The sequence below is a fragment of the Rhododendron vialii genome, chromosome 9a, assembly GCF_030253575.1.
Source record: "Rhododendron vialii isolate Sample 1 chromosome 9a, ASM3025357v1".
Taxonomy (NCBI): domain Eukaryota; kingdom Viridiplantae; phylum Streptophyta; class Magnoliopsida; order Ericales; family Ericaceae; genus Rhododendron; species Rhododendron vialii.
The window spans coordinates 14,537,776-14,681,954 of NC_080565.1; the positions used below are offsets into that span (position 1 = coordinate 14,537,776).

Genomic DNA, 144,179 nt, shown 5'->3' on the forward strand with positions numbered 1-144,179 from the left:
AAAACCGTGTATTTAGGAATTTTGGGTTTTGAAAGAAAAATAATGAGGAACTTTAAAATTTGTAGTGGTTTTAAAGCAAACTTATGATTAAAAAATTAAGTACTCCAATTTTCAATTCGTTTGAATTGGTGCGAAAATCTTATTTTTTGATCATTTTATCCTAAAGGGTTATAATTAATTTTTGACTTTAGGGCTTTCAAATGAAAAGCAAATGTTTAATTATAAGAGCCCTAGAGAGAAATATTAATCATGACCCTTTAAGATAAAATGATTAGAAAAGTAAGATCTTCACATCGGTTCAAACAGATTGAAAATTGGAGCACTTAATTTTGAGATTAATTTAACCCAAATTTTGTTGAGCTTGATATTGAAATAAAATTTTATCATTTTTTTAAAAAGAAGGCATGGGGACATGATAGGTGCTGAAAAGCACCCTTTTATTTCCATTAATTTAGGCTTTGTCGGTCTTATCTAGTGTTATTTAATGAGATTTAATTGGTTTGTGATGTTTCAGGGCTTACGGAGCATTCAGAAAGGATTTAGAGTAATAATCGTGAGTTAAGGATGTTTCGGAAAGATCCGCGGCGAGAAGAAGAGGGAAAAGGTGAAAGCTGAAAATCTGGTCCTGACCAAGGCTATGCTCGTCCGGACGACCAAAGTTGGAGCATCAATTTGAACAATCTGTTTTGCTGGTTCGGACAATGGAACCGCTGGTCCAGACTAGCGGGCTGCAGGCGAGAATTTCAAATTGGTTTTAATTCTTGTTTTTTCGGGCCGAACTAGAAAAGGAGGCCTTAGCTTATTATTTAGGTTACGTTATCTTTTTCCAACAGCTATTGAGAGATCCATGACAAGAATACAATGTTAAAGGAGATTTTCTCCATGTTCTTCATTCGTTCTTCAACTTCAAGCGGATCTTCTTTCTCCATGGCCGGCTAAACCCCTTGTCTAGGGGGAAGATGAAACTTCTCATCAAGTAACTCTATTTTATGTATGGGTTTTAGGTTTATTATTTGGATTGATTGTATAACTAAGAACCCTTTCCGTTTCAATTGAATGGAATGAATTGAATGGTTTTAATCTATTGAGTATTTGTATGCATGCTTTCAAATACGAGTTATACAATGGTTTTCATTGATTGTAGTTGGAGTTCTGAGATAGATTATGCTCGTAAGACGGGCCGTGCCGTTAGGCGGCCAAACCGTACTTCTGAGACGGTCCGTGCTATGAGATAATCTATGCCTTTTAACAACTCCATAATTTTCTTGACGATTATTGCTAGGGTTTGCAAGCCCTCACAATAATCTTTTCTGATTCAAATAATTAATCTCGCCTATGCATGTTGGAGTTACGCGGTCGAGGTGGATTCGAACCCTAGATTTTCTCTCCAATCGTTACAAACTTTCCATTTAATTATTTCTCTTAGTTTAATAAATTCTCCAAATTCTCCAAATTCAAACAACCAAACTTCCTTTGCCCGAATTAATTTAAAAATTAATCGAATTTGTTGTAACTTAGCCATACTGTCTCCGTTGGAACGATACTCGGTCTTGACCACTATTCTACAGAGCAGTAGTTAATTCGAAGGTTTTATAAATTTATTTTTGACACGGAACGACGTGGTCAGAACACGTGACCCCATGTGCCCCAAGGTGGTCCGCCACTGGCTAGAGACACCACGACCTGCAGGACCAGACGATGCACTAGTCTGATGTCTGATCAGAGAGGTATGCATCAGGATACGCTAACAGAATATATTGGCGAGTTAGCGTGTTTAGGCATATCTCCCCCACCGGACGTCGAACAAATGCATTGTTTGCTCCTGCAGGTCCCCAAACTTACGGCCTATGTCGTGGCCATACCCTCGTGTCATTCTGATGTTGTTTGGCTATTTTTGTCAAGTACGTTATTTAACGGTTGAACCTTCGCAAAGTTGGTCACGATGCCATATTCAACGTAAGACATCTTCTCGTTCGGACATTTCAAAGATGCACCACCTATACTGTTGCAAAGTTGATATGCTCAACTTTGAGATGGCTAAGGCAGCGTGTCCTTTGGATGACCAGAGGGGAACATATGTCACATTGAAGATGGCACCGTGGTCAACTTTACTAAGGTGAGAAACCAAACAACCCTAGTGCTCATAATTTGCAAACGTGATCGGACGAACTCAGGGTCGCACCGTGGCGTAGCCGGAGGGTCTGTGAACCTGCAGGACCATAAGGGGCGTGCTCCACCAATTTGCATGCCTGTGCGTCGGCTTGTTAGTCCAAAAGTAGAGTTACTCTATTTATGAACAGGTGGGTGTGCAGGTGGCCCTCCGCCATTGTCGCGTGCACTAATCTATATGCCCATGTGCCGCCCTGATGGTTCAAAACTATTGGAATTTGGGGCCGGTCCAGGACCAAATCGGGTCGCCCATGTGGGCATGACTCGGTGACCTAGATATTATAGAGTCCTATTTCATCTTGGAGATAAGATAGGAGAAGTTGAAGTAATTCTAATTTCTTAGGATTAGAAGACTTCTAAAACATCTAGGATGCTCTCTCTATTTATTTCCTGCAGGATGTTCATAGAGATATATACAATATGATACCTAAGAGATATACGAAAAAGAATAGAGTTCTGGAAAACTCTCTCTCTTCGATAATTCTCTCTCTCTACCATTAAAGAGCAATCCGGAGCTTTTGCACCGTGGAATAGAGGGTGATACTCGATCCTCGTAGTATCACTCTATTGCAGGAATTTGTTGCTGATTTAGTACGTGATCAAGAGTTCGTAATCCATCCACACCAAGGTCCGGTTCGGTTAAAGTTCGCAAGGTAACCCGAACCACCCGTTTCCGCACTATGGTTATATTTTATCTAACATTGGTATCAGAGCCTTAGTTGGATGTTTTCGTGCTCTTCAGTACTTGAATAGCCATATGTATCATGTTTTAGGCATACAGATTGACTGATTTTCGTGTGTGCCAGATATGGGTTCGAAAAACATGATTTTTCAAAAGTTCTCGGAATTGCTTCAAAATTTTACAGAACGTAGTCCATAACATGTAGATCAAATTTGGAAAGTTTCGTGTTGATTGGATAAACCGTTTGTGAGAAAATCAAACCTTAGTTAGTTTTTGCGAAACTTTGACTGGACAGAGGTTTTTCTATGTTTTGATTTAGCATGCGGGACTTACATCACTGTGTAGCTCTTGTTTCTAGCTTTTCAATGGTATATTATAAGCTTAATTTGGAGTTACGGATCAAAAGTTATGACAAATCCTAGTTTGGACATGTTTTGAAGAAGAAGAAGTGCAGTTTTTGCACTCTCTCACTCTCAGCCGAGAGAGAGTGAGATTCACCCCTCACTGTACCGGTGTCATATGGAAAAACCGAGAGTACTGCTGAACTCGAAATTGAATTTTCTACGTTTCTTTGTATTTATTTTATTTTTCTGAAATGAAATTATTTTTCAGAATTTTAAATGCAAGAAAAATGAAAATTTTGACTCGGTTTATGAGAGAGTGGGGATGCGTGCCTCCTCCATTGGGAACCAAATTTTTTGTGGCATATTCTGCTACTATTTCCCATTGTTTGGTGTATGAGGTGTAATATTCCAGTGAGCATGATTTTTTATTCTATATTTTCTGTTCGTTGTTTATTCAGGAAAATTAGAATAAAATTCTAAAAAATTATAAATTTTCATATTTAACCTCCTGGAATCAGTACCTATTCATTGGTGTAGGTTGTGTATTTTTCCAGAACACGTTGATATTATTTGGCATTTTCTACTTGTTATTTATTCTTGGAGAATTAGAATAAATTCTGAAAATTGACAATAATTGCATGTGAGCAACTGGAAATGTACAAAATATTGAAAACGGAATTTTTAATATTTTGGACGATTTTACATGTTGTATGTGGCATGTTTGGATAATTTTTGGCATTGTTCAATGTTTAAATTATTCATTTTGATAGCATGAAAAATAGTTTTTAATGCATAAATTGTGTTATGCACTATAAAAAATTTGTTTCATGCTTGTGATGTGCCATATCTAGTGGGTGGTTGTTCGGTAGAGAAAATATTTTCATATATTTTTTCGGAAAACTAAAATTTTGCGCATGAATTAAATTAAATTGTAATAATAAAATACTTAGAGGCGCAGGTGATGATTATAAGCTTTGCGAGTTTTCGATCTTGCGACATGTATGGTATTATTATTTTCTAATTTAGATTCTTGCTGCAAAATAATTCTGTATTGTGTTGTTATTAATAATCCCATGCGCATTGTTGAAATGGAAGCTAAGAAAGCTGTAGCAGGTTTGACCCAAGTTGAAAAATTAAAAAGCGACAATTATAATGTTTGGCGCTTTGAGATCCAATATCTCCTCAATGAGCTAGAGGTCTTGGAGACCCTCGACCATGAGATGGTTGAGCCAAACTTAGTGACTCACCACAGTATCTTCGTCATCTTGAGGCCTTTGAGAAATGGTACAAGAAAGATCAGTGTGCGCGACTTACTATGGTACGCAGCATGCATAACGATTTGATATGTTAGTTTGAGTACTATGAGACTGCTCATAAGCTGTGGAAAGCTATCAAACAAAAATATGATATCGACTTCTTGACTAAGATGGTCTCAAACTTGAAATGTGATGATGAACATAAATCCGAGATCATGAAGGCTAAGTGCCAAGAGGCAGCTGAGCCAGATGGTTCATGCATCATAGTTGAGACTGTCCCTCGAAGGTCTAGGTACCAGCGAAGGAAGACTAAACGTGCCCTTAAGAAAGGAGTTGCTATAGGCCTTAACCCTATTGGCGCTGGTTCTTTTAAGCGTAATAGAGGCAAGAAGAAGAGCGGTGACAAAAACAAGGCCAGAAAGGCGTGCTTTTACTGTGACAAGTTGGGACACTTTGCTCGTGAGTGCACTGAGCCTAAGAAGGTAAACCATATTTTTTGTTTCTCGTGTTGACTATTTTGGAACATGTCAAGGTTTAGTTGCTTATTCTCCTCATTCAAGGGTTGTAGACTCAAGAGCAACCAACCAATTAGCGAGGAAACAAGACAAATTTGTGGAGTATCGCCGAGTTCCAGTTGGAGGCCGAAGAATTTTCATGGGAAACAAGTCTAGTGTGCTAGTGTTGGGTGTTTGGCAAGCTGGACATGCGACATGGGCGCATTTTTATTTTTTCATGAAGTACTTTATGCTCCAAGAATTTGACGAAACTTGTTATTAGTCACTAGCATGATGGGTCAAATTTTTCATTTTTGTTTGAGAGTAGCTAAGTGAGGATTGATTTGGGTACAATTTATTATGATTTTGGATGGTTTGATAATACTAGATGTTATTAATTTTTATTTTAATAATATTGCTAGTGATTCTATTTGATTTGTTACATCTTCTGTTGATGTTGATTCTTTTAAATGGCATTGGAGATTAGGTCACATTGGGCAAGAGGGGGACTTGTTAAGTCAACCTACCCATTTGTGACCATTGCCCAACAAGAAAAGCAATTAGAAATCATTCAGAAAACCATAAGGGCATTTGTTCCATTACAGCTTATCCGTTAGACATTTATGGCTAAAATTGAGTCACGAGATGTGGATTCCTCGAGGAGGATTTTCCTAGCAGATGAGAGGTTAGTAGAGATGAAGAACTCTATGAGATAGAGAATTCAACGAGAGGTGCACCAAATTGTCCAGTTGAGAATGGGGAAGAAATTCTCCTACCTCCTGGGGATAGTGGGAGCGACTTGCTTAATCACATATTAGATCTAATAGTTATGGATTCTCAAGATCCTCTTAGGCATAGAAGCAAACATTGAATAATCTCTCGTCGTCTGTTTGAGATTGAGAGGGAGTTTGTCATGATTGCTCCTGAAGATTAAGGAGAGCCCAAAACAGTAGGAGAAACTCCTTTATCAGCCTGCTAGTAAGGAATGGATAGCTGCAATGTAAGATGAAACAGAGTTATGAAGATAATCCTTGTCTGGGACTTGGTTGATCTTTCGCTTGGGCGCAAGATCATTGGGAACAAATGGGTTCTTAAGATCAAACGCGAAACAAATGGTCCCATATTGAGTAATAAGACTCGTTTAGTGGCGAAGTTATTCTAGCCTTAAAAACTATTTTACATGGACGTTAAGTCAATAGGCTAGGAGCGTAGAGTTTGCAAGCTCCAACGGTCTATCCATGGCCTAAAATAATTATCCAGGCAGTGGTACTTGAGATTTCATTGAGCCATTTGGGTTTACGATGATCAATGAAGGCCATTGCGTGCATATGATGAGACGGTCCAAAAAAAATAGTTTTTTGATATTGTCATTCTATGTTGCTGACATTTTAGTTGGCTGGAATGACTAAGAGATGATTGTCGCCACACAGTTATGGTTATCCTTCACTTATGAGAGGAAGGAATGGGCAAAGCAAGCTATGTGCTCAGAGTTGAGATCTTAAGGGATCCTTCTAGGAAGATTCTTTCTTGAAGAATGTTTTTAGAACGATTCCGGAGACAAAGCTGCAAACTCATAGACACTTCTATTGTTAAAGGCGAGACTTAGGGGCTTAACATGGAACCTAAAACTCCTAAAGAATTGGAACTGATGGCCCACGTGCCCTATTCAAGTACCATTGGCAGCTTATAAGTAGTTATTGGTCTAATTTTAGTCATGATCGTTGACAAGCAGTCAAGATGATATTAACATATCTCTGATGGACTGCTAATTATATGCATTGTCACGCCTTTGATTTTTAACATAAATAGATAAATCATTTCGATAAAAGATCCTCGCATAGGACAAATAATACCCAAAATGGTTTACCACCTGTTTAATTACAAACGAAGTCCCCAAGTTTAAAAACAAAAAAAATACATCCTTGGCATCGTGGCCCAAATTAAGTTAAATACATGTGCAAAGTATTTAGAATATTACAATCTTATGTCAAAAGATCAAACAAAGTAAATTAGTTACAATACCATCTCTATCCAAAAGTAGACTAATACAAAGATGGATGAGTAACTAAGTCATGTTAGCTTCCAAAAGTCTTTGTTTCCAAATACACCATGTCATGCAACCTATTGTCCTGCGTTCGAACCTAAAAAGAAGGATTTTGCTGAGCTACACTAGCCCAGTAGGAAATTCTCTACAAAATCTACATGCAATGAGATGATAAGCATGAACGAATCAAATTAAACGACAAATCTAAATAATGCACATCAAAACCCTTTTACAAATGTTATAACAATTTCCAATCACAAACCCATACGTACACACACACGCACACACTCCTTCCAACAAAATTCCACCCCTTGCGAGATTGTGTTTCCACCCCTTGCATCACAATAGACACCACCCCTTGCGAACCTTGTGTTTCCACCCCTTGCGTCACACTAAATCCCCCATTCACTTCACAACAACAACAACCATACTATCGTCACAATTGATACCAATGCCATAAACTCATTCCACACACATTGACATTATCTAAGACGACACATATAGCTCATGAACCATGACACTCGTTACCACGATACCATTATCAAAGAAAATGGAATCCTCAAGCCATAAAACATTCTATTCGACCATATATAGCAAATAAACACCTAAATCACACATAGTCACCGCAAAACATGTAGAGGAAGAGAGAAATCCCTACCTAGATGGGTTTTAAGCAAAACCCTAGGTCTACCAAGAGCAATAAGCTTGAATCCTTCAAAGACAAGCTTCACTCAAGTTTGGATACAAGATCTAGAACAAATAAACCCCAAAAATATGAATAACAAGCAAAGATCAACAAATAATTGAGAGGAGAGAGAGAAAAACGTGGTAGAGCTTCAAGGAGTGAGAACAAGAACACAAAACTCACCCTTGGTTCACCAAATGCAAGAATCTTGTGATTTTGAGGAAGAAAACCCTTGGATCTTGAAGATTTAATGTTGAAATCAAAAGTATTGGGTGAGATTGGAGTTGGGTAGGTGAGAGGGGGTGTTTCCAGGTCTGGTTCGAGGGTTTTGGGTGTGAAAAATGGTAAAAAGGGGTATTTATAGTGAGCTGTCATGCGTGCTGAAAAATCAAAAATTTTGCACGATGTACCGGTACCGTGGAATGACGGTACCGGTACAGGTACCCAGAAATTTCAGCATTTCACAGTTTTTGGTCGCGATGTACCTGTACTGGAAAAAGCTGTACCTGTACATTAAAGACAGATTCGAAATTTTTTGCCAACGTTCATCAAATCAAACCCCGATTGCTACCAACACTTCCACACATCATTTCAACACTGAAACTCAAAATCCAACTATTCTCCGAATGTCCGATACCCAACGGTAGACGTATATCCGTACACCCCCACAAATAAACATACAACTTTATTAATAATACAATTCTTTCACGCATTAAACGTTTCTGAAATTATAATAATTTACGGGTCTCCACATGCCTTGCTTCCAGAGTGTGAATCTATGCCTAGTCAGGTCAAAGATATTGTTGCGCAAAAGGAAGTGATTATAAAACACATAGCTATGAGTCGCATAGTTGTATGTCCTTTGTCTAAGTCCATTGCTAAGAGGACTTTGTTGCGTAGATGATGATAGATGTGTTTTATTTATTAATTTCACTAATCACTTCTTTCAGATTTTTGGGATATTTATGCCATTTGTGCACTTAATATTAGCTTATTATTGTTGCAATTTGGACAATTGTTTATTAGAAAACACATACAGAATTTAAAGATTGATGTTAGCAGGTTAAGATTGGCTCACTGACACGAGCAATCGCCTTCTGCGCTTGAGATAGCGAGCGAAGATGAGACGGATGGGTAGTAAGATATACAGGTTGGACCTGTGATATAGTCTGATAAGAAGAATCAGATATACCCACAATATGTCGCCTTGGTTGGAACCAAGATGAGGTCTATTAGCAAAAGGCCAATTTCGGATAGTTCCCCCTATCTTGAGATTAGCTTGTTTTTGTTAGCCAGACGTGAGGACTCGTATAGCGCCATGATGGCAAGGTATCTGAGAACTCGGGTTGAGCGCTAGGTAGCGACTAGACTAAGGTCTGTACGGTGTTTGGGAGTATGACGTCGCTTTTTGGAAAAGTAACTCCATCGTAGCATGTATTCATACTACATGTGCTTGGCGATCATTTATTTTAGAGGTGAGTGAATGGATCTTTGTTTCCTCACTGTGTGAGTCTAAGCAGTCATTTAGATAAGGTGACTGCATATATATTAAATGTGCTCTTTGATTTTTGACTATGTCATGTAGTAGAGGCTTTGTGTTTCTACTCTAGCTTGACAACCTAAGACCATGAAATGTCAAGGTCCCATGGAGCATGTCTGGGAAAGCAGCAAGGTTAAAATGAAGTGACATGAGGGCAAAAAGAGGATCATTTAGTAATACACCCTTGCAATATATTCATTGTCGACAACTCAGGTCGCTCAATTGGGATGCGGATCGGGTGTGAATATAGAGTGCATGATGTTGGGCAGTCAAGCATGCTTTTTGGAAGGATTAAAGATACTTGGTCCGGTGTAACTAAATGGATTCAGGGTACATGAGACACTCTTATGGGTTGATGTCTCTATGCTGGCTCTTAAAAGAGTTTTTAGTGTAGAGCTCCCACTTGCAGGTGCTCCAGCAATCGCACGGTTCATTAGCGCGTATGAGTTTGCTTATTAGTTGGGTAGATGGAAGAGAGATTGATACAACTTGTCATGCCCATGCATGGACGAGTGGGAGATGTTGGAATTTGGGTCCGGTCCGGGACCAAATCGGGTCGCCCATGTGGGCATGACCCGGTGACCCAGATATTATAGAGTCCTATTTCATCTTGAAGATAAGATAGGAGCAGTTGAAGTAATTCTAATCTCTTAGGATTAGAAGACTTTTAAAACATCTAGGATGCTCTCTCTATTTATTTCCTATAGGATGTTCATAGAGATATATACAATATGATACCCAAGAGATATACGAAAAAGAATAGAGTTTTGGGAAACTCTCTCTCTTCGATAATTCTCTCTCTCTACCATTAAAGAGCAATCCAGAGCTTTTGCACCGTGGAATAGAGGGTGATACTCGATCCTCGATCCTCGTAGTATCACTCTATCGCAAGAATTTGTTGCTGATTTGGTACGTGATCGAGAGTTCGTAATCCATCCACACCAAGGTCTGGTTCGGTTAAAACTCGCAAGGTAACCCGAACCACCCGCTTCCGCACTATGGTTACATTTTATCTAACAAAAATGAGAGTCGATAGTTTGATTAACATCACTACCTCTACAAGAACTCTCTCCTTTCTCTAGTACTCTTCTTACTGAAGGAAACTTTGGATTCATTTCGTCAATAAATTTCAATGGTTGTTGAATAGCCGTATATAATGTATTGAGTACAAAAACGAACATCAGGAATGTGTTATACATGTAAAGCAATGCGAAAATAACTTCAATTTGTTGATGAACTAGTTTATAACTACAAATCGAGTCTTATCTCATATTATCGGATGATATTGGTGCTGTATTGAAAAGTTTTTGAATCAAATAAGAATGAAATCAGGTTGCCAAGAAGATCTAGACATCTAGGGGTTGTGACTTCAAATAAGGGCTTCGTTTAGATCAATTATGTATTGGTACTATTAGGGCTTAAACTAGGCAACAATTAACATCAAATGCAAACTCAAAAATGTTCCATTAGGGCTCTATTGAAAGAAATTAGGGATCAAAGCCAAAAATAAACAAAACAAAGCACAATCTGGGCTAAATGTGATCTCATTTAGAAAGAATTTAGGGCACCAACACCAAACGATGCTATCCAAATGCACAAAACTTAGACATTGATGCAATAGAGGAGAGAAATCCTAATGTTGGAATACAATACTATCCTCAAAATGTTAAAAGCTGACAATGAAAGGCACACTTTTTAACAAAGGAAGTGACTACAATTCTCCAATACTTTGAGCTTCACAAACTATAACTCACTCAAATAAATATTCTAAACTTACTCTTCTTTCACCAATGAGAAAACAGTAGGTCCAATCCAAAACAAAAAGAAGAAAGAGCTAACAGTAGGTCAAGATTTTTGGGGTTTTTATGTGTAAGTCAAGAAAAAAATGGAAATGCACCGTTGAGGGGGTGTTTGGTAACCTTTTTGTTTTCAGTTTTTGGATTGGCCAAGTGGAGTGGCCAGCCAAGAAAAACCTGCACCAACCAAGACCCACAACCAACTTGAGCTTGTTCACATCGCAGACTGAAGGACCATTATTGAATTTGCTGCAGACGCCGTCATCGTCGACGTCGAACCGCAAAAAAATCCGTCGACAAATCCGAACAGATTCAAGAGCCAAAACCCAGATGTAGTTCCCTAGATTTGGCTCCAAAGTCCAAAAATGATGGGGAGAATGTGAGATCACCCTCTATTAGGAAAGAGTCTCAACCGTCTCACATCTATGAAGGTGGGAGAGGAAAGAAGAGAAAAGAGAATCCGGACTAAGGGAGACTAAGGAGAGGAAAAAGGAATAGAGAAAAAAGGGGGAAGAAGGGAAGGGGTGGTGGCATGGTGAGGGAGTTGGGGCCCTCACCTAGACTCTCTTTAACTTTCTTTCTACGCTACCACTTATGAAGGTTTACTTATGTAATTTATACTTCTTATTGATTATTGATTGCTGATTGAATTGAATGTTACTCTAAATGTAGAATGGACTTAGGTGCATTGGGTGGCTTATGGCGAAGCTGTATATGGGATTGGGGGTGGCCACGACCACCAAACCTTGGACTTTTTTTATTATATATATTTTATAGTTTTGCATGCGAATTTTTTTTTGGACAAAACAAATCTTATTCTACTACTACTAATATAGGGGAAAGGGGATGACACTGGGGGGTTTGAACCCTCGGCTGGAGCAAGGAGTATATAGGGATGAAATTTTTAACCAAAAAATCGAACCGATCTACCGAACTGAATTATTTTTGCAATTTCGGTCAATTTTGTATGTTAGTCGGTTCGGTTAGATTTTAGATTCTGGAAAAATTTAAGTTTCAATTCGGTTTCGGTTTATGGGTGAAAAGGACCGAAATAAACCGAATCGAACCGAAACATAACTCCTATGCATGTTTTATCCTAGCCATTCATTTCAAAACAGATCATATGCATGTGTGTGCCCTTCCACACCAGAGTAAATCCCCTCAAAAGCTGGACCCAAGTCACACGGTCTCTCTCTCTCTCTCCCTTTTATGTCTCTTTTTCTGCCATGGCGTCGTTTTTGCACTTCTCCCCGACGACGGTGTTGCACAGATCGGAGACCCTCTCTCTCATCTCTCACTCCAAGTCTGATCGAATCGAAGAACCCCTCTCTCTTTCTCTCTCATCTCTCACTCATAGTTCGATATGGAGATTAATCTCGATCCGTATTCTACGAAGAAGATCACAACGACTAGTTCGTAATCCATTCGGCGGTTAAGACCGTCAGGTTTGTCTATGGATCTTCTTGTTGGTGTTGGTAACAACCTAGGTCAACAAACCGACTGAACCAACTGGACTGTACTGACTTTAATCGCAACCGAACTGAATAGTTTTATGCCTCCATCGGTCGGTGTCAGTTCTTGACTTACAAAAACCGATTGGTTCGGTTCGGTGGAAAAACCGGCCAAAAACCGGCCGAACCAAACCGATATCATCCCTAGGAGTATAGGACACCCACCATTTGATTATCACTTTATTTACCACATACAAAGTGAAATTACACTCCCTATTATAAAAAAAAAAAGTGGAATAGCATTGTCACATTAATTTTAAAATTTTTCTTCTTAAAACAAAACAAAAAGAACATCATATTTAGTGATTTTTCTTGTCAGGACTTTTTTAGGATACTTAATAAATTCTCAACTCTATTTTTAATATACTTAATAACTATTCAAAAGTTTATTTTTATCGCATTTTTTTTCTCGTTTTAGTTCAATCCCTCCCAGGTATGGATTTTGGCTCCGCCACTAGTTGGGAATAACTAGTAGACGATAATGGGTTAACTAGAATAAATATAGAGTCCGTTCAAAAAAAGAAGGGTTCTTTACCTAGACACCCCTCCAAGTATACCCATTTTTTACAATCACCCCCTCGACAAATTTCTCCTACGGCCAGACCCTCTCATTAAAGTTTACTTTTCTCAGCCACCCCTTCCGTCAGCATTTCGTCTAGATCCGTTAGTTTTTCACCTAAGCTCCGTTACAAGTAATAAAATGTTCCAATATTGCCCCCTCCTCTCTCTCTCCCCCTTCCTCCCTCTCCGAAATCACCACCACCACCAGCCACCACAATCCCAAACCAAAACTCTAACCCCAAACCACCACCAGCCACCATAATCAAAACCACCAAAGCCAAACACCACCACCAACCACCATAATCCCAAACCAAAACCCTAACCCTAAATCATTAGCAGCCACCACAATCACCATCGCCACTAACTGCTCGGCTCATTTGGCTGGTTAATCACCCTTAACAAGGATAACTGACAAGACTAAACAAGAGGATTTACTTTATTCAAAACAAGAATGGAAGCGATTATGAAGGAGAAGTACCGGTGACAATAGAGGGAGAAGTTGAAGCGTGACTGATGATGGCGGTGGTCCTGAGCAGGATAGGTTTAACAAGTGTGAACTACAGGGGGTGTTGGACTCTTTATTTGCTTGAGGGAAGAAGAAGAGCCACCACTGCTGCCGTAGATGATGTAAAGTCCGTGAACATCATCGACGACATTCTGAGTAGTAGAATTCTCAGCCCTATGCTTAGGATTAGGGTTTTGAAGTTGAGAGAGAGAGAGAGAGAGAGAGAGAGAGAGAGAGAGAGAGGCGTGATGGTGGTGAATGGCATGATTGTGGTGTTCGGTGGTGGTGCTTGGCTATGGTTAATGGGAAGACAGAAATGGCGTGAATTGGTGTGGGAATTTGCTGAGATGTTGGGATTATTAAGTAAGGGCAAAATGGTCTTTTTGTTCATTTCATTAATAGAGTTAGGACTCTAAAAAGTAAAGTTTAATGAGGAGGTTTGGCCGTGGGTAAAATTCGTAGAGGGGGTGACCATGAAAAACGGATATACTTGGAGGGGTGTCTAGGCAAATAACCCAAAAAAGAATAGAGATAGAGAGTGATGATAGGACAATGCATCCTACCAAGACCTTGGAAGAAGGGTAGCCATAGGGGACCCAACATTGTTTAAGGAAGCCCAATCCAAGATGCCCAATCTAGTACCAACAAGAATGGGTTTTATGGGGCCATTGGGATAAAAAATATAAAAAATAGTAATTGAGACAATAAAATTGTAATTAAAGAAGCCCAATCTAGTCTTGGCCCAACCCAACTAACCCAACCCGCAATAAACAATCGATTTGTCGGATGGTTTTGCCAGTTATATAGATCGGTTATGGGTCCAAAATGGCCTACCCGCCCTAGTCGGGTTGGGCTAAGGGTTTGGTCCAAACCTGACTTGACCAAACACCTCTAGCTGAGAAGGAGAACTAGTCTTGGATCCCTTGCCCGTAAATTGTTCTGTCCATTTTCATATTTTAAATTGAGGGTGTAGTCGTAATTTTTAAAACTTAAACTTCAGTAATTTAGTAGGTTTGTACTACAGTATGCTATTGTTGACTATGTTTGACCGCCTTTTAATTAATGAAATTCTTTTATGGAATTTAAATAAATTAAAAATATTTAATTAACAATTTCGAAAATCGAAATGTACAATATTTCTACTAATACAAGACAAATTATAGAGACCCTGGGTTTCGACTTATGTGGAAGCTTCTAAAAAATTGGGAATTCTATTAATTAAGAACGATTGCCGAATTTATCGAAACTTGCATAGACAGGTATTTATTAATTTCAGATAACTATCAAATATTGATTCTAAATTCTAAATATGTTTATTACTGTTGGAAAAATTTAGTCTAATCAATTTGGCATAAAATGCTAAAATTTTACGATCTTGTGAAAATGTGCTAAGGAATTGAGAATATTTGCCTTTGGCCGGTCCACCCAATTCCACACCAAAAGCAATTCTTATTTTAGGATTGCATGTAACTTGTTTATTGATTTCATTTCTTTCTCTTTTTTTTTTGTTGCCATTTTTTAGTCTCAAACTAACTCTCTATATTAAAGGAGAGCACCTCCCTCTAACCCTAAAATAGACACCATATTTTCTCTTTTTCTTCCCTTCCTTTCCCCTTGGGTTATACCCAACTTTGGGCCGCGAGAGGAGAGAAGAGGAATCAATCTCTGCCTTCAGATCTGGTTTCTCCTTCCCCTTTTCTACGCAAACCACTTTCCGTTCGTCATTGCTTCGCTCGCTGCCGGTGGCTTCTTAAGTTGTCGGCTTTAGAGCTTTGATCCGTAAGGGGTTAGATGCTTTGTCCATCGATATATCAAAATATATGATCACCCCAGCGTAGGGCTAAAACGTCCTTTGAAGTATAATAATCTGGAAGTCCGGGTATTATACCTAAGGGAATATCATCACGGCTCGATTGGATTTGTAGAAGTAAGATTCATTGCCTTGAGACGGTCAACTTTAGGAATAGTTTGAAACGGGGAAAAAGTGCGATAAACGTGTGATTTGAAAACGATTTAAACTAAGTGGCTAGGTCTAGGGGATTTCAACACCCAACCCTCGAATCATTTAATTTTTCTCGCGAATTACTCAGGTTGAGATACGCGTCAACGATCTTCCAACCCGAAAGATTTGACACTAAGCCCGTTTACTAGAAAAGGAGTCGAAATACCAAAGGAGTTCTAGTATTCATGTAGCAAACGCAAGGGATGACATAGCTCTAAGCATCTATGCATGTCAAGTAGGGTCGCTCTTGCCTACGCATGATCAAAGAGGTTAACACCGCCAAGATTTGATAAACAAATACTAACTACTTTGATTTTCCAACTAAACGTGAAGATTTATTGAGAAAAACATGATCAATCCAAGTCACAGAGTGCTAATCACCCCATGACCAAGCCTAATTGACTATTCACTCATGCTTGGAATTGAATCAACAAAGCTAATTATTGAAAACATAATGGAATTCATATTAAACTAGAGATTAAGATAGATCAAGAGTGTAGCTACAACTTTAATGAAGAGCGAAATAACAAATTACAACTAACTAAGGAAGAAAAGTGTAGAATTAACTAAGAAAATGAAGAACAATTGCAAGAGTAAGTAACAAGCAAAAGTAAATCTACTCTAGATCTAAAAAGTGCTTTGTAATCTAGTTGTTTTAATTTATGACATCACGAGTATTTATATCGCCCCTGTTTTTCGCATGGAATATCCCAAAGATGCCCTAGAAAAATTTGCTCCGAAGGCCCTCTGTATCAATACCTCCACAACCTTGGTATCGGTACCGAAGCCACTAAGCTGCTTCCTTCTAACCCACTCGGTACTGATACCTCCACTGCTTTGGTATCGGTATCGAGGCCTGTATCTGCAGCTTTAGTGCTTTGGTCCTCCTCTTGGCCTTCTATGCCTTCAGGTCACCTCCGGGTCTTTAACTCTTCATTCTCGGGCCCCGGTGACATCATTCTTGATCATTTTTGAGTCTTGAATGCCTCCAGCGCACTTTAAGCTTTAAAACATCCTTTATTAAGCAGTTTTCCTACAAAATGGAAATAACATACCTTATGTGCAATATCAAACAAAAAGCTAAATTGACCAAACATAATGTGATAAAACTAAGGACTTAGTGCACCCATAATGGCATTATTGGGTGCTTATCATTAAACAAGAGAATGGCTGCTCAATGACGGAAGGGAGTGTATATTTTATTTTATTTTTGTCCGGATTCTGTCCGGTTTTTGTCTGGATTTAGTTCGAATTTAATCCGATGGGTTATTTCCATCAGTTTTTGATGCTGTCTTTGATATGGAGTTCCGTCATCCCGACGTGTCTGGTGTCTAGGTACTATAGCTCAACTTATGTCGATCCTTGTTGATAACAGTGTGGAATTAGCGATGGCTCTTGCTTAGGTGTTAGACATCAGTTTCGTCTATTTGCTTTTCCTGTATGTCGTTAGTTTTAGGGTTTGGTTGTGTCTCTGTATCTCTGTATTCGGGTGGGAATCTATTACTACCATATGGCTTGATCTATATTCCGGTGATAATCTGTAGATGCCGTATGACTTTTATAAATGGGTATGCTTATTTCATTGACAAAAAAAAAACTAAGTCTCTATATTTGGCTTCCCAAAAAAAGTTCTCATCAACCTCAAAAATCGAAAATCTCCAAACCCTAGCCACCAACAGTCCTTCCCCTCCCCCCTCTTAGGCGGCGGGAGGGGAGGGATCCTTCCCCTCTAATCTAACTATCTTTGTTCTCTTCCCCCCACCATCGGACCGTCTTCTCTCTCAATCCTGCCACTAAAGTTCATGCGTCCATGGGAACTTTTCAGCTAGATTGTTTTCTGGCGATGTTCCGGGGCTTCGATTTCAGTGGTTGCGGGTAAGATGTTGTCCACCATCGTTCTCAGCCTCCATCTTCTCAGATTTGTGATTTGACGCCGTCTACCGCGTTTGCTGGGCGACTACCTCCCAATGATGTGTTCCTAAAGCAAAGGTGGTGGTTAAGAGTCTATCAAGGTGGTTGCGAAAGAGTGGCGGTGGATGTAGCAACGGTGCTTCTTTTATTTTGTTTTAATAATGTCCTCTCTTTGGGGGGTTTGTCCTCTCTCGGAAGGTTTTGTCCTCCTTTGGGGGGTTTCGCTCTTTATGTTGGAGTGTTCGATCTATGGATTTCCAACCTTCTCCCATGAGAATCTTTTGATGAATATTCTCTCTCAACTTTTGTAAAAAAAAAAAAAAGAGTCTCAAACTTTTCCAACCTAAATAACCTCACACTAAAAATTCATGAAAAATAGGAGAAAACTGATACTCCATTTATTAGAGAAATAGTACTCAAGAAGTACTCCGTAAGAAAGGAAGCGGATCATCTCCGGTAAATATTTTAGACTCGATGGGATAGCCGCAATCTGAACCGTTCGATATTGTAATCAATGGTTATGATCAGGGCCGGCCCTGAGCTAAGGCGGACAAGGCGGCGGACTTAAGCCCCCGAAATTTGGCCAAAAATTGGGGCCCCAAATATGTATACCTATGTATGTAATATATATTTAATTAGTGCTTCCATCAACCAAAGGAGGTAGTTGGCGAAGTGGTAAGTCTAAGTATTGCTACACAGTAGAAGCAAGGTTCAATTCTCAGCCCAAGTAGCTCGCTACCTTTTTTCAATCTTATGATTTTGTTTTCGTTTTGAGGTTATTTTTTTAAAAAGAAAACATAGGACCCCTATTTTACAAGTTCGACTTAAACTTTAAGAATCTCAGAGCCGGCCCTAGTTCTGATCTGCTCGCGAAGTGTCTTTGAGAAGATTAAATTTGCCAAAGTACGGATCAGATTTGAACTCTTTCCTTGGGTCCAATGGGTCCAAACTTGGACGGGTAGAATCCGATTCCCAATAAGAAAGCGGCATCCATGCATGTTCGTATGGTAAAAGGGTTTCACGCTTTCTCGTCTCTCTTCCATAACCATAAGAAAGTTTTCTCCGGCAAGGCTTCCTTTGGCTCTCGGTCTTTGGTCTGGTCCACACCCAGAAATCATAAGCAGAGGTAAGCTTCTTTCCTTCCACCTCTGTTCGACTGTTTAGAAAACAACAAAACAAAGCGATTGGTCGAATAGTTAAAAAGTTAACTGTTCAAATGTTTTGGGATAGTTCCAAGTTTTTGAAATTTTTAATGCTTTCTTGGGTACCAAGTAATATAAATTTACTAATTTGTCTTCTCTCTGTTACTGTTATTTTCTTTTCCCTATATCCAAAGCAACAGGATTCCAAGAGTATGTTTTATTTTGTTTCTTTAAGTTTCGTTACTGGTCCATTGATTTTTTCCTTCTGAAAAATGAAAATTTGTTCTGTGAGAGATGAATTGGTCTTTCATCTTTGTATTGGGGGAAATTGTTTTGACATTACCATTATTGCTTCACTCTCTGTTTATGTATGAATACCTAATTTCTTGGCCTTTCGGCTAAGATCAACTGTGTTTATGTATTTGTGTTTGATCTTAGTGATCAGAACCTATGTATTCGTCGAGTGGTCGACTTTGTTATAAGTTCAATTCAAATTGGATAACAAAACGGGGCAAAAGAGAATGGTAAGTCGTGTAACCCTAATGTAATGAGATTTGATTCTGTTACTTCCTTAATTCAGTGGCGGACACAGGGGATACAAGGTTGCCCCAGCCCCTACGCAAGTATAAATATTCCCATTGGATATACTAGTTTTCCATGTTAGTTTGGAAAAGTTTCACGGATTAATTGGCACCTCTAAGTACCCAAGGTGGAAACAAATCAGCAAAGTTCCTTCCTATGCATTGGCGGCGCGAGTAAAATTAAGGTGCAACAACGTATATACACACAATATTGTCTTTTCCCAAAACCTAGCAAGTAGCACTAATATCTATGGACTCTTTTTTTTTTTTTTTTAATTACTTTTTGATATACATGTATCTCTTAATAAGTAAGGATGGATGTATTGTTATCAATGGGATAATACAAAGGCCTCCGCTATTTACGAATTCTGCGTCTGATATTTACTTGATGAAGTAATTTTTTGATGTTACAATTCTTTATGCTTTGTTTTGTTTTGATCTTGGATAGATGTGTAGATTTTCGATGAAAAATTATATTAGTTTCCTTTTGATTTTAGTTGCTGAACCAAAAAAAATGAATAAGGATGGATGTATTGTTATCAGTGGGAGAATACACAGGCCTCTGCTATTTACGAATTCTGTGTCCGCCATAGCTTTGGTTCAAATTTTCCTCCTTTCTTTCTGGTGCCAGGGTTGTTGCTGTTTCTAAATTCTTTGATGTACTTTTTGAAAGTAATTTCTTTATGCTTTGTTTTGTTTTGATCTTGGATAAATGTGTAGATTTTCAACAAAAAATAATATTAGTTTCCTTTTGATTTTAGCTGCTGAACCGAAAAAATGATTAAGTTTCAATTTGGTATTTTCCCTTCATTTTATTTCCTTCCGCTTTCCTCCAAAACAAAGTTCGTAATTTCATAGGTTAATTTTCTCCTTGGACTTTGATTGTTGATTCTTTGATCTTTGGCTGAATTTTCACTCTTCAGTGTAAACTGTGTTATGCTTGACAATCAAACTCCATTAAACACACAATCCCCTCACCCCGTGCCTAACCAAACAAAGAGTGAGAGGAGACCTCCCATCAACGCTCCAGTTAGTATCAGTTTCTTTATTTGAGCTACTATTAACCAATAAATGCTTATTTGTAGTTTAAGATTACCAACAAAAACAATTATTGTTCCTGGTTTCTGGATATTTGAGAGTGTGACTATGGGAAAAATGTATGGGTTATATTGTTTTACTCGGTAATTCTTTTTCTTGGCTTTTGTTTCTTTCGCATAGTGGATGGTTTTATAATTCTACTTGATCTTTTGACCATTTTTTTTTTATTTCGAACCATCAGCAAAAGAATTTTCTCGTTGCTTTCAAACATGTTACATGGATTCTTTGAATGTAGGAAATACACTTCAGACACTCCATTGGTTGTCAAGGGTGTCCAAGATGTGACACCCATGCAGCAAGCATAATTAGTAATTAGAGTTTACTATATTATGTATCGAATGCTCTAATTATCATGGAAAGAAAAAATTAGTTTTAAGAAGAATATTTCTTCGGTCCATGTCTCCTTACTCCTTATCATGAGCTGAAGGGCCTTCTCTCTTCATTCAGACTCTTACCAAGAAGCCCTTTTAATTTTTTTGGATTTTGTTTCCCTGGATTTAGAGGTGTGGGCATCCATTCCTTAGTTGCAGGGAGCTCCTAAAGTGGTGCTGCTCCCACCTTGGGAGCCCGCTTTTGCGCTCCCAACTAAGGAGCTTGACGGGAGCCCGCTCCCATCGAGGTGGGAGCTCGCTCCGTACGAAGATGGGAGCTTTTATATTATATTTGTATAGAAAAACAAGGATCTATCACTTGGCTTTATTAATTGGTCTTTGATGAACTCATATATCTAGCCTTAGTCATGATATCTTTTTGAAAAGAAATCATATATTGTACCACTAGCCCATTTCTTACACTTATGGAGGACTTGGTTCATATTTTTACTTCTTAAATTATTATACTTTTTAAAGTGAATACTCTTTGCTACATTATTTTCATAATATAAGTACACGCTCCCAACCTTAGGAGCTTCTATATTCCGCCGCTCCCGCATCCACTCCCGCTTCGTGCAACTAAGATCTATTCCAAACTCGTATATTCTTTTAGTCGCAGTCATTCAAGAAACTTAATCATGTGGAGAGCAAATCCGTCAATCCACTCCAGGGTCTCGTAGTAACAAAAGTTCAATAACGATAATTGTTCAACATCTTTCCTTCTTTAAATTTATATGCTCAATTGTGTATTCTTATCGAAAATCCTTTTTTTTTTCCCCTGAAAGGCAATTTTTTTTTATTAAACATCCTTTTGCTATCCTCACTAGATAGAGCCAAAGTAAAAGAAAAACACAATGTGGTACAAAGTGGCAAAGGCATCTGAATATCTGGCGATTACCGGTGCTGGTATTGATAACATAAAGCTTGCAAAGAAGGCCTTCATATGGCCATGCCAATCTTGTATAGTCTTTGATATAACGCCAATCAACTTCTCCTTCGAAGTCAATGCCATGAGTTCAGAGAAGCTTTCATTCCTTCTTCCTGCTGTTTTCACCATTGGCCCACGGGCTGATGACCACGAAAGCCTCTTGAAATACGCTAAGCTTCTCTCTCATCATGACCGCAATTCCAGCCATGTTAAAGAGCTTGTGCAGGGTATTATTGAGGGGGAAACAAGGGTGATTGCTGCTTCCATGACTATGGAAGAAATTTTCAAAGGCACTAAAGATTTCAAAAGGGAGGTTTTTGAAAAGGTTCATTGTGAACTTAACGAGTTTGGGCTTTTGATCTATAATGCCAATATTAAGCAGCTGGTGGATGTTAGAGGACATGAGTACTTTTCTTACTTGGGGCAAAAAGTGCAAATGGAAGCAGTGAATCAGGCCAAGGTTGATGTGGCAGAAGCGAAGATGAAGGGTGAGATTGGAGCTACGAAAAGCGTAGGGCTTACATATCAGAGCGCAGCCAAAATTGAGGCAGAAACCAAGATTATGGCCACACAAAGGCAAGGTGAGGCGACGAAGGAGGAGATTAAGGTGAAAACAGAGGTTAAGATTTTTGAGAACCAGAGAGAGGCTGATGTGGCAGAGGCGAATGCTGAGCTTTCAACCAAGAAGGCAGGGTGGGGTCAGCTAGCAATGATGGCTGAGGTGGAGGCGGTGAAAGTGGTGGCTATTCAAGAGGCTGAGTTGCAGAGTGAGGTGGAGAAGAAAAGAGCATTGGCAGAAATAGAGAAACTCAAGGCTGAACATCTCAGCAAGGCTAGTGTCGAATATGAGGTTAAGGTATGTATTTTGAATGTTTAATGTCTCCTGAGCTTCATTTATCTCTGTCGTTCTTTTCACAACTAGGGGCAAAAAAGGGCTGTTCATTATAACCCTTGCATTTTTGGTTGGAAGGAAAGATAGAGTTACTATTGGGTATTCAGGCTCCCAATGTTTTACTCCCTCTGTCCCAAATTGTTGTGCCTGTTTCTTTTTTGGGATATCTCAAAAAATTGTCTATATATATTCAATATGGATCTTGTTCGATAGATCTCAATTAGTTTTCTTAAACAATGATCTCAAAATCATAAAAACTATTGTAAATTGTGAGGTATAGACAATTTTTTGTGAGGTCCCAAAAAAGAAATAGGCACACCAATTTGGGACGGAGGTGGTATTAAAAGGCCACCCCACACACGTGCGTGCTTCGCCTCAACCATGCAGAAACATTGAGTTAACACACTGCTTGTGATTCTTGTACGACTTACCCATTGGACAGGATGTGTGCTTGAACCTTGAGGGAGAAAAGGGTACTTTGAATATTTTGAAACTTGAGAGATGAAGGGAACTTTGATACTTGCAAGTGTGCCTTCTTGTATTATTTCCCAAGAGGTAGGGTTTGTGCTTTGAAGTTTGAGCATCATTCTTGCGGAGCCAAGTCCTGTTGGGTGCTTTGGGTTGTGCTTGGACAGTCATATCAGTAAATTAATTGGTAGAAATATGGATATGAAAAATATGTTGCCCTTGTGGCGTAGCACCTTCAAAGATGATCCTTTTGTCCATTAATTATGGATTCCATTTTCCTTTACTATAGATTTATGTTGTTGGAAGTCCAATAGAAACGTAACATCTTTTGAAAGTTCCTATGGCTTGAAATTTGCGTGGCAGTAGGATGAGTGATCGGCCTGCCCCGTTTGGAAGAAAGCCTCTAACCTTATATTTTAGCAACCACTTAAGATGTCTATTAGTTATAAGATCTATTTCTACCAGTTCATTTTCGGCAGAATGGTACTTAAGTCAAGCTAAGGATTATATGTCTGGTTAATGTCTGAAACAATTCACAGGTGCTAGAGGCAAACTGGTATCTCTACAATAAGCAGAAGGCCGCAGAAGCAGCATTCTACGAGAAACAAAAAGCCTCCGATGGTGAATGTCTGGCAGCCAATGCACAACTGTATGCTCGGCAACAAGCAGCAGATGCAGAGCTCTATGCCAGGACGAGGGAGGCTCAGGGACTGGTGGCTCTTGCAAAGGCACAAGGGATTTACATCTCCACCTTGTTACAGGCTTTAGGAGGAGACTACAATGCATTGAGAGATTACTTGATGATCACTGGTGGAATGTTCACAGACATTGCCAGGATCAACGCAGAAGCGATCAAGGGATTGCAACCAAAAATTAGTGTTTGGACAATTGGTGGGGAGGCTGCAGATGGAGGGGGAGCTGGCAGTGCTGCCATGAAAGAGGTTTCCTCGGTTTACAAGGCGTTGCCCCATTTGTTTGAGACTGTATGAGCAGATCGCTACGTTGATGCCACCGCAGATGGGGAGCCTGGCATCATGCCAACTTCCACAGTGATTAGCGTTACTCTAGGAGAATGATTTAAGAACACAACTTTATTCAGGAAAGTTAACCAAACGACGAGATTATTTAAATGATGAGCTACAATGTTTGGGTGTTTTGGTTCGAAACGAACTAGTCACAAAACGCCACATGATTGTCTTTGCAGCATTACATTTTACTGCCATTTGGTGGATTTGACTTCCACGGTTGTCAAAAGGTTTGGAATTAATGAATTTCTTTTTTCCCTAGTATGGTGTTTTAGTGGATCAACTTGTCAAAGAAATTGGTTCTAAGTGTAGTCTGTTTGGCACTTAAGCAAGTAATTACTCTTTCACTTTTATATTGTGATCCTTAATTTCATCCTTATACAGTTGTAACTTGATTGATTTTTTAAAAATGTGTGTTGAAGGTGTATGTAAAATATTGAAATTGAAAAAAAAAAAAAACAATAACCTTGCTTGAATGATGGAGGGAGGTTGTAGAGGAGGAGGATTAGGAAGAAGCAATATCATCATGTTGGAGGGAGGATGTAGAGGAGGATGGTGCTGGAAATTTCTGTGTCTTTTTGTTGCAAAATTTGTCCAATCCAATGCCTAGCTGTATGGAGTAAGTCTTGAACCAAATTTCAGAGATCAGGGGATCGAAGAACAACTAAGGGGTACCACACCGGCATTGGCTTTTAGAAGCCAACCAATGTGCACAAGAGTTAGCTCTACGATTACACCCAACGATCGAAGGAAGGATACATTACAATTTAAAACAAGAGTTTGGATATCGTCCGCTCAAGTACGAATACTCCAATCTGGTCTATCTATTCAATAGGAATAATTTATCACACAACATTTTATTCATGTCAATGTGACTGCTTTATTAAAAATTGAATGAGTTGCTGTTCTTCGATTTGTCAAATGATACACCGGCACATTGGCATATTGTAGTGCATACGTTGTTTGTGTTGGCTGAGTTTATCTATTTTTTTTTTTAATGACAAATGAAACAACACCACATTAGTATGTTGTATAAAACGTTTTATATGTTGCGTTTATTGACATCTTCAGAAAAAGAGGAAAAAAAAGAAAAAGAGAGAGAGTAAAGAACCAAGGCACATGGTTTTCTATTGATTCCTATGGATTTTTGTTGCCCGGGTCCATTGGCCAACGAGAATAGAAGAAAATGGTCTGTCTTGCAAATTTGTTCAAGTTGGTCTATTTTGATCACATATGATTACTTCTTTTTTTAATCGATCACATGATTATTTGTGTCTGCAAAAAACTAAAGGAATCCAACAATTGGGATTCGATACAAAAAAATGAATGGTTCCAACCTAAGTCACAGCAGTCGCAAGAGCGGGAGCAGGAGTTCGAACACGAGCATAAAAATGTCTTGAAACACATCCTAAACTATTAAAATCCGCAAGAGCAAGAATTGAGAGCGCGAGTGTAAGGCGAGAATTGACAACAGAAGCGCATGACATTTTGAAGGATTATGCGACTACATTTGCAACCATGAAGCTCAACTCAGGATAACCCCACAACAGGGCATAACACACCCTGAAGTTAATGTCAAAGGCATTTTTATCCTAAAATGAAGTGAAAAATTAGCATCTACTTTCAGATTTAGGCATTGTTATCATCACGAAACGTTTTTCCTCTTGAGCGATTTTTTTCCCGTATTCTGGTCATAAGTTTTCTTTTTTTGATGAGCCAAAAAAGCAAAAAGATATCAAGCGAGTTTATAAAATCTAATAAATATGAAATAAGTCAAATGAATAGAAATTTCAATAGGGTAGGGAAGGATGATAATTAACGTCCAAGCGTCCTCCAATTTTAAGCTCATTTTAAATTCACAATGGGAAACTTTTATAGAGAATCATTCTTGTAGAAAATTAACTTATTCAATATAAAGTATGAACAAATCACATTGGTCCAAGAAAAAATAGAACAACTCATTTTTTCTGCACAGGTGATTTGTTCAATATTTATTAATGTTCAATCTAACTAAATTCTTATATGAATAATTTCTTTTTGCAGGATCATCTACGAGATGAATAATTTCAATAAACTTGTGGGATAGGCTTGCCAAGAAATTGACCTGATGGTTAAGACTTGAAACTTTAGGGTTTGTGGTCTCTTAATTTTCTAAGTTTAAAATCTGATAGGTTAACTAACTTTCGTAGGACCAGCTCATATTAAATGGGCTTCCGTTAGTGGACTAGTGAGATAAGTCCCTCAAAAATTAGGCCTTGTTCTCCTAAGCTTTTTAGGACTTTTTCTTGTTTTGTTCTTATTTTAATTTTTTTCGCGTTTGTTAATTTTACGTCAAACTTTTGTGGATTATTGATTTGTCTTGATAAGAGGAATTGGAAAAGTAAATTTTTTTTCCTTTTACCCAAATATTTTTTGAAAATATCAGAGAAAGCCCCAAAAGTTGGCTTTTGGGGGTTTTATCTTGGATATTTTCAAAAAAATTTGGATAAAAGTAAAAAAAAAATTGGGTTTTCTGATTCTTCTAGTCGAGATGAATCAATAATCTACAAAAATTTGACACAAAAAGCAAAGGAGAACAAGGCCTTAGTCAAGAAGTGAGTAATTCGAACACTATGATTGTATAGAAAGGATTCAAAACAGAAGCTCTAGAAATAGGACATTTCTTGTTGAGAAGCATTGAGGTAGGACTAGGAGAAAGTAGAATTATTTTTCACTCACCACCATTTTGTAGGAATGACAATCTCAACCAATGGATATCCGAACTGATTCTCGTCGGGTATGGCACAGGTGATGGGAAACCTGACATGATAGGTTTTCGGTTTGGTTTTGATTGCGAATTTCGAATTTGATTTGAGTTTGGAAAAAAAAATCCCGACCCAATAACATCTCTGTTGGATGGTGTACATTGTAAACACAAGATTGGCTCACGTAATAGTTTTTTTATAATTGGGTGTTTGGGCCAGTTTACGCGCACCAACGATCGGACATAACCTCCGATGGCCAGGTTTGAGATGGTTGGTCTTGCGACCTCATGGTCAAGCATCTATTGTGACAAAAACAAACTCTAATATACTTTTATATTTTTCAATATTACTACCTCCATTCCAAAAAATTGTCTATATCTCACTATATATAATATTTTTGATGATTTCGAATTTCTTGTTTAAAAAAAACTAATTGAGATCCATCAAACAAGATACATATTGAATATCTATATTCTATATAATATGGAAGAGCGGTACATATTTTTCACCGTTGGATTGGTACATATTTTCCAACCGTTGGATTAAAAATCTTATGCCAGTTCAATCATGTCTTTTCAGTAGAAATTAGTGGAAAATTATGCAGGTTCAATCATTCCTTTTCAGCCGAAATTAGTGGCTAACTATGGTAATCTATAATCAGCCAAAATTATCTCCAAAATTTGAATACATATTATGGTAATCTATAATCAGTCATCCTAATCTTTAGAGTGCGCTCTCTCTCTCTCTCTCTCTCTCTCTCTCTCTCTCTCTCTCTCTCTCTCTCTCTCTCTCTCTCTCTCTCTCTCTCTCTCTCTCTCTCTCTCTCTCTCCTTTCTTCTGGCCGATGATTATCTACGTTAGTTTTTGTTTTTGTTGATCAAAAAACGCTCTACTCTGGAACCTAAAAAATTCTATGGAATTGCTTTCAGAGTTCGGTCAATATACGATAGAGGCATTAATAGTTTATGTACTATGTCAGGTTTTTAATTCACTTGAATATAACTCTATAATTCGTGTTGCTTCTTTGGTTCAACAAATAAAAAATTGGTCTAGGGTCCACTATAGAGAACTTGTAACCCAGTTAGTCCACTTCTAATGTTTGTAACCCCTCTAGTCCACTAATATAGTTCAGTAAGGCCTTAAGTCCGCTTCTTTTAAAAAAGAAATTAAACCAAGACAAAAATGCCCTCCTATATAAGTTGTCATATAGAAAGAAACCCTAGACCAAAAATAAGTCTGGAGCGCAGCCTCCTCTCTCTCTCTCTCTCTTTCTCTGCTGTCGGAGAAAAGAAAAGTTGTGGACAGATGCCACACAATGCGCTCGGCGCGGTCAAGGAGTTCGTTCATGGGCACAGCGACCTCACTGATGTCCTTGTCGCCCAAGGTCGATCGAACCGGAGGTGGAAGACGAGTGGGAGGTTGGGGTTCTGTGCGAGGGTGGTGGCGTCGATGCTGAAGTTGAGGCGGTCGTTCCAAAAGCTATGGGACATGAGATGGTGGAGCTTTTGCTCCAGGAAGCATTCAGGTAAATTAAAAATACGTGGGTGTGGGGGCATGAATCACGATGGAGCAGTTCATCGTCCATATTCCAAGAATACAAAGGATGACAATCAACTAGCACTCATCTTCTGATGTTTTAATGATAGTATGCGAGAATGGGGTGGAAATTAGAATAAGGATTTGGCCAGGTATCTATATGATCAGACACACGCGATTGGAAGGGGATGGAGAGAGATCAGGGGTAGGTGCTGCGATGGCTACTGGTGATGGATGCCCGGCGGCGGCCACCAGTGCAGGGGAGAAGAGAAGGGGCTAGGGTTTCATAGTTATATGTCTCAGATCTATCTTTATTTTTTATAATGTACAAAGAACAGATTGAAACATATAAGATTTATGTGCACTTTTGTTAATGTATTAGCAAACATAAGGCAAGAACGTAGATTGTGACATATAAGTTATATGTGCACTTTTTCAACATGCAGAGAACATATTTGGTATGGTACAAAGTTCAGATATACACATAGAATATTATATGTGCTTGCATTGGAAAAAAATACGTTTCAAATATCAATAGATAATCTTATATGTCCCAAATCTATCTTCGTTTTTGATAACGTATAGATAGAGGACAAATTGAAACATATAAGATTATATGTGCACTTTTGTTGATATAGTACCAAACATAAGACAATAACGCAGATTGAGACAGATAATCTTATATGTTAAGGGAAGGGAAGAGCTCAAAACAGGTTAAAAAAGAAGAGAAAATTTTGTCACACATATAAGGTTATATGTTAAGGGGTGGCGGGTTCAAGAAGGGAATGGCTCAAAACATGAATAAAAAAAAGAAAATAAAAATATTTGTCACACATATAACGTTATATCTTGGCGTGGTGGTGGTGGTGGGTGTGGTGGTGGTTCCGTGGTTACAATAAAATTGAAAAAAAAATGGAAAAATACATTTTTTTTGTTTGCCAAACAAGGCCCTTGTTCTTTTACATAGGGTAGTTTTGTCATTGCAATTATTAGTGGACTAGAGGGGTTAAGAACTTTAGAAATGGACTAATGGGGTTAGAAATATGCTATAGTGGACCTCCCAAATTTTTTTGGCCTATATCGTTCTTCTTTTAATGGCTTTTTGGCTGATCAAAAAACCTAGCCACGGGTGTGAATGTGCTTTCAACCTAAAAAAAATTAACCTAGCTACACTGATTTTTTACAATAGTTTTTTTCTCTTTTTTCTTTTATTTTTTCGCCTATACCGTGCTTGATCGGGCATCATTTTTTTTTTTGGCCTAACCTGTTCTTCTTTTAATGACTTTCTGGCCTATCAAAAAATCTAGCTACGAATGTGAATGTGCTTTCAACCTAAAAAAAACTAACGTGGCTAATACCATTTATGGTCTTTGAATTGCTCGTTATGTCTAGATTTTTTGGCCGACCAAAAGATCTAGCTTTATACCCGATCATCAACAAAAAAAAAAAAACTAATGTAGTTAAGAAACCTAGACATAAACTTCATGGCTTTAAAAAAAAATTATCATGGCTTTTTATCCGAGTAAGCGTCCTCACACGCAGTTACGAATGTGAATGTATTTGAATCAACAAATTTACTAACGTAGTTACCCCATCTTCATTTTTTTGGTGTCTCATTTACAGGATGAATAATGCGAACAAAATTAGTATGCTTCCAGTGATTAGCTAGAAGACGTATGAGGATGTGTTCGACAAAATATGTGAGAGACATGGGTGGGAAAAAAGTTTTGCTAATATTTTACGTGCTTGGCAAAATATGTGAGACAGACACACGTATGGCTACATACCTTGCTTCTCTGCTCTTTTGTGTTAAAAAAAAAATTACCTTCCTGATACAAACAAGAATCTTTAAACATGAAATTTCAAAAGTACATGAATCTAATAAAAACTCATTCATCTTTAGGTTACAAGTACAATTTTAAATCACAATAAAAAACTAATTTCCACATTCTATATGCTAGAAAAAGAAAGGGTGAACCGAAAGTCCTAATATCAATTTTAAAATTTCTGTTCCCAAAAATATTGAAGGAGTTCTACGTTTTGAGATTAAGGAAATAAAAGAACAAATTGCTGACACGAAATTTCATGAGTACATGAATCTAATAAAAACTTATTCACGTACTTAGGATGTTTTGTTTTGATGTTTGCCTGGACGGCAATAGACTGGCGATGTTGCACCTTTTTAGTCCCTACCAATTTTGAATGAGTATGCTTCCTTGATTAATGACTTGCTTTTTCTAACAATGCTACCTTAGGTAATCCCTTTTAACCATCCATGTTTCATGTGTGTGAATCTTCTTAGTTGAATGAGTATTTTTTTATGTGCCTAATTGGTTGGTTCTTTTTCAGTATCTGTTACTAGCTAAACCTAAGCAATGAGCATGATATTGACTTTCTATTCTTTCCTTGAGCAAGAAAATAAAAGATTTTTCTCTATGAGAGAGACAATTATCAACAACCTCTTACGTTGTATGTTCTTTTTGATTTCCCCCAATTCCTAAGAGGAAATATAAAGCTTTGATTTGCTTTCTTTTTTGTCAAGGTCTGGGAGAAATCAACCATGAGGTTGCATCCAAGTAGGAAGATTTCTTGAAATTGATATATGCAAGGGTTAGTTGTGTAAAGCTAATTGATAAAATTGATTAAATAGTGGCCGACCAAAGCCCCCAAGTTATTTAACTGTATGCTGCCATTATTTTTCTTCTTTTTTGTTTCCTACTTTTGTAGAGTTAGAAACTCAGAATGCCCTATAGGGGCTTAATTCTTTTGCAAGTGTGAGATCACTAATTTCTTTAGGCGTGTTGTTGGTGCTTCATAGGTATTGCACATTGATCTTTTTGGGCATTTCCTATAGTTTTCATGCGCAATGCAATTAGTAGTAGTGTAATGTGGTTCATGATTAACCTATTAAAAACCATGTTCATGTTTAACTATAGTTGCTGGGAGAAATTAACTATGAAGTTTTGCCCAAGCAGGAAAATTACTTGAAATTGGTATCTGTAAGTGTTAGTCGTGTAAAGCTAATTGATAAAATTGATTTAATAGTGGCTGGTCCAAGCCCCCAAGCTATTCAACTGTATGCTGCCATTATTTTCCTAATTTTTTGTTTCCTACTTTTGTAGAGTTAGAAACTCAAAATACTCTGTATAGGCTTAATTCTTCTGCAAGTGCTTATCACTAATTTTTTCAAGCATGTCGTTGGTGCTTCATAGGTATTGGACGTAGATCTTTTTGGATCAGTACGTATCATTGCTAAATTGAACTATTTTCCTTTTAGTTTTGGTTAGAGTTTAATAATGACCTAAAGAATTTCATGGCCTTTGGTTTTTTTTTTCCCCTATAATTTGGAGTCCAATATTCTCACGTTGTTAAAAAGGTGTTAATGTGTTTATCTTTATGACATTGTGTTTTGATTTGTATTATCGATGACTTTTTATTCACACAGCATTGTAGTCCTTTGATTAACAAGTTATTTGGGTCTGCCTTTAGGCTAAGTTATGTTTGTTTTTTCAGTTCCCTAACCTTGCATATTTTACGCTGCAATGAGTGCTAAGGGGATGGGATATTAGAGAAATGAGAAGGAAGGCTCTGCAAGTAGGTGGCAGATTTAGTTGGTTGTGGCTGGTTTAGGTTGTTTGCCCAACACGTGGAAAATTAGTTTTTAGATTTTGAAATCTAAGTGGTCTTATTCTTTGAATGTAGAAGTCCTTTTTGTTTTTTATTTGGTTGACTTAGCTTCTTATGAATTATAATCTGTTTAGATATTTCAGGACTACACTATAACTTGAGAGAGAGAGAGTCATGTTGGTTGGAAAAGGTATGTCAGTTGAAGGACATAGTAATTGTCATAGATGAGTTTGAAGGTAGGCTGGCACATCTTCAACATCACCTTACTCCCACTGAACTGTTGCTGATGCATCTCATCGGAAATGCTTCTTGTGTCGTTCAATATGATGGCGAAGCAATGGAGCATAAAATTCTGTACAAAATTCTTCTTGAGTTGTGGTGTTGGATTATATTTGCTAATGACATCTTGCATTTTACTTGAAAGATTTACTCCATTTATTAGAGAGGTTTAATTCAACATTTTCCTCTGTACCTTCTCCGTTCGCATCAATGATGGCTTGGAGTACTAAAACTCTATTGTGATCTGCGAAATCCACGTCATTTGTTTTGATAATTGGCATGTGTTTTTACTTTACTAAACAATCATGTAGTGTAATGCAAATGCAATATATGAACATAACCTTTTTTTTTAACTCTCATATCTTATCACACCTTGCTAAGCATTCTCAGAGCCGTATTGAATACCCAATCCTTTGAGTTGTTTCAAAAAGGAAACATACACAATATTTTAGGACCAATGGGGTATATTTTTACACATTTCAACACCCTTTTTTGACCTTATCTATTTTTAAAGAAACCAAGCTAGCACACTTAGTTTGCCTTACCCCTTCTCTCAGTGGTGGTAGAGATTCGAGCCTCATGAGGGGCGTGGTTGGGATTTAGAGCTATAGACATCCTCTGAACTCTCTGTTGACTAACTTATTAACACTCTGTTAATGTATAAGGTGTGACAAAAAAAAAAGTAGGCTATTTTTAGCAACATTTTCCCTAATGATACCCTTAGCGACTAACGAACCAACGAGAAACCCTTCCTAGTAAAGTTGATTGTCTTATCCTCCCTCCATAGTGGAGGCAGAGGTTCTAACCCCATGGGAGGCAAATTTGGGGTTTAAGACTATGGACAGCCTCCGGATTTCCTGTTGATTAACATACTAATACTCGTTGATGTATACTCCCTCCATCTGAATTTAATAGTCATTTTTGGGAGTTCATGTCATTTTTCAATCGATTATGTCTTCTAATTTATAATGTTTTATGTAATTTTGAAAATATTGTGTTATAGAACTAATTGAGATTTATCAAACAAGATCTATATTGGATATAAAATTAATTACCAATTTAAAGATATAACTCATTTTTTATCCTGTTAGAATTGAATGAGGGACTATTAAATCCGGACAGAAGGAGTATAATATTGGCCAAAAAACTAACGAACCAAATGGTACAACGTACTCTTTGGTTTCCGTGAGTATGTTCTGCTTAAAACCTTAAACGGGAACAACTGATCTACATACTACACATGGCATTCAATGGATGGCGTCATTCAAAACCAAACCAAAGTCCCACATCTCTTTACTCTCTCTCTCTCTCTCTCTCTCTCTCTCTCTCTCTCTCCATATATATATATATATATAATAAAACACAAGGGTGTTTAGAAATTTTCTTTTTCAATGGTTTCAGATTTCTTACTGACACAAATTTTATCTACACATACAAACAAATCCAACGGTCTAGATTTCTCCACCGTTCACATACAAACCAATGATATCTTCGTAAATAACTTACATTGTTTGGCCAAATTTTTTATGGCATATTTCAGAAATAGTGTGCATTCAACGCTCGGATCCCAAAGAGTCTTATATATTAAAAAAATAGTTAAAATATGAAGTGTTCCAATTTTCAATCCGTTTTGAACCGGTGTGAAGATCTTATTTTCCTGATTATTTTATCCTAAATGGTCGTAATTAATTTTTGATTCTAAATCCTTTCTGTTAGAGCCCTAAGATAACTGTAGAACTAAATATATTTATAAGATTAAGATAAAATAAAAGCCTCTTTTCTGTTAGAGCCCTAAGATAACTGTAGAACCAAATATAATTATAAGATTAAGATAAAATAAAAGCCTTATTATAAAAAATTAATTACGACCCTTTGGGGTAAAATAATCGTTACTTAAGATCTTCGCATCGGTTCAAATGGATTGAAAATTGGAACACTTAATCTTTTAACTATTTTTTAAGACTTTTATATATTAAAAAAATAGTTAAAAGATTAAGTGTTCCAATTTTCAATCCGTTTGAACTGGTGCAAAAATCTTATTTTTCTGATCATTTTATCCTAAAGGGTCGTAATTAATTTTTGATTATAAAGCTTTCATTTTAGTATCTAATCTTTTAACTTTGTTTGGTTCTACAGTTATCTTAGGGTTCTAACACGAAAGCTTTAGAGTCAAAAAATACTTACGACTCTTTAGGATAAAATGATGAGGAAAATAAGATCTTTGCACCGGTTCTAACGGATTGAAAATTGGAACACTTAATCTTTTAACTATATATTTAATATATATAACTCTCCTCAGAATGTTATGGCGCCGTTTCGATACAAAACTGACGAGATTATAGTATTAAAAAATAGTTAAAAGATTAAGTGTTTCAATTTTCAATCCATTTAAACCGGTGCGAAAATCTTATTTTTCTGATTATTTTATCCTAAAGATTAATTGTTCCAATTTTCAATTCGTTTGAACCGGTGCGAAAATCTTATTTTTCTGATCATTTTATCCTAACGGGTCATTATTAACTTTTGATTATAAGGCTTTCATTTTATCTTAATCTTTTAACTATATTTGATTCTACAGTTATCTTAGGGCTCTAATAGGAAAGCTTTAGAGTCAAAAATTAATTACGACCCTTTATGGTAAAATAATTAGTTAATTAAGATATTCTCATTGGTTCAAAAGGATTGAAAATTGTAACACTTAATCTTTTAACTATATTTTTAATATATAAAAATCTCTTCGAACAGCCCAGATTAATTGCAGATCAATGGCTGAGATCACTTCAATTCTACCCTTAACAAAGTGCCCATACTTTCTTAGTTTATTACACAAACGCCATTGGTCTTACTCAAATTCATTTTCAAATTTCAAACCCAGGTCGGATAAAAAAAAAATTTCAAACCCAGATTATTTAGCAGAGAGGCGAACCCCCCCAAACTCAAGTTATCACTTCACCCTCCATCCCTGTCGCTGCCTCCTAATGGCGGCCCACTCACGTTCACCCACCACGGATTGTTGCTGATTCAAAGCCTAGATCTACCTCCACCCCTATAAGTTGGGGGAGTGTCGTATGCACGGGTAATTCTCTTTTGTCAATCAATTTAGTGTTTGAACCACTAGCTAGCAAGTGCCGTAGGCACGGACAAGCACTAATCCGATAAACCACACATGTAAACCATTACCAGTCCTCCTTCCGAGGGAGAAGGTGCGCTCGAATACTGTGCAAGGACGTGGATTTCTTCTAACCTCTTTTTTTTTTTCCTAATCCGATGAACTGCCAAGGTAAACCAATGCCAGTCCTCCTCCCGAGGGAGAAGGGTGTGCTTGAATACCCTGTACAGACATGAATTTCTTCTAACCGATTACCTAGCTATCTATCTAATAAAACACAAGGGTGTGGGGACAAGTTGTTGCAATGGCTTAGATTTGTTTGATCTAAGGGTTGATGTGTGCTCTCCAACTCTCTTAAGAAAGTGCCCACAATCTTTCAAATATTTCACAAAAATGCCATCTCTTCTTTTTACCCAGCTTCTGTTGTTGGCATAATAAATAAAAAAATTCCAGCTCCTGTCGTTTGGGTCTCCCCCCTTCTCTCTCTCTCTCTCTCTCTCTCTCTCTCTCTCTCTCTCTCTCTCTCTCTCTCCTGTCATCTTTTGAATCCCCACCGAGGTCTACAAATCCCGTCGAAAGTTAGGCCAAGAAACATTCCTTTGGGATTTTTGATTTATTCCGGCAAAACTAGTTGAAGAAAGCTGCGTGAAAGCTAGGACAAGAAAGCTCTGTGAAAGCAAAGGTAATGGGTCTAACAAAGAAACCATGTTTTGAAAGCCGTGTGAAACATTCCATTGAGATTTTTTTGGGGAGGTTTTGGTGTTTGTTTCTTTCCAGGGTGCAAGTAGTGTTTAAATTTCAATCTAGCTGCTGTTCCGGGTGGAATTTGTGCCTGTTCCGAGTGTCCAAGAAATTTGGGTGATTTTTTTGGTGTGGGTGGGTGAGTGTGTTGTTAAATGTTATACAAAATCGAGTTTTGTTATTGACTCATCTTGACGTTCCGTTTTGAATGATAGTTTAGTAGTATAGTTCGCGCCTAGGTCCACGTGTTTTCAAACCCGTCTTTTTCTTTTTCTTTTTCTCCCTTTCTTTTTTTGTTACCATCGGGTTGCCTATGCCTACATGGGTAGAAATTGATGCAAATCTTGGCAGAAATTGAACTTCCGAATAGTAAATCTATGGGTACATAATTTTCAGCAAATTGAGCCAATTCCAATTGGGGTGGCTAGTGCCATAGGTACGGGCAAGCACTATGCCTCCAGTGATCGCTTACATTGAGGTATTTTAACCAAAGCCTGAGTTCTCTGTAACTTTTTTCGATAGCCTGTTTTTTTCTCGCGGTCCGAACTAATTTTTGTTTACTCTTTATATAGTTAGTTTATGGCGTTTGATGTGATTGAAGTTACATTGAGGTTTTTGATTTCTGGGTTCTAATATGTTCTTTCATTTCTGCAAATGGGTTTAATGTATGTGGTGGGGGATTCATAGTAGTGCTATTTTAACTTTTTTACTTGGTATTTACTGGGATTCCATAAACAAATTGATAGTTTTTTGTAGCTAGCTTAAAAGTTTAGTTGGGGGAGTACCGTAAGCACGGGTAATTCTCTTTCGTGCCATTAAGAAGAGGATCACATACTACACATTAACGAAATGATTTAGTGTTTGTGCCATAGGCATGGGCAATTCCAACCGGGTTGTATAGTGCCGTAAGCACGGACAAATACTAGTATCTATTCTAATATATAAAGGGGGAGCACTAGTTTGGTGTCTACGCTGTCATGTATTTCCCTTTCCCAAAATACCCTCCTAAGAGAAAAAAAAACACAAAAAAAATAGTTAATTTTGGGGATATATTTAACATTTTAACACACACAAAAAAAACTCCTGCATTCAACTATTGTGGGTAAAAACTATAGGGGCAAAATAGTAAGAGTGTCAAAAAACTGCCTATCCCCTATTGGAACTCTACACATTTACGTCTTCTATTGTCAAAGAACTCCACGTGTAGTTACTGCTTCTCCTTTCACTATTAACTGCCTATAATTTCCATCATAATAACTCCTTCAATCTACAAAACCATGGTGACGACCAATTTACATGAGAAAGAGAGAGAGCCAGAGATACCAGTTTTGTGAAGAAGAAGTCTGTCAAATGTCAACAACTTTCATGTTTGTACCTTCGTCTTCTTAATTTCCACAGTTATTCTACTCATTTTTCCCTATAAACTTCTGACTTTTAGTTTTGTATTCTATGTATGAACCATCAATTTCATGTCTCACTGCCTTCCTGCAGATTGTGCAGATTTTGAGTATGGGTTTTGTAGATTTTTTTGTTCGACTTAGACCTTCAAGATGTTCTTATTTCCTATTTCAGATTCGGAAGTTCATATCTGCAGTGAAGAGAGTTTTGAAAATTAAGGGTACTCTGTCTTTCTCTCTATTGACTACCAAGTGTTTGTATTAATGTCTTCTTCTATCAAAATTTGCTTTCAACTTACTACTCTTTGACATATGAACACTTTCTTTATTCCGCAGATAATCACTTTATAAGTGATTATCTACTATTTGGTATCTTTCAGCTCTGTTTTTTACATAATTGATTATTGTTGTAAAGCAATATGGTGTTTACCCAAAAAAAATATGGTGTTTGTGTTTTTAACGATTGCATTGTTTGGGGAGTGGAAGTGGTGGAAGAAGCCCAATAGAAGAGAAGGGAATATGGTTAATAACAGTGTTTTGAATATCTAGAATATGAGAATTTCATGTCTCTTTTTGTTTGTTTCTGATGGTAAGTTATCACCTGCCTTAACAAGGACCATGGAAAAGCCTCCAAATGGGTGGTCTGCATGGCCAAGAAAAGCCTCCAGATTAGGAACTTTTGTATAGGTGGAATCTGGTGTTTGATAACTTTTTAGTTGCCTCTGTGGGAGAAATACATGTAGGTAGTTTGCTGCTGTTGTGTTCTTGCTGTAACTAAGAATGGAGATATCTTTATATAAATAAAAAAAACTTGGCATTATTTTTGTAAGCAAAAAAACCTGGCATTATTTTTGTACGATGCTTATATATCTTCCATGTGTTTTTCCTTGCCACATTTGTTAAGCTAATTTGTGATCTACGGATGTAAGTTGCTCACCAAATAGTATTGTATTGTGATTGAACTATAAAGACCCGAAATTTCAGAAATTATTTAAAGGTTTATTAATACTAGAAATTGAAGGAAAATGTGGAAATTATTGAGTTTGTTTGATTTGGGGTTAATATGAAAGGATTGTTAGTGGAGGGAGTACTAGTGTGAGTTGTGTGAGTATATAAATAGGAGTGTGTAGGAGTAGGGGATTAAAATCCCAACTCCATTCTCTCTCCATCTCCCGATCCCCCTCTATCTCTCTCGGCTCCTCTTCTCTCTCTCCCTCTCCCTCTTGCTCCCAACCAAAACCCACTCAAACCAACCTCCATTCCACCTTCCTCACGCGCTATTGAGCTTGTAGCTTGTCCAGTTTGGCTCGGAGAGGAGCATTGTGGGCGTATTTTAAAGTTTGAGTTCAAGGGTTCGCGTGGCCCGATCTCTTTGTGTGTTTGCTCTCCGACTTCGAGTTAAGGATTTCTTGCTCTTTCTATGTGCCTATGAGTTGAATTTGTGCTTTGATCATACTTGAAATTGTTGGTTTGATTGTTGGGAATAGTGCAGAAAATCTGCTCGAATTGAGCTGGTATCGATACTGTTTGACATTGGTATCGATACCTTTGTGTTCTAAAACCCAAAAAATCACTTGTTATCGATACCATTTGTCCTAGGTATCGATATCATTGCATCTGGGATGCTTCTTGGTCAAATGGTATCAATATCATTTTGCTAGTTATCGATACTTTTGGCTTAGGGGCAGTTTTTTAGTTTTGTTCTAAATTTCATCTATCATTTCTAACACCTCTAAAACACCTTTAAACTATCTCTAAACTTGGTTACTCGTCCTTTGATGATTCATTGATCGTTTTCACTCTCAAAACAATCGTTAAGTGTCATCTTAGTTTCGTCGTAAATGAGAAATGTACCGTAAAGCTGGTTAGGAGTACCGTAGGCTATGTGGGGTGCCGTAGTGAGTATTATGGGTAGACGTGAGCATGTTTAGCAGGATCTCTTGTCGTTTTGATTTGTTGAACTATTAGTTCTCAATGGCATTCGTTATCTAAGGTTTAAGTATCGATACAGCCGGGTCGTACGTCATATAGTTACTATAGGTTGGTAGGATACTTAGGGTATGGTGACATTGTGGGGAATGTATGGGGCGGATGTGAGTGTGTCTAGTGGTCCAAATGATGTTAAGATGATATAATAACTTGTGTCTTCACGACTCGTCGAATCTTTCAATTCTTTTGGCACTCGTCCTATGAGGTTCAAGCGTAGAAACAAATGGATAGAGTATTGTAGGTTTATATATATGGGCTTAGTACGTTATGTAGGATGCGGATATGTAAACTAATGAAAAGGCATGAACATGCACATTTGTGGAGTCATGTAAGGGTTGATTAAAGTTTTGTGGTACGACCGATAGATTGATGATGAAGTTGATTATGAAATGATGACGATTATGAAAAGTGTGAAAGGTAACCCAAGTGGTCGTTATTGAGGGAATAGACTCGGGGTGACCCTGCGCTCGAGGGAAATAGACTCGAGGTGACCCAAGTGATTACTATTATTGAGGGAATAAACTCGGGGTGACCCTACGCTTTAGGGAAATAGACCCAAGTGATTATTATTATTGAGGGAATAGACATGGGGTGACCCTACGCTCGAGGAAAATAGACCCGAGGTGACCCTAGTGATTATTGATAGAAAATATCTGATTAAAAGGAAAGATTTTGTAATGAAGGGATTTGATGATGATGACTATAGACACGAGAAATATTGTAGTATTGTACGATGAATAATAAAATGATTTAGAATTGGTTATAGAATAAGGTGGATTGACGTGAGTTCATTGATGTATCTAGTTTGAGAGGTAAACGGTTAGTGACATTCAGGTGAAGTCTAGAATCCTTTAATTAAAGCGTGCAACTCGTTGGTAATCATTCGTACTTTGGGCGTATCTTTCAATACTCACTCATTCATGATGCATGATTCATCACATTTCCATAGAGTTTGAGCATAGAATTCTCTACTGGGTACGTGTTTTGCTCAACCCGTCTATCACTTTCAGGTGCGGATCAAAGATAGCGGCATGAAGTGTTAGGCATGCATGACTTATAGACTTTATTTTGGAAGATGTAATGTAGTTCGATTCATTTTGTTTTAACCAAGGATATTTGTAATACACGTAACTCTCTTTAACTTTCGTACATATGATATTTGGGTCTTGGAGACAATGATGTAACCTTTTGAAAACTCATGGATGAGAAGGTACAATTATGGAAGTAGAAATGTTAAATTCTTTTGGGTATTGGATGGTTATTGGGAGGTTTCATTTATGAAATTCATTTATACTTATGTTAAAAATCAAGGGCGTGACATGAACTGCTATGATGCAAGCTGTTGTGAAAATGTTAGCTGGTTAAGTACAGTAGTTAGACAGTTAATACTCTTGGCCTGTAAAATATTGGCATGCTCTATTTATGTGTATCTCAAAATAACTTGGCAAAAAAATCATATCAGTTTCAATGCAAATAACTTGGAAAATGTTATGTGTTTTCTACCTCTGAAATATCACGGCATCATTAACAGTGAGTTAGAAATTGCTTTATTTCTTTAGTTGAAGTTTGTAGTAACTACTTAACTATATACATAAGTCATATTTTTCTATTGTCAAATGTGAAGAACGGGTAGTGACCAAAAAAATGGCGTAGGACTGAATGCATAGACAACCCTTCTTTCCCTATACTTCATTCCCTTTACTTGAGGGGGCTGCTCACAATATTATTTTTGTAATCAATATTTTCGCCTATTCAATTATTAATAGGAAAATCGAAGGCAAGGAGAAATGACACAATAAAGACAAAGGGCAAGGAAAACGAGCAGCTAAGTGGTTCTAATGGAAAAGGAAAAAACAAAGTATGATGCTTATAACTTCTATTTTCTTTCTCTTCCACATTTTAAATATAATTTGTTATATACGCATACAAGTTGGTGTTGAATCGGTACGTGATTATGAACACCTTCTTTTTTACCCCTACAGAGATTCTAAATAAGTTTTTAAACTTACACAGGTCGTAAATTGTTTCGCTTGAGAACTTTTAGGTTCAAATGATTGTATATATAACATTTAATGTAGGTTTTCATGAGGCCTCCTCCATGTTTGCATTGTAATGATCACTTAGATATGTTGAATGCAGTATACAATTTTGAATCTAAACGTCAAAGGGAGGGCTTACCAGTTGAAAATTTTGTTCGACGAAAAATAGAGGCATGTCGAGCCTTGCAAAATGTTGGAGAAAATATAAGTGAACAATACCTTATAGAAAAAATAGTAGACCTTCTAACACAAAGCTGGATGCATGTGAAGCGAACAATATTTCAAAGACATGTTATAGAAAATGCTACACATTTGATGAATGCTTTGATGAAAGACGAGCATAATGTCCACTATTTGTGGATGGAGTTTGAGCAAGGGCCAATGATGCCAAACTCAACTATGAGAGCGCACATTCTAAATAAAGAAAACAAATTTCATAGTGTAAGAAAAAAAAGCTGCAAGGCAAACATTGAGAATTTGGTTCAGGCTATAGTTAATAACCTCCCGCCCACATGGCCAAAAGCAACAATCATCAAAAACTTGAAATTAAATTTAATGGATATGAGAGCATTGGGAGCTATGCTTGAGGAGATCGAGACTGATATCATATGTTCAGAAGCTTTGGACGAAGTGGAGCAACAATTTACAGAACAAGAGGAGAAGCAGGGGAAAAAACCTCGGCAAAAGGTAATAATATATATTTTTTAAGAAAAAATTGTTTGTTACCCATTCAGTTAATTTTTACTTCAATACAAATCATACACTAACAAACGATTAAATGTTCTTATGTGTTCCTTTTGCAGGTAGCGAAGCGAAGATTGCAATTTGATGAACTATAGCTCTACAATATTTGGAGTTACATGCTATCCAATTATTTGAATTAGTCAATTTATTTTGTTTTAGGAGTTCATCGTGCTTTAATAGTTTACATATGAGTATGAGACTGTCATCATAACTCATTTTCAAAATTTAGCATTATCATACCAAGAGTTGTTTCTTTTTTTTTTGTTACTATTCAATTTGGATATTTTTTTCTATATTTATTGCTACCATTATGTATGTTTTCTTTTAGTTATGTTGATATATTATGTTAATTTCGCCCATGCATAATAAGAAAAGCTAATTACAAGACATTATAATTAAGGCAAAACCGTTGTTTAATGAAGGCAAAACATCAGTGTACAATCTTTAAATCGCTGAACCTGTTTTTACTTTGGAATGATGCCTTCTACCTAACGTGCATATTTGCTAATAACAAATACTAGAGGCCGAGGCACACGCGATGTATGTGCAAGTCGAATTTTCATAACGTTTTTGTAAAAATGCTTCCCACTTATTCTCTAACAATATATTCAAGATAATATGAGCAAGTAAAAGAAAGAGTTAGAGAGATAGAACCCGATTATAGTGGTTCGGCCCGGATTTGTCCACGGTTCGGCCTAGTCCACTTCTCCTCAAGCAACTACTTGAAGGTTCCACTAATCTTCAAAAAGATTACAAGTAGTAAGTCTTGCGTGTGCTTACAACAACCTTATCCCCTAGCTTTCCCGAGGAGCTAGTGCAACCGCAAGAGTTTTCTCCGAAAACCTCTCCAAAACAACAACACCCAAATTCAAACCCGAATTTGGTCTTCTAAGCTTTCAAGTGTTTGACTCAAACACTCGCTTAGGAATTACAAGTATGTGAAGAAAGTATGAAAATTATCGCTCACGACTTGTACAAAATTTCTCTCAAGAAAAATATGAAAGTGGAAGAACAAGGAGAATTTAGGCTTTGATCTTTGAATAATTTTCTCTTGGAATGATGTCGCTTGAATTGGTACTCATCAATGAGCTCTTGAAGCCTTATATAGCCATCCAATCTCCTACTAGCCCGTTTGTAGAGTGATAGACCCGTTGGAAGTTAATTTAGGAAAAATATAGCCGTTGAGATTTTACTGATCTGCGGAAATCTGCATAAATGTACTACCGGTCGTCCGGTCGGTCGACCGGGAGGTCGTCCGCTCTCTCAATCGGTCTGCCATCCAGTGAAGTCCGGTTGACAACCTCTTCTGTTCAGACAGCCAGCCTGTCAGCCAGTTCGTCAACCTGTAGCTCAAAAATTCATCTGAAAAATTCCGTTAAAGCATGTATTGAGCTTACTAAGTTTTTGTAGATCTTAAACTTTGAATTCAAGAGACTTTAAGCAATTTTTACAAGGTTGAGAAAATTAGTCCGAAATAACTTGGTGATAACTATAAAAACATCATCAAAATAATTAATCTGATTTTCCGACAATCATCAAAATAAATATACAATTGTAATACATATAATTTTCCAACAAATTAATATGCATACATTTTTCCAACAATTGCTACCATTATGTATGTTTTCTTTTAGTTATGTTGATAGATTATGTTAATTTCGCCCATGCATAATAACAAAAGCTAATTACAAGACATGATAATTAAGGCAAAACCGTTGTTTAATGAAGGCAAAACATCAGTGTACAATCTTTAAATCGCTGAACCTGTTCTTACTTTGGAATGATGCCTTCTACCTAACGTTCGTATTTGCTAATAACAAATACCAGAGGCCGAGGCACACGCATCGGATTTTCATAACGTTTTTGTAAAAATGCTTCCCACTTATTGTTTGATCAAATTTTCACAAATGTTGTGAAAATCCGACTTGCACATGCATCGCGTGAGCCCCGGCCTCTAGTATAATAAAATATAAAGGGGGAGCACCAGTTTGGTCTCTCTCCTGTCATGTATTTTCCTTTCCTAAAGTATCCTCTAAAGAGAAAAAAAAACACAAAACAAAATAGTTAATTGTAGGGATATATTGGACATTTTAACACACAAAAAACTCCCAAAACAGTTAACACACAAAAAAAAACTCCCAAAAACAGTTACCACCCCACTACATGTCCAGATATCCTCAAAACACCCCTTTTTTCTTCAACTGCTCTGTCCATTTAACAGTTCAACTTTACCGGTTAGTTTCATAGAAAAAAAATTGCCAAATAGCGCCTCACATGAGAAAGAGAGAGCCAAAGGGACCATTTTTGTGAAGAAGTCTGCCAAATGTCAAGAACTTTGAATCGGTTTGTACCTTCATTTACAACTCATAGCTCTTTACTGTACTCATTCATTTACCTACTTTTGGATTTATTATTTTCTATTTTTCTTCGTTCATTTTTTTGGCATGATCATGCAACTTGAAGATGTAGTTTTGTGGGCCATTTTTGAAGATGTAGTTTTGTTGCCATTTGATAATTGGCCGGATGGATACATGCACGAATATATCTACCGTCACGCTCGTTCGATGCACGGGATTACAAAAACAAAAAAAATTGTTTCGTACTCCTTTTATCCACATCTATATATGCTCATATATGCACAATTTGACTCACCAATCACTCTCTTCTCATGCCTCGACTGTGAGTGGGGAACCAAATTTGATAGAACAAATTGGTCTCCTTTAAAGCCCTCCTTTGAGACCGGGGCACATGCGATGCGTGTACAAATTGAATTTTCACATTTGTGAAAATTTGATCAAACAATAAGTGTGAAACATTTTTAAAAAATATTGTGAAAATCCGAGATGCGTGTGCCCCGACTTCTAGTAAGTGTGTGTGTGTGTGTGTGTGTATATATATATATTCTCACGTTAAGCCCTAGTAGGCAGAGAAACGTGCAACCCAGATCTGTCAATGGATATCGTTATTAAGAATTTTTCATAAGTCCATTATAGCACTTTTTAAACCCTATAAGTCCATTTCTAAATTCTATAACCCCTTAAGTCCATTAACCTCTTAGTAAGGATATAATAACCCTGATTGGACTAATATACCCTTATTTTATAAAAAAAATTTGCCCCGTTTTTTCATCAATTCAAAAACATTCAGTTCAAAATTCTCCATATCCCGAATAAAACTCCCAAATCACTACAAAACCCCTCCCCCCTTCCCCCTTCCCCCCCCCCCTTCCCCCCCCCCCCCCCTCCCCCCCTTTCAGAAGGAAGAAACTGGACGATTCCTGTAAAATACTCAAAACACCTAGACGGTTTGTGAAGATCAGTGGATCGCCGTCGGCCTTCTTCGTTAACCGATCGATGTCGGACTTCTTCGTTCACCGACGGTCTTGCTTCTCCGATCGTTGCCGTTCGTCGCCCTAGTTCGTCGGACCTTCTTTGTAGTTCGTCTCCGTTCGTCGCCCGTTCTTCATCCGTTTTATTCTGGTGCATGTGGTCGTTCCTCACTCGTTCATCGGACATTAACGGTATATATTCTCCTTTTCCGATTTCGTTTGATTCATCTCCGTCTTTCTGCATAGACGGTCGCCGTCGAAATCCTTCGGTTCATCCCCATTGCCTTGCTACGATCCATTCGGTGTGTTTCTTAGAAAACCAAAAGTGAACTATGGGTATATATGGTTATATATATATTTGCTAGGTTGGTGTTTGGTAAAGCTAGGGATTCAATTGTTAGTATATATATGGTTATATTAATGACGGTTATATATGGTTATATCAATCTCTGATCTAGTATGGTATGGTTGAATTGAGTTAGAGATTCGATTGATAGTATATATATGGTTATATCAATGATTTTTTTACTTTTGATATGCCGAGTAGCATAGGTTTGCATTGGACTGCTGTTTATTATAGATCATTTGTGTTGACTTTCAAGAGATGTTCATACTCTAAACTGATGTTGTTTAGTTCATATGGTTGCGGAAAATGTTTGCAAGTTTGTTTTGAATCGTTCTTCTCCGTTTGTCGCCCTAATTTCAGGGTCTCAAAATCAGACTTTGCTGACAGACTTCTCCATCAGATCCTACGACGCAATCGATACACTTGGTATGTTTATCTTTGTATATATGGTTATATGAATGGTTTGGGTATTTTAAGTTCGGGTTTTGTATATATATTGTTATATCATAAATTAGATTTCTTTAAGTTCAGAGTTTGATGATCTCTTTTGAGGGTTTTTTATGAATGGTTTATATGTATGTTTATGTGTATGTTTGAGCAGTCCAGCATATATGGTTATATATCTGGTTTGAGCAGTCATATGTTCTTAGTTCTTGAGCAGTCATATGTTCTTAGTTCTTGTGCAATCTATACCATCAATCCTATCAAATGGTTAATGGTTACATGTTTTTGTTTTTCTTTTCGTATATATTGGTTATATAACTGGTCTGGCTATGATAATTTAGTGTTTTACTTGCGAGTATATATGGTTATATCAATATATGAGCAGTCCAGTTTATGATTCTCTTAGTATATATGGTTATATAATTGGGTTGGCCAAGTTATCAATTGAGGTAGAGTGTACTTATAAGTTTTTTCCCAACTTAGGAGATAAACCGGAATTTCCCTCCAGTATCTCTCTAGAAAATTGATATCATGTCCCCTAAAAATGTCATGTTTAAATCCCCCTAGTATTTTGAATTTTAGACAAAACTCTTGTATACGTTATACAATTGAAAGCTTACTGCTGGATGTTCAATTTTTTGTTATCTAGAGCAGTCCAGTTTATGTTTCTTTTCGTATTTATGGTTATATATATGGTTTGGCCAAGCTATGTTAGGGTTTCGAGTGCGAGTATATAAGATTGTATCAATGTTGCCTATATATTCGGATCAACTAGGCCGATGCGCGGACCATTTCAATAATATAATTTAATTCGTCTTATAGATATAACCCAATTCAACGAAAACACGTTTTCCCTCTGTACATGAGATATATATGGTTATATATCCTATAATGTATACTATATCGGGCCATCATTCATTACATATATGGTTACATGTGATTTTGCTGGTATAGTGTATAATGAGACGTATGACATTTAGGTTATATAACGTTTATGTTTACATTTAACCACTGATTATCATAAACGTATAAAGCTGTATATTTCCATATGTTAATTTTGTTCATTGTATGTGCAGCAATGACTAAACCAGAAATCACAGGGAAAGAGTTGGTACCTGTGGCAAATGCTCAACCATTAGCAATGATTGACCATCAAAAACAGATGAGGCAGAAGAAATCACCAAGGAAACGGACAGTAGACCCAACTGTCATAAATATTGAAGACAGTGAGGAAAAGTCCAAGGTCGTCAAGTCTGCCTCACCCACCCCCCGGAAAAAAGTGGACGGAAAAAAGAGTAAAGGACTAGTAGTTGATGATGAAACACCAACTGTACAGAAATCACCTACCCCAACTAAAAAGGTGATGCCGACAAGAATCAAGTTCACAGACCATGGTAAAAAGCCAGAGACTGAAAATGTTTATGAGAGAAAGAGGAAAAGGGCAAAAAGGGAAGATGAAGGAGTTATAAATCTGCAATCCCTGACAAAGAGAGTGACACGTTCTTCTGAGGCAGTGCATAAATTGAAAAGGGGTAAGGATGGTGAAGAAAAAAAGATCGACACAAAGAAGAAAGAAAAAAAACCACCGCCAAAAGAAAGGGAGAACAAAGGATTTAAAAGGAAAACAAGGTCTCAAATCCCCAAGGACGGATGTTTGAACAGAAAATCAAAGGTGAACAAAAAGGAAAAGGGGGAAGAAGAAGAAGATGAGTGGGATGAAGAAGAAGAAGATGAGTGGGATGAAGAAGAGAGGGATGAAGAAGAAAAGGGAAAGGGGAAGAAAGGGCATAAAAGTGAAGGGTTCAAGGGCAAACGAAAACAAGAAAAAGTAGAACCTGGGATGTCTAATAATCCCCGGAATGTAAAGAGACATATTCAGTACAGGTAAGGACACATGAATATATGTATATATGATTGTATTGATATAATATTATATATGTTATACTGACTTGTGACAGGATATATATGATGTTATTAACTTGCTAGTTTGATACTTGAATTATATTGACTTGCTAGTTTGATACAGTAATATGAACACGTGAAAACAATCTGTTGATCAATACATTACTTCTAAAGATTTATACAGAGCACGTGTGGCTTAGCTGTTCTGAATACTATTCCTTTTTAGAAAGTTACAAGTAGTATTACATTATAATTATATACGCCATGCATGACATAACCCTAGAAACCGATGAATCGAAAACTTGTCCAAATTTAGTCCCACTTTTGTTCTATATATATGTCACTGTCAGACCAATCCCATACAAACAGAGAATTTACTAACGACCTAGCTAGCTAGGTACATCTTCCAATACATAACAATGATGGATGCAGTGGATTCAGCTTATCCCAATCATGCCATATTCACCGAGAATGAAAAATACCGTTGATCGATCTCTCGGCCGAATCGAACCTTTTAACTAAGATAAGGGATGCATGCAAGGAATGGGGATAGTTATTCTGTATCATTTTAATTGTATTGCACTATCATATTAATGTTAGATGTTCCATATTAACATTGATATAATGTTATATATGATATATGTAATTGTGAAAGGTTATGTATAATGTTATTACCTGAATTATATATGGTTATATATGGTACTCTGAATCATTTCCAGTGTATTGCTTATATATATGATATTCTGTACCAATGTGTGTATTTTATGCAGGTCAACTTTAAATACTGTGGTAAAACTGATAAGGAGTATTCCTACCGGGGAATTCACACCACTTCAAATTCAGGAGATCAATAAAACACCATTTGCGAAAATTTTGTTGGGTATTGTAGAAGCAAAAATGGATGAGGCCTACGTAAGGAAGAGCGATACCGACGTTTTAAAGTTGGTAAAACAATATGAGGGTACAAGTGGGAGATTCAAATTGGGTGGCAAGTCTGTGAAAATAACGGCGAAAGAGGTTACACTCATATTTGGAATACAATCTGGTCCTAAAAGGATTGTACTAAATCCAACTCCAAGGGTCCCAAAATCAGACTTCGCTGATCGTCTTTGCCCGGGTCCCAAAGGCCAAAGGATATTAACAATTCCGTTACTAAGGGAATTCTTTACCAAGGCTGTTAAAGGCACCACTTTGCAGGATGCGAATGATTTGGCGCGTGTCCTATGCCTTTTGTTAATAGGGACATTATTTTTTGCAAACACACAAGCCAGAGTGAGTTGGGGTTACTTGGAGTTCGTGGAATATTTGGATAATAGCACCTCCTACGATTGGGCAACCTTCATCACCGAAGACGTTATCCAAGAATTGAACAAAAGGGCTTCTTTGAAACCAACAAAAGTCGGAGGATGCGTAATGGGACTTATGGTAACAATGACTTCCCCATTTATAATGTTTATAGGTTTTCCAATTTTTTTGTTCGTTTAAAACTAATTTGTGCCTTCTTTTAAAAACAGTATTGGCTTTGTGAGCACGTGTCTTTAATTAATCAGGGAGATCCACAAATCATACCAAGGTTCATCAAGTGGAGGATTGGTGACCTAACAAATGCACTGCGTACAAACAACTTGGACTCTCTTGATCCGCAGTTGGTAAGCATTGTATAGAGTTATATGTTTTTTTATGAACGTATTTATAAACAGTTTTGGTGCTAGATGTGATTTATAAACATCATTGGTTATTGTCTATTTTTAAAGGTATTATCTTCAGAATTGGAGCCAAGCGACGCGGAGGAAGAATTGTATAGGTTTTCCCTAGTCCCTGATGTCAAGACTGATGTCAAGGCTGCTAAGTTGAAGACGGCAGTTGACAAGTCGGGCGATGAGGTCGTGGAGGATACGAGTGATGAGGAAACAGAAAGTGAGCAGGATGAAGTGGTAGACCTACTAGGTATAATCAGAACCTTGACCGAAAATAATGCAGAAAAGGACCATATAATTTCTGAACTTCGGAGGGAAAACAAGGAGAAATCTGACACAATAGTTGAACTTAGGAGGAGGATTACAAAGCATACACAAACCACAACACCTGGTTTAGGATTCGAAGGCATCTCCGCACAATTTGATAAAGACCACCTAGAGCACGAAAATGTTACGTTACATACGGAGATAGGCGGCATGCTCATAGAGAAAGACATTGTTGAAGAAAAACTTGAAGTGGCCGGAGATATAATTGATGATTTTGTGACACATGCTGTAACACAAACGTACAAGGTAAGTCAAATATATTAGGATATATATGCATGCTATTTAATAATCCTATTTAGGTAATAAGTTATCAATTATAAGTGTCGTCTTTTTTTTTTAAAAACAGCCAGTTGAAGATGTGGGCGAGAAGGAAACCAAGTCTAAAGAACAAGAAATAGAAAATGTGGAAGAAGAAGAAGAAGAAGAAGGGGGGATTGAATTTGTCCAGGATGAGGGTGGGCCAGAGTACATAATGCTGCCAGATGCAGAAGTGGACAGTACGACTGTTGAAGCATACACGAGTATACTAGAATGCGACACACCGAAAGGGAAGAGGGGAAAAACGAAAGTAAAAGTGAAATCATCGTCGCTAACTAGAGGAGTGAAAAAAAAGTTCACCAGAGTGGAGAAGCGGTTAGACGATTATGTCTACAGTGATTTGCAAAAGGGGGCAAAGAATAAATTGAAACAAAAGTGGAATCCTAGTGCAGCACCGTTGATTCACTTGCTATCGAATACCGATGCGAAGCTATTGCAACAAATCGTTGACTGTTCTGACGCAGATCTCACGTAAGTAAATATACTACAATCATATAACCTCATATAACCTATTGCATGTTAGGATCTGCCGTGAAAGGGTACATTGTACTGTTTTGCGACTTGGTAGGGCAATTACATGTTACACTAGTGAAGATTTTTTGGTACCTTGTGATTCTGTGAAAGTGAAAGGGGAAAACTTCCTTCTGGCTTATGACTTTTCATGTGTTGTTTTAAGGTTCATGGTTCATTTCCTTGGCCTTTTACTATGCCTCATCCTTTTTAGCTATAATGCATTTCATTACATTAACTGTTAACTGCTATTTGTTCATAGATGAAAAAACAGAAGAGTACATATTTCCACATTTTCTTATTTATGACCATTAATGCAATGATATAATGTCAAACATATGTGATAACAGTTGCACTGTCTGGACCAACGATGTGACGAGAGAAGTTGTACCTCTAGAAGACATACTGAAACTATTACAAGGAGGGGACGTCTCAAACTGGGTATGAAAATCCTATCTTATATCATGCATCAAAAACATATAAACAATTTGTGTACATATTGGTCGATTATATTCTTACCTAAATATGGAAAATAATGCAGATGATCGACGGTCTAACTCGTATGCTAACGATCCAGCTGGATAATGATAAATACAACCACAGTAACGTTGCATATTTCCCATGCACCATCTGGGTAAAAAACATATATTTTACTCTTGTAAATGCCTGCATATTTAAGGTTATATATGACCATTTGTCTACTGTACTTACAAGATTTACCAATTCAACAGACTATACTGAACACCCCGAAAAGCGATATGAGAGCAGTTCTACTCGACAATAAGCTTGAACGTGTGTTTGAAAACGTCCGGAAAAATGGGACTAAATACTATCGTTACTTGGTATTCCCTATGAATGGCAATGGAGACAAATCAATGAAAATTACACCGTACCATTGGACAATTCTTTTCTTTGATGTTAGGAAAAAAAATTGGATGCACTACAATTCGTTGAGAAAGAGAGACGGCAGAGATCCACTCCTGAAGGACGCCACCTTTGTGGTACGATTAATAATTCCATATATGCAAATACTCGAAAATCCATTCACAAAAAATATCACCATCACTAATATTGTGCATTGTAAATGTAGAAAAAATATGTGGAGAATTACATGAAGGAGATGCATGCTGAGATGAAGAACCAAAGTGCAGGTACGGAAATACTCTTTGAAGAACAGAATTTTGATGCTCCAATCTTCTCACCTCAACATGCCCCACAACAAGAAAGTACATCGTAAGCTTCGAAACTCCATACAACTTCTACATACAACAGTTTGCAAAGAACTCCAAATCAACTTATCATGTTTATTTGCCACATAACTATGCAGGGTTGATTGTGGTGTTATTGTGTGCATTCTCATGGAAGTATTGGCGCACCTTGAGCCAATCCCAAAAACATTGACAAAGACTGAAATTGACAAGTATAGAGCCGGTTTAGTATCTCGATTTTTGAACGATGAAGGTAAAAGCTGGACGATAAAGAAATGGGAAGCAAGAAGGATGGGGAAGGAGTCGCAATGAGCGTCCGTGCATTTTTGGTGTTTCCGATACATTATTTTTGGGTTTGGGATTTTATTTGGTTAAGGGGTCTGAACATTTTGATCGGATTTGACTTCGCCTATTAACTGTTAGTGATGGTCTGTTTTTTTTTTTTTTGATCCGCAGTGATGGTCTGTTTTAGATGGTACATTTTGTAAATGAAGGAATTAATATGTTAATGTAATTGGGAATGTTGGCAGGCTGTTACATTTGGAAATTAAAATGTATAGTTCATCACAATATATTCGATCTACCTACATGGTCATATTTACTTATGGACTCAAATACACGATAGGATGTTATATTACAATGTTAAATGATTTCTTTTGGTTGTGCTGTGCTGTTTCCAATGTATAAAACATTATAACGTTATATATTCTTAACTGGACAAATGGTTATTGTTAATGAATTCCAATATATAACGTTAAACCAAAACAACGAAAATCATTTTAGGTTTGCATCCTTAATTTTTCAAAAAAAAACAAATTACTGATGGTTATATATCAAAAAACTGTACAACATAACAAACATATATGGTCATATATTTGAGTATTTAATATGTAACATAAGGAAAAAATAATATATAATGTTATATAACGTTATATAAGTTTAATAACGTTATATACAGTGGACCAGAAAAGGAGAATATGGAAATTTATATAACGTTATATAAATGTAATATGTTACACCGTACACAACTGATGTCTATAAAACAGCAGTGTATCTAAAAAGGAGAATATAGAATGTTATATAAGGTTATATAAAGCTAAAATGTCAAACTGTACACACCTCACGTCCACAAAACAACAGAACTATTTATTTATCCATAATCCAAAAGAAACAATTTCACTATTTTCAGCACGAATAAAGAAAAACAAAACAACCCCCCAACTTTATAATATAGATTCGTCCTAATCTCTCCTTTATTCTCATATTTGACCTCCTTGCCTCATATATCACTTGGCTCTTTGCATGTTCTTCGGTTGTGCTTTGTAGCCTTGTGGCACCTCCCACATTTATTTGGCCTGGTGTACGACTCTTCACCCCTTGAACGAATGCGTTTAACCTTGGGCCTATCTGCTGGCCGCCTATTCCGTGGAGGATTTATAACCCGGTCACCTTCTTTTGTAAAATCGGGAATGTCACTCTCTGCAACTGGATATATGGGTTCTTCATATGCACGCCGACACGCATCAACAAGGTATAACGGATCCATGTGGTCCACCAAATTTCCTTCCCCTCCGCAAGCTTTAATAATAACCGTTGCAGCATGCCTACACATGAAACCGGTCGACTGCCACTTACCACAAGAGCACGTCCTTTCCTCAACAGATACTACCTTCGGGGGAAGACAGCGCACCTCGTACAAACCAACCTTTGACATAATGATCCTCCATGACCTTCCTTTCTTAATAAAGCGAGCTAACTTCTTATCCATCTTCGGACAAATCACTGAATTCCATTTCATCGACTTTACTCTCCTATCTGCCATTTGCTTCATAATTTTCCGACGAAGCTCATCGACTAAATAAAATACAGGCATTTCCCGAGCTTTAAGAATCCAATTATTAAACGATTCCACAGCACTAGAACTCATCTCACCATACCGTTGACCTTCAAAATACGCGTTACTCTAATGCTCTTTGGGGACACTCGCAATAAAGGTCCTAGCTTTTTCTCCACCAAATTGGTAAAATTCTTCCTCAGCAGCTTTGTAAACCGACACCGATGAAGCATATGCACATTTGTTGAACAATTCAACGAGCCTATTCCGAAAACCTTTTCTAAACCGCCCAGGAAAGTGATCCTTCAAGTTAAACTGTAGGTGATAAAGACAGTATGCATGATGACAACCGGGGAACATAACAGGAATATTGTTGACAAGACCTGCGTTACGATCAGTAATAAATGTAATAGAACGTGTGGACAATATACTCCTCAAAAGGCCAAGAAACCAAGTCCAATTAGCATCATTTTCAGCGTCACAAATTGCAAAAGCTATAGGGAATAAACCTGCACATGAATGATAACATATTACGTTATATGCAAACTTATACCATGTGTAACTTCAAATAATAAAACATACAGTGTTATATATTCAAAACTGTACAAATGAAATTTATTATATAAGGTCAAAACATAAACAACCAAGACAAACATACATTGATTTGCATCTTTCCCTGTTGCGGCAAGGAGTGTTCCTTTAAATCTACCTTTCAGATGGGTGGCATCAAGACACAAAAAAGGCCGACAATAGTTGAACCCCTTGATACAAGCGTCAAACGATACAAACAGCCGCGAAAACTCCTTGGTTACAGGTTCAGATTCAAGCCTCAATACGCTACCCGGATTCGTAGCCCTTGCAGCTTCAACGTACCACCGAAGCCTATCGAATGAACCTTCATAATCTCCATATAATTCCCCCCTTGCCTTCTCAACACCTAACCAAGCACTATGATAGCACAAATCAAGCCCATACTTGTCCGTGAACCAATCCAGCATGTCAATTGGAGAAGTCTTGGGTTTTTTCTCAATAATCCCAGCTATCTCATTCGCAACCAGACGGGATGACACGCGCTTATGCTTATTGGTTCGATATGTTGAACCACAATTATGCTCATTATGACACTTTTTAATATGAAATACTCCATTGGTTCTATTTAAAATAGCATGGACATTCCATTCACACCCTATAATAACACAAACAGCCGTCACCCTAAGTAAGTCATTTTTTACGAAACGGTACATAAAGCCATTTTCAATCGCATATTTAGCCAGCACAGCCCTGAACTCCTTCACACCTAAGGGAAATTCTTGTCCAACACCCTCTATCAAATCAGCCCAATCTTCCGTCAAATACCTAGTCTCCGCATGTTTACAATATTTTTCCGCGGGGTCCATTCTATCCACATATTCTAACTCATCATCAACAACTTCATCAACATCAGCTTCTTCATTACTGTTACTACCAGTAATTAACATGCTACTATGTTTATTTTCATCAACCTTCGCATTTATGCGATCACAATTAGTAAACAAGAAAAGCATGTTCTCAAAATCATATTCATTCTGAAGAGCACAATAACCATCCTCATAAGCATATGAAACAGAAAACCCACCAACAGACAGATTCTTCCACCTATTACGAATGCTGCTTAAAACATCATTCAACCTAGCACCACCCGATAACCTCACCGGAAGAATCTGCAACCCATACTTACAAATAAACATGATTGTTGAATCCATGACAACTGCACAAAAAACACTGTTATATATCACAAACTGGACAACATTCCAAACATATATAGTTATATATTTGCTTATGTCATGTGTAACTCTAGAATGAGAATATATAATGTTATATCACGATATACGAATACAATAACGTTATATACAACGTAACTCTGAACAGAGATATAACGTCATATAAGTATAATAACGTTATATACAATGTTAGATACGAAAATTATCCAGTCCAAACATGCAACTCTCATATGTACAATAACAAATCCAAAAACAAAACAAAAAAATTAAAACAAATTCAAGATCAGCAGATGACTAGAGAGAGACGAGAGACGATATAGAGATAGATATACCCGATAGGTAGAGAGACGAAACTATAGCCTGGAATCCTTGGAGCAAGAAGAGATCGATCACCAACAACAGGATAATATTCGAGATCAACAGATGAGGAACAGGAGATGTTTGAGAGAACAATCGATCTCTTTCTCGCTGTCGCTCTATTCCCCCCGTAAATAGCGTTATTTCAAACGTACAAGGGATAATTGGGATAATGGGCTAAACGGATAACGGGATTCTTGGAAGGGTAAATATGTAATGGACTATTTCCCCTTTTAAAAGGAGTGGACTTGAATCCTTACCATATACTAATTAGTGGACTTAGTGGGTTAGAGATTTGATAAATGGACTTAGTGGGTTACAAACATGGTACAATGGACCCTAGGCCAATTTTTTATATTAACTAAGCTTTGGTAGGTGGCGGGTGGATTTCAAGTCTGTCTTTTTCCGTTAGGTGCAACTATTGAATTTCTCATTCGTTACTTCCTTTTCTCCGTCTACCTCCAGCTCTATCCCTTTCTTATATAGTACTAATAATCTACATAGTAGGAGTAGTATTTTCTTCACGTCTTATTTTTCAATGTCAATCATATAAAACAAGCATCTTTGTCACGGTCACAAAAACATATATAATATAGAGGAGACACCAGCTGTCTTTTACATCCATCGCTACAAATTGGTTATTGCGCAGATATTGAGAGAGAGAGAGAGCGAGAGACAAAAAAAATTGCTTCTTACAGCTGTTTAATAAGTGCTTGCATTATTGCATTTTGGCAATTTTTAGCTCTCTGTTGCCTTTGTTGACCTCGTCTTTCCAACTGGAACAATTTTAGCGCAGACAAATTCGAAATACTGGTCTGGGGTTGGTTCCTTTCCTGCAAAAAATAGAAAGAAAGGTTTGTTTGTTTGCTCTCGGCTCTTGATTTCTTCCTCGGACTTATTCTTTCGCTGTGGCAAAGATCATTTGGGTTGTTGGGTTTCGTTCTGATACATCATCAAACAACTGGTGGGCTTTCCTGCAGTTCAATTTTTGTTTCATTATTTGACAGCGGAATGTTCTCTTGTACTCATCTTCAATTACACTTCCGATTCTGATTTGATCTTTTCTGTACTGGGTAATCAGTGCTTTTTATTCTTTTACTCTTTTGTTGGGTTTTCCATTGCTGGGTTTTGGTCTGATTTGCATTTGAAGATCTTGGGGTTACTGTTGTATCTTCCCAGATTTTTATTCATCAAAATCTGTGATCATATAAGCTCTGAATTTTGGAGGGTGTAATAGTTTTTTCCCATCTGTTCGTCTTAAGAAAGTTGGGAGAATGAAAGGAAAAGTTGGGACACAAGGGAGTTACTTTCTGCTGAACACAGGGCACAAAATCCCAGCCATAGGGCTTGGGACATGGCAGAGTGGGGGTGACCTCTGCGTCGAAGCCGTGAAAACGGCATTATCGGTTGGTTACCGTCACATAGATTGTTCACATCTTTATGGTAACGAGACTGAAGTAGGGGCAGCACTAGCTGAGGCTTTTAAAGGTTCTTTAAAGAGGGAGGATGTTTTCTTGACTTCTAAGCTTTTCTGCACTATGAATTCACTCAATAAGATGGAGAATTCTGTTAGGGTATCTCTTAAGAGCCTCGGAGTGTCGTACTTGGATCTGTATTTGATGCATTGGTCTGAGAGCTCAGCATTTGGGGATGCCACCGATCCTCCTTCCAAGTCAGGAAGTGAGTATCGGCAGTTCTTGAATCGGTTCAAGACTACATGGAAAGCAATGGAAGATTTGGTGACGCTGGGTCTAGTTCGAGCCATCGGGGTTAGCAATTTCAGCGTCCAGCAGATCAAGGAATTGCTTAAATTTGCAAAAATTGTACCGGCAGTCAATCAGGTAAACTCCTTGTTCTTGGATTTGGAAAATCGTCGTTAGTTAACTTTGCATTGCAACTTTCTTCAAGTACTTATCTTATCACCTGCTCCACTATCAAGTGGGGTTATAGCTCTTTAGAAATTAGTAGGATTTTGATTTAGATGAGATTAACATTTGGCGTCTGAATTCTGAAATCATTGTATCAAAGGATGCTGGGATATTTATGGTCATTGGAGAAATATAAACTATCAAATGTGGATGTTGCCATCAGATTGGCCTTATTAGTGCTTTCTAAAGCCATTAAATATTGATGTTGTACTACCCCTGTGATACAAAACAAGGAAGAGTTGATCATCTTCACCATTCCATTAGCTACCCATCAAAAGAAGACCTGATCACACGAGGCAAACCACTGTTGGATTCGACTGGATCTCGATTCCCTAAATCAGCGTTGCCACATTCAACCTACTAATATTTTTAGGAAAGAGTCGCTTCAAGGGTTGTTGAGAAAATGAGAGTTGAGACATGTCAAGTGTCTAAATTCAGATCATACCTCATGTTTCCCTCCTCTTCTTCTAGTCAGTTCATTCGTTCCTAGGATGCATGTATGACATCATTCCTAGGGTGGCGCTTTTGTGTCAACTCGTGTCCAAACATTTCCGAAGAAAGGCATGCTAGTAATTGTTGGTTATCGTTACTCAAGAGTGGCAGAGGGGGTAAGATTGAAGGTAGACGTAGCCTGGTATTATTTGGCTCATTACTTTCACGTGTTGATTTTTTGAAGCTGATTCAAAGTGTCCTTTATGTGTCGCGTCCATGTCCCATTTCTTTATTGCTCCTCTTAGTTTTATTCCTCCATTTTTTTCTTGTGTCCACGGACGATTCACATTATTCTGTCCTAGGAAGAGCAACCCCCCAATTTAAAAGGGGGGGACTTGACTCACATCTGAGAGGGAGACGATGTTTCTTGTTCAGGCACAATTCATTTTGTGTCTTTTTTGTGTGTGGCAGATATCCAAGTTATACAGCTCAAAAAATTTATGAAAAAGAAGAAAACCAATAGGATATAGTTTGTGCTACAATTTAACCAACATATATGGTGCCCCCGCATATTTTTTGTGCCATCTGCAAATTATTTTGTTGCACTTGCAGTGTATGATTCAATGTGTCCTTGTGTGTCGTGTCCGTGTCCTGTTTCTTTATTGTTCCTCTTAGTTTCATTCCTCCATTTTTGTTGTGTGTCCAAGGACAACTCTCGTTTGAATTATATAAGCTTTCTATTCCAGGAAGAGCAATTACCCAGTTTAGAAGGGGTTACTTGACTCACATCAGAGAGGGAGACGATGTTTCTTGTTCAGGCACAACTCGTTTTAGTGTCTTTCTTTTTTTGTGGCAGAAATCCAAGATATTCAGCTCAAAAAATTATGAAAAGGGAAGAAAACCAATAGTATATAATTTGTGCTACAATTTAACCTACATTTATTGTGACTTTACATATTTTTTGTGCCATCTGCAAATTTTGTTCCACTGGCAGTATATAGAAATCCCTGTTTCTTTGTTGATTTGTTCTTCTTTTTTAGGATTTGCACGGACTAGAAATGTTATGTTACAGTGTGTAATTTTGCATCATCATCCTTCTCGGTTCTTTGTCCAATAAAATGTTTGTTTTTGTTGTTTGCTTTTTTATTTAGGATTCATGTTGTGCCTCTGCATCCCTTAAAAGTTCATCATAATTTGTCTTTCTTTTCCACTTCTCCTCTGACTAAAGTGAGATGCATGCTGCAGGGGTTTAAGGTTGTCACTAGGAACAACCATAAACCCAGAGGTCTCGTGTTCACAGTTAAACCCCCATTGGTAATGCCTGGACTTATCATATACCTGCGACATGTGGTTCAGTGTAGATATCTGGGTTTTACTTTGCAGTGTTGGGTCTGAAATGACCCTTGCTTGGAGGGCTTCCTCTTTAAGAAGATAGAAAAAAAAATGAGATGCACCATGCATACATAAGACGCTTATGTGATTTGTTTTTATTTTGTGAATTTTCAGCTATGGTGTTTTGATTCTTCTATGATCCATGTTCGGCTTTTACCAGGTAGAGTTGCATCCATTTTGGCGGCAAGATGAACTTGTCAAGTTCTGTCAATCAAAAGGTATCCATGTTTCTGCTCATACACCATTGGGAGTACCAACTTCCACTCCTGGACCTTCTGATAGCGGATCAGGTGGGGAAGATGAACCTGGAACTCCTCGCATATCTTTCAGGAGGTCGAGATCAGTACACGGCCCTATGTTGAAATTGTCAGTCGTTGCAGAAATAGCAGATAGGCATAAGAAGACTCCTGAACAGGTACACCTTATTCAGTTATCTATTATTAGTTATGTTGATTACCGCAATCTTTTACTATGTTCGTCATAGTCGCAAGACAGCCTTCATTAATTTTTACTCTTTCCCACTGTTGGTGCAATTTATTAGTCAAGTGGATATCAATTTCTGTGAATTCCGTGACACTCTGCACTCTAGAATAAGATAAATGTCTGGACTTTGGAACCACTTTGTGAAGGACTTCCAGCTTGTTCATGATTGTTCAATGATCCAAATAAGTGCTTAGAAGCAGAATTCAAGCAACGAGATTTACCTGAAAAAATTTAATAGCGTTGTTCATTCTAAGGATACCATCATCATGAGGCCCCTGCGAACTTGTTGATTCTCCATGAATACTGAGAAGAAAGCCTTTTTTAAACCTGTGCATTCACCTTTCTTTTTGGAACATGTACCAAAGCTAGTATATTGACCATGTCATATAGGAACACGATATCCTCCAATTCACGAGTGACTTGGCAACTGGCTGCCAGAACTTAAGTTCTTATATAGGCTTATGCCTAAGGTAGTGATTATGAGCTGCCGACATTGCCTTATACTGTACCTTATCCTTAATGCTACAAATCTGGTTGGTACTAAATAGAAAACTATCTTTCAGTACTCACCATATAGCTGATTAGTATTCAAAGGTAGTGATTACGAGCTGCCAACGTTGCCTTCCCCTGTACCTTATCCTTGATGGTACAAATCTGATTGGTAGTGAATAGATAACTTTTATGAAAACTCACCATATAGAAGAGGTATTCAAGTCAACTTGTAATTGCAATGACAGAAAATGAACTTGTGATCGAAACAAACACCTTGGACTCTTCGTCTAAAATCTCTTCGTGGGGTTTTTCAATGGATCATGAGCGGATTTTGCCAGTGTTTGGATACAGATGTCTAACGGAAATCTTACCATTAGAAGGGTGTCTCCCTTTGAGTTGCAGAGAAGCAGCCTATGTTTTTGAATGACAAATTGGAATCCTTTGGCAGTTGGTAGAAGCAGCAAGAGCATGAAAAGGCGAAGGACGAATTCGAGAGAGAGAGAGAGAGAGAGAGAGAGAGAGAGAGAGAGAGAGATGAATTTCATCACATGGACATAGTGGCGGAGGGAAGTGATGGGCCAGCAACATTGGTACGTAACGAGGGAAAGGGAGAGAAATGAAGGTCTATTAATGATGGCTATCTTATACACATTCAATTAATGGTAATAGATATAAGCTCAACTCCTTACATTGCAGAATTTGGGAGTTCAGAGATTGCGGCAGTTCTTAGGAAGGCAACTCTATCCTAGTTGCATTATTGCATTATAGTAGTTGATTCAGCTATATATATCTGTGGTTCCACCTATAGTTGGTCACATGCTAGTAAGATTTTCCTCTTATTTTTGTGCTTATTTCCTCCTGTCCATTACAGCGTAAATCATGTCTATGGGTGGTCAAAATTGAAGAGAATAAATAAATAGGATAATGCCCGTCATGTTCAGAATGAATCTCTTCTTTCCCGAACCCATTTTCTTCAAGCATTGACTCCAATACTCCTTGTCGAACACCTTGCCTTTTTATTTTATTTTTTTGGAGAAAGGCGGATTTATAAAGGGACCATGCCCAAAAACTCAAGGAATGACCTTGAGAAAGAATACAACCAGACCAACTAGGTACAACAAAACCTGACCAGCCTATCCAAAACTAGAAAACAAGAAAAATTACAAGAAAACTGAATCAGTAATTCTCCAATCATAACAAATGCTGAGATTGTCAGGGTATTTGATCTCATGTTTCCAAGAGCTAGTACAACTCTTCACTTCCTCCAAAATCAAGACCACTATCTCAATAAATATTCAAACATGACGTGAAGATCTTGAATCTCCAATATACGTCCAAATCTCTTAATGTATTGCTTTCTTAAGAACTCTGAGTGCCTTTCTTCTTTCCGCTCTCGGGTTCTTATAGCTAAGCTACCGTTTGGTTCTTTGCTGACTACATCATATGGCTCGCATGCTTTCAAATCAGAAGAGAGAGGATCTTTATTCTCTTGTAATTGGATACCATCTTCTGACACTACAGATACTATTTGGTGATTCTTCCATAATCATGGCATCCAGGATCGTGTTAGCTCTGATACCACTTTGTTGGGGACAATAGCTTAATTCCACAAACTCAAATGAGAAGCCAATTAGAGGAGAAGACTGGAACTTGTTATTCGCTCATTTCTTTATAGTTCTCACTCTTATTCTTTGCTCATGCTTATATTTAAGTTTGCTACTACGTAAGATTTGTTAATGCTCCCATATTCACTCAGTGGTGCACTCGTTCCAACTGCGTAGAAAACATGACTATATAAAGATCCAAATATGCATACTTGCTTGCTTTCTCTGACTTTCTACACCACACTCTAGGGCTACTACTATAATTAATCCACAAGTCCTTCACTTGCATATTAACTCACTTACGAAGACCACACTACATGTAAGAACATAGATGTCTCAAGTCATAAAAAGTTCATTTCAACCAGTGCTGTTAGGACTGCACTTGTCCCTTCATAAGTAGATATGAATTCATAATAGATTGGGTATGGAAATTTGTCTTGAATCTTAAATTAATTAAGTTTATCAATATAAATTCTCCGAGAAAATGACATGCCTAATAGAATTCCTTTCCTGGAGACCATTCCAAGTGTTTTCTTCAGGTGAAACTATTCGTTTCGAGGCTTCTAATCAAGTATGCATAAAATCTTTGATTCCGTCGTAGGCTTTACAACAAGAAACATTTGAAATATAGTAATATAGGTGAATCCATTTTTTGTTTACCATCAGTAAGAGGGAAGTAGGAAAGGTGAAGATGCAGCTTTCAATGGTGAGACTTGAACCCCGGAACCACACTTGATAGGGAAGCACGTTATCTATCTCTTCAACCCCTTTGTCTCCCAATGAATGCTAACCGATGAAAACTTATGTTGCTTTCGAGGGAAACTAATTTCTTTCGATTTCGATCAATATTGTGGGCTGTAGTACTACTTGCTTGCTTGGGGCCTTTTCCCGTGCTTGATCTTTTCCCAGTTTTGATTGAGCAAGCTGTCAAAGCCAGAGTTATTTACTTCTTTAATATACATAGAGTAATGAGCTAGACCTACTTTTAATTTGGCCTTTCTAGCAGTCAGTTTGAGGTATCGGTTGTACATTTATATTTTCATAAACTGGGTGATGTGTATCGAACAGTGACTGGAGATATGAATACTGGCTTGGGACTATGTTCCTTGGTTTCTTCTTTCTCTCTGTTTTATTTTCCTCTATTCTTCGGTATTTTTTCTCTTCTCCTTCTCCTTCTACTTGTGCTACATTTTGATTCATTACTGTGATTGATTTTGATTGATCACTTTGATCTATATTGTAGATTATCTTGCGGTGGGGTTTGCAAAGGGGAACAAGTGTCCTTCCATGTAGCGTAAAGCCTGACCGGATAATAAGGAACACAGACATTTTCAGTTGGTCATTGTCAGCCAGTGAATTGAGCCGGTTGAACCAGATAGAGCCGCAGGTGTGTCTGTTTGGAAATATCCCTCAGAATAATCTCTCGGAAAGTGGATTTATGCCTGGAAGTGGCCCCCTTCAGGCTGTTTATGAGATGGAAGATGACGCGGAATCCAATTCTTGATGTTTTCTTGTGTTCTTATGAGATATATTTCCGTTCGAAGTTCAACTATGTATTTATGATATGATATACCGTCATATGCCTGTTGTTTGTAAAAGATTCTTCTCCTTTTGTGATGCTGAATGTAAAGTCAAAGAACACCATTACAGTGAAGTTTGAATAGGTGAGAATGTTGCTTTAACAGTGTATGTCCAAATTACTCTCATGAGTTTGATTGATAACATGTGGAACCTGGATTGACTGCACTAATTTACAGATCATAACATGACAATAACCTACATAGACATTGTACTGTTTATGAACCCAGAAGGAAATTCTGCCTCATTACCCAGAGAATTGTGGATATTTGGTTTTACACTGTAGGGTTTTCAGTAAAATTTGTCTACTGGACTCCACACAAGCTCGAAACTCACGATAGAAGCGTGGGGAGAAAGATTGTCTGCTAGATTTCCAACTTTCATAGGTTATCTGCTCCACAAAGTGCTTGCCTCTTCAATCCAACATATGCAAACTTTCTTCAGCCATGAATTCTCTGGTCCAAAACTTCTTGTCTCTCTGATATGATGTAAGCCGCAGGATATGTTGTGAATCTCGAAATATACAAGGCACTGTTGTGCAACTGAAAAATGCATTGAGATGGGGTGAAATGGATATCGCAGATAAAAGGGTCCATGCTCTTTCTACTATCTCAATACGGGTGACTATTACAAATTTCTTCAATTTTCTCAGGGGAATTTTTCAGACCTCAAGCTGAACCCCAATCAACTGACCACATTTTCAAAGCTCAAGCTGAATCCTAAAATAAGGCTTTATTTTGTTCAGACTGATGGATAATTTGAAATGTTTGTTAGAGATTCTGTTTGTTGGGTTGCCTCAGGCAGTGAACTAACAGACCTAAGAGTTGAGCCACCTCTACCTGACAAAGAAATTGGTGATTAGACAAATATCCCAAAAGTTTCTATATTTTCTAACAACAGCAATAACATTATCAAGGGAGTTTGGTAGGAAAACAAAAACAAAAAACTGCAGACATGAATTTTTTGGTGCTAGATGTGGGTTGAAGAGTGTGAGGACTATGGGATTTGTATGAAAATTAAGCAATAACTAGGGATTGATAATGCAAGCCATGTCAACGAATATCAAGGGTCCTGATCTTGATCCGAATTTTAATGTTGGCTGGTGCAATTCCAAAGACTACCAAAGCCAATTCCAACATCTTCAACAATGGAAGGTCCTTTCATCTGGCAAAAAGCTCATATTATGCAAATATTATGCTATATTATGCACCAACATCTTCAATAATATAAGGTTTATGTTGCAAATATTATGCAAACGATCATGTTAAACTATAAAATATGAAATCACTATTCACAATTAATCGTCGTTCATTATCTTCGACATCCTCAATATAGGCTGATATAGATTTCTTACAGCTATCATTCGAAATCAATATACATATCTTGTAGCTATCATCTGACATCATCTCTAATTGCCACTACCATCATGACATATCATTGCTATAAATAGACTGTGTACATATAGGATATACATTGTATAAGTAGAATTACATGGAGACACATGAACTTCATATATTTGAACTAATAATAGTACTTTGGGCGATTAGACTACCCCGCAACGTTTACTACCAGAATTTCACTTTGTGCCCTCACTCTTTAACTAGTTTAACTCTGGTAAAAGTTCTAATCTGCCCTTGGGGATGCCCACACGGATAAAACTATAAGCTTTGTAAAAGGTCAATCCTGGTTTCACTCTAATGGGATTCAAGTATATTTGAAGGTAATTGATTTTGGCACTCTACTTTTTGATAACCATACTCCAATATTCGTCTTTTAACAAAGAAATCAGAGTCGAATTTCGTAAACTAGTTCTTTTTTCCCCTGGTTTGACGGTCAATGGTGTCCGGGCTAGCTTATGCGCACTTCAACTATTCACATCTCTTGTCCGGTCATAGATAGACCATTCATGTCGGGACTCGAGATTCATAAAAAATTTCTCTCTTGAGGCTTGAGTCCAGGGACTTGCTAAGTTTCAAACTCAAGATGTCTGGATTTACAACTCATACATATTGCCGCTTGAGCTACCCTTGTTGTAAACTAGTTTAGTTCAATAGTAGTACTGATGATGTAACCGCAAACAATTGCCGGAGTTGACCCGTCAGTTCCCACAACCATTGGACAGTTTGGTCAAAGCAAATCAATGTTATGCATTGGATCCGAAAGGGACACAAAGGTTTGTTATTCATTCACGATTTCAACCCTATTGACCTGTGAAATATTTTGCTATATGTGCATTTTTTTTTTCTTGTTGAAGGTCTGCAATTTCTATGGTCAATGAGAGGACTGTTACGCATGGTCGTGAGAGCAATTTCGTTGACCCTCACCATGGGGAATGATAACTTTATCCATATTCGGTGAGATATGTTGCGGATTCTGATCCAGTAATTAGAACCGCTTATTCAGTAATTATTGGACTAATATATCAATTCATACAAAATAAGCGGTTCTCGCAAACAAGATTGCTCAAGCTTTGCGAGGATGAACAAAATTGCTCTCGCGATGAAGCATCATAGCAGTCCTCTCATACACATGACCCTAGAAATTTCAAACCCGCAACAGGCCTCGAACAAACCAAGAAGTGTTAGTGAACACAACAGGGCTTCGCAAGAAGAAAAAGAATGAGGGGGCATCGGTTGCACGACTTAAATCTTGGATCTCTTGGACCCCGTTCGTTTTGGGATTTGGATTTGTAGAATGAGTGTAGAGAGAAGTAGAACAATGATTGAAAATATAGGTAATGATTGGAGAGAAATAGAGAAAAAATAAGAGAGTAATTCGAGAAAAATAAAATAATGATTAGAATCCAAAATCCAAAACCTTAAAACGAACGAGGTCTTGATTATCCAAACCATTTGGGAATAACCATGAACAACTACGCTACCACCTGTCGATGGTCTATCTGTATCCATTTCAAATAGTTTGTTGGTCATCCTTAGGCTTCGGGACAACTTTCAAACTTGGCATTCGCCTTTTATATATCAATAATTCTAACACCACACCCATTTACACACCCACACTCACAATAAGGGATGGGGCCCACATACACTGGGTGTGTAGTGTGTGCGGGCTCTACTCTTGTTGTGAGTGTGGATGTGTGAATGAGTGTGTACATGAGTGTGGTGGTAGAAGGACTCTTTATATATATGCCTTTCGTTTATTGGATATGAGTCTCGAATTTGACTCTATCTCCATGGAAGTTAAGCAAAATTATAGTCCGAATAAAAAATGCATACAACATTTAATCTCAACGACATATGAGCTATAGTATTACTCCGTATTAATTTGATCACTATTTGTCCAATGTGATACATATTTATTGACTATTAGTCTTGTTAAGGGTCCATTTGATTAGCGAGATAATGATAGAACATGCAAGAAAGAGAAAATAAAAAATATTTTTTTGTGTTCACTTAGAAAGAATATCCTAGAAAGTAAATTTTCATGTACAACCCTCTAAAGCATGAGAGCTTACTTTACTTTTTTTAACGAAATGCGCAGGGAAACTTTATTTTCTTGAAAAAATCAACAACAATTACTCTAACTTCCTTCTTTATCCTCTTCCCACCACCTTTTCTCTTCTAATTTCGGCAATTTTATTCCCTCCAAACAAGGATATCTTATTTTCACTATTATTTTCTTGCAAAATTTCCATTCTAATCAAACAGATGTGAGGAATTTTTTTTTTCGTTTCTTTCACTTCACTTTCTATTTTATTTTTCTCGCTAATCAAACGGACCCTAAACAAACAAGTCCAAGTAATCCCGCCTTGAAGGAGGTCCTCATTCCTTACTAAAAGAGAGGGAAAAAAGAAAAGAAGAGAAGAGTAGATCCCTCATTTCATGTCAAATTGCCTTTGTTTTTTGCAAGAACTCTCTGAAACCAACCAACTAAACAAAACTTTTAAGTTCAGAGGAATGGGTTACTCCTCTGGCGCCAGTATTCTTCACCTAAATTAGTCTAAAGAGGTAGCTGGCTTAATTTCATGCATGTGTGATGACATTAAGAGTCTGACTGGTAAATGAAGATGATGGATGTAGACCTAAATGAGCCCAAGTCAATAAATACATCTTTGAAAATGACAAAAATAGTTAGGAGTATTATTAACTGAGTCAAAGAACACACAAAATTCTTAACGTATCAATCAAGGAATCTTCACCTATGACCGCTGGAATTTGGCACATTCACGAGAGAACAGAACAGAACAAAAAAACAGAAGGATAAAGTAATAAAGCAAAAGCTAAAGCTAGAGTTTGCATCCATAGGGTAGAAATGAAAAAGAGCAACCCAACTTAAAAACCTTTACAAAAGTTCTTCCCACAAATATGCATCAGGGAATGTCTTTTACTCTGCAATAAACCTTCCACTATTTCATTACCTTATACGGCCCAAGAATGTCATTCCCAAATATATATGCATGAACTTATTAAACCTTATGCCCGTGTTCAATGCGTCATCGGACTACTCCGCATTCAAGCATTGAGAAACTGCAGTCCAAGAGGAACTTTAATAGTATATCATAATGTATGATCTGCCCATTGAAAAATGGATTTTTTTGTTTTTGTTTTATTTGCATGTTGTTTGCTGGGTTAGAAATATCAGCAGATAAGCAAATGAATGTGGAGTTATTTAGTTAAGTTTCTATTCAATTTTCTCTACCCTCCGGAAATCGAAAACCCTGACATTTGAATTATTGTAGAAATAACAAAAAGAAAAAGTCTCTGATACATTCTAATACGACAATAAGTATCAAAAGTCACATTGTTAAGTGACACCGAATGAAGAAGCAAGTCATGCATACACCTAGTACGAGGATGTTTATAGAGTTTTCAAGAGTACAAAAGGCAAAGGATTAAACTACCCAAACTTTTCCCAAACATGTTAACTACATAGGTTGATATCTGGGAGCAGAAAAACCAACAAATGAACGAGGTAGGATATCAGAATGCACCAAATTAACAACCTGTAAGATTCAGTATTTTTAAAGGCTGCATGTAAAGTGCTGAGATTACTCAAATTTGAGCATTAACATTGTTAACAAGTATAAAAATACTGATTCTGACCAGCAAGATAGTATACATCAAATTACAGAAATACAAACATAAATAAACGATACTCTTCTCTATCACTTTGAACAATCGCGAAATGGCAAAATTTCCAAAAATTTATTTAAAGCATGTTCGACAACCAAATTACTGCTGAATCAAAAGCAAAGGAACTAATATTACAAGCATTACTTACACGATATATTTGTTTTGTTTGCTCTTGTTAGATCCCTTCTCCACTCAACATTCCAACTATGTATGTGGGTAGAGTAGATATTTACATCGGAATCTCTTTTATATGCAAGAAACTTCTTCTGTTGTGCGACAAGAAGATTTCTTAAAACATTGAAAAGCTAGACGTCGAGATCAACGTTGTCAAGCCAAGAAACAAGCTGCTGAGTTGAAGGCCGCAATTTAGGGCAATCACATAAGCAACGACAAGCAATCTCAAGAACCCTCATCAGCTCCTTGCTATGCTGTTTGTCATAGATAAACGGATCAAACACTTCGCTTTCCCTTTTCTCCCTCCTCATTTGAAGCACCCATGAAATCAAATCCCTAGTTCCTTTCGGCTTGCATATATCCATTGGCCTCTTTCCAGTAATAAGCTCCAAAAGGACAACCCCAAAGCTGTACACATCCCCTTTATAAGTTGCAACAGAAGCTTGGCCGTACTCTGGAGGGATGTACCCTAATGTCCCAACTAGATCGGTGGTGACATGGGTGTCGTATGGAAGTATTAGCCTCGCGAGTCCAAAATCAGCCAAATGAGCTTCAAAATTTTCATCTAGGAGTATGTTACTTGACTTTATATCGCGGTGAAGGATATGGGGCTCGCATGATTGGTGCAAGTAAGAAAGCCCTCTTGCAGCCCCTTGAGCAATATGAAGCCTTGTGTCCCAATCCAATGAGGAAGGCCCGTCGGGTTTCTCATGTAACCAATAATCCAAGCTTCCATTCTCCATGAAAGAGTATATCAAAAGGCGGTCATTCTTGTAAGTACAATACCCTTGAAGAAGGACTAGATTTGTATGTTGAGCTCTAGAGAGAGCTTCCACTTCGGCTTGAAATTCTCTCTCCATCTGACCGTACTCACCGCAAAGCCGTTTGATCGCAACTTTCCTACTGTCGGGAAGTGTGGCTCTATACACCAAACCGAATCCCCCACAACCAATGATATTTTCTTGATCAAAATCATTAGTGGCTTTCAAAAGGTCATCGAGGCATAGCTCTTTGTTGTTGCTGCTGTTGTTGTCCTTGTTTCCAAAAAGAACAACTAATTTCGATCCAAGTTCTTCCAACTCCTTTTCGGTACCATCGACCTCTTCTTTTTCTGGATCAACCTCTTGTCGACTACTTGCACGCCAAAGGATCAAGAACATAACGGCAAGGAGAAATGTTGTCCCAAACCCAATCCCAACCGCCATTCCAATAACAACACCTTTTCTTCTCGTCGACTCAGTATGAGATACTTGAGGATCTTGATTGGTAATCACACAAGGGGAAGAAGAATGTTCACCACATAGACCAATGTTCCCCTCAAAGCTCGAGTTCGGAAAAGTAGGGAATTGGCCTCCGGCGGGGATCTCACCAAACAAATGGTTGTAAGCAACATTGAACTGCGACAGAAAGCTTAGGTTCACCAACGAAAGAGGAATAGTTCCCGACAGATTATTATGGGACAAATCCAAAGACTCAATGCTGGCCATACCTGACAAATTACTAGGAATGATTCCGGATAAACTGTTGAATTTCAAATCCAAAACATGCAACTTTTTCAGGTTTCCAAATTCAGGCCAGATTGGTCCGGTGAGATTGTTTTCGCTGAGGTCAAGTGTGGGTGGAAAGCTTCGAATTTGATTATATTGCAACCCGTTAGCAGCACTTTTGTTCCGTTTCACGAAAAAGGGAAAATCCAAACTTGGATCTTGCAATGGGACATTTCCTAATATGAAGCTTGGTAATCCAGTCAGATTCTTTGGAATCTCTCCAGTCAAGGAATTGTTCGACAAGTCTATGTAAAAAAGACTGTTGAAATTGCCTAACCAAGGAGGAATCTGTCCACCCAATCGATTCCACGACAAATCCAACAACTGCAATTTATTTAAACCCCTCAACCACTGGGGGATTACACCGGTGAGTCTGCAATTGGCAACAACAAGAGCCTTCAATTTTTTAAACCCCAGAATACCATCAGATGGCAACATTTCGTTCTGGAAATTCAAGGTGAGAACCAAGGTGGTCAAGTTTTGGCAATGCTGTAGGATTTCAAGCGCAGATGAAAGGTTATAAATGCTGGAATTCGAAAACGAAAGGGACGAAAGGCTGTGGAAATTCCTGAAGCTTTCTGGGACTTGGCCACTGAAATTGTTCCTAGCAAGGTTTATAGTTTTCAGTTGGGTGCAGGAGGGGAGATTAGCAGGAACAGAACCGTTGAAATCATTAGTAGCCAAATCAAGAGACACCAAACTAGTCATTGCCTTACAATTAAGATCAATTGAACCACTCAAAGAGTTATTCCTCAGCAGAAGAGAACTAATAGTCCTAGAATTCGACAAAGAAGGCGGTATTCTACCGCTAAACCTATTAGATTGAGCAGAAAAATCCTCTAACTTTACCAACAAAGCAAATACATCTGGAATTTCTCCAGAAAACCCATTTGCTGAAATATCCAAATGAGCAAGTTTAGAGAGGTTACCAACACCACTGCTGAGCGGTCCGGAAAGCCGGTTCTCCGAAATACTCAACCCGGTCAGTTCCGGCAGCCGGAAAAGATCCTCCGGCACACCTCCGGCGAAGAAATTCGAGCCGAGGCAGAGTCGCACCAATGAACTGCAATTCCCAAGCCCTGGTGGGATACTACCAGTGAGGTAATTGCAAGCAAAACGAATGGACTGGATTCTTGTTAAGTTGTTGCAAATACCAGAAGGGATCGTACCCTCCAAGGAATTATCATCAAAATCCAAAACTTTGAGTGATGGGAGGTTTATGGTCATTGGGATTGGGCCGGATAAATCGTTGTTGCTCAAATCAAGAAGTTCAAGATTGGGCAATTGGAATAGTGAATGTGGGATTGAGCCTCGGAGAAAATTGGTGGAGAAATTGAGGGTCTTGAGCTGATTTAAACCACCCAAGGAATCAGAGATTTGGCCTGTTAGTCTCTGTCTTGGAAGTTCCAATTCGACAACCCGACCCGAATCATCGCATTTGATTCCTGCCCAGGTACAGCAGTTGGGGGAAGAGGAGTTGGTGGAATTGGTTACCCAGCCATTGATTCCTGATTCCAATCCAATCAAGAAACTTCGGAGGGCTTTGAGGTCGTTTGGATTGCATGTTAGGTTTTGGGAATTTGAGACTTGAGATTGGAGAGAGAAAACGAGAAGAAGGAAGGTGACCCAGAAGTCTAGAACACCCATCTTAGCAGAACAACATGCCCTAGTGAGAGAGAGAGGGTTTCCGGCAAAACCCTTTTGGGATTTGATCAGTTAGGATCTGGGTTTCAGACCGTTTATTGTTTGAGAATCAGAGCACAAACGAGGAAGATTACGAGAGAAGTGATTTCTTGTGAGAAAACAGAAATAAACCCATGAGATGAGGTTTGTTCAAAGCAGAAAGTGAAAGAAACAAAGATGAGAGAATCGGAAGGTAAAGGAAAAGAGAGAGAGAGAGAGAGAGAGAGAGAGTGGCTTTGACTCCAAAAAGTGGGCTTTGTTGGTCCAAATGAGATTGCTTCTTTTTCTTCTCTTCCAGTTGTTGAGAGAGAGAGAGAGAGAGAGAGAGAGAGAAGGAGACCGTTGGGAGATGAAATAGTTATGGGAACCGCCCTCTCTCTGTGTCCACTGTCTCCCGTTGAGGGAAGGGGAAGGGGATAACCGGTCACCGGGAGGAGGGAAGAGCTAAAGTTAGATAATTGCACGCATGAGCTTTGCTACGACTACGAGAGGATAAAAAAAAAAAGCTTTGCTACGTACAAAGTTTTTTTTTTTTGATCCGCACGTACAAAGTATTTCGAACACAGTTTTTAAAAACGCCATCCAATAATGTAAGGTCATACATTTTTTAGATCGAAGTCGTTCATTTTTTAGATCTAGATATGTACATTTTTCTTGTAAAAAATTCATATTGATCGGATATTGATAGATGCTTAACTGAAACCAATTGAATAACACGAAGAATTTTAATGGTCTATTTTTTTTCAAGGGAGATGTAAAATTTTAAGATTGCTACCAATGTCCGATCAACCTGATTTTTTGTGTGAATAATGTTTATGCCAAGACATACAAAATGAACAATTACGATCGTCACAATGTGTAGTGGAGCTCACCTTATTTAATGGTGTGTTGGAGAGGTGTGTTTTAGAACCGTGTAAGTACAATGTAGGCGGGAGTATCAATGTGAAAATGTTTTTGATAAATATTTTAAACTAGTAAAATTCACAACGGTGAGAATTGAGAGCACTAATGTAAAACGAGGATTGTGAGTGAAAACGATATGTTAGTATTAAAATGCTATGTCAAGTGGATAAATTGACATTTTTGCCAATTTCAATCAAGATATCAATTGTCCAGTATTACTTGACTTCTCATCTCTCATGTCAAATTTGACATAAAAGAACTCTTTGGCCCAACTTTTAAGGGGCTTTGTGCCATTGACTTTTTTCTCTTAATCTTCATAATATTCGAGGTAAATTTTTGCATCATATTTTTTGTCTCAACAAGAAGAATTGAAAGTATAAAAAAACATATATCAAAGTTTAAAAAAAATCATATGAGTCGAAAAGACCCAAAGATTGACTTTGTGGGTCTTTTTCGTCGTCATATAAGAATTTTTTTCAATTTCAATCTTGTTTTTATACTTCTCCAATTTCTCACATCGACACAAAAATATAATATAAAAATTTCACACGAGTTTATTAAAGATTGAGAGAAAACAAAAAAAAACAAAAAAAAAAAAAAGAACGTTCCAAAAACCCCTAAGATGTCAAATCTCTTCTTTGATAATTTTCGTCCTCAAAAATTTAGTAGAATAAATATAACAACTCCGATTTTTAGTAATAAAAATCTCGTTTAAATAATTGATATTTCTTTATTAATTTTTGGATTTGCCTTATAAATTTCTTTTAAACTTTAATAATCTGTCATAATTAGATTTTAGACTTATAAAATTGTATCTTTTCGCACCGGACAATCTAGTCCTTTCCTAAAGACAAGTATGCTTATAAAAGCACTTGTACATTTTTCTAGTGAGTAAATTAAATTTTTAAATTAAATTTTTTGGCTAGAAATCCTACATGACAAGTAGAATTAGCATTCAACCAATTGGTTAGAGAAATCTAGTTACCAATCAACTTAGTTATCTTTCCCTAACATTTAAGAACTATTGGACAAAAGGAAGCCATCATTATGCTTCCAAAAGTAGTAATCATTATGCATGTCATGCATGCAAACCTAAGGTTATAGCCTTAAACCTAATTACCTCCCCAAGGTTACTTTCTTATATTTCCTAAGTACTTATATATACATATATAATTATATATACCTCATAGGCTATTTTAAGCATGCATATATATATGTCTATATATACATATATACACTTTCTAGGAAAAAAATTATCCAATGGACAATGTTTTTGTCATTGGAAACCACCTTTAACCATTACCTCTTCCATAGACCTAATAGGACCACTTAGTACTTAAATATGCATATATTATGGCGCGCGCGCACGCACACACACACACACACACACACACACATATATATATATATATCTATACACACATGGTACTAGAGAGAGAGAGAGAGAGAGAGCAAGAGCCGAAAGGAGAGGGAGAGAGAGAGGCCGAGAGTGAGAGAGAGAGAGAGAGAGAGTGAGGCATGTGCATGTGTTTGGTACACTCCCACAAGCTACCTCTTAGCCAACTTCACACTCAAGCCTAATGACTATTTGACAACCCATTCCTAGACCATTTCAAGCACACAATCTAGCCCTTAATCATCCTAGTGTTACTTACAAACTAGACCTAAGATTGACTAAACATGAAAAGACTACTCTTTAGCCTAGCTATCATTTTCCTCTTACTTGCAAGACTTACCAACTTAGGTTATAATTACCTAGGATTTGCCTTTAAGCCTTGGAAAATCTCCATGATTACTTAGCCTTACACCTAGGATGGATTGACAAGGCTTGGACATGTTTGAAGGTAAGATTTGACAACACAATGGACAAAAAAAGGAGAGAGGGGAGTGGGGGGGGGGGGAGGGAAGAGGGGAGAGAAGGAGCCAAGTTTTTGCTATAAATAGAACCCCCCCCCCTCATGCCATTTAACTCACACCTTCAAGCCTTCAACTTCTCTCTCTAGAAATTCTAGTGTTCTTACTTTGTTCTTACCTTGTTCTTCATTATTCTTGAGTTCTTTCTAAGTTCTTTAAGAAACCCATCCAAGACCGCCACCAAACCACCACCCGACTTCCCTTTCGATCCAAAAAAATTAGTAGTTAGTCAAGAACTAGTTTTGAGAGAAACCTTTTCTCTTTCGAAGCTACCGAAGCTTACCGTAGAAAGTCACTCCGTTCGATAGCCAACTTACTTTCCATAGCCGCCCAACCGCCAAGAAGAACGGTAGAATAGCCTTACTCACTATCTCTAAATATAAAAGAAAATTTGTATATTACTTATATTATTTGAAATGCATGGAAGAAAAAATTGCTAGCAAACTTGTGTTACTAAAACCCCGAAGAGAATATAAGCATGTTGAATAACTCGACTTTTACTCCAAATAAATATATGTTATTTTGAAACTTTCCAAAAAGGAAGAAAGAACGGATTTTGAAAGATAAGAATGTATCGCTTGATTGAAAGTATTCGTATTTTAATCTTTAGATGGTTATGAGCATGTATACATATTTACTAAGATTTCTTGTTTGATGTGTGATAAAGCATAAGTGGTTTCCACTTCAAAGGCGTCCGTACATGTGGCGTTATGCTTTAAGTTGTGAATTGAGCATGCTTAAGTGATATAGAGTTGGATGATCTTACTAGTTTAGTTTCAAGATTACAATGAATGATTTATGTTTACTTGTGTGAAAAGTCCTACCGCAGAGTCAATGCATGAGAACGAGACACAAAAATTGAGAAAGCTAGAAACATGACACCTAGGGTGTGATTAACAAAAAGACGTGTTTTGAAAAAGGAAATGTTTCGAAACCACAATGTAGCCGGACATAGTAGCCCATTGTGAGTTGTGTGTAAGTATGCCAATGGGAACCTAGGACGGCGGAACCATTGTGAGGATACTCGGGAGACCGGAACGGCGGAACCGAGGTTGAGTGTATAGCTTGGTTATCCGCGAAGAGGAGCCAATGCAAAGTTTTGTGTGCCAATGGGAACCCGGGACGGCGGAACCATTGTGAGGATACTCGGGAGACCGGAACGGCGGAACCGAGGTTGGGTGTGTTAAAAACGATTTTGAAAATGTTGATTTGGTAAATGAAAAGTAAAACCAGGACACGGTCTACGAAATGTCGAGTTGGAGAAACTCAGATATCACCGACACCAATGTTAGATGAATAGTGAATGTGGATGTGTCATTGTCGATTTTGGGTATGGCATGTATACGTGTTAACTAGAAATCGCTGATTTTACATGAGTTAGTATACTATTTCTATGTCCTATTGTTGTAAGTTATGGACTAGCAAGTGTGAGATTATTCTATTGAGCTCCTGAAGTTTATGGTGTTACTTTGGGTGACCCTTACATATTATATTGGCGGCGACGCTAGTACAATGTGTCAGACCTTATAGATAAATAGGGTGAACTCTACACCTTAGAAGTTTTCGGAGCCGAGGAGCTGGTTAGAATGGAGGAGCAGGCGGAGCAGTAGAGAGAAGCCCTAGTTTCCCTCCCATGTTTAATAAAAGTACTCTTGTGAAGAGTTATGATGTAATAATGAGTCAAACTCTATTTAGGTTTTCAATAAAAATGTCTATTTAACGTTTCTAAAATTATGGGCGTTACAATAAAAATATAAAACAAGAATAGAGTTAAATAATATTAAATAAAAGATTTAGGCTTATTGGTTTTTCTTTTGAATGAAAATTTGGCTTATTGGTTGGGACTTGGGTGTACATTTTTTGAGAGATTAAATTTTAACAAATTGTATTGGGGAAGTGATTTTCTCACTACCTTTTTTTTTTATAAATGCACTCCCTTTTTTTTATCTTTATTCACATGAAATTACAACATTGCTATTTAATAATCTCATTTTTGGCACATTTAAGGGCAATATTTTATTTTTACATAGTTAAAAGATAAAAGGGGAGTGCGAAAACCACTCCCAATGGGATTAGGAGATCCTATAGGACGGCTGATCCGTTCATCTATTTCGGCAATGGATGGCTCAAATTTTAATCCGAGCAATGGACGATCCAGATTAATATGAACTAAGATTATCTGAGTCGTTGGTGTCAAAATGGACGGCCGAATCGACCGCCCTAAGCCCCTGTAGTGAGGGCTACACTACAGAATTTCCAAATTTCTCTCATTGAGCCCACACTATAGGATTTCCAAATCCCTCCCGTTGGATTGTTATCATATAACAAGCGTTGAGCTCGTTCTATGCACGATAACACAAAAACCACCCCACCCCAGTTGCAGATGTAGCAATGGTTTTATTTTTTCAATTATCAGCTAGATGGAGCAATAGTGTAAAGAAATTAAAATTCAAAGATGAAGTAATAGAAGACAAATTAAAGCAATCACAATGAAAAAAAGAGCAAAAGCAATTATCAAGTAACCATAATTAAAGACGAAAACATGAAATTCATCAATTAGTTGGTAAAATTCGTGACAAAATATCTCCGCCAAAGTAGTATGTATCTACATGACTACAAACCATTCATGCAAACATTGCTCCTGTCAAGTTAAAAAATTAAAAATTGCAAAGGGATAATTTACCGATTATTTATTAATACATTTGAAAGGACAACACTAATTAACATGTGCATATGTACCAAAAAACATGGCAATCGATGATGTCCATATTTTTGTATTCCACATATTTAATACTGTAATTAGAAAATACAAAAAATTAGAATTTGAGATTAAGACCCCGTTTGTTTAAGGGTTGATTTTGGATTTTAATAATTATCTTATTTTTCTTCAATTATTACTCTTAATTTTCTCTCTATCTCTCTTCAATCATTACCTATATTTTCAATCATTACTCTATTTCTCGCTCCACTTATTACCTACAAATCCAAATTCAAAATCCCAAAACGAACGGGGTCTTAGAAGCTCGGGAGCACAAACACATTTGCTTATAGTATAGATTGATATAAACCTTCTAAGGCTCCGTTCCCGAACGTCAAATAAGTACTTATTTTTTAAGAAGGCAATTTCAAACTAAAAAATGATAGGCTTATTGAAATATAAAAATATGCAATATGTATATTGTTTGAAAGATCTCATTGCCATGTCAAAAAAAAAAAAGAAGGATCTCATTGAGATCTTTAAAACGGTGCAAAAAAATCAAAAAATTATTTTTATTTATATTATTTTTGAGTTTGAAAATATGAAATAAATACTTATTTTTTAAAAATGTGTTCCGGAATAGGCTCTAAAAAATTTGAGATACCTCAGTTTAAAGTCAATGAAAATAAAATGCTCTTTATGTGGCCTAGGGAAAGAGCGTCGTTGACAACCAGAAAAAGCCAGTAAAGTTTATATAGTTATTTAATGCACGAGAGAATCGGAGTCAAGATTATTTTGGGACAAAAGAGGATAGAGATAGACTCGCTCTATCTCTCTCTTCTCCTTCTTCTGATATGGTCCTACTTCTGCTACTACTATTTGTAGTTTCCTACACCTGCGGCCGCCTCTCAAGTTAGAGCAACTCCAATGGAGATGTAAAATACATCCGGATGGATAGTTATTTTAGATGAAAAAAGTGATTAACAATTAGTTGGATGTAAAATAGAACCCATCCCTTTTTAATGGTGAGATGTAAAATAGAGATGGATAATTAACTTACTTTTCCTCCATCTTATTTTTCCCCAACTTTCTCCACTCTAATTCAAGTACTACTTTAGTTAAAAACTAATTATGGTATTCAGTAATCAAGAACTTTTAAAAAAAAATTGATTCCGCAAAAAAAAATTCCTCTCGCACTACGACTTTCCTCTGCCATAATTGATACACTAATTTTTTTGAAGAGTGTTTGTGGAGACAGAAGGAATTTTTTGTAGGAGAAGTGCTACAATGCACACCCCTTATTTGGGTGTGTATCATATGCACTCTCGTTAATTACCATTAGATGCTTGAAAAATGATCTGAACCCTTTAAAATGTTACGATAGGTTACTAACAAAAAACTTGTTACCAGTGCTACAGGTAAACCCTGTGAATTAACCAAAATGGAAAGAAAATCCCACCCCTCACTTTCTTCCCAACCAGCGTATATCTTTCTTTTCCTTCGACGAAACGAGCCCAATTTTATTTTTGATAATTAATTTATGTTAAAAATAATAATTTTATTTTTTAAAAACTTTGAAGCTAAAATTATTTCAAGTGGAAATAATTCACTTCATTAAAATAGGTTCTCGATAATTACTAAAGGAAAAAGATACTATCATTATCATAATGTAATAAAAAGTCAAGGCATTTTTTACAGGATTTTTAAAGTGTTTCATATTTGTAGTCATTTTTTTTTTGAATTTTTTTAAAATATTATGATGCTTAATATTTTTCACAATATCTTTAATTGCATAGTGAATTTTCACGTAAATAGTCCAACTAAAAAGAATAGCGAAGTCGATCATCTGTATTAATAAGTAGGAAACACTAACAAAAAAGTTAATGGGTGATCAAGAAAGTGATAGTGACGAGATAAATTTACCAATACATTTTAGGTTACGTGTAAAAGACAACAATATTTAGGATGTGCTATTTATTTTTTGGTCAATAGACGTACTACTAGTATTTTGTCCAATCAATTACGTAATTGAAACCGCATAGAAATACAATCTATCATGTAATCAATTATTTGTGTTATTCAGAACAATTGATTTTTAAATCTATTGCAATGTTGTTTTTAACTTATTTCGCAATTGATTAGAGGACTTACTGAGGCCCATCAATTAGCAAATCGATTGAGTAATTGACTTCACATTGTTACCCAATCATACTCAATTCAATTACAAAATTGATTATATTGTCTAATTGATTACATAATTGAATATAATAGAATTGATTACATATTCGATTATGATGTCTAATCGAATATGTAATCAATTGCAAAATCAATTACTATATATTTATTATAATATCTAATCAATTGAAAAATTAATTATAAAGTTTAATCGATTATGGAATTGAACATTCACATAATAGATTACATATTTGATTAACTACTGTTCAAAAAAAATTGATTAAGTAATCGATTGCACAATTGATTATAGAAAAGTTATGAAATGGACTAAAATGTTACGATTTCGTAGTGAAAATGTTACGAACTGAAAATGTTTCGATTTTTTTTATAAAGTTATGAAACTCACCAAAATGTTATGATTCTAAAAATGTTATGAATCTGTTGCTAAAAAGTTACGATTCATTAGTAAAAGTTACGATATGCACTAAAAGGTTATGATTTGTAAGAAAAATGTTATGAATCAAAAGTTATGAATTTTTGGTATAAAAGTTTCGATAGACCTAAAATGTTATGAATGACCGGTTTAGCAGGTAATTTTTTATGAGGTGACACAATATGGACCACTCAATAGGTACATATGATATGTACTTTAAAGGGGTGTGTATTGTAGATTTCTCCTTTTTTGTAGTGTAAAATCTTATTAAAAACACACATTTATAGGTAGGGGAAAAAATAAGACCGTTGCTTTAATTTTCGGAAGGCGCACAGCCTGGCGGCCTTCATTTGCGCCGCCGCCGCTTCCCTAGCCCTCGTCGTCAATGCAGAATTCGACGGCGACGGCGGTGACGACGATCAAACCCCTCTCTAAAATCAGTTTCCGGCGACCTTCCGGCATGTTCTTGCGGATTCCGACGTGTTCTTGTAGATTCCGACGTCTTTCCAACGAAATCAGGAAACTCTGGCTGTCCAAAAATCTGGCAGAATCAGTTGGGTTGATGACCTGCCAATTATAGCTGTAGTCAAATGGCGATGGAAATATCCATCTCCTTTTCCATCTGTGCCATTTTACAACCCGATTTGTGTCATTTTACATCCCCATTGGAGCTTCTTTTTTTTTTTTTGCATCTGGATTGTATTATAGGTATACAACCTGGTTTCCATCTCCCATTGGGGATGCTCTTATGCAAACTCTTCCTTTTTCTTTTTACTGTACTTTGGAATAGACTCATGTTACACGGTGGTGCGTAAGTGTTACATCCACTACACCAAACCACTACACCATCCACTATATTTTTGTAGGGCTCATTTCGAATTTTACAAAAATATAGAAAAATACCCATAAATTTTAAAATAATATTTTATGAGGCTTTGTAAAAAATCATTTTCAACGAATATCGGTAAGTATTATTTCTGAAACTATAGGGGCAAAACTGTGCAGTTTGACAGTGATGGGAGGTTGGGAAGGTGGGTATATGTTGGTATGGCAGTGGGGAGGGGTATTTATAAGGAATTTGGGGGAGGGATAAGGGTGCATTTATGGTGGTGGAGTTTTTAGGGCTTTGTAAGGACGGGATAGGGGTGTAAGGGACAGGGTAGAGTTGAATGAGGAAGCAGGAGGTGGCTGGAGTTGATTGGTGGGAGGAGAAGGTGGTGGTTTCTTAGTGAAGAAGAAAAACAGCTATGAAGGTGAGGATAGAGAAGAATTCGGGGGAGAGAGAGGAAGAGGGAGAAGGATAGAGATGACTTTTGGTGGAATAGGGTTGGTAAGGTGGCAGGAGGTGATTGGTGGTAGTTTTCTTAGCTTGGAAGAATAACGGAGAGAGAGAGAGAGAGAGAGAGAGATAGATGTGCATGCATGCATGCGTATGTGTATATATATTTATTTAATAACTTATATGTTCAAGTTGTCCTATTTTTAATTTTATTACAATATAATTAACTAATTAACTAAAATACGTTACCTATATTTTGTTTTAGGGTAAATTACACTAACCTCCCCTAAGGTTTTTAACAAATACACTAACCTCCCTCAGGTTCTTGAAATTACTATTATCTCCCTTATTTTACAAACTAATATCCATCTACCTCCCTTGCCGTTAAACTATGGCTAACGACGTTAACTTTGATGAGTAAAAGACCAAAATACCCTCCTCACATGTGGATTGGATTGCATTAGTCTTCCATGTGCTAACACATTGTTTTACTATTAGTATATTACAAGTATATAATACTTTTTTTATTTTTCAAACTGAATATAATAATTTAAAAGTTTACATTGTTTTTGGATTGTTTTAATTGTTAGTACATCTTTTTTTTTTTATTCTGGAGAAAATTTAATACTCCCTTTGTCCCTTAATAAATGTCCTATACGCAAACCTAAGCCTTTAGAAAGATGTATTTTTTGTCAAAAAAAAAAATTCACAAATCAATAGCTATCAATGAGTTCTTTTAAGTTGTGAAAATAATTTGAATTTTTTTAATAAAAAAATGCTTCTTTTTAAAGGTCTAGATTTGCGTGCCAGACATTTATTTAGGAACGGAGGGAGTACTTTTTTTGGGTTGTATAAAAGAGAGATTGAAAAAGAAACTAAATATTATGACAAACGATAAAAAGATACAAACATTAAAATAATCCAAAAATATTTTTAAAAAATTTATTATTATTTCTTAATTATAATAACGTTCAAAAAATAAAATAGTTTTTTATATTTGTGATATGCTAATACTAAAGCAATGTGTTAATATAGAGCATGAAAGACCCTTAAATCTACATGTACTGAGAGTAATTTGGTCCTTTTCTCATCAAAGTTAACTCCGTTAGCCATAATTTAACGGCAAGGGAGGTATGTGGATATTAGTTTGTAAAGTAATGGAGGTAACCGTAATTTCTAGAACCTGGGGGAGGTTAGTGTATTTGTTAGAAAGCTCAGGGAGGTCAGTGTAATTTTTCTTTTTTTTTTATTCGAAAAAAATTAGGGCCAAAATTCAGGTCGTTATATTAACAAAATGGGAGAATCTGAATAATAGCTTCAAAAAAAAAAAAAGAGGTTAGTGTCATTTTAGAAATCTTAGGGGAGGTCTCTGCATTTGTCAGAAACCTCAAGGGAGGTTAGTGAAATTTACCCGATTTCTTAATATACAAAAATCGTGACAATCTTTTGAAAAGGGGGGCGACTATTCGCAGCCCCGTATTTTCTCCATTAGCCCACTACTTCACATAGCCCATTTCCATTTTTTTTAAAAAAAAAAAAAATTCTCCATATAACCCATTAAATGTACATGATCTTCCCATTATACCCGTTCCCTCTCAAAAATTACACTTTAACTCTCACCCTACCCACAGCCACCACCTCCACCTACACCTCCACCTCCATAGCCACCACCGCCACTCCTGCCAGAACACCACCGCCGCACCACCGCCTCTTTTCAAGGTGTCACTCTCTCTCTCTCTCTCTCTCTCTCTCTCTCTAAGTATATACACAATAACAGCAATTAGATCACTTTCGGTAACAACATGTCGAAAATATGTACAAAATTCGATAACCAACTGTCGAATTATATATACGAAAATCATACATAACATTTCGGTAAAATAGCTGTTGAAAACAAGATTATATTTCGGTAACTACATGTCGAAAATATGTTCAATCTTCGGTAAACAACTGCCGAACTACTATATACGAAAATCATACATACACTTCGATAAATAGCTGTTGAAAACAAGATTATATTTTGGTAACTATATGTCGGAAATGCATACAACAAAAACAAGAAAAATATATTTTGGTAATTGGATGTTGAAAATGTATCTCAATTTTGGTAACTAGCTGTCGAGTATGGTAATATTTTATAGTGGTTAGCTACCGAAATTACTTACTTTATTCTATTCGTACCAGACACATCGAAAATTGGGTTTTGTAAACCCAGACGCCACAACAACAATGAACAGGAGAATCATGAAGAATGGGGGGAGGAGAAGAGAAGATGAAGAACATGGGGAGGTCGCCTGGTGTGTGTTTTTAAAAAAAAAAAAAAAACGTGAATGATGATTTAGGGGGAAGAAGATAATTTAGGAGTTTTGTTCATGAGGGCTTATAGGTCATTTCATATATAGGTATTAGGGTAAGTAGGTCATTTTGCATTAGGGGGTCATGTTGTAATTAGTTGAAAATTTTTAACGGGCTAAGGGAGAAAATACGGAGTTACGAATAGTCGCTCCCTTGAAAAGCGATGCCAAACTTTCAAATTAGGGATTGATTCACAAGAATTGCCACATTCGATAATATCCATACATACAATTGTCCAATATAGGAACCATAATAATATATTCTTGACGAACTAGATTAATTTTTGTAGTCAAGGAGTTGAAGGCTGTTGTTGGTCATCAAACAGATGCTTTTGGATCATGCATGACCAAATAGGAGTATATGTTTGATTGATATATGAAGTGATTGTTATAAGTTTGAAAATTTCCAACAAGGTTTAGATAAGGTTTATGAGAAGAAAAGGAAAAATTTCAAAATGGGCACACATGAACTTTTGCCCCAATATCCAATGAACACCTAAAATACTACTAGTAATAATTAGTACAGTATTAGAACATAATTCTGTATGGGCTCGTTTGGATGTGGAATTAGATTTGGAGATATTATGTAAGAAGGGGGATTAGATAGTAAGGGGTATTAGTTAATATAGGATGACCCACATTGATGTGATGTTTATGGAGGGGGTATTAAATAGCACTTGGTTTGGATGAGGTATTAGAAAGGGGGGATAAAATAGTCATTGGTTTGGATGGAGGATTAATTGGGGATATAAGGAAGGGGGATTGATGTAAAAAACTATTAAATGATTTTTTTGCCCTTATGTAGTGTTTTATGACAAAATTTGTTAGTTTCATTATAATTAGAATAAATACGTTCTTTTTTGAGCTGCAAGGGACAAAAAAAAAAAGAAGAAAAAAGTGCAAGGCTTGATTTGGGGGAAAACTGAGAAAAAAAATTAAGTGCTCCGAATTTCAATCTGTTTGAATGGGTGAGAAGATTTTATTTTTCTGATCATTTAATTCTAAAGGGTCATAATTAAATTTTGACTCTAGGACTCTCGTTGGTTAGTCCTAAGATATTTAGTTGTACGACTTTCTTAGAGCTAATCAACGAGAGTCCTAGAGTCAAAATTTAATTATGACCCTTTAGAATTAACTGATTAGAAAAATAAAATCTTCACACCCATTCAAACGGATTGAAATTTGAAGCACTTAATTTTTTAACCATATTTTTTAATATATAAACTGCAAGTTGAAAATTAAGTGTTCCAAATTTCACTCCGTTTGAACAGCTAAGGCCCACCTTTGTACTTCCTTAATTTTCTGAACGAGTCACGGGTTTTGGCATTCCTTTGGTTAGCGGCAGTTTTTTTTTTTAAATGACGATATCGAAAACTGTTTTTAGTTAATGTTTTGTTAAAATTGTACTACTCCTATTATGTAAGAGCTTCGCACCCTGCACGGTACAAAAGCTAGTGTTTCATGAACTGCAAGTTGTGCCATTAAATAAAATTATTTTTGGCAGCATCAGCATCTTTTTTAATGTTTGATACTCCCTATCGCATATTTTGATTGAAAGATTGACCAGCCCAATTGTATGAAATGTATATAGGTTGACTTTGGGGGATCCAAGAGGTCCATATTTTCAAAAATGGCTGCACCAGCTGGGGCTGATTCTATGGGCATCCCTACACACGTTTTCAACCTTTCTTTGACACCAAGTCTTTAATCTCCAATGTCTTACGTTACCTAACCTACCAGAAAGAGAGAGAGAGAGAGAGAGAGAGAGAGAGAGAGAGAAGAGAGAGAGAGCGCAAATCCATTCCCAACAAAAGCTGCTGCCAAACATCGAAGCTACTCTTAGCTGTGCTATAGATGCATACTTTTATGTACATATATGCACCGGGCAAATGTGCCTTTTGGGCTTGTCTCTGGTTTCAAAAAAAAAAATGATTAAAATCGTTAATTTTTATTTAGAATAAACTATTTAAAGCTCATATAAAAAATTAATTTTTTCGGATATCGGAAACATTGTTTACAAAATATTTAACTTTGCCTCATAATATAAGCCTTGATTTTGAAGCAAAGTTACATGTTTCGTAAACACTTTTATCGATATCCGAAAAGTTAATTCTTTACAGTTTACAGAAACCTAAAAAAATCATTTTAAACAAAATGAGAGGCTTAGATAATTTTGTTAGGACCCGAAACGGGCTCAAAATACATATATACACGGTGTATGTACATAAATGTATGCACTCATATTTTTTGCGTTTCTATTATCATAACCGAAAGATTTCAAGAGAAGAGACCCACTCAAATTCTTGGGACATGATCTAATCCACTACTAAAAGAAAAGAAAAAAAAACTCATTTAAGCTTTTTTACCTGTCCAATAACATATAGTGTATGTATTTATGTATGTGTGTGTGCTAGATTGCACCTTAATTATATATATATATATATATATATATATATATAATTAAGGTGCAATCTAGTACAAGGTTGAAGGGCTGACCCTGCCACCTCCGTCGCTGTCAAACCGCTTATAGTCCAGATCCAGTTCCATAGATCCAGTTCATAACCTCTGTGTCAATTCTAGATATGCGCAATTTCCGTCAGAATCCCTAATTACAAACAAGTATTATTTGAGTTTGACTTGAAAAGGAGGGGATCATATATAACTGCAACACTCACGAGGGGATTGGGATTCTCTATCCCAAATCTTCATACCAACTTCTCTTTTTTGTCACGTCATCATCACTTGATCAACTCTTATTTTCTCAAGAATGGTTGATAGACATTACAACGGATCAATAAAACTTGGTTCGTCGAACGTTGCCTCAATAATCCTAGAGCCCCATGTTCATGTGTTTCTAGCTAGTTGGAGAACGCTCATAATTTCTAGATTCCGAACTATTCGCATAATTTGGAAGCGCTGATTGATTTTAAAAAGGAATATAAAACATTAGAGCTAGATAGAGAATTGGGAGAGAGGATTATTTATTTAAAAAATAGAGCTAGATAGGATTGGGATAGAGAATTGAAGCCAGAATAATGATCTTCCCACCATATAGTGATAGCTAAGATAATATAAAACATTTTTAGTGGCCTATCCTCCTAGGCTAGCTAGCTAGCTAATGATGAATGGAGCACCCATGCCAGTAAAAACACAAATCCACTAATTCTCAATCAAGTTATTGACCAACCACTAGTTGCTTTTCTATTGGGTATAAGTAACAATGCTCTTGTGATGTGGCTATCTTAATAGGGCCAGGTGGCAATTAATTTTTGCTGGATTTTGTGCTGTGTCATGTCCAATAAGGAGTAATAATAATGATAATAAGACCACGGCTTCTAACTGAGTTGGCCGTGCGCCACTACTTAGGTGGTGATGGAAGATTATGGGTTCAACTGACGGAAAAGTATTGATATTTTATGTAATAATCTAATAACTTAACTAACATACTAGAGGCTCAGGCACACACGATGCATGTGTAAGTCGGATTTTGTCCAAATTTGCACAACTTCCCTTTCGATATTTGATTGAATTTTTATAAATTTTGAGTGATTTTCTCGAACTAATGACAGCAAAAACAAAAATTTACTCCCAACTCCCACCAAACAGCCAATATCCTACGTGGATGGTGGGGCCTCCCTTTTTCCCCTCTCGTTCAAATTTACTCCCAGACACACATTTTCTTCACATTTCTTAATTGCCAACAAAAATTTTCATTTGTTAATTTTGTGTCAAATTTTTGTGATTTTTTAATTCATCTCGTTGAAAGTAATCAAAAAAGTAAAATTATTTTTTTGAATTAAAGGTAATGTATTGTGAGAGAATGACATGTCAAATGTGATCTGAGTTTCGATCATAATTTGACGCAAAACATTATTGTGCTTGGAGATAATGTTAACGACTTCGGCATAATTGGGAAATCATAAAAGTCAATTATCGATTAAAGTCCTTTTATTTTCAGTGAACATTTTTCAATTTCTGATCCAAAAGTTTTGTTTCTGACTTTCGACTACAGAAATTAGAGGATTGTGGCGAATGTCACTTGACTTTTTAATTCAAATCTAAGCGGTGGCTTGGTGAACGCAACGAAGACCGAAACTGTACAATCGGTGCAATCATCACCTTCTAGACAATTCTCTAATGCTGTCTTTGACTCCTCGTCGAAGTTATGTTACTGTTTGGAAATGAAAAAAAAGAAGTAAAAACCTGATTTTTTAAAATTTATTTAGCCTCTAATTGCTTCATTTTTATTCAAAAAAATTGAGTTTTAATCATAAAATTTTACTTTTCTGAAATGGGGGTGGGGGGAAGGAAAACCCAAAAAAAAGAGAGGTTGGGTTTGGCTTTGGCTTGATTCATATTCGACCCGATCCGTTTACCCGTTTACTTTTTGACCTTATATTTGACCCGACCATATTTGACCAACAACCCATTTCAACCCGTCCGTTTTCCATCTCTAAATTATATGTCTTTGTATAAATTTGCACTTGCGCGATCAGTTTGCAATTGTAGTGGCCTGCAGGGGGCCGGCCGGCCGGGGTTCATATGTACCTGGGAAAGTCAAATTTGGATATATGTATATATAGTTGGCTTGGCATATTAAGTGAAGGGGATTGAACGCAACCATGGTGTGGTCCTAGTCGAGATTCACGACCTCTTTTTATGGATTGGCAGCCGCCCATTTTCCCGTGTTTCACAGTTGATTTACAGTATTTAATACGACGCGCTTTGAAAAGTTAATTTTGGTGCATGTTATCTTCAACTTTAATTTCTACTACTCTTGCACTATTATTATTTTAATTAGTTGTTGCATGTAGAGTCAGTCATACAGTATGTAAATTGGATTTACCAAATTACAAATGAATAATTGGTAGAATATTAAAGAAGAGCAAAATGTAGTGTACCGTACGTGTAGCTCCACCTATTATATGTTCATTTTATATTCATCATGCTTGTCAAATGATTAGAAATCTCTCATCTATATATACTTGTATTAGTTGTATATTACGATTAGATTAAGCTAGCTTAATTTGGTGTTGTGCCAACTACGACCGATCTCATCTGTTTCACTCTTTGATGATTCCACCATTCAAATTTAAGCCCCAAACGTACATAATGTTAGCTACAATATGTCATTCATTGTAAAATTAGCACATTAATTAGGTGGCTTACAAGACCTTTGAATTGTACACATCTAAACCACCAAAATGAGATGTCCTTAAACGTACCCTACGGTGTTTATCTATACAGCTTCAATTAATGTTTCCATCTTGAGGGGAGGTGATACATGCCACCCCGGATTCAAGAAGATACGATACATATTATGTGTGGGATCCGTTTCGAGATTTCACATAAATAATCCAAGCAATACATTTTGTTCAAAATAGTTTTTTTAAGTGTGTTCGTAAAAAATCAGCTCAATCAAATATCTGTAAGGACATGGAAAAAAAATATCTGTAAGAACTTGATTTTCTAATTCAATTTTTGGTTTTTTAAATTCGTAGGGACCAAAACTTGAATGAATCGGCCAACCCCATTCAGATATCCAATTGAGCTTATTTTCTACTACCTCGATCCCAAAATAAATGTATGGTCCGCAAAACGAGGACTTAAAAATAATACTTTTTAAAAAAAAATTCAACTTTTTTGATAAATTAAAAAAACTCATGGATATCTAGTAAATTGTTGAAAAGAATTTGAATTTTTCTTAGAAAATTTGTACTATTTTTAAGTTCTCGTTTTACGGACCAGACATTTATTTGGGATGGAGGATATAAGAATTCTTAAAATAATGTTTTAAACAAAATGAACTCCTTGGATCATTTATGTGAGACCCCGAAATGGATTCCTTATTGAATCTTTATACTATCGGAAAAAAAAAAAAAGAGTATAGGCACAAGATGAGTTTATTGTTGTTCTATGTTGATCAAAAATCAACCTTTGAACATTTGTTGTTTTTTTTTATTTTAATTTTATTGATTATTGCAATTGGCTAGCCTTAAAACACGTGTGTACAGTTTTGTGTGTGTGGAAGTATTACGTATAATGATGCTTCGGGTGCTAACTTCGATTCCAGATTTTGGCTCTGTCACTGATTCTATTATCATTGTCTTAACATAACTTTCTTAATCAATGAGTACAACAAAGGCTGTACAGTAGCTGCGCACAGATCAATTTTGCGCTTGTCTCGAGTTCCACAAAAATGATCGGAGCCGCTCATTTTGTTCAAAATATTTTGTTTAGGATTCTATAAAAAATCATCTCAATCCGATTTGGATAAGGGAGTATTCTGAAGCAAAATTGAATGATTCGTAAACGCTTTTACCGATATTGGATTGAGATAATTTTTTTCAGGAACCTTAAAACAAATATTTTGAACAAAATTAGCAGCTCCGATCATCTTTGTTGGATTTGAAACTGGCGCAAAATCGATCTCTGTGTGACTGCTGCACAGCCTTTACTGTACCTGTAGCATGACTGTTTGTTGATACTTGACAAGAAAAAAACTGTTATTGATGGAAATTGAAAAAAAAAATTAAGAAAGAAAACCCACTGCCCGATAATCTGACTCCAAATAAAAGTATACGATTTGGCATAGAACAAAAGAGGCGAAAAAGTGAATGAAGAAAGATTTCTAAAAGAAAACGGAGTTGAAATACGGAAGTTCGTGAATACTTATCATCGTTTCATATCAACCTACACTCATGGACGGAGCCATGGGATGAGAGTATCTCCGATGGAGCCTCCATTTTTTCATTTGAGAGGACCGACCATTTGGAGAAAAAGTGGCGAAGTTTGAGATTTGGGGTGAGTTTTTTTAGAAAGAGAGTATTGGGTTTGAGTTAAGATTTCCTCAAAATTACTTTTGTAATAAAATACATTATTTTGATATTCTCAAATGCCTCAATGGAGGTAAAAATGGAATATTGAATTGGAGGTGCTTTGATACCCGGTCACTAGATCTCACTGAATTAGAAAACCATCTGAGTTTCACTACACATGCTAGAGTCATCTAAGATACTTGACCCCTTAAAATTTAAAGTCCCCTCACTCCAAGGGTTAGTTTGGTTGGTTGGTGGGTTTTCTTTCCACACAATTGACCAGGCTAGGCTAAGGGTTCGATTTTTGGGATTAGACCGCAAAAAAAAAAAATTCTTGTCAATTGCCTAGTCTTTGTGTGGATAGTCTGCATTTGATCGGATCAGAGAAGAGATTAGTTGAGGTGTACGTAAGCTGATCTGGACAATCTTGACCGTCAAAAAAAATTTATACCCCCTGCATCCACTTGCCATTTTTACATGCTAAATTTAAGCACTAACTAGGTGATTCTAATTCAAGAAATATGTGGTGATGCAACAGAGCATATGCTACATCCATGAATCAAAGCTGAGTGATGTGAATGAAAAGTAGTAGTAGTGATGGAAGAATCCTTTAATTTCTACATATTCCATTATTAAGTTTCTCTCCAAGTGGACAATGGTTTTCGTCATCCTCCATCTATGGTTGTTTGAGGACATTGGGAAGACTGCCACTGGTTGGTTTCCCAAGTGGGTTATGCATGGTTGATCTGATTCAATGAAATCCATATTTTTTTTAGCAAGAGTCCACCACACTTGTATTTATGGAATATAAACTGCGCGGTGTCAATAGACTTTCTCTTTTTTTTTACAAAAAAAAATAAATTGAAAGCCATGATTTATCTCGTCAATGGAGTCTTTTCTTTTCTAGTAATTTATAGTATTTCTTTTATCTAGAGCGGAGGCTGAACTTTAATTTTGTAAAATCGTACTGCGCTCGCTTTGCATTTGATACTCAGCCTTTTAGTTTTCTTTTCTATAAAGAAGATTAACTCAGACCAATTAAATTCAGAAACTGTGAATCTCAAAGTAATTAATAATATCCCTTTAAAAAGAAGAAGTAATTATTATAATTTATAAAGGGCATCGCTATGAATACATAAAACCTTTAACCGTAACGATTTATTTATATTACCATAACAAGCGATTACATAATCACCTTTGTGTTCTATTTATTCTTAAAAAGTGTATTTTTTTCCTACAAATTTACTACAACCGGCCTCTGATGTGCCCTTGATTTGGATATTTTCTCAAGCTTGAAAACATAATTAGAACCCTTCACTCTTTAGCTTTAGTCACTAACTACCACTCTAAAAAAACCATCGGGCAACGATAGCTTACTAAATGAATCAATTAAACTTGCTGGTTATTTTTAAATTGTATTGTCATTAATGCAAAGAATTAATAACATGGATTTGCTTATTGACTTGATATGTTACAGGGCTATTCTACGGAACAAGGTCCACAAAGTGAACGTTTTGGATCACATTTTAGAGCTCCGTACAATGCGCACAGCCCCTGGTTCCAGTGACACATATAATATTTATGGTGCTAAAAAAGCACAAGTAGTTCAGAAGGAGGATGCGGGGGTGCTGCTGATCCTTAGGGGTAGCAGGTTGCGGCTGTGCCAGAGCTGTAGGTCCACTCCAGTTTCGCTCCGATGATCGGAAGCGTTCACTTCGTAGAGCTCGTCGAGTAGAACAATTATGCAAAAATTCAGCTCAATTAAATTTCATTGAGTACCTGATCGGAACCTTTTTTCTTGAAAAGAATGGATCCGAAACACTGGATCAAATCCACTGTAACCCGTGGACCGAGAGTTATATGTGTTCCAATCAGGCACTTAATGATATTCAATTGAGCTGATTTTTTACATAGTTGTTCAACTCGACGAGCTCTACAAAGTGAACGTTTTCGATTATCGGAGCAAAACCGGAGTGGACTTGCAGCTCGGGCACAGCCGCAAGCTGCTGCCCCTAAGGGACTGCAGCGCCCCCGCTTCTGTCCAGAAGTGTGGTTATTTCCAATGTGCATTGTAGAATACCACAATTAAGTTTCTGGGCCCCAATTAAGTCCAAATCCAAGGACTCCCCTTGACCGAAAGGGCCTACTCCTCTCCGTTGACTTGGTTGACGAGGCCTTATCTATATGGGTCAAGTCCCAAGGCCCAAGGGAACAGAGCCCAAACCTCCACACTAGAAATACTTCTATGCCCAACTGGACTTGAGAGTTTGAACGAAATAGCACCTAGGCTTTTGTTAAATTTGATTTAGTGCGACATCAAATGGGATTTGTAACCGGGTCTTAAAGGATATATCCGTTGAGAATTGGATACTCCATCCGTTCCAATTTACTTGTCCCAGTTCTATTCTAACCGGATTAAAAAATTAGTTATATCTTTAAAGTGGTAATGAATTTTATATCTAATATGGATCTTATTTAATAGATCTCGATTTGTTCTATAATTTAATATTTTCGAAATCACCTAAAATATTATAAATTACAAGATATAATTAATTGAAAAGTGGCACGAACTCCCAAAAATGACAAGTAAATTGAGACGGAGGGAGTATTTGATTTTCTGATCAAAGTAATGGATTATTGAATCTGTTTTTTGTGCTTGTGTTTTGAATGTGTTTGGTCGGATTCAAGTTGGATCGGGATCTAATAATGTCCGTTGAGAGGCCTATCTCAAACATGATGGGTTGATAATGAATCTATAGATACTTAGATATATGGGAAAATGACGGCCAATGAAGTGTTTTGATAATTAATACTCGCCAAAAATATTTTCAGCATTAATAAATGTTCTCAGCATGTTTTTGGCGGGTATTAATTATCAAAACACGTCCTGAGCCATCATTTTCCCATATAGTTTCCCTAACCGTCCATATCTAAAACTAAAATGATTCATATTGTGCAATCACTCACTACACTCTTATAGTGCACCCCTGCACTATAGTGTCCCCCTTTTCCCGTGACATACTACATGACAATAGCTCAAATTACGTATACCAATTCTCTTTTAGAATGTGAGAATTGGGAGCTAAAGTATAATGATTCACAGTAATCGATCTCAAATCAAAAAACTCATCTCTCCAGAATAACATTAAAAAGTCCATCAGCACCAATCCACAAGAATAAACTCCGTTTGATTAAACGGAGAGAGAGAGAGAGAGAGAGAGAGAGAGAGAGAGAGAGAGAGAGAGAGAGAGAGAGAGAGAGAGAGAGAGAGTTCTTTCGTAACCAAGTTAAAAAAGATCAATGCTTCTCTTTGTCGAAAAATGATGCCGCGATCTTCCAATTCTAGTTGTACAATATGATTGATTGAACTACTCTCGTTGGTTTGTGTATTAATCTCAAATGATCCTATATTAAAATGTTGATTTTCGCGCTCCAAATATGACCATAGGCGCTCCAACTTTTGTTCCCTTTAGCTGGAAACTCCTAATTTACCCTCAGGGCCGTTGCCTGCTCGCCCCATTAAACCCCCAAAAAACACACACACACTCTCTCTCTCTCTCTAAGTTTTCAGACACGAAATGGGTACAAACACAAAGTAGGTTAGGATCAAAGGGAATAAAAAGCTAAGGAGATATATTTAAGAAGACATTGATTTTATTAACTTCAACTAACTTGGTTATTACAATAAGCGAAGCCCTCCCTTTATAGGCGTAAGGAGGGAATACAAACACTGGTGATTATATGACTGATTACATCATAGGAATAGTACCTATGCATAATTGTGAATTACTATTTTTAGTCTATCTGACACTAACTACTTGTACAACTTATTAGTTTACAGACACACTTACTATTACATCATTGACTAAAGCTTACACCTTCGTACACCAATTATACAACTACTACCAACAGTAACCACCAATTATTTCACCCTCTCTGAAAAAGAGGACAACACTACCACACTTTATTACAAAAGTAAATATACACCACACAAAAGAGACGGTTGGTATGAGCACATGGCTTTCACTCTGGATTAGCTGAACCACTGCTTCCAGAATAATCTTCAGTCAAGTGATACTGTTCCAAAAGATAGCGGATATTTTGGCGCCATTCTTCCGGATAAGTATCATTGAATTTCCAGTTTGCAGACTCATAATGGAGGAGAGATGAGGGAACGTCTGCAGGTGTTAATCCATTGAGTGAACACATTGTTTGAGTCATGACCAAATAATTTCTACTGTGGATCTCAATGCTCGGAGACTCTTGATATGCTGAAAGAAATATAGTGTGATACTCCTTTCACCAAGTGAGAGAACCATCTGGATTAGGAAGACATCTGTTGTTGCGAGTTGACCAAAAAGCAAATTGGAGGTCTTCATCTGCACCGGTGGGGATTCTTCTGATCTGATGTTGCCAGTAGGGTATGTTACCAAAGAGCAAGAGAAATTTCAAAAAGAAATCTTTTGGGGGTTGGACTCGATTGAACGCTGCATGTGCTAGATAAACCAATACTGCTGATTTATTGAAACTGACACTTATAGTATACACATCAACTAAATACCACAAAAGGAGAAAGGCTTCTTTTTTGAAATAAAAGACATTATGGTAGGACACCTCAAACTGGGTGAGAAAAGGATAGACAGGATGGAAGGGTAGACATTTTATGGGACCTTCATCAAGACCATATTTGAAAATACAAAGATGTTGAAGGTTTTAACACATTTGGACACACCTGGAGAGAAGGGTTAATTCCACAAGATGACACTGGAGGTGGATAGGAAGATTAACTGGGTGGAAACAGAAAATCATGGGAAAACAACCAGGGACAAATGAATATGGTTTTGTTTTGGAAAACTGGTTGATTTCTTTTTTGAGTCTTGACAAAAAATCTGGGAGGACATTTGTTTTTCCCTTTATGTGGACGGCATCAAAACTCCAATTGGAAAACCAATTTGCCCATCTGAGCAACTGTGTCTTTGGAAGGTGTTTCTGTTTAAACTTGAGCATGCTGGGGAAACTCATCATATCAGTCTCAATGAGAAAATGATGACCGATTAGATGAAATTCAAACTTCTCGATGCTCCTTTTGATTGCCAGAATTTTTTTGTAAGTAGAGTGGTAATGAAGTTCTGCTGGAGAGAAAACACCACTCTTGTATCCACAAATTCTGCGCTTCTGTTCTGAATTTTCTTCTAAAAGAATTGCTCCCCAATATAGATTAGAGGCATCTGTCTGAAGAACTCTTTTTCCATCGGAAGGTATGGCTAATGGAGGAAGGGTTTTGGATATGGCTTTGAGGTCTGTGACAGCTTTGGTACAATGGACTGACCAAGGAGGAGGACTTTTCTTTAGGAGAGCTGAAAGAGGAGTACGGTATTGGGCAAGGTTAGGAATGAAATCAGCCATATCGTTAACAATTCCAAGGAACTGTTGAACTTGTTTGACTGTGAGATTTTCATCTGGAAAATGGTCAAGTTGGGAGGCTATATGAGGCTGGAGGGTATATTGACCTTTAGAGATATACATCCCTAAAAATCAATTTCTGGTTGAGCAGGGAGCATCTTTTTCTCTGAGAGCATTATACCATGGGTTTGGACGAGGGAATGAAAAATTTGTAGTAAGACAACATGAGACTAAATATCTGGAGAAAAAAGTAGGATGTCATCAATGTAAATAAGGGCTGAGGATAGAATGGGAGCAAATACCCGAATCATGGCTTTTTGAAACAAAGATGGGGCTGTTTTTAATCCAAAAGGCATGACTGACCACTGAAAATGGTGATCTGGAATGCAGAAACCAATTTTGGGACGATCATCTGGATGGATGCCCAGCTGCCAAAAACTTGCTTTCAAGTCAAACTTTGAGAAAATTTATGCTTTAGGCAAGTTTGCAAAAAGAACACTTCTTCGAGGAAGAGGAAATTTGTTATCCTGTAGAAAATGATTAAGATGCTGGTAATTGATAACCAGGCAGAGCTTTTCTCTTATCTGTTCTGTCCTTTTGTTCACATAAAATGCTTCACACGCCCACTGAGAGGTTGTGGGCTCAATTAAACCTTCTGACTGAAGTTGCTGGAGCTCTTGAAGAGCAAGCTGGTAATGTTCTGGGTTCATTCCATTATGGGTAGCTTTGGTGGGGTTGATATCTTCATTTTTCTTAAAGGGAAGAGAAATGAAGAAGTTTGGATTTTTCCAAAGAGGATTGGAACATTTGTTGAGGAACCGAGAATGGGATTCTGCACAAGAAGTTTGGATTATGGCTTCTTTGATGGAGGAGAAAGTTTCTATGGAAAAGAGGTTGGGTTGAGTGGTCTAAGGTAACAGGTAATTTTTATATTTCAAGCCTTTTTTGAGCCAAGAGACTTTGCTGAGATTTTGAAGGATATCAAAGCCAAACAATAAATCTTTTCCTGGGAGATCAGAACCATAGACTTGATGTTTTATGGTGTATCCGGGGAAAAGTTGGATGACGATAGGCTTACTGATCAAAGTGATGACAAAAGTTTCTCCATTGGCTGCTGTAAAGGGTCTGAAACAGGACTGCCAGTAGGACCTGGGGAGAATTGCAAGGTTGAGGATGGATGCTGCTGCACCAGTATCAAAGAAAGCGATAACTGGTATGGATTTCTCATATTTGCCAAGCAAGATTTTGATCTTGGCTAAGGGTTGAGCCAGCATGATGTTTGAGAATCCAAAGGTTTGGATTTCATAAGGGAATGAGTCAGAATCTTCAGAAGAGTCTTCTGATTCTAATGAAGAGTCGTCAAACGTGAAGGCAAGGACTGCTTCATCTGTTGCTTCATCATCAATGGAAAATAGAGATTCGACATCAACATCCTCAATATCATCGGCAATGAGAACCAAAGAGCTCACCATCTTGTCTTGTGCTGCTTTATTGGGACACTGTTTTGCATAGTGCCCTTTCTTTCTGCATATGTAGTAGCGATCAGACTTTCGCTGTCCTCTGAACTGCTTCTTCTTGAAGAATTTCCATTTTTTTCGGCGTGAGAACTTGCCAGATTTGGAAAACTTTGAAAACTTGCCAGGAGGTCTGAACTTCCATTCCTGAAAGTGTTTGGTCTTCCGATATGATGGTCGGCAAGTGCACTTCTTGTCTTTGCATTTTATAGATAGGTCAGGCCGGTCACATGCTTTGTCAAGAAGTTTTCCCTGTTCTTCAAGCGTTCTGAGGAATTTCTAGTGATTGCACACCTTTTCCAAGGTAATCAAAGAGTGCTGGTAAATTCCACCAAGCGATGTTGCATTCAGCGTCAATCCTTTTGTTTAAAGTAGCCGTGCTGTCTCATTTCCCAATGGTTCAGGAAGGGAATTGAGAAAAGCTTGCTTGAGGTTGACATCATCCATGCCATTGAGAAGATAGAATCTCTGAGACATGCGGTCATAATGGATCTCCAAGTCCTTTCTTTTGAATGAACATTACTTCATGCTGAGATATTCTTCTCGAACGAATTCTTTCGTATTGTTATGGTCTCCAAGAAACTCAGTATGCAGAATTGAGATGAATTGATCAAGATTTGGGAGTTGCTTAAGCTGCAGCTGTCGGTACTCACCAAGAGCTAAGTACCATTGACGTAGACGGCCAAGAAATTTTGCTGTACACTTAGTAATGACATCACTGAGTGTAGTGTTTGGGGAAAGCATAGCAGCTATGCACCAAGCATGAATCTCATAAAGTTTATCCAACCATTTTGAGGGGGAAATGGTATCAAAAGAGAAACCTTGGGTATGGATGTTGGAATGTGAGAAGGAATCAAAGGTTGGAATTTCAGGGGGTGTATCAAACTCAGGACCTTCTTCAATGATGGGATCTTCAACATGTTCCTCTGGGTTTTCAGGGTTCATCATGAAAACATGAGGAATTGGCATAGAGTTTGTGGATTCAGTATCTGAATCAAACTCAATGGTTGGTTCAGGAGATGAGGTTTCAGGTATAGTGGCTAAGGTCTGTAGGAGAGTGGAGATTGAATTTTTAGCAGGGCTAGATGTTGGCTAGACCATTAACTGAGGCGACTTGGAATTTGGGTCTGATGGTTGAGAAGAAGTGGAAGTAGTTGGGGCAGGTGTAAAGGTGGAGGATGAAGACGGAATGGTTGGAGGTTGAACAGGTTTTATCTGGGGCTTTGGGAAAGGAAGTTTTGGTGGAGATGGTCTTTTTGGTGGAGGAAGAAAAGCTGAGGAGCTCCCAAAGATATTAGACTCACCAAATCCTAAAGTAGGATTTATAGGTAAATGTTGAGACATTTGAGGATATACCCAAACAAACTTTGTTGAGAGGAAGATGTGAATATGTCAAATGGGCTTTTTTGTTGAGAATTCTGCTAAGCTTGGAGAGAATGAAGCTGGTTCTTGAGATGCTTCATTTCAGCATCCTTTTGGTAAAAGGCTGTTGAAAATGCTTGGTTGGCATAGGCCATCTAGAGAAGTTCCTGGTGAGCATTCTGAATTTTCTGTTGCAAATCTCTGATAAGAAGTTCCAAGGTTGATAACTTCTTATGAACATCATTCTCCAAATTTTGCTGGGAGTTAGCAATTCTCTGAAGAATTTTATTTTGGGCGAGAGAATTTGCTGACTGCCAATTTATCGCTGCTTCTGCTGCTGATACTGCCTTGGTACTACCATCAGGGAGAATGGTAGTAGAATCTGAGATTTTATGACGGTGGGTTGTCCTTTCCTGGGAACTATGGAAGTCCAAAGGAGGAAAATCGGCTTTTGTCCAGGAAGAGGATGAGGTGAACATGAAACATCCACTGGGTTGACTCGAAGAACCATCATCAGATGGAGGTTGAGGAGAAGGTGGAGATTGACAATGAATGAGAGGTGGAGATGTGCATAGGGGACATGGATCATCATCAAAGTCCTCGTCATCTTCTAAAAGACTCTCCTCTAGACAGTCATCACAGTCACAGGCGTCAAAGTAACAATGACCTGTTTCTGGATTTTTGAAATAGTAGATTGGGAGACCACTGGGTTGAAAATATTGAATTGGAGGACCAGGTCTAGAACCATCGACAAACATGTCTATTTGCGAGGAAAGATAACAGGATGGGTTGAAGATGAGGCAGAGGTTTCTTTTGGAAAAGTGATTTCCACGGTACCATCAGGTTTGGTGATGAAAAGTGGGTTGGATGATTGGACGGGAATGGGCTTGTTTTGATTTTTCTCATAAGCTGTAACCCAAGACTCTGGGAGAAGCTTGAGAAGCTCAGGACGAGAAATTTGACGTGGCACATGGACACATGAAGCTTGATGAGGTGCGTTAACAGTGAGGAAAAGGGCTTCATCTGTGGAGGAAGGTAAGGACATGTCAAAAGCATGGTTTTGGAGACGGTAGGCCATTTGGTAGCGAAGGGTTGTTGCATATGTGGTAGAGATTTGGGAGGCACCACCAATTTGAACTTGCACTTTCAAGGCTGATAGCAAATGAGGATCTGTTAGTGGCATGTTAAAATTGGGGTAAAAGGTAAAAATTACAGTTCCAGCATTTAAGGTGGTTTGGACTGTAGCGATACATGCGTGCTGATACTGTAGAAACCTGGTATCTACCAGAGCAAGTCTGGAAGTAACAGGTAAACCCTTTCTTCCATGGAAAGTGACGGCCAGTCTAATGGCTCCAAAGTGAAGGTGGGTAAATCCTTGTTGTTGCCAAAGACGAGGCAAATCAACTGGGATTTCTAAAGGTAAAAGTTGTTCAGCCTCTGTTGCTGCAATAAAACATTGATCAAATTTGGAGGCTTGGACATACTCTTTTACAGAAGTTGGGCATTTTGTGGAGAAAAGTTGGGTGACGGATTTCTTTACAGAGGTTTGGGGTCTAACAAAAGCATTATAGGGATTAAGGAAAGGGAGATCAGTAAGAGGGACCTTACTATCATCAGGTAGGTATTCAAACTCATACAAGTATTCAAGATTAGAAGAGGATGCGGAGCAATTTCTACTGGTAGACGATCGTGAAGGAACAAGAGACGAGGTAGCAGAAGAGTAAGTAGAAAACAGATGATTCATCTTTAGATAAAAATCTGGGTTCTTCTTTTCCTTAGTAAGGCAAACCTTTTCTTTTTCAAAGTTAAGATCTTCAACCAATTTGATTAACAAAATTCTGTATACTAAGGAAGATAAACCGAGACACACTGCCAACTCCAGGGCCAAAGTCTCAAGGTACTTTTATCCCACTGATATAAAATTCTTTAACCAAAATAGTTAGTGAAGTTTCTGATGTGGAGGATCTTGAGAAGGCAACCACAGAGCATACATTTCAAGTGTTTTCTTTTAGAAAAGATTTGAAGTAGTGTTGGAAAAGAAGTTCCCAGAAGGGGTTTAAGCTAGAATGGAAGACATGACTCTGATACCAAGTTTTCAGACACGAAGTGGGTACAAATACAAAGTAGGTTAGGATCAAAGTGAACAAAAAGCTAAGGAGATATATTTAAGAAGACACTGATTTTATTAACTTCAACTGACTTGGTTATTACAATAAGCGGAGCCCTCCCTTTATAGGCGTAAGGAGGGAATACAAACACTGGTGATTACATGACTGATTACATCATAGGAATAGTACCTATGCATAATTGTGAATTACTATTTTTAGTCTATCTAACACTAACTACTTTGTACAACTTGTTAGTTTACAGACACACTTACTATTACATCATTGACTAAAGCTTACACCTTCGTACACCAATTATACAATTACTACCAACAGTAAACACCAATTATTAACTTTACCCTCTCCGCCTCTGGAGAAATCTCAACCCCAAAACCTGTGATCTCCCTATCCACCCTGTCCACCATCGTCGCCGCCGACATCTCCGTCTGACAAATCCTAACTGACCCAAACAACCTCTCCGACAACTCCTCCGCCTGTGCCTCCACCACGAACCCCATGTCCACCGTCACTGCTGTCTCGTACCCCAGCGCCAGCTTTAACATGGCGTTTGCAATCGCAGAGCTTCCAAAATCCATGTCGATCTAATTTTTGTTGTGGGTATTAATTTACCTAGTTAGCAGGGGCTTTCTATTTTCTCGAGAAAACATGAGGACTGGAATTAAAATAAAGAAACATGGCGCTCTTGCTCTGGGTTTTGCAGGCTTAAATTTCAAGTTTCCTCTCTCTCTCTCTCTCTCTCTCTCTCTCTCTCTCTCTCTGAGCGTGATTATCTGTGCTCAATTTTGGAGATTTTTGGGTATCTAATTTTGGGGAGTTTTTTGTTTGGTCCGAATCATATTGTGCTCCAATTTTATATTTTATTTTAATCTCCCTCTCCGTAAAATGGGCTTCTAATTTTGGGCATCTGACTTGTACGATTTGATAATTCCTTGCCATAGTTTCGTTGTATTTTCCTGCTCCATTTTTTTGTTTGTGTTTTGCTTTAATTTCCGTCTGCTTGGCCCTTGTGGAAACCAAGGTGTTTCTTGAAATTATAATTTGCCTAGTTAAGCGGCTTTCTATTTTCTCGAGAAAAAAAAATAGGACTGAAATTAAAACAAACAAACATGGCATTCTTGCTTTGGGTTTTGCAGGCTTAAATTTCAAGGGGATGATTTTGCCGATGCGGGAGAGGGAGAGAGTGAGGTCGAACTTTGTTCACAGGTTTTGGGTTGCATCGTTCACAGGTTTTGGTTGAGATGCAGAGGTGGAGATATATATATTGTTTTGGGGGTTTATGGGGCCTGTGGCCCTGAGGGTAAATTAGGAATTTGCAGCTAAAGAGGACAAAAATTGGAGCGCCTGTGGTCATATTTGGAGTGCGGAAATCAGCTCCCTTTTATTTTCTTAAAAGGATATTGTAAACTAATTTTTTTTTTTCATTAAATATCTATTAAAAAAAGAGTCATGATGAAGGAAACGGCTTAATGAATGTAACTATCCAACAAATAGTTCTGCTCAATACTGATGATCAAAATCAATCATCAATACGAAACACGTAATTGCATTTTCTAAATTGTGATTGAATTCGTCCATCATCTTCACCATCGCCTACATTGTTGACAATTGAAACTTAAGAGACAAGATTAATTGCCAATAACATCATGGGTAGCACAATATATAGATGTTATTTTCGCTATGATGATGACGACAAATTCCTGTAAAATATCTTTCATATATGAGTCCTATTCTGGTCAGGATTCCCGGACCAAAACTTCCATCCACACCCAACTTATAAGCCGTTGGATTTAATCCAACGGCTGGGGAAATAAAATCCATTCTTGGCTTCCCACGCGCTCCCCCAAACACCCAGCTCATTTTCCTTTCTTCGTTCAAACGCGTAAACAAATAGAGAGAGAGAGAGAGAGAGAGAGAGAGAGAGAGCAAGGTATCTATATCACTCTCTATCTCTCGCTCTTTCTCTGTCGATCTGAACTCAGACTATCTCTACAGATTTTGATTTTTACTGTTTCGAACCAAAAATATGACTCTCTCTCTCTCTCTCTGGTTCATTCTCTCTCTCCCCATGTCGATTAGGGCTGTTCAGATGAAGCCCATGTGTGAGAATCCCAGGAATCTTGAAACCCAAAATTAGGGTTTTTTTTTTTTTTTATTGTTGTTGACTGATTAGGGTTTTTTGATTGAATTCAAAATTAGGGCTTTTTTTGAATCTCGAATTTAGGGCTGTTTTTCTGTTACTCGAAATTAGGGGTTTTTTTTTCTTTTTTCTTTTGCTCGATTAGGGTAAAAGAAATCACATCTACGACGAAAGGCTCGAGTGATTCACCTAATAACTTCTGCTGTTTAATCATGGGAAATATGGACTAATCCACGACCAATGTTAATTTGTTTGGAATTCGTCAATGTTAATTTAATCTGGTAATCCATGTGACAGGATAAAAAAACACTTTTACGTGATGCAATAGTTTATGTGGGCTTTGAACTATTTTTTCTGCTTTGGATGAGTACTGGAGCCAGTAGAGTGGTATCTAGTATCTACTATAGTGTAAACTGCTCGTTTCTCTTTCCTCGAAGTTCGGATGCTTTACAATTCCTGTGCCACTGATAGTACGAATGTCTCTTAGTTAGAATGAATATGCAATTGGTTGTGATTTGGAGGATCAAATCCAAACAATGTCTTAAATATCTCGGAGATAGAAGCTGCAGTTGGAGATATAGTTGATGATTTTGAATTTTGATCTGTAAGAACACATGTATCTTTGATGAAATATCCTGTTTTTTCCATCCTTTTATTATAGTCCAAACATACAAGGGTAGCCCAAGGTAAGGAAACAAGTGAACCCCTCTGGTAGCGATGGAGGTGGTCTGTCGAATGTATGAGTTTAACATCTTGGTCCTTTGAAATTAATTTTGGCCGGCAACATGAGATGCCCTATTGTGGACTTTATCACCAAGTCCTATTAGCATCATACATTCAAATAGCTGTTATTTGACTTTACGGGTGATTTATTGAAAACGTAAACCAGGGGACTAACAACCCCATTGGATTAAGTGATTTCATGAACAATGAAAGGTTATGGTTTCTCACTAAATATGTCATCACCTTTTATGAGAAAAGGTGCGAAACAGAACAGACATCCTCATCATTTCTCACTTACTATTTTTTATCCAAATTTGGTCTGACGAATTAAAACAAGAAGATCAACCATTTATGACATTGTATTCTCTCTTTCTTTCTTTTTTTGTTTTGGTTATTGATTATTTATTCCATGCATTTCTGACTAATGTCATTTTTTGAAAAATTATCTAGCTACCTAGTGCATGTGGCTTCTTCTATTGGATTGACCCTGAAAGGGACATTGGAAAAAGAAATGTTGGAAGCTGACAATGAGGATATGCGAAGGAAAATTTCAGTCTTGACCAAGGAGGTGGAAGAAATTACAAGAGAGAATAAAATGTTGAGAAAAATGAATGAGAAACTGACAAAAAAATTACAAGAAACTGAAGCTCAAGTGTTTGACTACAAAATGAAATGCTTGATTATATTAGTTGTATGTATTGTTGGTGTATAACTAACTCAACTGTGAATGGATATTGAGTAGTTGTATTTTGGTATTTTGGTGTATAAATACTTGCCGTAGTTCTATGTACTTAAGTTTTTATCCGTGATGGTGGTGTTATTGGAGCCCGCTGGGGTACTGAGAATGGATAGGCAGCAATCCTTTTCCTCTGTAGTAGAACTGCAAATGTCTTCCTTGTTTTTTCAGTCATCACTTGGAAAATTTATCCCCTGTTTTATAGAGACAAGCCTCTCTCCTCCCCTGTTTTCCAGATTGATCACACAACTATATCCCTTGTTTTCCAGATACAATAAAATCAGCCAATGAAACACATCGGCCAACAAAATACAATTCAGAAAATAAATACAGATTACATTAATATTCAAATAGCTCATCCCCATGTAGCTCCATATTACATTAATGTTGTCCCCTGTTTTCCATATTGTAAATAACACAGTTCCTACTCCACTAACATTCAAGAATACAAAAAAATCCAACACACTACAAAGAGGTCAACAAGGGCAGTGAACATCCCATTACAAAACCGACATCTCCAAGCAGTATACAAGGGCAGTCAACCTCGCCTTGCCATTTCCTCCATCTTTATCTTGCACGTTGCCATCTTGTCAACCTCGCGTTTTCCCATCCTGAAACACAACTAACCCATAATATGAACAAAGCTACAAAAATAAAGACTACAAGTATATGCACACAGCCCCTTTTTTATAAACACTTACATTCATCATCATTGTTAGACATGTCGTCGTCGTCATCGTCCAACCTAACATCTTGCGAAGAGCTAAGAAAAAAAGACAACAATTAAAACTTAAACAAGTAAACAAATAAATTGGAATTACAAATGAACAAAGTTAGATGCATAGACATACATGTTAAGAAGCTTTGGACAATTTCTTTTGTCATGCGACTGCCCTATTAACCCACAACCGTGACATTTCCTGCTCTTCTTGACTGCCCTCTCTTTTCCTCCTTTCAATCGCTTACCACAACCTTTTGCCCTAACTTGGAGTGGTTCGTTAAAACTATGTTGGCTTCCATTAGAAATACTCATTTCGATAACACTCGCTGGACGTGGTTCGCGAGAACTCCTCAATACTGCAAGTTCATCCTTCGCAAGTAATAGGTGCTTGGATACCACTTCAGTTCCTTCCTCATCTAGTACACCCTCATCAATCACATTACAAGCTAGTTGGAAGAGACCCTGTCGCCTCACTAAAACCGAACGGTCGCATATTTCTTTTCCAACACTACCCAAGTCATCCATAACTCTGCTCGCTTTTGTTGATTTTGTCCACCTCCGCAAGATGTACTTAGTAGGCAATTCCATAATTTGCATTCTACTAAAGTAAGCCAACATGTGTCGACATGGAATTCCATCAAAGTCAAACATCTTACAACTGCAACTAACAAGGTTTGATGACTTCTCTACTGAAATCTCTCGACTTCTCGACCCTTCCATATCCGGCCTCCGAATATCCCACAAACACCGATGTTCATCCTCATGTCTTGACGTTACCACATACGCATTAATTTGGAAGATTTCGTCTTGAAACATATAAAATATGCTCTGTGTATATAATTCACTCATTCCTTTTTCCATGAACGACGAGGTTTTCAAGAATGCCTTTTCATTTACATCTTTGTGGTCCAAATTCAATTCATTATGGCGTATACGTGACAATGCCCTTTCAAACCGCAAAACAAAATCCAACATTGTATTTTCTTTAGACACGTATCTCTTAAAGAATGCATGAGAACTTTCAGCTCTTTGGCTACTTGTCATGTGGGCAGAAAAAATGTGTTTCGTATACGCAGGAACCCATCTGTCACGAATTTCGTAAATGGACTGTAACCATTCACTGTCGGACAAGTTAGATTTTGTTACAATATCTTCCCATCTCCTATCAAACTCTTCAGGGCTTTCCGAATTCCACATACATCCTTTAAAATCATCATAATGTTCTTTATAAGATAATGCACTTATCTTTGAAGAAAATTTACTGACAATGTGCCAAATGCAATATCTATGGTGCGTATTTGGAAGAACATTAGCAAATGCTTTTGTCATTGCCAAATCCTGATCAGTTATGATCATTTTGGGCGGGATTCCTGGCATTGCTTTCAGCCATTCTTTAAAAAGCCACTCAAAAGAATCACTCGATTCATTACACAAGAACCCACAACCAAAAAGCGTAGTCTGCCTATGGTGATTAACTCCTAATATAGGAGCAAAGATCATAGAATATCGGTTTGTATTGTAGGTTGTATCTAATACCACCACATCCCCAAAATATTGATACGACTTTCTACATGTGGCATCCGCCCAAAAACAATGACTCATCCTCCCCTCATCATCTTTCTCCATTGTAAAATAAAAATTGAGATTCTTTTGTTGTTCGGTTTCGAAATACTCGTACAACATGTCGGCGTCATATCCATCAACGCAATTCCTCTCATCCCTATTTTTGTTATAAAGATCTTGTGGTAAAAATCCAACATTTCCAAGACCCCCGGCTTGCAACTCCAAAATACTCATTTGTTGATGGGGTGGCACATTTGCAGCAGCGAGATGTTGTGTTAAGGATTTTTGTGCATCAGAAATGCGACGATGCGATTTCAACAAATGTGTCTTCCTCGGGGTCGTAAGAGAGTGGCTATGACCCTCGACAAAGTTGGAGACAACAAACCCTTCACTTGACCAGGCTCTCACGACAACTAATTTTGCACCACATTTCTCTCTTGTCAAACCCCGACGACGTGTAGTGGTGGCCTTAGAAATTCTCCTCTCCCCTTCTTTGAAACAAACATAATCCTTCCTAGTGGTTTCACCATTCTTATCCATCTTGCTTGAATTTATTCGCACACTAAATCCAGCATGAAATGCATAATTGTTGTAGAACGCATACACATCCTCTAAGTTGCGAAAATGTTGGTCAATTCTCGGTATCACTTCATTTTTAACTTGAGGAGTGTAAAGTTGACAAAAATTAGTAGACTCTTCACATAGTTGAGATGATGACGGTGAAAGTAGTTGTATATCATCCAAAGTTTGCGTTCTACAAACCAAAAGAACAATCAATAACTACACCAATTCATTTCTTATGCCTATCCATATCTATATAAGTAGAGAGGCAAAGAGAGATACCTTGGTGGTGGTGGGCGAAACAAGGGGGTTGGATTGATGCTCACACTATCTTCTTCTTCCATTTCTTTTCAATCTGCAACACAACCATGATATTAGCTAACTATCTTCACACTACCATTCTGGTATGCTGAATATGGAGTGCATCATTTAACAGCTAAACTCTTGATTGGTCACAATGACCTCTTGGTCGATGGAGCATTCAAGAAGAAGAAACTAGAACAAAGTTAACAAGGAACACCAAGTACCATGTAGCACAAGATCCATCTATAAGGATTAAGGACTTTGGAAAATTAAGAACTAGAAGTGAAGGCTTAATTTTTAAAGGATGAAGAGTTATATACAATGGCTGGCTGATGCAATATTGATCAAGAAAATTGAAAGAAAATTAACATAAATCTGCCAACCATTAGCTTTTTAGTAGGTTCAGATTATAAAATCTTGGAAGGTATAGAAGGTTTTATTTTGTTGAGATGTACAGTTGTGGTGAAATTGTTTAAAGAGGACTTCTTGGTGAATACCATTGCTCATTTATTCACATAGAGACATGCACTTTCAATGCCTATTACTCTAACATTAGCTACACTGGAACACGCATGGACTAACTAATTGAATCCCACTAATTAAGAACATGGAAATGATTAACAACTTGGGCAATCACGGATAACACACTTAATTTCGTTGTGGATGTGGTTTCTTTTATAAACTAGAGTATAAACTATTGAACCACGTAAAAGTGTTTTTTATCCTGTCACATGGATTACCAGATTAGAACATGAATTAAAACATGAATTAAAGTATGAGAAAAAGATAGAACGTGACCTTAAATTAACATTAGCGAATTCCAAACAAATTAACATTGGTCGTGGATTAGTCCATATTTCCCATGATTAAACAGCAGAAGTTATTGGGTGAATCACTCGAGCCTTTCGTCGTAGATGTGATTTCTTTTACCCTGATCGAGCAAAAGAAAAAAAAAACCCTAATTTCAAGTAACAGAAAAACAGCCCTAAATTCGAGATTAAAAAAAAGTCCTAATTTTGAATTCAATCAAAACCCTAATCAGTCAACAATAAACCCCCCCCCCCCCCCCCCCCTCCCCCCCCCTTAATTTTGGGTTTCAAGATTCCTGGGATTCTCACACACGGGCTTCATCTGAACAGCCCTAATCGACATGGAAAAAGCCCTAATCGACATGGGGAGAGAGAGAGAATGAGCCACAGAGAGAGAGAGAGAGAGAGAGAGAGAGAGAGAGAGAGAGAGAGTCATAGTTTTGGTTCGAAACAGTAAAAATCAAAATCTGTAGAGATAATCGGAGTTCAGATCGACAGAGAAAGAGCGAGAGATAGAGAGTGATATAGATGCCTTGTTGTGTTCGTCGTCGTCGTCGTGCGTCGGGCTTGGGTCTAGTTCGTCGTTCCTCTCTCATCGTTCCTCTTTCTGTTTACGTGTTTGAACGAAGAAAGAAAAATGAGTTGGGTGTTTGGGGGAGCGCGTGGGAAGCCCAGAATGGATTTTATTTCCCCAACCGTTGGATTAAATCCAACGGCTTATAAGTTGGGTGTGGATGGAAGTTTTGGTCCAGGAATCCTGACCAGAACAGGACTCTCTCTCTCTCTCTCTCTCTCTCTCTCTCTATATATATATATATATATATATATATATATATATATATCAGTGAGCTTCCTGTGAGGACCTTAAGTGCGGACCTTCCCATTTTTCCAATTTCTTGATTGCTACCCCATCATATCTTAAAACAATTAATGCTTTTTCGGATCCTTCAACTATTATAGTATTTACCACATATTATTAATTTTATTAATTAAGATAAGACTACTAATTTACTCCCTGATCAGGATCGACGACTTCTATAATCTGTCACTTTAATTGATTTGCTTATATATGCCTTCGACTTTGCACAAGAGTTCAACTTAGTCCTTCTGTAGAGACCCAAATTTTTGGTCCGTATTTTTTTTTTAGGAATATTGTAATTATTGAGTAAAGGCGTAAATTGTGGAAATACGAATAGTGTCGTGGTTATATGATTAGGGGGTCGATGTGATATTATTGCAAGTGCAGGGGTGCAAGTGTGATAAGTATTATGTATATACATATATATGGACGTACAGGGAAAAAAAAGGGGAAATTACCGGACAGTGGTCCATGGGGCAAACAATGCCCAAGTGATGGAGTAGTTTTTAGGAAATTCATGTAAATATGAGAAGGAGAAAAGTATTTCCCAATACATGGAAAGGTCACATGAAAAGACTATGAAGCCCCTCATCAAAAAAACCCTAAACCTCAAATCCACCCATCCATCGTTCTCATTCATTTGCCCCCAATTCCCACACGGCTCTGAATGGGACGACCGATTGGAAGTGAATAACAAGAGGTAGGGTTTCTTGGGTTTCTTCTGCTTCTTTCCTCCTCTCGACCTCTTCTCCTTCACCTCTTCTTCCTCTCTGACTTCATCTCTCTATGGTACAGTACTCTTTCCATTCCACGGAAGAAGAAGCAAGATCTTGTCCTCCAAACGGAAAACGTACGCATCTGGTAAGGAATGTTTTGGGTTGGGTGTTTCAATTTTTTTGCAGTTTTCTCTATTTTCTCTTCTCTCATTTCGTCTATGTGTCTTTGTTTGTACGCAAATTGGTTTTTTTCATTGTATGAGTGAGGAATAGAAGGGGCAATATTGGGACTTGCCCATTAGTTCCCCTAGGAGAAAAAGGTACTATATTGATACCAACATTTGATCCACCATTCTGTACCCCCATTGCAATGGAAGTTTGTTTTTCCAGAAAATATAATAGTTGCTCTTTAAGTCACCTAATGTTTCTCCTTGTAAGAAGTGTTGTTGCTCTCTATGTAAGAAAGTACGCCCTAGACTGTTAAGGGCAGTGACCCATGTTTTTAACTCACTGAATGGCTGTGCCTTTACCCTTGTGTGTTGGTCAGTATGAAATGTGGTTCCTTTTTAAGTTATGTAACACTAGCGAATGCCCGTGCCTGAAGGCACGGGTCAACGTGACGTAATATTGCTTCAATTGACAAAGCCAACTAATAATATCAATTACTAAATTATGATCAATGAATCAAATATAAATAATAAATTCAACAAATCAAATTCTCCCTTAAATTTAACATGGAAAATGAAAATGAACCACAAAACATGGGTTAGATCTTTTAAAGATTTAGCTGCAAAAAGTATTCTCAAAAAGAGAGAGACTAAATGCACATAAGTGAAAATGTCATGAACATGTATTTTTTGCTCCCCTACACTGAGGTTGCTTTCTTTTTCCGTTGTACACTATTTATGTTCTAGCAAATTTTTCGATACCCAAAAACAATCAAGCCCTAAGATCTGATCTTATGCCTAGATAACTACATAATACACAAAGGTGTCCAAATAGGAGATAGTTAGGCACAATAGTTGGCCCATATTTCAGGTTCCAAACTTGAGGTGCATGTAAACTTGTCCAGTAACTAAGGAGCCATTTGCCTTCTCCGGTTTTGTAAACACCACCAAAACCTCATTTTCCTTTACTTTCATCCGCGTTTAGCTTAAGAGTTCTTGCACCAAGAGGATACCATTTAACTAAAATAGGAGAAGTAGCAAGAGGATTTGGGGGAGGGGGAATTTAAATGCGTCAACACATTTAGATTTGTAAGACTCAATTTTTCTACAACTATTTGGAACATTGGAATCAATTTTATCAAAAAAATTCCTATTTCTATCTTTCCAAATCTTCCATAGGGTAATTGGACAGAGAATACACCAAGGAAATACACTTAGGTACTTTCCTATGCATCCAAGTTGTGTGGGGTATTCAAGTCACTCAATCCTATAGAATTGCTCACACCATTCCTCTGCACCTATATCGATATAAGGTGAAGTATCCATTTTTAGCTAACAATCATTCAGTGAGCTTTGTTACAATCATTTAGCTCACTGAATGATTGTCCCTTTACGAAGGTGTGTTGGTTTGCATGAAATATGGTTCTTGTTCAAGTTGTTAGCTTTTGGGATAAGTTTTCTCCTTTCTATAGTGATGTGAAAACAACGCAAGCAAACCATTTTGAGGGCCTTCACTCAAGTATTTTTTCCATTGACAATGTCCTAGCACCATAATTCGTTCCAACTAATGGAACAAATTAGGAACTTTCTAAGTCTAACAATGTGCAAGGCACAATAGTATGACTGCAACAGAAAAAAACAATGTGTTGTCATCCATAATTCGTTCTAACTCATGTAACATGTTTTTCCTGAAAATAAAACTGTTGCTCTTTAAGTTACCTAATGTTACTCCTTGTAAGAACTTTTGTTGCTATCTATGTAAGAATGTATGTCCTAGACTGTTAAGGGCAGTGACCTATATTTTAATGGTTGTCCCTTGACAAATGTGTGTTGGTCAATCTGAATCCACAATTCCACTCACAAAATCCTCCCCCTTCTCTCTCTCTCTGTCTGTGTCATACTCCATATACTCATAACTCCACAGTCCACAGCATTGTTACAAACACAAATTCAGAATTTTGATCGATGAAGGCTTAAGGAGAGGAGTTGGCTGCAATGGACGATTTTTGTAGCTAATGACAGTTGAATTCACACCATTCTTATACACACAAATCCCGAATTTTGATCGATGAAGGCTTAAAGAGAGGAGTTGGCTGCAATGGACAATTTTTGTAGCTAACGACAGTTGAATCCACACCATTCTTACACACACAAATGTAGAAGTTAATAACTAATAGCAGAACCAGAATGTGGTATGTTTTTTTTGTAGCTATTGATAGTTGAATTTGAACTAGTTGAACCTACTTTTGTTTGATAGCTACTGAATCTGTATTTGGCTATGAATCTGCACTTTCAGTTTAAGTTTTGTGTTATGCACTTTCAGTTTCAGCTTTGATTTGCAATGATTGCTATAGTTTGCTGCACTTTGATTGATGCACTTTACTGCACTAGTTTTTAAATGCAGCTTTGTTACCAATTTTGGAGTGTTGAAATCATTTCATTGCATAAACAAATGAAAGGTAGTGGTGAAATCATTTCATTGCAATTTAAGCCACAAATTTTAGACACAGACACAGACACAACTTAGGACACAATCCTTACTTCAGTTTCAGCACTTCAAACATGGACACAACTTCATGGTAGATACTTTAGATTTCTAGCAGTTACACTCTTGTCAACCAAAAAATGATCAATAGGGTACTCATTTAGAGTGTTTCAAGAGGAAGAGGATGAGGAATGCATGGCTAGAGATGGATGGAGGGAGTTCACAGGAAGGGAGGGAGTTCACAGGAAGGGAGGGAAGTCACAGAAAGGGAGAGAGGGCAACGGATGGAGGCTGGTGGTGTACTATTGGTGTTGTACTTTGTATTTTCTCGTTCTTGTTGTGATAGTTATGTAACGTGTTTTTTCCTGAAAATAAAATAGTTGCTCTTTAAGTCACCTAATGTTACTCCTTGTAAGAATTTTTGCTGCTCTCTATGTAAGAATGTATGCCCAGACTGTTAAGGGCAGTTAATTCAATTTAAACTCACTGGTTGGCTGTCCCTTTTCATCTATATGAAGTGTGTTGGTCAAATAACCATTATGTTTTCTTACCCGTGACACTTGCTCTGTCACTCCACATATAAGGCTCCTTTTATGAAATTTGAAATTACGTTACCGTGTCAGGAAAATATGTTGCCTTTTGTATGAAAAAAGTTACGCCATATACACGACAAAGGAGCCCATTGAATGGTCGTATCACCTTTCTGTTTTCTTACCCGTGACCCTTGCTCTGTCGATCCACATATGTGGCTTTTTTATGAGATTAAGTTCCCCCTTTTATGATAATAAGATGCCCCTTTTATGAAATTATATTGCCCTATTTGTGAAATTAAGTTGCTCTGTCAGGAAAATATGTTGCCTCTTGTCAGGAAAAAAAATTACACCATATAAACGACAAGGGGGCCCATTGAATGATCATATCCCCTTTCTGTTTTCTTACCCGTGACCCTTGCTCTGTCGATCCACATATGTGGCTTTTTTAAGAGATTAAGTTTCCCCTTTTATGATAATTAGATGCCCCTTTTATGAAATTATATTGCCCTATTTGTGAAATTAAGTTGCTCTGTCAGGAAAATATGTTTCCTCTTGTCAGGAAAAAAAGTTACACCATATACACGACAAGGGGGCCCATTGAATGGTCATATCCCCTTTCTGTTTTCTTACCTGTGACCCTTGCTCTGTCGATCCACATATGTGACTTTTTTAAGAGATTAAGTTCCCCCTTTTATGATAATTAGATGCCCCGTTTATGAAATTATATTGCCCTATTTGTCAAATTAAGTTGCCCTGTCAGGAAAATATGTTGCCTCTTGTCAGGAAAAAAAGTTAAACCATATACACGACAAGGGGGCCCATTGAATGGTCATATCCCCTTTCTGTTTTCTTACCCGTGACCCTTGCTCTGTCGATCCACATATGTGGCTTTTTTATGAGATTAAGTTTCCCCTTTTATGATAATAAGATGCCCCTTTTATGAAATTATATTGCCCTATTTGTGAAATTAAGTTGCCCTGTCAGGAAAATATGTTGCCTCTTGTCAGGAAAAAAAGTTACACCATATACACGACAAGGGGGCCCATTGAATGGTCATACCCCCTTTCTGTTTTCTTACCCGTGACCCTTGCTCTGTCGATCCACATATGTGGCTTTTTTATGAGATTAAGTTCCCCCTTTTATGATAATAAGACGCCCCTTTTATGAAATTATATTGCCCTATTTGTGAAATTAAGTTGCCCTGTCAGGAAAATATGTTGCCTCTTGTCAGGAAAAAAAGTTACACCATATACACGACAAGGGGGCCCATTGAATGGTCATATCCCCTTTCTGTTTTCTTACCAGTGACCCTTGCTCTGTCGATCCACATATGTGGCTTTTTTATGAGATTAAGTTCCCCCTTTTATGATAATAAGATGCCCCTTTTATGAAATTATATTGCCCTATTTGTGAAATTAAGTTGCCCTGTCAGGAAAATATGTTGCCTCTTGTCAGGAAAAAAAGTTACACCATATACACGACATGGGGGCCCATTGAATGGTCATATCCCCTTTCTGTTTTCTTACCCGTGACCCTTGCTCTGTCGATCCACATATGTGGCTTTTTTATGAGATTAAGTTCCCCTTTTTATGATAATAAGATGCCCCTTTTATGAAATTATATTGCCCTATTTGTGAAATTAAGTTGCCCTATCAGGAAAATATGTTGCCTCTTGTCAGGAAAAAAAGTTACACCATATACACGACAAGGGGGCCCATTGAATGGTCATATCCCCTTTTTGTTTTCTTACCCGTGACCCTTGCTCTGTCGATCCACATATGTGGCTTTTTTATGAGATTAAGTTCCCCCTTTTATGATAATAAGATGCCTCTTTTATGAAATTATATTGCCCTATTTGTGAAATTAAGTTGCCCTGTCAGGAAAATATGTTGCCTCTTGTCAGGAAAAAAATTTACACCATATACACGACAAGGGGGCTCATTGAATGGTCATATCCGCTTTCTGTTTTCTTACCCATGACCCTTGCTCTGTCGATCCACATATGTGACTCTTTTATGAGACTATGTTGCCCATTTTATGAAAATCCCTATCTCTGAAATAAAATTGCCCCCTTTGCTAATTGTGTCGACTTCATTGTACTAAACCCTTATAAATTTAACTATTGATTATTTATTTTTTGTATGGTAATATATAAAACAAAACAGTATGACGAACAATGCAACAACAAAACCCCATTCATGCTATAGCCATAATACAACGTGCTTTTAGCCAAGCCAAGAGATTTTAACCTGAGAATGGAAAGTAAGCACATATGTGGCTCTTTTATTAGAATAAATTGCCCCTTTTATGAAAATAAGATGCCCCTTTTATGAAACTAAGTTGCCCTATCAATGAAATTAAGTTGCCCTGTGTATGAAAATAAGTTACACTATATACACGACAAGCGGGGCAGTGAATGGTGGCTTCCATATACTACCTTGGCTTAACTACCCTTGGCTGCCATTCACTGGACAACATCTCCGTTCACGTGCAAATGCGAGTAAAATTAATCAGTTTCGAAAATTCTTCCAGTTTGCGTTAATAGGAATAATTAATGACATAACCCATGACAACAACCTCGTACAATAATTTGAACTAGAAGCCAGAAAACTTTAAGGTAAAATAATACACACGAACTACATTTATACTGGAACAATTTATTTGTTTCCCTTATTTTTCGTTGTAGCAGATTCACAACGTGGCGCTCATAACCTTTACGGGTCATTGTCACGTTGATCTCCTCATTGTCATGCACCTCCATTTCCACTTTTACGTTCTTGCCTGTGTAGAGGAACCATGCATTGCCGGTCACGAATATTGCCCCCTCTACCGCATGTTGGCCTACGAAGCCCATTGCATACCGCAACAATAGACAACGATGTAAAAGCTTCCATTGGTTGAATGGTAAGGCAGTATTGCATCATCGTTCCAACCCATTATACTTCGAATTGCATTTTCTCGTTCTTCTATTGAACCTTCGGCATGGACTCCTACTTTATAATATTGTGGCACCCAATCTAGATGCCCCAGCCAATAAGGTGGCACTTTCACATTGATGGAAACTTGTTTGACTTTGTACCCCACGGAAATCATGTAGCATGCAGGGATGTTAATGATATCAGCTCCAAACGCCCTTTCAGCATCAAAACATGCATTGATAGCTTCTTCTAAATCTTCCATTACGGACTTCTGAATATATGGAAGAGTTCTGTAGATGGAATTTAACAAGTTAATGTGGGGCTATGGACTGTTGAACCAGGTGGTATTTAACAACTAAGCTTTAAAGAAAATCAGTGCTCTGATAGTTAGGGGAAATAACTTATAGGCTACCTGTATGAATATTCCTTCAAGTAACTCCACACGTCAACCAACAGAAGCTCAGATGCCAGTTCGAAAGAAAATTAAGTAGGAAGAGAAACTATTCAGAATGAGCTGTACGTCATTTCTTTCCCAACTAGTTCTGAGGAGTGAAGTCCAGCTTACTGTGCTTTCAAATTGTGCCTTAGTTGCTCCGCACTTGAGCGCAATAGCAATGCCCTGAGAAGGATATCCCAAACAGTATCAGGTGCTGCATATGCAAATATCAACCAAACCACAAAGTAATCCAGAAAAGTAGGACATTCATAAGAAGTGCTATAGGCAGTACTTGAGGAATACCACCTACTTGAGATACCATGGGATCTGCCACAATAGGGAATACACGCTTACAAAACATGGTAAAATTTTGAAAATGTCCACTTAAAGCACATTTCTTGGCGCACTATGAAAACATTTTTTACGCATCTTCCAAATAACTACTCTCTTCGAATTTTAGGCAGTCACAAGTTAACTTTTTTACGCATGAGGTAAAAGACAAAGAAACAAACAGTGAAAAAGTTAGGGAACACTTTGGAACACTGAATCCGACACATTCAAATATCAATGTGTCCTGTTTTGAAAACTGCGTTCCAATCCGCAATCACTACGGTATTAGCATTTTCCGGAAGCATAGATCCAGACATAGGCAATGCAAGACAATTCGTGTGGAAGATTCAATCATTCTAATCGAAACACAAAGGTGAAAGCCCAAGTTCATTACTCTGGTTCCGCTCATCAGTGGAAGGGCACCATGGGAGCTCTTTTTTTTATTTTTGGCATGGCAATATAGGACTAAAGAATTAACTCAATATGGAACTCTGAGAATTTCAGTTTTTCAATGCTCAAGCCTTCCCTAAATATCACTATCTGTTGATCATCTTAATAAAACACAAAAATAGTAAGCCTCAAGTTCCATGTAAATTAAAAAATGAGGAATTCAAACCTATATGTAGCTACTGCTAAAGAACTTCATGAAATACTGGATAAAGACAACCGATAACTGCATAATCTCAGTCGCATCCGGCCCACACATGGATGCTCCAAGAACTTTATCTGTCTCCGTCTCAACAACAAGCTTCGTAATGGTCTTCTCTTGCCGTCTACAGATAGAAATGTCAAGTGACAAATGGAGTTTCAGAGATAAGCATTCTTCACAACGCAATAAGAGCGAAACAAATTACATGTCACATGTTAGTCAAGAATGATGCCTAGTTGAGAGAAGCAACAATTTTGTAACGTATATGGAACTCAATTGTTCAATTCAGATGCATGATAAACATGAACCACCAATTTAGTGGGCCTAATATCCAATGGCTAACAAATGAAATGTATTCAATACCCTAATATAGTGGACAAATTGGAAAAAACATCAAAATCTGCAGTTGCAAAACAACTCTGGGCTATCATTATAACATTTGATATAGGCCCCTACAAATGGCAAGAGAAAACATATAAAAAAGAAGAGGTTATAAACACATGCACCATGAATGGCCTACAGAAAAGAGATGGGAAACTGAAGATCGAAGTTCTATATTCTATATACCAATGGGCCCCCTATATCAATCTCCATAGCGAAATCAAACAGAAAAATTACAAATCCACAAAATTTGTCAGAACAGAACTCTGCACGACATACTAACCCAAACAAAGCAAAACAACTAATAATCGTAAACAAAATACATGTTACTGACGGCAAGACAGTAAAAAATATCTCCAACCTAGGGGATTTTGGAAGTAAGGGGATTTCGGAAGTTCAAACCTAGATAAAATTGAAGAATGTGGCCAAAACAACAATAAAGCACTGGAACAAATAATAGTAAGTGCATGAGATAAAATTTAAGTTGTGTAGGTCAAGAACTCTTACCCTGGACGAGGATGGAACTCGAGGAATTAGCTCTTTACTTCAACAAATCAGCACTGGAAATTCCCCCAACTTCAAACCCACTGAATTCTGAAACCTAATTGAGGAAGATGGCTGCTCTCTGGTCGTTGGTTGGCAAGAAAGAGAGGAGGAGAGAGAGAGCAACGAGATGGAGGGAGAGAGCAACAAAGAGAGAGGGGGGTGGGTTTCAGCGAGGGTTTCAGAGTGATTTGGGTGGGAGGATTTCACGTTTTGGGGAGGGAATAGAGAGAAGGGGAATGACTTGTGTAGTAGGAGAAGGGGTATTTTTGTCCACCTCTGTTTTGAATTCCATGCATTGGGAAATATTTTTCTCCTTCTCATGACTTTTGAATTCCTAAAAACTAGTCCATGACCTATGCATTATTTGCCCTTTTGTCGACTGTTCTAAAATTTTCCCATGAACAAAAACAAACACCACAAAGATTGGTGAGAAATAGAAAGTTTGAAATACTTGTTGAAACACCACTGTTACAAAAGGAAAGTCCCATAGTTTCTTATGCCAACAAAAGTACAGAAAAGGGGAAACAAAAAGGCTTTTCCATGCACATAGTAAACACACCAAAACAATGAATGAACAATGGGAAGTACCACCAAAATTACTCCACTGAGGGAAGAAAAAAAATGACAAAAGGATTGGTCACAAACTGAAAGTGTAAAACCTAGTTGTTGAAAACAACACTGCTATAGAAGGGGAGAAGTTCGAGGTTTCTCAAACCTAGTTGTTGAACACACCAACACTGCTATGAAGCTATTATTTCCTCACAGATTTTGGCACGACTAGGTAGCTCTGTAGCATCATGTTGTTGAAATGCCTACACAATTTATAGCTGATAGATTTGGGCAGACAGGGATATGTTGGAATCCATTGCTCTTGGTAAACTAATAGTGACACAATTATGGCTTGGTAGTTGTGGCCAAGCAAATTGTTTTAAGAATGACAGTCTGCAGACGTCAGCATATATACAATATGTGGACGCTGAATTGAAAACACAATCCAACGGCTGGCGTTCGACGTCCCCATTTTTCCTAGTTAAGGACGTCCGCATGTGAAGGCTATTGTGTGTGTATGTGTGTATACATACCCATACATATTTTTTTAGATATAACTTTTGAGTTTGACTTGCCACATGTTAGTCTTGTTCTTAGGCAGCCACACATGTAAGTAGCCCTATTGCATAGTTTATAGTGCAGGTTGCCACACCTTCCACATCTTTTACCAATGTGGGACAAGTCTTGAGGAAGGCTTTTATGTTGTGAGGGGAAAAAATTTAGTCCCGCATCGGAAGTCATGATAACTCAGAACCATTGGTACCAGTAAGAGCAGAGTATTCAGCTCTTTTTCCTCTGCACTTGCTGCGCAAGGGCTACTCTTCAACTTAAGCGAGCCATGTGAGCTTAGCTCGAGCCTACTTGTCTGAGCTTGATTTGAGGAAGAGCTTGAGAATTAAGGCGAGCCGAGCTTGAGTATGGTAAAGCTTGGTTTGGCTTGACTCATTTGCAGCCATAGCTCTGCTTATGTAGTATTGGACGTTTCGCAAGGAAATTTCTGCAGAGTAGAAGTTTTTACATGAATTAAAGAAAGAAGAACCACATTTCATATAGACCAATACACCCTTGTAAAGGGACAGCCAACTAGTGAGTTAAAATTGAATTAACTGCCCTTAACAGTCTAGGGCATACATTCTTAAATAGAGAGCAACAAAAATTCTTACAAGGAGTAACATTAGGTAACTTAAAGAGCAACTATTATATTTTTAGGAAAAAAACATTTTACATAACTTAGCACATAGATTCAATTTCCTAAGCTCTGAGGGTACGTGTGTGAGTCATTGCTAACCGTGCATCTCATTGTCCTAACGTATTGCTCTGATACCACAAAACTCTGTAACAACCCTAACCCGACCTTAGGTGTTAAGCCAAAACAAAGCGCCGATGGAAATCCCACCAAGGCCATATCAAGTAACAAACCTTATAAGCAATGACAAAGGAACAAAATATATATTCAGCGGAAACAAAACATATATTACCATATCGAACATCACAGGTTATATACATGGTTTTCCTTGTCAACCACTCAGAGCTGTGCCTTCTACATATCTTACAAGATTCAACTACAAACAAACAAGCCTCTAAAGTAGAGCTTCAATATCTACAACAAAAGTAAAGGTCTAATATTTACAGCCTATCCACACAAAAGGGTCCATGTCAACCCTTTAATCTTCGCATCCTGAAAGGTGGAGAAAAATACATAAGCTAACGCTCGTATGAGTGACCAATACATAATTTACATGCTTTCCATGGAAATGATAAAACATTTCATAGAGATTTCAAACATAGAAGCATAGCCTTTATAAAGCACATTCCCCATAGTTGGTGTATCTACCAGGTGTCCCCGGTAGTGGATAAGCTTCGACGTCTTAGCATTACCCCTAGCGTATAAGTGTCACATAGTAGGAATGTCTTTCTAGATAGGAAAACATAGCCACCTTTCATTTATTTCCATGGAATTCAACTCAAAGTACAAAACATGTAGAACAAGCTTTGAATTGAAAAACTTGCATAGAACCATGTAATTTAGGTATTGAGTCACTCACCTCGATTCACGTGTCACACCAACCTCCTAGACAATTAGGCAACAAAACCATGATTAGAAGATGCTAAATAAGCCTATCTTTAATGAACATAAGGTCCTAGAGTGTAAGATATGAAGTTAGACAACCAATTTCAAGAAATAATTTCAGAATCTGCAATTTCATCAACTTCAACTTAAAATCTGACTTTGCACGGAAATAACTAAGGTACAAACTCCACATACTTTTTAAGGTCTATGAATCTAGTTTCAAAATCAGAAAACGGTTTGTAATTTCATAGCTCGAGCTAAAAATTATGGCCGTTTCCCCAACATGTGTCGGCGCAGACTGCACAGTTCCGAAAATGAGTGATGCTAGGTTAAGAATTTCTATAGAGCTCAATACTTCGAACTTGATCCTGAAATTTTTACCATAGATAGAAGACTCATAGAGGAACTCTCAGTAAAATTCTCAGAAATTTAAGAACTTTCGAACTATCTCAATAAAATTCCCCAAAATCAGACAAACATGAATTTTCCAATTCTGCAGAATTCTAAACCAGGTAATTTCTGTTCTAAACTACTTTAACTACACAAAATCCAAACATTTAGTAGGGCTTTCATGAGTTCTTCAACTCCCAATTCCAACTAAACTTGAAATCAATCTACTAGAGGAGCAAGGAATATGAATTTCACACTAAGAACTTGGAATTCATACCTACTTGAATTTCAATCAGCAAAGCTAGGATTTTTTTCCTTCTAGCTTGGTTTTCCCTTTCCTCTTTCTCCTCTTCCTGTTCCTATTCGGTTCTCTCTCTCTCTCTCTCTCTCTCTCTCTCTCTCTCTCTCAGAGATGAATGAAGCGGTGAAATTCTCAGGAGGAATACACGTACGTCTTTTTCCTTTTCTTTTTCTCTTCTTAGGAAAATTATCAAGTGTGTAAGTAACCATGTGCTATATGTATTCCAACCTAACTTAGCAAATAAGATTAAGTCTATAACCACATAGTTAATAGAAGCACAACAATTATCCATGTATTAAGCATAATTAAAATGAGGGTTATTACAAATACATACAAAATATTAGACATCCACCTACTTAATACCCAATTCTAGGGTTTCCTTGACCTTTTCTCCAAAAAAGTATAGGCTTTTCGTAACTTTGCATCAATCAACCGAAAAATAAAATCCATATTTGGCCAAGTTGGACGGCATGTTTGCCTCTGAACACAACTTCCAGATTATAGATAATCATCATTTCGTTGGTCAAAAACAATGCCAATGTCCATTGTTTTCCCAAAATCACACCTAGTAGTACTTATCCTTGTCCACATATTTCCTACATTCTTATCAACTGAACAACTATTGTCCTTTGGAATTAATTTGTTTTCAACTTACAAATGTTACAAACTTGGATACATAGGTTTGCAGATAACATAAACAAGCATTGAAACAGTAGTAATGTCATCACAACAACTTGATAGTATCAATCAAAAGTTACACTAGGGAAGAAAAGGAAATAAATCGCATTCAACTAATGCCCATCAATGAATGGCATCAGTTCTATTTGTACCAAAGCTAGTAAAGAGTTTCCATCACACTAATCCTGCGCAAAGGCCAAAGGCCAAAGGGACGTATGAGAATTGGAACAAAGAGTTAAACTTAACAGCCTCAACAGTTACACATACAGTTCATAGATCAGAGTTTTCAGAAAGGAAAAAATCTAGTGCTACAGCACACAAACAAATGACCTGAACACAATAACAAAGAGGCCACTCTCTCATACAATGAAAAAAAACCAATTTGCTTACAAACACAGACACATGGATGAAATGAGAGAAGAGAAAAGAGAGAAAACTGCAAAAAAAATTGAAACACCCAAAATATATACGTACCAGATGCGGACGTCCCTTGGTCAAGGAGAAGAGACTGCTTCTTCTTCGGTGGAATGGAAAGAGGATTGTAGCTTACAGAGAGATGAAGTGAGAGAGGAAGAAGAGGTGAGGGAGAACGATTGTTGCAGCAAGAGACCAGAGGCGGAACCCTTTCCTGTTCTTCTCTCCTCTTCAGCAGCGTACGAAGGAAGGAATGAGAGAACAGTGGGGCTGGGATTTCAAATTGGGAAAATTTAGGGTTTCTTTCATCTGGGGCATATTGGTCATTCTAGGTTGTCCTCTCCATGTACGGGGAATTATATTTTTCCTTCCCATCACATAGGAATTCCCAAAAACTGGTCCATGAGGTGGGCAATATTTGCCCCTCCTTCCACTGATTGGCAATTTCCCCGAAAAAAAACCACTTTTCCCTTTTCCACTTTTTTTCTTCCTTTCTCTTTATTCTCTTGGCTCTCTCCCTCCACTTCTCTCCTCGATTTCATCTACTTAGGGCGTGATTCCAAACAAAGTCCAAGAATTAAAGTCGTTATACGGAGCGCGGGCTTCCTATCCATCTAAGATAAATTACGATCGGGCCTCGTGGGAGCTCGGTTGACTTGGTTAAAGGGTCGGATTTTGCTTAAAACCCATGAGGTATGGATTTCTTACTCTTGTTATGGGTTTATACGGTGTTTATGTACCTAGATCGTATCTTGCTTCGTTGTTTAAGCTTGTTCCTTTCATTTCCGAAAATCAGCAGAACAGGGCCTGTGTTTTTGAGGTTTTACGCCTTCATAAGCTCAGATTTGAATTTTGGTTCCTTCGTATGAAATAGAGTAGACTTAGAGCCCGTTCTAATTCTGTTGGAATCTCCCGAAACCGTTGAGAATTGAAGTTATGGTGATTTTTAGAATACTGGGCTGCAATCTGTCTCGTTTTCTGGGTTTCAGCCTACTTCGAGCGGCCATAACTTCCTCATCCGATATCTGTTTTATACAAACTGTATATCAGTTCGAAGGTCTTGAAGTCAGCTTTCATTTGCCACCGGAATCATCTTAAAAATCTTAGTACACAAAAAGTTATGTTCGTTTGAGTGGAGGTGTGTCAATCTGTCATGCTGCGTGACAGATTCGTGTAGCCTGGGAAAACCCCTGTTTAACCACCCTTGGAGTGCAGATTTGACAAGGGTTCCTTCGTGAATTTTAAGCTTTGTTCAATCGCGCAACTATTGGGACTGGAATCACTCAAAAATATTAAGAACTCGATTTATAGTAATTTTTAGAAGATTGAACGAAAATCTAAAAATCTGGGCAGCGTATCGGGCTGCATTTTTTTTTCATTGTTTGTTATGGTTAAATGACACTATTGGTTATGGGTCCTTATGAGTTTTAAAGATTGGTAAGTTGGTGATCTTTTGGCGTTGGAATAATTGAAAAATATTGAGTATGGAATTTTTAACGAATTGTCGAACACTGACTGCTCGCTGGGATAGTTTTGGTCCGTTAGTTCTCGTTCGTCTGTTTTTGACTTTCGATCACTTCTAATCCATTTTAAGCATCGTTAAACCATTTCTAAGCTTGATTACTCAAGTTCTAATGATTTGTTGATCGTTCAGGGTTCTTCAAACTCTTTTGGCGCTCGTTCCATGAGGTCTAAATATTAATATTAGCGGGTAGTATGTTGTAGAGTCGTTATGAGGTTGGTACGATATTGTGATATACTAAGAGAAAGAGGCGCGTACTCTTTTATCAGTCGATGTTCTATTATGATTGATTGTTTGAAATACGTTGAAATGTGATTGTCGATGTGTGTTTAACCTATAAGTCGGTTTGATTGACGTGCTTTATTGCGTCATGAGATTATGAGAAGTATTTGTTGAAGGGATTGTGTGATTGTTGGGATTCGAGTGACTGTATCGAGAATTGGAATGAGGAAATGGATGCAACGCAAGGGGTGGTAATGTTGTGACTCAGATAATGGGTGATGTTGACTGCAACGCAAGGGGTGGTAATGCAGACTGCAACGCAAGGGGTGGAACTGCAGAGTGGTTGAGATTATGAGAAGTGTTGAAATGGTTGCGAACCTATTGTGAGTACGTTTGATGTGATTTTAATAATGTTTCTACATGACATGTGAACGGTTAGGAATACTTACAAGTTGTTTGGAACTCTTTGGCCGTAGTCTGTCTTTCGTTGTGATAAACTCGTGTTTCTCATGTTCCCTTATCGAATTTTCACTCTTTGTGCATACTTCATCACATTTTCACATAGTTTGAGTATAGATTTCTCTATTGGGCTAGTGTAGCTCAACCTATTATTTTTAGGTACACTACAGGAACACAATCTTGGAGGGTGTGAAGTGCATGCAGACATCGCAGGCTAAAGTTATTTTCTGAAGTACTTGTCTTTCATCATAAATTAAATTGCATTGTACTATTTTCCCTATTTTGGAATAGTGTATCAATTGATAGATTTGTGAGATTCGAAAACTGTATTGCAACTTGGAGTACCGGATGTACTATTGTGAGGATTTGTATTTAAAATGGTATTGTTATTTATGTTAAAAATCGAGGGCGTGACACCTTCAAATTCCAATTTCAACTAACTTAACCTTCAATTTCCAAATTGATTTCAATGTCATCCCTCAGTTGGCTTCCGTTAATTATTTGGACAGAAATTGGGCATGTGCCCATCACGTGAGCCTTTCCCAAGGGCAAATTTGCCCATTCCCCTCCCTTCCTCAGCCCCCATCATCACCACCACCACCATCTTGTCTTTCCACCTACTCCTCCACTGTCCCAATCCTCACCAAACTCATTCCACTCCCTTCCTAACCAATGCATTCCAATTACCACTCTAGTCACCATGGACCAAAAGAGCACCACCACAGAGAACTCGGCGACCCCGGCCACTGGCAGCTTAGTTTTGTGGCGAACCAGTCGTTGAAGAAGTGAGTCACTGAACCCCCTTTTCTCTCTCAAGCCTTTTAATTTTCTCAAAACCCTTTGAGTCTTCTCTCCCCATTTCATGACCAAAATGCCCACCACTCATCACCTGATTCCAAAAATGGACTCCTCACTAAAACCCAGTCCAACCCCATTCACCAAGAAGAGCAAACTGGCCAAAACCTTCCAAAGAGTCATCCAACTCAACAAATCCACGAAACCCCTCTCCAAAAACAATGCCTTCTGCCTGCAACTCGCGCCCCACGAAACCAAACCCAGACCGAACTGCTTCAACAACAGCAGCAATAGCAACAACGATGACAGAGATGGCGAGCCGAATTCGGCCCAGAACTGGACCGCGGCCGCTGCCTTCATCACCGTCTTGGCCGTCAAGGCCGCCTACGCCGACCTTCTGACGACGCAGTTCCCCTATGACGGGGAAGCGATCCAGTTGGCCGACGAGGCCAGGGTGATAGAGCTGAGATCACTGTCGGAGCTAAAACAGGCCTTCTTCAAGAGACGATTTACTCGTCTCCCCCTCACGTGACTTTCCTGCTCGCCGAGATTCAGGAGCAACAGAGCCAACTGAGGGATTTTGTGAGAATTGGGACGGTGGAGGAGAAAGTTGATGGTGGTGTTGGTGATGATGATGATGGGGGTTAAGGAAGGGAGGGAAATGGGCAAATTTGCCCTTGGGGAAGGCTCACGTGACGGGCACATGCCCAGTTTCCGTCCAAATAATTAACGGAAGCCAACTAAGGAATGACATTGAAACAAATTTGCAAATTGAAGGTTAAGTAAGTTGAAATTGAAACTTGAAGGACTAAGTTGAACTTTTGTGCAAAATCGAAGGAATATATAAGCAAATCACTCCTCCAATTATAATAACCTGTCTAATATTTCAGTTTCTCCAATTTACTTCATCATTAAATCAGTTCTGATCTATACTTCCTTTCTGATGTTTATTTAGTAGTATAAAATAGAATGGTCTCACAGGGCCTAATCTATTTTATTACTTAAATGCTATCTAAACATCCCGAGGCCCAATCTTCTTATTAATATATAGAATATTACACTGTTGAATATTGCAAGTCCTCCAAAATAATAAGCAAGGGTATAATGATCATTTCCACATGCGTATAGCAGTAGATAGATGAAAATACCATTCACTATGTCTCGTACGAAGAATAATTGAAAGGTAATCTTTTTCATTTCTATTTGTAACAGTCTGCTGGTACAAAATGAATATATATGTCAATAAGATTTTTCGAGCAATATGGCTATAATAATAACGTTAGGAAAAGACTACAATACACACTTTTTATTTGGGTGTGTATCATATGTACTTCCAAAAATGTTACTCCCTCCGTCCCTTTTTAAGTGTCTTGCTTCGTAACTCCAATTTATTAAAAAAGATCATCATTATACTTTTCACATCAATTTTTTCCTCCACTTTTTCTACTTACCTATCGTCATTACACTTTTACTCACTAACTTTTCAAAATGGAATTTACTTTTAGGAGACAAAATAGACAATGCACCAACTTTTACCCACTAACTTTACAAAATAGACACTTATTAAGGGACAGCCCAAAATGAAATACTGGACTCTAAATAAGGGACAGAGGGTGTATGAATTATAGAAAAAATGTTACGAAATGTATTGCTAAAAAGTTACGAATCGTATAAAGGTTACGAGATACATCAAAATGTTATAAATTATAATGAAAATGTTACGAATTGTACTGCTGAAAGGTTATGAATTCTAGAACAAAAGTTACGAAACACACTAAAATATTATGAATGAATTATAAAATAGGTGCATATGGTACACCATTTTAGGAGGTGTGTATTGTAGACTTCCCTAACAGTTATTCTTGCACAATAACTGTTATTGTAGTTATTCCTCAAAAATTCCTGTTTGTACCCCTGCTCAAAGAAAATGTAAAATTTTTTTTTTGATAGGCAAAATATTTATTGAAAAAAATTTGACAAAAAGTACATCAAGTTGGGAAGAGAGGGGAGGGGGATTCAACCAAAGGTTGGAAAAAAGAACACCTATTGGGACAAAGCCCCAAAAAGAGCGACACTCGAAACCCTATGGGTCTAAAATACCTAGATCTATACATTAAGCTCAAAAACAACCCAAAAGGCTTCACAACCCAGATCAAACATGAAGCCCAAAGCATCTCAGGCCCAATGGCCTAACTCTAACCCTAGCCACACCAAACCAATAGCCACCCACAAGCCTACCGGCCAACCACCCAGGCACCACCGACCTCTCCAGAGGAGACCCACCGAGATCCAAATAGGCACCAGATGTCAGCTAGCAACCCACGCCGGCAAGAGCCCCCGTGTGCAGCCGGATCCCCAATAATGACCACTGAGACACCATCACTTTGGCTCCCACAAATGGCCTAAGAAACCCAACCATGATGGTACCAATCACCGCCGCACGTCGCTAGTCGAGCATCACCCTTGCTCAAATCCAAACCACCTGCCGTGAAACCACCGCTTGCCGTGAAACCCAAACCGTGACTACCCAGGAGTAGAAACACGGTGGGTGGCCACATAAGCCTCAACACCAAAACTCTCATCGGACAACCTCACCGTTAGACTGAACCGGTCACCACAAGCAGTAAAAACCGGCGGACGACTGACTAGAGGAGAAAAGGATAGAGACAAAGGTTGATACGAAAACCGGAGCAGAGACTGATCAGGATAGGATAGGGAAAGGGGAAAGGAGTAAGCCCGGGGGAGGAGGAGAGACAGAGCTTGAGACGGCAACCGAAGTAGAGACTAATCAGGATAAGATAGGGAAATGGGAAAGGAGGAAGCCCAAGGAAGTAGGAGAGGAGGCGGCGCCTCCCCCGCGCTGGATATCAAACAGCTTGATCTGTAGATAGAGAAAGAAGAGAGAAGGTAGAGCGTGGAAAAGAAGTTTTCCTTGAAAATGTAAATTTCTTTTTAATGATAGCAAAGCTTTTTTTACAGTTTTGCACTGAGATTAATTTTTCTAATGGTAATCCTGGTGAAAATGATATTTTTTTTTTTTAGTAATGCAAGGTGTCTTAGCTAGTTTTTGTGCACCTCGGGCTATTCTCTACAGTTTCTCTTGGACCGATTTTACACGCTTATGCAGGGAGTGAGGTGGCTCTTAGAGTTGCTGTCAAATAGAATCGAACTTGAGACCTTAAACCCCTAAGAGTGTCTCAAACCCACTATGTATAGGAGCCTTGTTGGCTAAAATAGCTATCCAACATCAATTTTGAATGTTTCAGCCTTAGTCACAAAATCTTTCAAAGTGTCTCGCGCTTCTGCTCTCAATCCTTATACTCGCGAATTTTAGTAAGTTGAGATGTGTTTCAAAGACACGCTCTCGCTCCTACACGAGAGTAATTTGTTCAACTTTGCTTTGTTCACCCTCGCAAGGATATGCTCATTCTGTGTTATAATACGGTAATCGTAACTGCTCATTTTATTTGGACTCATTTGTTAGGAGACTAAAAAAAATTTCAGCTTAATTGGATATTGGCAAGTGCTCGATCTAACAATTCAACTTTTCAGTCAAGAATTTGAATGAAAATAAACAAACTCCTAGATGAAGCACTTACCAATATTCGATTGAGTTGAATTTTATCATGATCTCCCAATAAAACAAATGAATCTGGAAAAATTGAACGCTTTTGATCAGCAAATGAGGTTATGGAATGAGCATACCCTCGCCGAAGGTGAACAAAGTGAGTGTGAACAAAATTGTTCTTCTCCTACACCCACTCACACGCGCAAATTACGTGACTTTTCCAACCGGCTCTTCACTCCACTAGGCATTTTGCCTTTCTTGCTTTCCGCTCGGTACCAGTAGCCAACTTCTTGCCCTCGCTATGTACGTACGGGCAAAAGCGCTTCATGATTCGAATTTGGAGTTTTCCAATGGACAATAAGCGCTCCTACTAGGGAAAATTATCTCATGCACCCACAACAAGAACCTTAAAGGATTTGTCTTTATTTATCAAAAAAAATAAACGAAAAGGAATTAAAAGATGAAAATTTGAATTTTTGCTTCAAGTTTTCTTTTAAAAAACAAAAATGGTTAATTTTCCTTTGAAATTGAACCATACAAAAAACAAACTATTACATAAATAAGGCTTTGTTCTCCTAAACTCTTGGGGTTTTTTTTTTTCTTGTTTTGTTCTTATTCAATATATTTTTTGGCATTTGTTAGTTTTGCGCCAATTTTTTGTAGATTAACAATTCGTCTAGATGAGATTAGGAATTGGAAAATCCAATTTTTTTTTACTTATTATCCAAATATTTTTGATAATATTTAGGATGAAGCCCCAAAAGTCAGCTTTTTAGCTTTATCTTGGATATTTCTAGAAATATTTGTGTAAGAGTAAAAAAAATTTACTTTTCGATTCTTCTCGTTTAGACGAATCAATAATTCATAAAAGTTTGATGCAAAATTAAAAAATACAAAAAAATTGAATAAAAACAAAGCAGAAAAAGCCGCCAAAAAACTAAGGAGAACAAGGCCTAAGTTCCAAAAAAAAAAATAGTACACAAATTATAGTCATTATAGCACAGCCGTTGAAATATAACTATTACTCTACAGTTCACCATATTTATTTGCATAGGGCCCGTTTAGATGCGGGGAAAAAAATTGGGCGTATTAGTTAACAAGGGGATAAGATAGTAGGGGGTATTAGTTAATAAATGATTACCCACATTGATGTGATGTTTATGGAAAGGAATTAAATAGTAGGTTATTTGGATAAGGTATTAGAGAAGGGGGATTAAGTAATTCTTGGTTTGGATGGAGGATTAATAGGGGGTATAAGAAAGGGTGGATGATATAAAAAGCTGTCAAATGAGCCTTTTGCCCTTTGCAATCCCTAAATTAATTATGTATTACATTTTATATATAATTACAAATTTAATTATTCTTTCACAATTTAAGTCGTAATATTTATTTCTACTAACAAATTAGCGAATTTCATATTATTATTAAACATTTTTTTTATAAAATTTGGTTTTTAAAAAAAAATTAAGTATTCCAAATTTCAATCTGTTTAAACCGGTGTAAAGATTTTAGTTTTCTGATCATTTTATCCTAAATGATCATAGTTAAATTTTGACTCTAAGGCTCTCGTTGATTAACCCTAAGAAAGTCGTAGAATCAAATATATCTTACGGCTAATCAACGAGAGCCATAGAGTCAAAATTTAATTATGACCATTTAGGATAAAATGATTAGAAAACAAGATTTCTCCACCGGTTCAAACGGATTGAAATTTGAAATACTTAATTTTTTAACCATATTTTTTACTCCCTCCGTCCCTTTTTAAATGTCCTACTTCGTAACTTCAACTTATTAAAAAAACATCATCATTATACCTTTCACATCAATTTTTTCCTCCACTTTCCCTACTTACCCATCATCATTACACTTTTTACTCACTAACTTTTCAAAATGGAATCTACTTTTAGGGACAAAATAGACAATGTACCAACTTTTACCCACTAACTTTACCAAATGGACACTTATTAAGGGACAGCCCAAAATGAAATACTGGACTATAATAAAGGGACGGAGGGAGTAATATATAAATTGTCTAAAGAGGTTGAAAAATTAATTGTTCTAAATTTCAATCCGTTTGAACAAGTACGAAGATTTTAGTTTTCTGATCATTTTATCCTAAATGGTCATAATTAAATTTTGACTATAGGACTCTCGTTGATTGCTACTAAGAGATATTTGATTCTATGACTTTCTTAGGACTAATCAACGAGAGCCGTAGAATCAAAATTTAATTATAACCATTTAGGATAAAATGATCAGAAAATTAAGATCTTCGCACCGGTTTAACGGATTGAAATTTGGAACACTTAAATTTTTCAACCTCTTTAAACAGTTTATATATTAAAAAATATAGTTAAAAAATTATTTATTCCAAATTTCAATTTGTTTGAACTGGTGCAAAGATCTTAGTTTTCTAATTATTTTATCCTAAATGATCATAATTAAATTTTGACTCTAGGGCTCTCGTTGATTAACCCTAAGAGATATTTGATTCTACAACTTTCTTAGGGCTAATCAACGAGAGCCCTAGAGTCAAAATTTAATTATGACAATTTAGGATAAAATGATTAGAAAACTAAGATCTTCGCATCGGTTCAAACGGATTAAAATTTGGAACATTTAATTTTTCAACCTCTTTACACCGTCTATATATTAAAAAATTAAGTGTTCCAAATAAGAAGTCTTAGGATAGGTTTGAATGGAAAGTATGATTTTGGGTAGAATGAAGAGTAAAAGTTGGTTGAATGGTAGATAAAGAAAGGGGATAACGAGGGATATTTTTGTCCACAAAATACCCTCCACAACCTGATTATTTTTCGGAACCCCAAGAGGACCCCAAATATAATACCGGAGAAACCGTAGAACAGGGAAAACGAGGAGGGGATAAGAATTATGAGGGAAATTAATTGGATACCAAACGGGGAAAAGGGGTGGGGCCCTCCCATATACCCCTTCTTATTTTTTCCCCACCCCTTTTTGTTCCATCCAAGCAGGCCATAGATAGCCAAATTAGAGAGTACAGTTAGATTTCATGGATAAAATAAATAGGCATAGCAGAGATTGTCCCCTCTTTGTACTTTTTGGCTGGGAAAAGACAGATCAGGGTCGAAGATGCTTCAAGTTCATCACTTGGCCACCACGTTGGGTTCCTGTTGAAATTGATACCACAGAACAAGTTCTCAAATTCAATGTTCATGAGTGGAAGCCCACCGTTGACCCTGACCTTCTTCGAACTGGGTTCACATTGATAAAACGGTGACTGAGTCCAAGATAAGCTTGCCTCATATAGGTAATTACTAGTGACTGAGTCCAAGAAAACCTTGCCCACCGTTGACCCTGACCTTCTTCGAACTGGGATCTCGCATTCAAGCCTTGGGGCCGGAAAAAAATGAAATACTGTTTTTCTAATCATTTTCGGCTCCGTTCTGCTAAGATTTTTTATTTTTTAAATACTTATTTCCTGTTTTAAGTGATAGATTATTTCTCTCATAATACATCACATTTAATTCAAAAAATAAGTATTTATTTAAATATTTATTTGAGTTAGCAGAACGGGGCGAATTCTTTTTGTGTCTTCGTTGTTGGAATGTTGGATTTGGTGGGTTGAAAGAATAAAGAAAAGTAAAGAAGTTTGGGTTTTTGCTTTTATTTCTTTTGGTCCAGAGAATGAGTAGAAGTTGGATTACAAACTTTGAACAAATTTATTGTTGACAAAGAGGGGTATTGGTGTTGTACGCTCTTATTTAGGCTAACCTCCAACCTCCTCTAGCCAATATTTACCAAAGGATCTGAATCCTCTCCGGTCTAAAGATTTGGAATGAACGCGATAGTCCAAATAAAGACTGTCCATTGATCTAATCAATAGTTTGGATTTGTTCAAAAGCTCTTCCAAGTAAGAGTTAAGATTTGTTCAAAAACTCTTACCTAATTTGTTCAAAACTCTTCCAGGTAAGAGTTACCCGGGTCTTTTCCCTAGTGGCTAGTCACCACAGCATCCGGGCCTTTTCTCTAACCTCAACCCATATGGCTGTGCAATCCCCCAAACAGACTACTAGCCCAGTATCTTGATTTGATCCACAAGCCATACCAAATGGCCAAAATGCTTAAGCCCAAGTTACTAATAGTAGCCCATATTATTTGTTATATACTTAAGAACCATAGACCACTGCTCACTTGTGGGGACTTCACTTAAACCCGAAGCAAATGCTCTGTATAGGCTGGCCCCAAAGGAATTGATAGTACCTCAAAGGTTTCGAACCTGAAAAATTAGGAGGAAGCAAATTTCTAAGTTCCAGACGTTGACCACCAAGCCAATCCCTTCGTGTTAAATACTGAAAGATTGTTTGATCTGAATATTGTCTGCATAGGTGATACTAACATCCAATTATATGTTCACCCAAAAAAAAAAAAATTCTAATTATGTATTCTCATCAATAATCAATTCATGTAAAAACTTTGGATAATTTCTAAGGACACTCTCTCAACTATTACATTTTGTCAATATCACCCCTCACGTTTAAAACTCATCAATCTCACTCCCTTATCTATCAAAACTGAGCAACATCACCCCCTCTGTCCAAAGTGTTAAAAGTACCCATGTTTTTTCAAAAAAACAAAAAAACCAAAAAAACTAGGTGGGTCAAAATCCTTGCTTGTAGGTCGAACTCCACTTAGAATAACTCCGCGAGTTTGATTAGAGTTCAAATCTTCAACCCAACTCGATTATGTACTTTGAACATTTATATTAGGACTTGATTATGCTTGAATCAGGTACAACAAGGCTCGAATCAGATAGAACAACCTTCGAATCAACTCAAGAGGCTTCAATTAGGGTTTGATTCGCAGTGTTTAAGATGCGATTTAGGGTTTTCAAAGCTTGGGTGGGTCGATTCTGGTTACATCCTAAAATATGCCACCCCATAAGAAAATTACACGTAGCACCAAATAGTGTATCACCCAATCAAAACATGTCGAAATTAAGCCTGAGACATAGAAGATCGAAGGGTTTAATGACGATGTTATTTTAGTACTATACAGTATCGTTTAGATTGGAAACGACCACGTTTGGCCATTAAATGATAGGTATTAAGATGATAATTAAGCACAACCGCTGATTAGCTCTTAAAACCATCGAACGGTGTCATTAGAGTCCTGTTTCATCAAGAGAAATCAGTTATGCTTGTAGTGAATCATCTGAATAATGTATATCGAAGCACTAATCCATGGTGCACAAAAACAAGAACCCACTACCCAGAAGTTAGCCACGATCAGCATCAACGAACATGGAAGGAGAAGAGTTTTCTGAGAAGACCAAGTCAAGCAACCGTTCGAAGGCCTTTGCAACCGTTTTTGGAGGGAATGAAGAACATTTTGAATTAAATTTGAACGAAGACGTGGGCATCAAAAGAAAACGTGAAGAATGCAAGTTAAAGATAGACTCATTGTCTATAAATAGAAGAAACAATTGAAGAGAGAAACCCCAGACAAAAATTCGTCATCTGACAATCCATACAAAATGGTTGCTCGGAGATCTAAAGTAGTTTAGGATTTAGAGTAATTTAGTTTAGTATTTTGCAAGTTTGAAGACTTATTTGAATGTAAGCTTACTTTTGGTTAAATTCAAGTTATCTTATATCTTTCTATCTTTTTCTTGCCAAAGAGTAGTTGAATATAGGCTTGCTTTCGATTCAATTCAAGTGTGCCTATATTTCTGAATTATTCTTGTTGAAATCTTAAGAGTAATGTATATAAACTTGTTTTTAATTAAATTCAAGCTTGTTTATGTTCAATTATCTTTTTTGATTGAAGAGCGTCAATCTATTATTTGACTGATACCTTTAGAAAAATCCTCTTAATTGAGGTAATTGAACGGATAACACAATTGCCTAATTAAATTAGCTATTTTGAGTTAATCTGAAAAAGGATAAATTCTATTCTTTTTTGGCACACCCGCACATAATTATTTTGCCAAAGGTTGAGCTAATTTAGCCCAAACAGATTCAGGTGAGGTCCGACTCAGTTGGGTGCAGGTCTAGTTGAAAGGTTTAGGGTTCGATTTAGGGCACACCGTCATCTCCATAGTCCATAAAACAAGCTTCCTTGAGTCATGCTCATCGCCTGAAGCACTATACTTTGTCCAGTATTCGGTTCGATTTATGGCACACCATCATCTCCATAGTTCATAAAACGAGCTTCCTTGAGTCATGCTCATCGCCTGAAGCACTATACTTTGTCCAGTATTTGGTTTTTGGATGTCTTGCATCACCTGGAAGTGATGGGTGGTTTTGGATGGTGGTGTTATTTGGCCGTTTGGGTCAAGCACGGTTGTGGTGGGTGCTAGGAGTTGGGAGGATGAGAGATGACAGTCTTGGCAGATTACCAGGGAGAGAGAGATGGAAAGAGGCAAGGGGTATACTCCAAGGGCATTTTAGACTTACAATTTTATTTGCTGTCCAAAATTTTAACAAAATTGGATGGAAGGGGTGGAGTTAATGAGTTTTGATAAACGAAGGGGTGAGGTTGATGAGTTTTAAATGTAAGAGGGTCATGTAGATAAAATGTGATAGTTAAGGTGGTGTCCTTGGAAATAACCCAAAAAAAAACTTTTTTATTTATTGAGAAAAACAATTTTACCGCCAAAACTCTTTATTTGTCTCTCTCTTGACTTGAAATAGTTATTACTGGGTCATGCCCAAGGTGAAGAGAACTTGGGTCACGTGACCCCTTCTTAGAGCAAGTACACCAACTAATAGTTAAAAATAGGTAAAAATGCTAATGAACAGTGTAAATTTTATATTTTATTTACTCATATCTCTTTCAATACTACACCAACCTTATCTATTTTAACTATCACTTCATAAAATAATATTATTTTTTTCTTTCCCTCCTAGATTTGATTTGTGGAGAGAGAGAGAGAGAGAGAGAGAGAGAGAGAGTAATAATAAAAAAATAGAAAGCTTGTTAACAGTTAATAGATAAATTTACCTAGGAACTGTAGCAAAATGTAGTTTGGTTTCAGGTTTTGCTTTTCTACTACAAGGGGGTTTTCTTGTTGAAGTTCTCTATTTTACCTTAAAAGCAACAAGTAGAGAAGCTGATAAACTTGCTCTTACATATTTGGAGAGAACTCAAGTCAAGATACATGAAGGGTCCACCAATCATCTACGAGGAGCCTTAGCCCTGTTCCAGAACACATTCTTAAAAAATAAGTACTTATTTCACATGTTCAAACTCAAAAATAATGTAAATGAAAAATAATTTTTCAATTTTTTTTGCACTGTATAAAAGATCTCAATGAGATCTATCAAACAAGATCCATATTGATAGAAAAATTATTTGCGTAAATACATGATTTTTGAGTTTGAAATTGTCTTCTTAAAAAATAAATACTAATTTAAATTGTTAACCAATCCGAAACCGATTTTTTGGTCATGGATTTGGACATAGTACAACACAATGACACATTCAAAGAGGATATTAAAGTGTACACGGACCTTCCGTGTACAAGACAATTCCCTCCTACGCAATACGAATAAGTGGAGAAATCCCCTTTAACTATCCTACACGTCAACCAAATTGCTTTAATTTTTTAATTTTTGAAAAACAGCTGTGAAGTACCGAAAAATATGGTAAAAATTTAATGCTTTAATTTTTGATCTCATTGAACCAGTGCAAAGATCTTATTATTCTGATCATATTATTCTAAAGGTTCATAAATATTTTGTCTCTAGGACTTTCATTTAAGATTCTGTAGAGTAGATACTTGATTATTAAAATCTTAGAAATAAAATTAATTTATGACTCTTTAGAATAATATAATCGTAATAATAAGATCTTCGCATTGGTTCAAATGGATTGAAAATTGGAGCAATTATTTTTTTAAAAAAAAATTGGAGCATTTTTTAGACTATTTATACATTAAAAAAATAAATGCTCCGATTTTCAATCCGTTTGAACCAATGCAAAGATTTTATTATTTTGCTCATATTATTCTAAAGGATCATAATTTATATTTATCTCCAGGACTTTAATAATCAATTATATGTTCTACATGGTCTTAAATGAAAGTCCTAAAGACAAAAATTATTTATGATCTTTTAGAATAATATGTTCAGAATAATAAGATCTTCGCATCGGTTCAAAGGAATTAAAAATCGAAGCATTTAATTTTTTAAGAAAATTGGAGCATTTAATCTTTGATTACTGTTTATATATGAAAAAATGGTTAAAATTTTAAAAAATTCAAATTTTAATCCCTTTGAACCGGTGCAAAGATTTTATTATAGTGATCATAAATAATTTTTGTCTTTAGAACTTTCATTTAAAACCCTGTAGAGTAGATACTTGATTTTTAAAGTCCTAGAAAGAAATATAAATTTTGATCCTTTAGAATAATATGAGCAGAATAATAAGATCTTCGCATTTGTTCAAACAGATTGAAAATCAAAGCATTTATTTATTTTTATATATAAATAGTCTAAAAAATGATATAAGTTTTTTCAAAAAAAATAATTGCTCTAATTTTCAATCCATTTGAACTGGTGCAAAGATCTTATTATTATGACCATATTATTCTATAGGGTCATAAATTAATTTTATTTCTAAGATTTTAATAATCAAGTATATTCTCCACAGGGTCCTAAATGAAAGTCCTAGAGACAAAAAATATTTATGAGCCTTTGGAATAATATGATCAAAATAATAAAAATTTTGCACCGGTTCAATGAGATCAAAAATTAAAGGATTTAATTTTTTTAACCATATTTTTCGGTACTTCACAACTGTTTTTCAAAAATTAAAAAATTAAAGCAATTTGATTGATGTGTAGGAAGGTCAGTTGGAAAGATAGGTTGCCCCACTTATAAGTGAGGTGACTTGTTCTTATTGGGTAGGAGGGAATTGGCTTGTACACGGAGGATCCGTGTGCAATTTATTAATCTCTTCAAAGAGATATTGCCATTTGACTCTTTCCTCGTCAACGAATCAATTAGGCCGTTTGACTCTTTCCTCGTCAACGAATCAATTAGGCCGACTTGAGATAATGGAATTAGTCCCCGACATTAACGGCAGGTAATGCGACACTTATTTTCCTTCCTTATTAACCAATTCAACCTAAATACTGTAGTACTTTTTTTTTTTTTTTTTTCCTTTTCTTCCCAAGATGATAGGGAATCTATCAATATAGTAAGAAAATGTAGGGAGCCTAACTCCTAATCCTGAATTCTAGAATTTTTACTTTTTTAATTGGTCAAAAGGAGAAGATTTCTGGTGAGAGGGGATCGTGGGGGGTTTTGAGTATGTGTGAGGGAGAGAGAGTGTGCGTGTGGCAACATGGGAGTTGGCTGCCTAGGTGGGGAGTTGCTGAGTTGGATAAGTGTGGGGAAACAAGTGCAATTCTCTCTCTCTCTCTCTCTCTCTCTCCCGAATTCGATTAATGGGTTTTCCCAATCTCTCTCTGATACTCTTCTCTTTCTTTCAATGGCCATTGGCCAAAATAATGGCTAAGCTAAAAGTAACTACTCCAATTTGAAGCCCTTTTTGGATGCTTTAAGTGTTGTTCTAAAAAAAATTTGCCTCAACCCAAAAAATAAAAGAGGTATGCTTCTTAGTTCTTACCTACTCTTTTAATTTTCCTGTGTCTATTTAGTATATAGTAATCTGTTTCAACTCCAACCTCAAAAACGTATAACTCTGGCTGTTGTTTTTTTAAGTCCCAAATTGATGAAATATACCAACTCCCTATCGTTCATATTAGAGGCTGGACATCCTGCAATAAACATACAAGCTAAATTTTGACAAAATATGCACAATATTTTTTTGCTTATTGTTTGATCCCACGTTGCCATCTAGGCTACCACTGGTCCACCATCCAGGGGAGGGCTGGATTTTGGATTTTTCTTAAATGTATTTACATGAAATGGAAATCACAACTTTTTTCCTGATTTTGGTTGTTTAGTTAAGTTTTAATTTGGCTTTTTTTTTTGTTCATTTTCTTTAATTGTTGGTCATGATTTATTCATTTTGTGCTTCTGGGGCACCGTCACGTAGTACCGCAAATTTATTTTTCACCACACATGTCTTTTAATGTATAGAATGAGACCAATGATAAAGTGTATCGAATACGAGATCGGAAAAATATTAAACTATCTTTTTTATTAACTAGCGTTGTGCCCGTTCGATATACGGGGCCGAAAAAACCTAATGTAATTTTTTTTTATCCCGTGCATCGAACGGGCACAACGCTAGTTTTATGGATAACAAAGTGCTCAAAAAACATCAAAAAAAAGAGATGATTATCTCGCCTTAAAATGCTCAATAACCAAATAAGAGGTCTAGCTTCCCATGTCTTCGAATCAGAACCTCGCAAACCATGACTAGCCAGCTTGTCTGCCACCGTGTTCGCCGATCCACGAACAAACTGAAATCTGCACCGACCCAATTGCTGCGCCATACGATCTGATGTCTTTCACAATTGCTTCCACATCAACCGGACAACGCATCCCCTCGTTCACAAAACTTGCCATTTGCCGTGAGTCCCCTTCAACTACAATATCATTCAACCCCAAACACTCTGCAAATTCCAGTGCAACATGCCAAGCTCCTGCCTCCGCGCATAAAGCCGACCTCATTGAACCCAAATGTACCGCCCTCGCCGCCAGGAAATGCCCCATAGCATCACGGATCAACACCCCAGCACCAGCTCTTCCATTAAACTCCATCCGAACTGCTCATCCTTGCCCCAACTACATTTATTTTATTTTGAGAGATACTCTCCCCAGTTGGAGGCTCCCACTTTAGACTGCCCCTTCTAACAACCGAATTAACCCCAGAATGCACCATCTCTCCACTGTCCGTAGCCTGAATGAACTCCGTTGCACGTTTCACTGCCACCAACACCGCGTTTTGGGGCCCAAGTGATCGTCCGTCAAGCAACCTCTCTCGTTCCGATATTTCTAAATTCTCCACAAAATCATCAGCGCCAAAGTAAGAGCCTGCCAATTCTCCTCTCCCTCTCAAACAACTTATCAAACCAAACCAACAAAGACTCGTTACCATTCATGGATGGGACGAACCCAATCGGAGACATTCTCCACATGATCTGAGCAAGGCTACACTACACTCCAAAAAAAAAAAAAAATATGGGGAAAAGTCTCACAGTCCATTTCACAATTCACACATAACATTTCTGTACCTAGTACTAGTAACTTTCCTCCTAAGCAGATTCTCCCAAATTGGGAGTACACCATGAATACATTTCGAAACAAAGTGCTTTATTTTATTCGGGATATATAGGAAGTGACCATACCTTATTCAAAACCTTCTTGTCTGCCTCCCTTGAGCTTGATTCCCCAACCACAGAACCTCAATCACCACCACGGCGCTTAAGCATAAGCGCTGTCTCGTACCCAGATTTAACAATATAGACCACGTTGTTCGTGTGGTGCCAAGCCCCATCTGTCCTCCATGTCAAACCGAGGAAGAGGAATTGATGCAATCAACACAGCATCCTCCTTCTGGAAAATAGCAGACACCACTTCCCAGAGCTGATAAAAGAAAATGTATATATATACAGCTTGACACCCAGAGCTGATAACTGTTAAAAAGGAAAGACAATTATGAAGTATCCAAATGTCATCTCAAAATCGTAAGTTGGAAACCGCGCGTGTTTAAAAAACAACTAGCTAGGCTATGAATTAGCCACGCGGTAAGGATTAAGTACATGACCTCCTATTTAGTGAGATCATAAACGACAACAAATTTCAGTATTATAGCACAAAGTGTAGCGTTCCAAAGGAAACGTATAGCAAATTTCTTTTATCGAGAACAGTAATATTTTATTAAAGAAAACTTGACAAACGTGTAGCGTTCCAAACCTCTTATTTGGAAATAGTTTTCTCATTTGTATTTTCAATTCAAAAGGAAACATGTACAATTCGAATGGACAAGGACAACACTAATTAACAACATACCACACCATCTCTAGTGGTAACTTTTACGAGCAAGTGAACAATTTTAAAGTGTTTGGCTGACCCATTTTTTGATATTATGAATAATTAAGGTACTTGAGAACCAATTAAAAAATATATCCTATGACAATACAATTTGCAAAATATAAACTGAACAATGAAGAGTTTTATTGATTTATGATTCTATTTCTACACAAATATTCATTCTGCAAAAATCAATTCTACACATACCATAACATTGCTTTTGCAAAATTATGATTACAATTCGAAGTCTAGAATCTAAAATCTAAAACACAATCGGCTCCCAAAGAGCCCTAGGGACACGCTTTAGCATGTGTATATTTTTTTTTTTTGCAAACTTCACTTACACCTCTTGTGATTTGGTCAATGTACAGATGGACTCCGTGAATTTCATTTTGTAGCACATAACTTCTCTGTGGTTGTGTACAATGTACCCAATTTAGTTTTTCGTTAAAGTTAATAGAAAATTGAATCCGAATCGGTAATTGTAAAGACCCGTGTATTATTTTCATTTTTCTTTAATTAATGGTTAATGTAGAGTATCGTATTTGATGCGTATTTCATTAACATAGTTGTACGGATGAACGTGTTGTCATGTGTGGGACATTCGGTGGACAGTTAAGCTATTAGTTCGGTGTTGAAATGATTGTGTTAGGAAACCGAATCCCTAAGACCCAGTAATGACACATACAGATTAGACAACAAAAAATGCAAAAAATCCTAAAAGGCGGAATTAGGGTTTTACCACAACACCAGCGTCACAAACATTGGTTAAACTTGTTACAGCACATCTTGCTGTATGCCATGAATACTGTTCGACTGTACCTTACGATCTTCTGCCATATTCCCTTATACCTCGAATTATGTACCCGTTTGTGAAAACCCTACTTGATTGTTTGTTCTCTCTCACAGTTCACTTTTCTGATCTCTCAAAAACATCTCATCAACCCAGAGAACGAAGCGGTATATTTATAGGGTTAGGGCACGGACCTAAGGAGAAATAAATCTGGGCTTCTTGTGTAAATAAGAAATCTTAATCCCACTAGAATTTTATTTCTTATCACACAAATTACAATTCGCCTCGCTACAGAATTGTAATTGCACTCTCGTCCTTATCTCAATTATATTTCGAGTTTCATATTATTAAATACTTATTAATCTCCTCACGTTGAGATCACATATACCCGTTCATTAAAATAAATTACTAACAATCTCCCACTTAATCAACATTTTATACCTTGAGACTATTCGCTTAACTTATTTGATATGTAGAATACAAAATCCACCTGCATGGTTTAACATATTTGAAACTTATAAGCTTACTCAAGGGGGTATCATTAATCCCTACTGGGACGTGGATTCCATCAATAATTAATAGTTGTCATTTACATAATGTTGCTACCCAATTCACCGAGACTATTGACCGTATAAAGATCTCACTCTTTAATGAATCAAAGTCAACATCATTAAATATATACATCTAATAATTATCTTTAGATTAAAAGCACAAGCATTCATAATAACCATAAGGTTCCAATTGTCTTGTAAAGTTTGTACAAAGATAATTACCTCAATGTGGTCCCGTTTAATACACACAAAGTGCACTAGCACAATGAGTTGGAATTAGACCGTTCCTTGTAGTCAAGACAGACCTACTAAATATTGTACTACAGTCCTACCGATGATGTGTCCAGTTCCATCTAAGACTGTGAACCATATCTTATATTTCACAAGAACCGATGATCTGATCTTATGTGTGTAAGCCGAACTCTACACACTGGATCATCAACTTTGTAAAATAAAAGACACACATACACAACATACAATAATATTATGCAAACATTATCCATAAAAGATTCTCATAAAAATGGATAAAACTGATTAATAAATAGCAGTCAAAAATTAATCCATTACACAAAAGCATGACATTGAGTATAATTTTCTAACAAACTCCCACTACGACTCAAAGTCATGCTGCCACGCATCTCACTCACATTCCCTCTACATAACTATCAAAAGCCTTAGCC

At 37.3% G+C, this 144,179-nt stretch overlaps 8 protein-coding genes, 1 long non-coding RNA gene and 2 pseudogenes across 9 annotated transcripts; 6 read left to right on the forward strand and 5 right to left on the reverse strand.

The window, feature by feature from the left end:
- Positions 1-4,436: 4,436 nt before the first annotated feature.
- On the forward strand, positions 4,437-5,121 carry LOC131300757 (uncharacterized). Its single transcript, XM_058326738.1, has 2 exons — positions 4,437-4,933; positions 5,020-5,121. Exons 1-2 carry the CDS (start codon positions 4,622-4,624, stop codon positions 5,041-5,043), a joined length of 336 nt encoding a protein of 111 aa, XP_058182721.1. The 5' UTR covers positions 4,437-4,621; the 3' UTR covers positions 5,044-5,121.
- A 13,271-nt stretch (positions 5,122-18,392) lies between these two features.
- LOC131300758 (flotillin-like protein 3) lies at positions 18,393-24,262 on the forward strand (annotated as a pseudogene).
- On the reverse strand, positions 19,994-21,513 carry LOC131300759 (uncharacterized). Its single transcript, XR_009191051.1, has 3 exons — positions 21,290-21,513; positions 21,096-21,243; positions 19,994-21,053 (listed from the first exon to the last, which is right to left on the reverse strand). It is a non-coding gene; the product is annotated as an uncharacterized LOC131300759 (long non-coding RNA).
- A 17,106-nt stretch (positions 24,263-41,368) lies between the features above and the next one.
- On the forward strand, positions 41,369-42,794 carry LOC131300760 (uncharacterized). Its single transcript, XM_058326739.1, has 2 exons — positions 41,369-42,153; positions 42,270-42,794. Exons 1-2 carry the CDS (start codon positions 41,512-41,514, stop codon positions 42,303-42,305), a joined length of 678 nt encoding a protein of 225 aa, XP_058182722.1. The 5' UTR covers positions 41,369-41,511; the 3' UTR covers positions 42,306-42,794.
- A 3,076-nt stretch (positions 42,795-45,870) lies between these two features.
- On the forward strand, positions 45,871-52,602 carry LOC131299648 (uncharacterized). The gene is made up of 13 exons (XM_058325232.1): positions 45,871-45,874; positions 46,173-46,310; positions 47,405-47,869; positions 48,050-48,212; positions 49,001-49,655; positions 49,745-49,879; positions 49,985-50,500; positions 50,601-51,043; positions 51,433-51,523; positions 51,624-51,716; positions 51,814-51,924; positions 52,173-52,315; positions 52,410-52,602. Exons 1-13 carry the CDS (start codon positions 45,871-45,873, stop codon positions 52,600-52,602), a joined length of 3,150 nt encoding a protein of 1,049 aa, XP_058181215.1.
- Positions 52,603-53,569: 967 nt separating this feature from the next.
- Positions 53,570-54,217, reverse strand: LOC131299649 (uncharacterized). The gene has a single exon (XM_058325233.1). It carries the CDS (start codon positions 54,215-54,217, stop codon positions 53,570-53,572), a length of 648 nt encoding a protein of 215 aa, XP_058181216.1.
- A 36-nt stretch (positions 54,218-54,253) lies between these two features.
- LOC131299650 (uncharacterized) lies at positions 54,254-55,866 on the reverse strand. Its single transcript, XM_058325234.1, has 2 exons — positions 54,783-55,866; positions 54,254-54,633 (listed from the first exon to the last, which is right to left on the reverse strand). Exons 1-2 carry the CDS (start codon positions 55,864-55,866, stop codon positions 54,254-54,256), a joined length of 1,464 nt encoding a protein of 487 aa, XP_058181217.1.
- A 958-nt stretch (positions 55,867-56,824) lies between these two features.
- LOC131300761 (aldo-keto reductase family 4 member C10-like) lies at positions 56,825-64,254 on the forward strand. Its single transcript, XM_058326740.1, has 3 exons — positions 56,825-58,082; positions 60,154-60,408; positions 63,816-64,254. The coding sequence occupies exons 1-3, from the start codon at positions 57,516-57,518 to the stop codon at positions 64,074-64,076; spliced, it is 1,083 nt and encodes a 360-aa protein (XP_058182723.1). The 5' UTR covers positions 56,825-57,515; the 3' UTR covers positions 64,077-64,254.
- A 5,039-nt stretch (positions 64,255-69,293) lies between these two features.
- LOC131300762 (phytosulfokine receptor 1) lies at positions 69,294-73,065 on the reverse strand. Its single transcript, XM_058326741.1, has one exon. It carries the CDS (start codon positions 72,606-72,608, stop codon positions 69,546-69,548), a length of 3,063 nt encoding a protein of 1,020 aa, XP_058182724.1. The 5' UTR covers positions 72,609-73,065; the 3' UTR covers positions 69,294-69,545.
- Positions 73,066-105,506: 32,441 nt separating this feature from the next.
- On the reverse strand, positions 105,507-108,723 carry LOC131300763 (protein FAR1-RELATED SEQUENCE 5-like). Its single transcript, XM_058326742.1, has 4 exons — positions 108,347-108,723; positions 106,071-108,257; positions 105,921-105,982; positions 105,507-105,830 (listed from the first exon to the last, which is right to left on the reverse strand). Coding segments are annotated over exons 1-4 (2,313 nt in total). The 5' UTR covers positions 108,409-108,723; the 3' UTR covers positions 105,507-105,828.
- A 17,844-nt stretch (positions 108,724-126,567) lies between these two features.
- Positions 126,568-127,245, forward strand: LOC131299651 (uncharacterized; annotated as a pseudogene).
- The last annotated feature ends 16,934 nt before the right edge of the window (positions 127,246-144,179 follow it).

What these genes read in the sequence shown, in the direction of transcription:
- LOC131299649 (XM_058325233.1), bottom strand. Translation starts at nt 54,217, where the DNA reads ATGAGTTCTAGTGCTGTGGAATCGTTTAATAATTGGATTCTTAAAGCT.
- LOC131299650 (XM_058325234.1), bottom strand. Translation starts at nt 55,866, where the DNA reads ATGGATTCAACAATCATGTTTATTTGTAAGTATGGGTTGCAGATTCTT. An exon ending in AGGGAAAGATGCAAATCAAT is followed by an intron (nt 54,634 to 54,782) that starts GTATGTTTGTCT and finishes ATTCATGTGCAG; the next exon opens with GTTTATTCCCTATAGCTTTT.
- LOC131300760 (XM_058326739.1), top strand. Translation starts at nt 41,512, where the DNA reads ATGAGGCCTCCTCCATGTTTGCATTGTAATGATCACTTAGATATGTTG. An exon ending in GGAAAAAACCTCGGCAAAAG is followed by an intron (nt 42,154 to 42,269) that starts GTAATAATATAT and finishes TTCCTTTTGCAG; the next exon opens with GTAGCGAAGCGAAGATTGCA.
- LOC131300763 (XM_058326742.1), bottom strand. Translation starts at nt 108,408, where the DNA reads ATGGAAGAAGAAGATAGTGTGAGCATCAATCCAACCCCCTTGTTTCGC. An exon ending in TTTCGCCCACCACCACCAAG is followed by an intron (nt 108,258 to 108,346) that starts GTATCTCTCTTT and finishes TTTGGTTTGTAG; the next exon opens with AACGCAAACTTTGGATGATA. An exon ending in TGTCCAAAGCTTCTTAACAT is followed by an intron (nt 105,983 to 106,070) that starts GTATGTCTATGC and finishes TTTTTTTCTTAG; the next exon opens with CTCTTCGCAAGATGTTAGGT.
- LOC131300757 (XM_058326738.1), top strand. Translation starts at nt 4,622, where the DNA reads ATGGTCTCAAACTTGAAATGTGATGATGAACATAAATCCGAGATCATG. An exon ending in AGTGCACTGAGCCTAAGAAG is followed by an intron (nt 4,934 to 5,019) that starts GTAAACCATATT and finishes CAAGGGTTGTAG; the next exon opens with ACTCAAGAGCAACCAACCAA.
- LOC131300762 (XM_058326741.1), bottom strand. Translation starts at nt 72,608, where the DNA reads ATGGGTGTTCTAGACTTCTGGGTCACCTTCCTTCTTCTCGTTTTCTCT.
- LOC131299648 (XM_058325232.1), top strand. An exon ending in GAGGGGACGTCTCAAACTGG is followed by an intron (nt 51,524 to 51,623) that starts GTATGAAAATCC and finishes AAAATAATGCAG; the next exon opens with ATGATCGACGGTCTAACTCG. An exon ending in ATTTCCCATGCACCATCTGG is followed by an intron (nt 51,717 to 51,813) that starts GTAAAAAACATA and finishes CCAATTCAACAG; the next exon opens with ACTATACTGAACACCCCGAA.
- LOC131300761 (XM_058326740.1), top strand. Translation starts at nt 57,516, where the DNA reads ATGAAAGGAAAAGTTGGGACACAAGGGAGTTACTTTCTGCTGAACACA. An exon ending in TTGTACCGGCAGTCAATCAG is followed by an intron (nt 58,083 to 60,153) that starts GTAAACTCCTTG and finishes GGCTTTTACCAG; the next exon opens with GTAGAGTTGCATCCATTTTG. An exon ending in ATAAGAAGACTCCTGAACAG is followed by an intron (nt 60,409 to 63,815) that starts GTACACCTTATT and finishes TCTATATTGTAG; the next exon opens with ATTATCTTGCGGTGGGGTTT.